Below are 109,815 nucleotides of genomic sequence, written 5' to 3' on the forward strand. Positions count from 1 at the left end.
AATGCGTCGGTGTCAGGAAACTTTCAATTTAGCTCACTCAGGAGTATTTCGGCGAGATCGGAAGATAACACATATTCACACCTAAGTCTGCTTGACCATAAAGAACCTGCGGCGTCTACGTCGTGCTCGTTGAGGTCGCCGCTCTCATCGCATAAACCTCATGCTCGCTACCGGTCGGAGGTACGCCGCCGACGGTTATGAATTCACTCGAAGCTCTGATCGACGCTCGGTCGACGATAGAACCGGTACGCGAACGCTCCCGCAATAGGAGCGCAGCGAGGTTCGCGACTTGTGCTTCAGAGAGCGGTGATTTTCCCGATGTTTCTCGAAGTCACAGCGTTTCGGCCTGGCGGCCTCGAGCCCAAAGGGATGCTCTTCCACGATCGACAAAGCTCCGAGCGGCGAGGCAGCGAAACAGGATCCTGCTGACCAGTACTTGTCCACGTGGCTGAAAAATTTCCATCGAAAGGAACACACGGTTCATTTGTCCGCTGGTCAGACTTGTTTTCGCCGACACAAGATTGTACTTACCAATCTAACCAGGAATTACCGCGGCGAAAAGCGATCTGATCCCGTCTCAATCATGGAAACAGAGACCGGATCACAATTATCTCATCTGATGGGCATTCTTTCGAAAATGTATATTGTTTGTTTGGTCGTTGATACTCTTGAGCGAATGTTTGTCGTCAGACGCTCTTGTCGTTAGCCGATTGGGGATGTCTTCTTCGACTCGTTCCACGCTCGTCTCTCCGCCGACGCTGCGGAGCGGGGGCAGCCTTGCTCACGGGATCACATAGGGAAGGCTTACAACTCTTGCTCAAGCTTAACTTCTGTCTCATTTCTGACGCACGGAAACCGGACAGCGGATCACGCGACCACGTAGCTCAAGCTCAAGCGAAGTGTCGAGTGTCGACCCCGTGAATTTTAGTGCGTGCGAATGTATTAATTGGCGTACGGCTAAAAGGGGTGGACGTCAAGCTGACGGCCCCTCGTTACGGAGCCGAAAGGTCGCTGGCTCGTCGGATCAGCGGACCACGTCTCCTACGAGGACTGAGTCCGCCATAAAACAAACAAGAAAGACACGAGGACATTTAGCGTAGTCGAAAACCGTCTTTATGGTTCCGTTCCCATCGACCGAACGCCGGAGCCGACGTACTCTGTTCGGAGATCTTCAGTGACAATTCGGAGCGGATTTAGCGGCTATCTACCCTCAACAGACGGAAAAGAAGGGAGACGGAAGAGGAGGGCAGCGAGAGTAGCGTCGCTAACGAACCTAAGTCAGATATATGTCGGCTGCGGGTGGTCAGTAGTCGAACATAAGCACCTAAATTTCGATTCCTCTCAGCTTCCTGCCGACGTCGACGATAAATTCGCGAGCGCTCGGAGAGAATGAAGAACGCGAGACATAAGATGTACTGAAAGAGACATGAGATCCGTATCTTCGAGCTTCCTCAGTGATTCCTTCAGGCGGAGATCTTTGAGACATCGGATCTCCGATCCCTCCTGATACAGCTAACGAGCAGGGAAGCTCTACCTGACTTTCGTTTCACGCTAAAATGAAGTCGACTGATACTGTCTTCGGCCGCAATGGTTCCCGTGTAGGATTCAAGTTCTAAATCAACACTCGTTTGTATACAAATAGAGGCGTGGTGCTCTACTTGAGTGACCCTAAGCAGCCGTCCCGCTTTATATAGATGTAGGTACTTTTGCTCTTCTTCTGTATCATCTGCATGTTTACGAGCCGTTACGACGATGTTCACGAGCTCCTTGTTTTACGACCCCTACGCTTCCGAAACGATTCTCCAAACCCTTTGAGCCTGTTATTCTGCTCCCTGTACCTCCGAGTCGCTTCTGCTTTCGAGTATCAGCTCGGAGCTTCCTTCGAAGGTTCCGGTCATAGGTAACACCCTGAATGGACAAACAACAGGATGTGAGCGCGGGGCGCGAATTGTTCCACAGATCGGTGGATGAAGGCTCTGAATGACAGAACCGGTGATACATGCCTCAGAAATGAGCTGTGAGATCCGAAGATTTATCCAAGGAGTCGCTCGAAGAGATTCTTCTCGCTGTCCGAACTCGGCGCTCAGAATGAATCACCGAGTCGTCTGACGACTCTCGCCGTCGGTCACCAGACGAAGTAAGCATTCACAAATTCTGATCGAAACAGTAGCCAGAATCGGCACCCAAACCTCAGACTACGTCTGTCGCCTGAGCCGACCCTATGTTTAGCAGTGTGCGCTCGGGACGAATTCGGAACTAGCGAGGAGTCGGGGAAGAAACGCCTAGAGCGAAAACGAGTCTGGTTTATTTACATTCCTCTTAATGTGTACCTGATTACCGATGATTTCGAGGGTTGGGCGCCCCAAATTGTTCTACGGTCTGCGGTGACATCTGGGTCGACGTTCAACTTGGCGTCTCTCCGCTTCGGTCCTGTCATCTACGAAAACCGACGTGGGCGCGTGTGTGACTGTATTACAACGTTTTTAATGGTGACACGACTATGGGGATTTTTCTCGGAGGCAATGTGGGTCAGCCCGACTGAGCAGACTCCAGTTTTTTCGGTTTCACTGTACCTAGGAATATATACCTACTTAATTGATCCCGAGCCATGACATTCTGTTGACGTCGCGAATAGCGCGCGTCGGAGCGCAAACCTATCAGCGCTAATTTCCTTGGCTAGTAATGACTCAATCGTGTCGGCGGATGACGTCGCTCACGCACAATGATTTAAGGAACTTGGCCGCTACTGGTCCGACGTCTCGAGTCGATCGACCTCTCCAAGTTGTCGCCGTTCCCTTCCTTCTGCATCACTGTATGGCACGACGTGGTCTACGGATCTCGTCACATAAAGTCAATGCCCCCAAGCACTATCATTACCGACTGTAGGCTTCGTGTGTCAAGACGGTCCGAATGTCTCGGAGGACATGCACATCGCGTCCTTGAAGTCAACCCTAATTTGGCGACATGACGGAAGGAATGGCGGACATCGTTTGTTCAAACAAACACCGAGTTCTGATGACTATATCAGCAACGACCTTGACGGTTCTCCAAACGTAGGCCCGAACCCGAATATCCGAAGATGAGGTCCGATCGGCATTTCAGACGGATCGCGATTTCCGTAGAGCCGAACCTTGTTTTCGAGGCGGAGGAATCCGTCTCGTGGTTGGCGATGCCGACTCGGCAGTACTCGATCTCTTATGGCCGCGGGCACGACTCCGAGACTCCCCGACAAAATGAGTTGTAGAACTTCCCATGATGGCCTCATTGTGGAATAGTATCGATTAGCTGAAGCTGAGTTCCCACGTTTTGTATCGGGGGCATCTCTCGGCCTGCTCGACTTGTATGGAGTAGTACACACTGCACGTTGTCTCAAAACGAAGAAAACGGGGTGCCCGCTATCACGCAGTGGCTGACGGCATCGTGAGAAACGGGGGCATATCGAAACCTCTCAACGTTCGTCATGGGAACATTCATGAAGAGAGAGGCCCCAAGGACAAATTAGCTATTGCGCAGACGTCGGTTCCAGTCGCCGCCACCGTCGACTGCAGCAACGCTCAAGCTCGGGAGATTTGACGGATTCAATAATTGTACCGTTTATTCGATCGTTTTGTTCTCCAAACACTGCCTCTAGAGCGCGGAATTCCTGCAATACTCTGCGGCCCATGCGAGCGACCAGCGTTTCGCCCATTCATTGTTCTAATCAGTAATTCCATCATCCATCATATCCGCGCGCTAACCGTCTTTACAAGCAGCTTCGGGCGATAACGTAAGCCTCGCTCGATGCAGACGGTGAGACGTGAATCGGATCGTGAATGCTCCGCGAAGCCTCAACTCACGAATAGGCGAACTTCCGCGATTCTCCGAGCCTAGTTGACACCGGTGACGTCATGAGTGAAGATCGGACTTTTCGAGAATTCCAAAGTCGGAAATCATGCGACCCTCACGCTAGAACGGCTCCGCTTTATTCTTGACGCAAAATGTTGCCGCTCTCCAAACATCGGTGTCTTTAGTCTCTGCGGGATTCGACGGACTTCGGCACTTCTTCGGATCGCGACAGGGGGTTCAGAAACTACGCTCCTGTAACTGCTTCTGTCGCTGCGGAAAATGTCAGCGGTACAATAATTATCGGTGGCTTCGCTTTTGGAGTTCTTGATGTCCGCTCTGACACGGCGCGAACATCGAGCATGCCGCTAAGTAGATCGCTTCTCGACTGAAAACACGTCTGCCGTTCCGTCTTGCAAGAAAGACGCAAGCTCAGGATGCCAGCGAACGTGAGCACTCCGTCTCTAGTTCTAGTGCCGGGACGCAAGGGGTTCTTCCGAGTTTTTTCTGCTGAGCATCCGTCATCGAGAACGGCAGCTTCATTAAGGAGAATCGGGTTTCTTGAAACCATCGAACGACTGAGCATAGAGCACCCATGATCACCGGAGAGGCTTCGAGGCGCGGAATTCTGAATACCGTTGGGCACCGCGAAGGCTGAGATTAAATTACAGTCTATGGTGCGGTATTAGGTACTGACCAGAGGAGGAGCATCGAGAAAAAGAGCTACAAGCTGGTCGTGTGCCCAAATCACCTGCTGAACGATAGTTTTCGCAGCGAACTATGAGCATGGCCAGCTAACTAAGTAGGGAGACAGGTAGAAAGAGAGCGGTGTTTTTTCAGTGACGAAACCGTGGGTGATGATACGGGCTTGATTTATGAGCCGCGTAGATCCGATGCGCGGATTTGACTGTGAGGTAGCTCGGCGCTTTTCTGTATTCTTCATTCTCCACTATTTCTCTAATCCTGGCGGGCTCTTAAAACTGTCAAGCATCGACTTCTCCGTCCGAATCCCTTGTCGCTCCGTGGACCGCGGTAGCGACCGATTCCGGGTGAGTTTCCGACATTGACAGACCACTCCAATAATCAACACTTGGCGCGTTCTGGTGAACACGAGCAGGTCGTCTCCTCCTGCTCGTTCCCCAGATCTTCACCGTCGTTCTTCGATCTTTCCGACGAGGTGCTCGCGTCGTCGTAGACGCCCGGGATCCAATCACTTTGAGCTGGTTGTCGGTAGACGGGGAAGAGCTCTGAAATCATCGGAGACGACTACGACAGCAGCCGCGTTGGGGAAACGAACGGGAGACTGAAAGAGTGTCATTGTTTTCTGAGCACGGGAATCGATTGAAGAAAAAACGTATCTTGTATTTTTCTATCTCGTCCCTCCGCTGCCGAAGGCGCTGTTACTGAAAACGACAAAACATACGAGGGCGATCAACGAGGGTAGAAATTTTCTTTGAAGACAAAAGTGACAGCTTCATTTCGCGTGTCGATTCAACGATGCTAGCCGAGAGAAGAGCGACTTTTATTTTCACCGCTAACGGTTCTCCAGCTCCCTTTTGCTTAGTTTGTGAATGATGGCGTATGGAGCTAAGATCTCGAGCGATATTTCGCCCCGAAAGACTCGACCACCGTTTCCTCGCGCTGACCCATGGCTGGGAGCGGGGGTCCTCGAAGCAAGTGGGGGTAGGTACATTCTCACCTTGCCGCGATGCGCTAGAACTGTCCTCATAAAAATGCGCGAATTTATCGACCAACCCCTAAGTAGCTTTGCAGTGTGTACCGCCGCGCCGGCCGGCAGGTCGTCCGTCTATTCCAACTAGCGCGTTGAACGTTTGAGGTACTCACCGAGATAGCTTTGCTGCGAGCCGATTCCTCAGATAGAGAGAGCAGCAGCAGCAGTCGGAACCGAATGATAGGTGGTACCTAGGACTTAAGTAATATCAATGCGAGATAGCGATCGGGCAGCGTTGAACCGAACAGGCACCCCGCACTGTTTGAAGCGAAAATTGAAGGGGCCGCCCCTGCGAGTCTTCACCTCCGAGGAAGGCACCGGTATACTTCAATGAGAAGCCATCGCTTCCTCTGGATGATCGAGTGGGAGGACTCGTCAAAATGAGCTCGTCGTTGACACCGCACGCGCCGGGCTCTTTTTTCGTTCCGTCTCGGAAGTCCATATGCAAATGGGGCTCATTCTCTTCTCGAAGGAAAAATAAATCTCAGGGACGACGATTGTCAGAAACAGGCTCAGGAGAGACCGAAGAAGTTTTTCGCTCGACTCAATGGTCGGCCGGCGATTTTCGCATCCAGGGATATTCGGCAAATCATCATGGATCATGGCCGGTATCGAATCGCCTGTCGCGCGCCGCAGCAATTCCATGACCCGACATGTTCAGCGCTCTCTTTGCCTCCTACTCGATCGGATCAGCGAAAAGTGAGCGAATAGAAGAAAGGGATCGAACGGAACGATGAAGGAAGCGAAATGTCTTTCTAGAAAACGTCGAATTTGTCTCTTTGACGCTCGTAATCGAACGGACGGCCCCGTGGATAGCTACGCGTGGCGAACAGCTGCGCGTTCCCAGCTGCCCAGTCATTGGATCATGGTGCCGACCTGATAAATTTTCCTGCGTTTTTCTTCTCCACTATAACGGTGAATCCGGAGCGTACGGAGAGGATACGCGCCCGGCACTCATCGTTACAAACAATTTAAAAACAAGCTCAATGAAATCACAACCTGGCATCGGTGCACGATGGAATTTCAGCCTCCCTCACTCAATCGGCTTCGTATCGCTGTCGCTCATCATCTCTCGCCTCTGACTTCGCTTCGTTCCATGTGGATGGTCTGGCCCTCGATACAATTGTTGAAAACCCGAAGTTTCCCGATTCCGAAGAGAACTCCAGTTCTTCCTCCGCTCCGTGCGATGTATTCCGAGACGTTCGAACCTCGTTCAGAGTGCGATTCGGAACCAATGTCGGATTTTCGCGTCCAGCCACAGCAGTAGCAATGAACCTTTCTCAATCAGGTATCGCGGGAACGAGACTGACTCTGACTGACATTTCAATCAGGTGTCTGAACAAACGAGGTTTTTGAAGAGTATTTGTTTCAAGACGAGGTCGGAAGAAAGGGGCGCATTCGAAGCGATGACGATCTTACGACCAGACTACCGTGAGCGTGGAATTCGGTAGCCGGATAAACGGACAGACGGAGGAGCGAACGAGCGATTGAGTGGGCCAATGGCTACGTCCGACGGCGATCGACTTGGGGAACGGAGGCGACCACCCAGACAGATTTTTGTATTTCATCAGATTATCTAACGCGCGGAGAAGAGACTCGACTTGTTTTGACGGTTGATGACGGCCTGCCCGTCATCATTACCATAATGCCAAATAATAACCATCCAGTAGCAACCAGTAGAAAGAAAAACAACCAGAGCTACTCCACCTCTTCACTGAACAACGAAAACGTCCCACTCGACCGCGTGCGCGGTCGGTAGCTTTTCGGCTTCTATGTACACATGTATCTGGGTTACATTTTACCTTCTCTTTCATCATCTCTCTCGAATAAGCCTAGGTACAACGACTTGCTCAACTAGATCGGTACACGAATAGAGTGATGACCCTCTCGGCGATTGGGAAATAGATATAGCCCGGTGGTCTCCTCCGGAGATACTGCCCTCTATCTGCGTAGAAACTCCACCTCCTCGTATCACGTTGTGTCGGTCACTTCCTATGAACAGGAGCTACTGTATTCCACAAGAGAGGGGGGGGGGAGGGGACCGAATATGAAATCGGACAAGTGAGCGAGCAATACATTGCTACATATATTATATCCTGCCGGACCTCCAGACACGTCCCCTCCTTTCCCGCCGGTCTTTGGCCATGTCTGAAAAACTTATGTCGATCCAGAGTCTTTCCTGAAACATATGTTCAGATCGCTCCGACGGATAATATATTCGGTCCGAGTGCGGTATGTGTGAGTGTGTCTTGTTTCTCGTGTTTTCGGACATTATCCCAGCCACGAGTCGTGGCCCGCGACTGCCTGGGAGAGGGCGGATTCCCCATGAAAAGACACGACAGTGGAGCTTGACTTCCTGACTCTGGAATAACTGAACTCGAACTCGTCGCGTCAAAGAGGGATCTTAGGAGCTTCTATCCCTGAATCTCCGAGATGACTCTTCAGGAAATTCCGTTTGACTGGGGCAGGGCGCGCGGTGCGGTTTGATCGGCGAAGCATTGCTTAACCTATGAAACAGAGCCCGATCGGCCGAATCTCCCGTATCTGGCAGAAGGTAAATTACGTGACTTCGGTACGTTAAAGAATATATGTTTTAGTCATTTTTTCGGTAATTGGTCAGGAGAATACAATGAATGTTTAGCCACGTTATCCTTCGTGAAAGATAAAATGAGGGATGCTCCAGAGGGAGCTTCAGAGCAAAAGCTCCATTACGTTCGGAGGTCTTCTGGCGGCAACAAACGTCCGCATGTTTTTGCGATTGCAGACGGAGTCAAGAGTCGTGAGACTCTGCAATGGTTCGACGCCGGCTTCCTTTCCATGGGCTCAGCATCCCACAACGACCGCCGTTCAGCCAAGTCTGAATGTCTATGGGCGCAGGTCTCTGTGTCACGCCGAAAGCACGCTCGAGCCGGGCGTCCGATTTCAGAGGCGGACGTCTTTCGTCCTCTTCCTCTCCTTCGTCTCCTTTTCCGAAAAATCTTCTTTTGGTCGGAAAGTTTGGGCTCCGCATTCCATCGTCACTGTCTATCATTTCCGGGAAAGATATCTCCTCTACGTCCGTCGGGCCTCTGGAGGTGCTCGGCATGTCCCCGTTGGTTTCTTGCGCCGGTTTTCTACGCGCTCCGATTTTCATTGGCATTTTCCTGCTTAATCCAGGGAACGTACTCCGCGTAGCCGAAGGACTCGGAGGGGCTCTGACCGACAGGTCGATGGGCTCGGAGATCGATTCTCTTGTGTCGGAAGGTCTTCTCCGTAACAGGTCGGACGTCGAGGGCTCTTGGGGAGACGGATGTGATTTGATTAGAAAAGATTCTACGTAAACATGCACCTTACGTTCCGCTCTGGCTCCTTGGATTCGCTAGGACTCCCTATTCCAGGAATCTAGGCAAAATGATCCATCCTCCTCACCAATTCTCGCCGTGACAGGATCATTCTGCAAGTTGGATTTCAATTTAAAGGTATACGACAAGCACGTTTGGACAGGTCGCGACCCCACGAGAGCAATCAAACTCTACATCGGAACCTTCGGTGGAATTCCCTCGCAGTCGAGGCCCCGAGCTCTAGGTCCCGGCTTCGTCACACTGTACCCGAAGGATGCTCGGGAGGTTCAAAGTCTGATCGACCCCGACGTTTCTAGAATCAGAGCTCTCCGAACAAATCGGAGAGCCCTCCGATTCGAGGCAAAACTCACCGTCGCTCTTGCCGTATCGCCGCTGAAACGATCAGTGACCGATTAGACTCCGAGCTACCGATCTATACTCCCTCAGGGCACATATTCGAATCGACAGGGAAATGGGCAACTCCGGGGCGACTCTCCGAGTCTCCTCTGGGAGATCCTCGCAGGGTGAGATAATGTTCCTTACCCCCGCCCAGGGTCGGGCTGGATGTCCGCTTCATCTAGATCTAGGACTTACCGTCTCTCAGGGTATCGCTTGGCCATCCCTTCTCAAGTAGAGAATACGTTCTTAATGATATAAACAAGATCGGGGACCACGGGGTTATTCACGGGATGTTCGATATGCGCGACGATTCGGTTCAGACTCTCCAAGTAGAACTGGTGCTCGGAAAATAAGGCAACCCCTCGGCGAGGAATGCGTCCCATGCGAACACGCACACAATGAAGTTCGAATCATCAGAATCGCCGAAAAAACAACTCCCCGGGAGCGCGGAAATATGTTCGGCGAGCACGTTGGCCTCAGACGTGCAGGTAGCGGAGCGAATCATCATCGAGGGGGTGACGGGAGGCGAATTGCACTCCTTGCTTATTCCATGCCTTCCAAGACAGCGTCTCGTTTCAAGGGATTCCAAACTAGGTCTTCTTGAACTCCTATCCTGGGCCTGGAGTCTGCTGACCGGACTCTCCAGCGTCTCTCGAATAATAGTTCTCATTGACATGTGGCTTCCTCCGCTTGGAACTCATCAAGATGGACTCTGTCAGTGTTCAGGAAAGAATTCGGTGTCCGTCCGACTTCATGACGGGAGAACGAGTTAAACTGGGAGGATGCCGCTGGGGGAAACATACAACGTGATCGGCTGCCGGTCCGTATCAGCTCCCCACGTACGGACCTCCACATTTGGGGAGAAGAAGATCTGATTCAGCGGAGGTCCCACGGTTTTGGCATCCCGACTTCTGAGGGGAACCGCTATCTTCCGGGCTCGGCCTCTCAGAGGCTAGAATTCCGAGAAGCGGGAAGCCCACGATACGCTCGTCAGCCCGATCGACCCCTGGAGGGCCCTGTCCGAATCAGAGCTGCGTTATACTGAAAAAACGGGGGTCGAAACGGAGCGGAACTCGAGCACGAAGGGTCGATAGTCGAGAGGGACGCTGCCACGGTCTGAGTGAAATACGTCACTGAGTGTCAAACGGAAATACGCCGTCGCTTTCATCAATACTCAGGAGTCCAGTTCGTTCCCGGAAAAAGACATCCATGTAGCGGGTCTACGAAGCCGGATTGAAGCATGTTGATGCCCGCCCATGGACCGGGAGCGAGAGACAATGCCGGCGACTTGCGGCAATGGGAATTGTTACGAGTAACTCAAAACAGTAGGTATCTGGAAAAGACGAGACACATTCCGCCTTTGAACTTTCGCGGGTCGAGCATCACTCACAGCGCCCCCTGTCGGCGCGGCAAACTTGTGTCTTCGGGAGCCGGTGCACCGAATGTGATTTCTCAGTTTTTTAACTCGCGATCTCCCGTAGATCCAGAGCACAATGGAGTACGGCGATCTCAAGAAACGCGGCAGGAATCTCTTAGCCGAGGGCAAGCTGCAAGAATGCTTGACATTGTTCGAAGATGCTCTCAAGTGAGTGACGATCAGCAACGGTTAGCGAAGTACCATCTCGAGTGGACACGTCCCGACGTGAGCTGAACTTCGTTTTTCTCCTCCGGAAGATGACTATGTCCTCCTTAAGGAGCCACGATATGGGGAATCCCTAATGAGCTAATGAGTCGTGGATCGTGGGATAGCCGCCATTAAGGAGTCGATCGCTTCAGCACCGGTACGGAGTCTCTGAGATCGACTCGGTCGACTCCCTGATGCTGTCAACCTACCGGGGGTTCCCGTCAACGAAGAGATGCATCCGAGCCGGTCTCGGAAAAAAAGTCCTGAATCTTAGACTGAAACTGCATCGCGGGCCCTATTTCCTGTCTTGATCCATCAGCTGATTATAGGCGGGGACTGTACTCTCTGTTCGACAAGCTCGTCGGGATTGCCCCGAGGAGCTTCGCTACTCGAATACGTACCGAGCTGAGGCTCCGTCAGATTCAGTTCTTGTGACACTTGAGCCGATTCTCGGTGTATCCGCACGTCTCCCGTAAGAGCGAGGTCGAGACTGGATATACATACGTATCGTGAGAACAATCGTGCGGGGAGCCTTCCACTTCGGAAAGTGCGATGTGTACAGTGCACCGTCGTTTTCAGCGATGTGGAAGCGGGAATAGATTCGTGCCGACCGAGCCGAAACCGTGGTCCAAACAACATGTGGGCCTAAGGCTCCCGAATCGCTACGCTGAACGAAGCTCGCCCCATAGCGGCGCTTCTAACTTCTCGTTCCTTTCCGGAACTCCATGATTTACGCGGGAGATGCCACTTCATAAAACAGATATCCATTCCAGAATTACCCCAAATGATGAACGAATCAAATCCAAGGTTCAGACGCTGCGGGAAGCCCTCGAGGAGCAAGGGAGCGAAGATTCAGCACCTGAGGAGGAAGGAGCTAAGATGGGAGAGGAGGCAAGCCAATAGATCCATCTACTGAATTCTTTGCTAAGAGATTGGCGTACTCGAAAAGATTTTCGACATTCAATTCGCTGACCGACTGAAAGCTGATCGGTGACTCTCCGGTAACGAGTCTGACGTCGGGAACGGTGGCCGTGCGCTCGAGAGACATCGCGTCGGGCGGAGAACTGATGGCGACAGCGATGTCGACTATTAATTTACTCTGTTTCTGCAGATGGTGGAGCTCACACCGGGATATTACTTACACAAGAAAATCCAGTCGAGGCTATTCCCTTATCAAATCGACGCTCTCAAATGGATGTACAGACTCCATCAGCGGAAGAAAGGCGGTGTTCTAGGAGATGATATGGGTTTGGGTAAAACCATCCAAGTAATCGCCTATCTTGCCGGTGAGTTGGGACACACATGGACGTGTTGGACCGCGTTCCCCTAGCTCAGGCATAATACTATAGGGATGGAACCTGCGGCTGTATTTGACCTCGTCATCTTCCGCAGGACTTTTCGACATGGAGAAAGTGAAGTCGGTTCTCCTCATCATGCCCGTGTCGCTAATCGGCAACTGGTGCACTGAATTCGAGAAATGGGCACCCGGCATCACTGTATACGATTACCACTCGGCAACCAAGCGAGAGAAAGAGCTCTTCCTCAAAAAAGTGGGTGGACACTCGGTCGCATCGTGGTCCCAAAGAGTTTCAGCCTGGTATCAGGCTGTAAATCCTCTCACAGATTCGGCGAACGCTTGCCGGACGCTGGTACTTGAGTTCACATTCTCTCCGCGTCCAGGTGATGAACCGCGGAGGTGTGATATTGACAACGTATGGCATGGTCACGACGCGGCACGAAGATCTACGGAACAACGGGAGCCGTAGATTCATCTGGGATTACGTGATCCTAGACGAGGGTCATAAGATTAAGAATCCCACAAAGACGCAGTCCGCTGTTTTCGGTTTGCCAGCACATCATCGATTGGTAAATGATGAGCCTACGAAGATCATTGCTCGTTCAGCGAAATACCTCACAATCAGTGTTTCGCGTTTCTCCACATTGGTATCGGGGACGGCGACCGTATTATGGTTTCTATGTCCGCAGGTGCTGACCGGAACAGCGGTTCAGAACAACCTCAGTGAGCTGTGGAGCTTGTATCATTTCACGCATCAGGGAACGCTTTTCGGAAATCTCGCAGGATTCAAGCAGGATTTCGAAACTCCAATAAATAGGTTTGTGATTCGCTTCCTAATCTATCAACGATCGAGTCTTCCTGAGAATACCTCAGTTCGGATTGCTCACAGCGTGACATTCGTTTCCAGGGGACGGGAACGTGACGCGAAACCAGGTGAACGAGAAATGGGTGTTCAACTGGCGAAACAGCTCAAGGAGATGATCGCACCGTACTTCTTGCGACGAACGAAGGCAGAAGTCTTCCGCAGCGGAACCGGGCCTCGAATCGAGGTCGGGATAGCGGAGATTTCATTGCCTATAATCAATTGGAGAAGCGGGAGAACCGTGAATTCATTCATGAATGTTGCAGGCGCAAAAAGAAGATCTCGTGCTGTGGACTTATCTCTCTGAAACTCAACAAGAGCTCTATCGGGACTTTCTGCAGTCCGACGACGTGAAAGCCATTCTGCTCACTTCGAAGTCTCCTCTCGTGCAACTGAACATACTGAAAAAAATTTGTGATCACCCACGCTTACTTCCAAAGAAAGCCTGCGTTCAGTTGGGTGGGTAATCGCCGAGCCTTCCGAGCGTATCCGATGGAATGAAGGCGGAGAAAAAGCGTCGCGACGAGGCGATTCGCAATTTGGAACAATTATTCATTCGACGGTTTCCTAATTCTGATGAAGCGACGCTTGGCTCTCCGTGACAGGTTTGTGCGACGACATGACGGAAGCGGAAATTCAGGAGTTCCTCGAGGATGACAAACATTGCCCGTTCTCCATCGACGACGTCAGTGACGAGGATCTCTTGAACGAGAGCGGAAAGATGCGACTCATGTTGAAACTTACGGAACAGCTTCGCGAAGAAGGTTAGGACCCGGGAAATCTGCGGGGAACTTCCCTCACAAACGAAACTGACAATTCTGATATCGATCCGAATCTCGGGGTGATTGAACGAGACTCTGCTTCCAGGACATCGAACGCTGATATTTTCTACATCCCGGAGAATCCTAGACATGATTCAACGCATCCTCAGATCGCATCGTTTCACGATCTCGCGTCTGGATGGAACCATACACAAGACCGCTGAGAGGAAACGCATCGTGGACACCTTCCAGAAACAAGGAAGCGACGTTTTCCTTCTCACCACGCAAGTACGAAGCGATTATCTTGTTTTTTTATCGGCAGAATTCGACATGTCAGGGGCGTGCGGCCGACCCACTTTGAGCGGACTTCATGAGGTTATTCCCTCTTCAGGTCGGTGGCGTAGGTTTGACCTTGACGAACGCCGACCGCGTCATTATCTACGATCCTAATTGGAACCCAGCCACGGACGCGCAAGCAGTTGATCGTGCTTTCCGTATTGGTCAGACTCGAGATGTTCTTGTGTACAGACTCATCACCTGCGGTACTGTGGAGGAGAAGATTTACGCGCGTCAGATTTTCAAGGATTCGATTATCAAGCAGACGACTGGGAACGTCGCCGATCCCACCAGGTATGCATACACATACATACATGCATTGAGTTCAGAGACCTCCTCGAGGGTCAGGACTCTGGACTGGTCACCGAATGAACAGATTGCCACGCTCAGCCTCACCGTGCGAGGTCCAAGACGTTGTCTCCTTAAATCTTCCAGATATTTCACCCGCAGTCAGCTGCGAGATCTTTTTGTTCTCAACGATCCGCTCCGATCTGAGACGCAAGTTCAATTAGAACAAATGCACACAAAATTATTGTCCAAGGAGATAGAAATTCACAAGTCTTTCCTGATGAGCACCAACATGGTATTCGGTGTATCTCACCATGATTTAATGTTCTCCACCGAGGAAGAGAAAGAGGACGTTTCCGAGCAACAGAGAGAATTCATAACACACCAGGTGAGAGCACCGCCACTCCGGAGGGCCGCGAAGGATCTCGACGCTCTGGACGTGTTGGAGTCTTCGTCCGGAGATTGCGATTACGAGCGTATTCACTCAATCACGATCCTGATTCCCAGGTCCAAAGAGCGCGGGTCCTACGAGAGAAGGATGCGGAGATCATCGAGGAAGATCTTCGACGTAATCCGCATCTGGTTCCGGACGTGAACAGTCGTTCAGCTCAACAGAGGAATCTCGCCGCGCGAATGGCTACAGCTCACCTGCCGCCCGTGTACCGCGACGAGCCCCCAAGGGTCGAACGTGACTCGGCTGGGTAAGGATCTAGGGCGAGTGACTCTACGCGAAATATTCCGGGACGAAGCGCCGTCTTCCTGAAGCGCGACTCTATTCTTCTTCAGGTCGGAAAGCGATGCATCGAGTGATTGCATCATTCTAGACGACGATAGTGAAGATGAGAAACCGAAGGTGCAGCCGAGACAGAGGCAACGCGAGAGCTCCGACGACGAGGAGGTCAGCATAGTATACGAGTCGAAGCCTAGTCGACTGGAGGCGTCTGCCGACGACAGCGAATGCGTCATAGTGTCAGACGATGAGGAACCTTCGAAGAAGAAAGATGACGTCAAGGCCGCGATCTTGGGCCAAAAACGAAAATCAGATGAAGTTCCGGAGTCGTCAGCAGCTGCAGAACGCACGCAGTCTCCCCACGAAGCGGCTTCCCCACTCAGCGTCCACAGCGGAGGGAGCAGAAAGTTCGAAGTTATCGAAAGCGATGACGAGGAGGATAGCATCATTAACAAACAGAAGCGTCCCAAGCGCAATCGGATATCCGACTCGGAATCTAGCTCGGATTGCAACCCAGCGAGCGTCAAGGAACAAATGGAAGAAACGGCGAGCGAAGATCCGGAAGAAATCCCGTCCACCTCCCCCGCAAAGTCAAAGAGGCGTTCGGTTGCTGTTGTGAAACGAACCCCAAGTCCGGTTCTCTCGAGCGAGAGCCAAAGTCCGTCGGCGCCGGCCTCGAGCGACGAGGACGAAAAGCAGCGCCATATCGAGGAAGCTGCGTACGATAAGGCTTTCGAGGAGGAAGACGATTTCGATCAGAGTGTGATCGAGCAATCGATCCTCGAAACGACTTCTCACCCCACCGACGGTGCATCGTTTTTGGTCGACGACAGCTTTGACGATCACAGCGCGTCGTTCGCGGAAGCCGACAGCTCGATGGCCTCGCATGATCGTAGCACGAGCGCTCCGGATTCGACATCGGAGGTCGTCGAAGACTCTGACGGTTAGGCGGCAGTTATCGAACGACTTACTGTATTGGGTAGGGGGGACGGGAAAATGTTCGGGGACGACCATTCTTGTTGAGGTCGGACCTTTCTGATCAATGGATAATATGCGGGAGAAGGGCTTCTTATTTGTTCTAGTAAGATATGTGATTTTTATTCGGAGTTGGACGCTTCCCGCTCGCTGTCCTGACGGTAATCCCTTGTTGAACCTTGTCATGAACATTTGCGCTCTTAGATCCTATCCTCTTCATGGTCGTTCTGTAACGTAAGTATTCTGGTTATAGTCCGTTAAGTTTTGGGGGGTTGGATGTTCCATTCGATTTAGGAATTTCTCTCTGCTGCCGAGTTGAAGCTCCGGTGCTTCGCAATGTTCTAGTTCCTATCACTCGGTCATTTCTAAGCAGTGGAATAAATGATGGGAGAGATTTCCCGAGCTGAAGAAGCTACAAAACAAAAATTCGAGTATCCGATCAAAATATGATATTCAAGTTGAGCTCGCTTTTCCCTTCGCTGGGAGAGTGGATCCGGACCCGACAGCAATTATCCACGGGTTCCCGGGAGGACAAAGGGCAACGGCATGTAGGAGGACAGAATGTTCGGAAGTTCCAGGTATCAATCCGCTACTTATCGGCAGTATAACCTGCAAAAATCTCAGTGAAGCTCTCGTACGATCCCGCGGAACCACGAGGGAAGTCGACGCGAGAAATGACCTTGACCTCTGCCAATTTCCCACCGACGAGGTAATTCCAGCTGCGTAGGCTCCCAGCAAGGGAGATGACCCGGAGTATTCGTTGATCTCGCTCAAAGGATTCGAAGGGATCGTCCCAGATGGAGCGAAGATCCATTTATCTGAAATCTATCAAGAGGATTCCTGCGCTTATAATGATGTCTCCTCGAGAAACTGCATATCGGGATCCCCGAATCGTAAATGCTCGCTAGCCCGACTCTCTTTGTCGGTGTGAGGGACTGATGCGGGAACGACAGCCCCTCCCCGGCGCGAATTCGGAATTGGGTCCCGCAACCCTGCGAGGTCGTCGGTCGTCGTCCTTCTGGCGAACACGACCCTTATCGATTCCTGGAACCGAATACCCGATTGTATTCGGCGAAGATGAATCCTAAAGGCTGGGCAGGGAATCCCAGGAGGGGAAACATCCAGGTCTTCCGCACATTCCCGAAAAACGCTGAACTCCTCTGACACTCCTGCGATGCGTGTGTCTCTGGACCACCCGCGCAATCGTTTATGCGAAACATCTGTTTAGTCGACCCCTGCCAGAAGAGCAGCGGATGAAAGACTTCGAACATAGATTCACCGCACCACCGGACCGTTGCAACAGCGATCACTGAACATATTGGCGAGCGGGCTCGTCACGGCATCGATGGCCTTCAAGGTAAGCGACTCCTATCGGATTTTTTTCCTCCGGTCCAACACAGCATCCTTTGTCCGAAGATCTCCACGATTCTTCACGCGCATGCCAGAAAAAGTGCCGAGTCGTTTTTCCGGGGAACACATCCCCAAACGGCTCCGGTCTCGAAACTTATTTGCAGATCTCGATGTATCCGCTGCTCCGAAGGACTGAGCAGGGGTCCTGTGTGGGTCAGGGTCGAATTCCAGTGTAGATTTCGATTTTCCCGGAAACCACGGCTCCAGGAAGTGGTTGGTAGTAGTAGCGACCGCTCACGGTCGTAGACTCTTGCGAGACCGAGCATTCGGAGGCCCAGCTCGACGACTGAATCCGGAGCAATCTCTGTCGGAGCGGTCTCTACATCCTCCGCGGCGACATGGAAAGCGACCCCGTTCGACTCGCTCGGAGAAGGAGCTGTTTCTATATTTAAGCTGCCCGGGCGACGGCTGTCGAACTGGTCGTTCGAGCGCCTGAACACGAGAGAGCTCAAGGAGCCGGTCCAATAAGTCGCTATCCGCTCGGAGTGCTCACAGTCAGCTGCTTTCGTTCGGCAGCTCGTGTCAACGGATTACTCCACGACGGTGAGCACTTGCGTCGAGATCCAGCAGCTCTGCAGTCTGATGCGCAGACGGTAAGCAACGTTGACAAGAAAAAAAGTTGCGTCAGTTTATCTGGGAGCGTATCATCGGAGAGCCGCACCGGCTCATCGTCGCATTGTGTTCCCAAGGCTCGCTCTTCAAGCGCTTCCACGCCATTCTCTCAATGCTTCGATGGCGGCGTTCTCGTGGCTCTGTTGGTTGTTTCCGGTTCGGTCGGAAGTTTCACAGCATCGCGGGGACCGAAACTAGATGTTGTGCTGCTCCATGACGTGTTCGGTGCGTAACCCGTTCGGGAGGAGAAGTAGAGAAAAAATTGGTGAAAGATCGTTCACTCGAAGCCGGGAGAGCGATCGCGCGCGCATATGTTCTGTGCCAGATGTGCATCACGTCGAACTCTTCTCCAAGAGTTCGTTGATCGCCCTGTTCACGTCGATATCGATTATTATTAATTGTGATTCCTCAACGGTTCGTCTCATCCAACGGATAAGTTCTTCGTGTAACCACTCCTCGTTAGAGAATTTGCGTCGTATGTGGAGCGTTTGACTGAAGTGCAGACCCTCAGCTAAAGTCATGTGTACTGAGTCGAGTGAATCCGGAGTCGAAGTGGCGCTTTGGGGCAACCGCTCTTATTCATCGAATCATATCATGACGGGAGCCGTTCCCTTTCGATGCCAATCGGAGAACTTTTCCTTATTTCTACCGTGTATACTGCACATAGAATATTGCCGTCGTGGAGTCTACTTTTTTGAGTGAACTCCAGCTCGAATCACAGCTCGGAGCGAAGCATTCCAAGATGCGCTTTGATCCACAGGCAGCCGCGGAGGAATGAGCCCGCTGGAATCATGGAGTGAGAACACCGGGTCGCCATGAGGATCGGGGGTCGCGAGCCTCTCTTGGGCTCACCCGAAATCACAAGGAGAGTGAGGCTACGCCGAACACATCTGAATGCTATCTGCAGTCTGCTCTTGGGCTGTCTTGTTGGATGTTCGATATCTTCTCAACTTCTGTATTGGCTGAGGTGAGTTATCCTAGCGCACTAAAACCGTGGCTTCTGGCCTCCGGCGTCCTGAACTCGATCTGTTCTCTCCTCGCTTCCCGTTTGGCTTACGAGTCGATATCATCTGGAAATCTGGAGAACTCCTCCCTCGCTGCCCGTTCGAAATTCCTTTTGAAGGACTGAGGGCACACTTCCCAGAGACGGCTTTGACAAGAGAGCGATAGGGGGTTGAAAACAATTTGCGTAGCTGATGTTTGGAGTTAGATTTTCATCGTCCTGTCTTCGAACCAGTCCAGCGACTTGTAGATTCTCTGGTTGCTCGAGGGTATAATGACTGAAAGGTCACTCTTGTTCGAGTCAGATACAACAGTAGCTGTGATAATGGATTGTGGGAGGTCGCAAGGAGAACGTCACGCCGGATCGCGCAGAGCTTGGTCAGCGCGGACGCCGCCGGTCAGAGCGGGCTGCTTTTCACCGGTAAGGTCCTTTCGCTTTCATCGTGTCATTCGTTATTATTATTATTCATTTATTCTGGTAGTCGGCCTGGCAGGTATTCATTCAAACTGACGCTGACCGGGTCATTGAATCTCTAACGTGGACCGCGTTGATAGTTACCCTTGAATAAGCACAACCACGCGCCGAAGCGGATCTCCGCTGAGGAACAATTCGAGTCGAACAGACAAGGTTGATTTCCAGAAGCGAGCGACGCGCAGCTCCGAATATAAAGCGAATTCCGATCGTCTCCCGCCACTCTGGCATGAGCTGTTGGGGATCTCCGCTTCCTGGCAGACAATCGGGGGAGCGATTGCATCGAGCCCAGGACAGTGGTCCTGTATCACGAGAGGCGCGGAGCATTGTTGACCGCGCACCGCACGCTCATGCCAAAATGTTTTTCAGGTGTCATGACCGCTCAGAAATATATTGACTCACGGGCTGTCGCCATATACGAAACATGGGGCCAAACAAGCTCTGGGAGCTTGCTTTTTTTCTCCTCCGAGGGAACGGTTCGTCCATCTCATTTTCTTCTCAGGGAGGACCGGAATATTCCAAGGAGTAGAAGCGAGGGAATCGGAAATGATTTCTGCCGATCGTTGGGTCCACAGCTCGATGTGTGATCCAGAAAGCGAATTCCGATTGCAGGTTTCCAAGCAAGGACTACCTCTAGTCGCCTTACGCAGCGTGGACGACTCTTACCCGCCGCAAAAGAAATCATTCATGATGCTCAAATATATGTACGAGAATTTTCTGGACAAGTACGAATGGTTCATGCGTTGTGATGACGACGTATACGTGCACACTGAACGCCTGGAACTCTTCCTGCGGTCCATCAACTCATCGAAGTCTCTCTTGATCGGTGAATATCGAAGAGGAAGAATGAGGACGTGACCAATTCAAAAGCATATGATTTTCAGATTGATTTGAGAAAAAAAGTTGTCTGAAATCCTCGACTTCACATACCTACGTGTTCTTGGGAGGGATCTTCCACGAATGAATAATGATGATGTTGTCTCTCACTAGGTCAAGCTGGACTGGGGAATAAAGCTGAGCACGGCCAACTCAATCTCGGGCCGAACCAAAATTTTTGCATGGGAGGACCAGGGATTATCATGAGCAGAAAAACCTTAAGCCTCATAGGCCCGCACATAAGGTATTTCGAAAACGCTTCGAGAGAACATCGAAAAGGAGCTGCATTGGGTGATGTTCGCGCGATGCGCGCCGCACGAATCCCAAGCGAGCTTTTTGGTGAGCCTATTTTCTTCCAGGTATTGCTTGGAGCATCTCTATTCAACACATGAAGACGTCGAGGTTGGTCGATGCGTGCACAAATTCGCTGGTCAGTTGAGAACCAACAGATGTGTTCGGATTTTCGAGACTAAGATCAAACATGCCTGAATCTCTGATCCCAGCGTTTCTTGTATCGAGCCCTCCCGAGACCTCGGGGTCGAGGAACCTTACGAACTACTCTCTCTTTCCCTTTCTGTTCTCCTCGAAGGCGTGCCTTGCACATGGTCGTACGAGATGCAGTCGATATTTCACAACAATTTTCGAGGGGAGATCGAAGCCGAAGCCGTTGCGGACTCCGTGTTGCAGAAAGCCATCACTCTTCATCCGATAAAACGACCTCAACAGATGTACTTGATGCATAAAGTCTTCCTGCAAGTCAAAGCCGCCGAACTCCGACACCAGATCCTTGAACTCGACCGGGACGCTGCGCTCATGCTAAAGTTACAAGGTTTCTACTACTCGAGAATGAGGGAACGCCGCCTCGTACGCGGCCCGAATCGTCACGGGATGCCTCACGGAAAAGCATCGTAGGAAATTGATGATTCTGTCGGTTGCAGGAAGCGAATGTAGATTATTAAATGGAGAAGAGTGCCCAGCCATCGATAATCGACTCCTCGAGCATCCCTTCAAACAATACAAGCCCATGTCTCTGGAAGATGTTCAAGTTTGGGACTTCTTCGCGAAGAACTATTACAGTCCGGCCAGCCTGAACCCGCGACGCCGAATCGAGTCCTACAATGAGCTCGCAATCAATAGGGTACCGTGATTGTCGTGTCTGATGTCACTCAGCAAGCGAGTCTGTGAACAGAGATGACCCGCAGATCAATGATAATGATAATGTAATAACACGCACCGGTTGTGACCTGGACCAATTTTCCTTTCCCCGGCAACCTTCCAGGTGGTATCAGATCTGATGACGATGATCAATCGATATTCGAAGCAGAGAGGTCGCGTGATTGAGTTTCGCGACATCATGTACGGTTATGTTCGGTAGGTTCGAGATGCCCCTTTTTATGAAAAGATTTCCGCTTCCTCTGGACGGAACAAATGGTGGTCACCTGAGCTTACTTCGACAGGTACACCCCTGGTCAGGGAATCGACTACATTTTGGATCTCCTATTGAGTTATCGCAAGTTCCGCGGTCGGAGGATGAGCATCCCGGTAAGGAGACACGCGTATATCCGGAGGAGCTTCGCGGAACCCATGGTCAAAGTCATAGACGAGGGTCCCCCTAAGAAAGTAAGGTCCTCGGCGATATGATGAAAATCGATCCTCCTCGACCTGTCACGAGTGGATATTCGTGCGAGCGAGTGCTCGAGTGCTCCTTACTCGAGAGCTCGCTGCAGGCGAAAACGTGACAGAGGAATCCGCTTCACCCACAGGTGCACTTCATCGTTCCACTCGCCGGCCGATCAGAAGCCTTCCAGCGGTTCCTCCTAACATACGAGAAGAATTGTGTGCTGAAAAAACACGCGACCGCACTGGCTGTGGTCTATTTCGAGAACTCCGGAGGGGGGAACTTCTATGGAGGGAGATCCTAAGCAGCTCTTGGAGGAGTTCAGAAACAAGTATGAGCCTATGGGGAGCGCGGGACGTCATTTCGGCTCCGCTGACCGGGGATGAGGAAAACTTTCACCGGGAACCGCTGCTCAACCATGACTTATTATCACTGCAATGATTATGTCTGTCAAAGTCGACATCCTCTTTTCAGATACAAGGATCACGATGTCAAACTGGTTGAAGCGAGCGGCCAATTCTCCAGAGCGCAAGCTCTAGAGATCGGAGCGAAGCTTTTCTCCATGGATGCGCTCCTATTCTTCGTCGACGTCGATATGATCTTCGACGGGGGACTCGTCCAACGAATTAGCTGGAACACGATACAGGGCAACACTGTGTATTTCCCCATTGTATTCAGCCAATACGATCCAGATGTGGTCGGCAACGAAGCTAGGATCGACGACCGTCACGGATATTGGAGACAGTTCGGTTTCGGTATTGTGAGCATCTTCCATTCCGACTTGATGATGGTGGGCGGTCTAGATACGAACATTCATGGTTGGGGCAAAGAAGATGTAGATTTGTTCGATAAGGTTGTTCATTCGAACCTGACTGTGTTCAGAGCGCCGGACCCCGGTCTGGTACATGTTTTTCATCCGATAACTTGCGCGAAGAATCTCTCTAAAGAGCAGTCCCAAATGTGCGAGGGCACACGGCTCGCCTCCACAGCGTCACGAGATCAACTCGCGGATCTGGTGGCCGAAAAATTCCCAAACTTACTCAAGAATTAGAGTCGAATGACGAGTTGTGGACCGAGATCTCCTTCTTCGATTTAGGATTAAACCGTCGGTCTTCGGATAACACTCGATTGGCAAGTGGAGGATTTTCTGGTTCGGAGTTCCGCTTCCGGCTCCGCGCTCCATCAAGGTTTTTCTATAGATTTGTGCTGTGATTTCTCACAGCTTTCGGGATGAATGTCCGCAAAGGCGGCGATTCGAGGATGGTTCCCGCGAATCGGGAAAAAATGATCGGAACGTACGTAGGTACTTATATATCGTCGCGGGAATTTCATAAACCGAGTTATGATCCCTGACGTCTCAGAAGTGCCGTCTGGGAGTCATGTTTAATATATATCGAGCGATCGCCATTGGTCGTAAATAAAGCTTAGGAGCGGAATTCGAGTTTTCCATTGAAGTTGACACCTGTCAGGTATTCCCGATTGGATTGTCGCGACGTGTGATGACTCAAGACAGCATTCTTTACCTCATTCTTCGGAATCCAGAAAAATTCATTCCTTGGCCCGATTTTTCGACACCTGTATCCTCGTGAAATTGCACGCTCTCTGATCCAAAGTCGGAAGTCAGAATCACTTGCCGCCCTGCCAGGCATCGTTCCGCAAGACAATACGCAGAGTTCTCGGTGGTGTCGGTCCGAGAAGGGTCTCCGGATCGTTCGATAGAATTGTTTCTAATCAATCGAAAAACTAATTAACATCCTGCGGCGCTCGTCTCACCGATAAATAATGTGTTTTGCATGCCGTGAGTGCTCGAACTCGAAGAATGCGAAGGATCGACAGGTAGCCGCTTGAATGGCCTTGACTTCGGAGAACATCCGACGTGTAGCACTACGATCGGCGCTTGATCCGCGTACGACTCACGACAGCTCAATCATGTCGGTTTTCGTTCATGGCAATGTTTCCTCTCTTCGATCGGGGAGAAGATGAAATCATGCGTCCCATGAGTCTCACTGTCGTGCGCGATCGCATTCGGAAACAATTGTTTCCAGGCGGCATCCGCCAAATTGGCAAAATTTCTCTCCAGCCCCTCTCGATCCTCTTGAATCCTAGTTCCGTGTCCCGACCAAATCGGGAGCTCCGAGGGGCAGTTCCAGAGTCACTCCTGCATGAGAACATTCTGACCCTCGGGCTAGAATGCACCCGGAGCCATATCTTCGCAATCGGTCGCGGCACATGGAAAATTCAGCATGGATAATGAACGGAAAAAGGGCGCTCATTCGAATGCAGTCCGTAAACAAAGAAGGCGAAAGCCACCAGAAATGTCGGCTGACGGCCAAATTTCGTTGAAACTAATGAAATTATTTCTAAATACGGTCACGGTACTTCAGATCGTAATCACCATGCAACGCTGCTGGAAGTCCGTCTTCAGCCACGAAGGTAAAACGTGACGCTCCTATCCGCTGGAGTAGTGCCGACCGACGGAGTCATCGCATTAACTTAGCGATCCAAAGCCGCTCACAGACTCATGCCTTCATGCCTGGCCATCAAAAAGACATCGCCGATCAGATGGCTGACCGCGCTTGCGCCGGTCAATACAGGTGTCTCGATACGAGCGCGATCTGATTGAATATCGTCCGAACGATGTAACGGAAGCTCTAGTTCACATTCGGGCCGTCTTTCGGAGTCCCGGAAACCGCAACGCCCGGAATCCTGGGAAGGGTGCTCTGCGCCGATTGTTCAGTCTCGGGGTCTTGGCTTTGCAAAGAGTTCTGATTCCAACCTGAAAATGTTCCCTCCATCCTCTGATGGATCTGGGTCATGTCACATGAGTCATGTGACGGCACATGTGAGAGGGTATTCGATGCTCTCAGAATCGAGAAGAGCATTCCGACTGAGTTCGAAATTCCGGAGCGAAGAACAGTTTTTCGGTAAGACGACCCTTAGTGCCATTGACGTGTCAGAGAAATTGCTCTTTGTGCGTGGTGTACACTGGGGGACTTGTTGAGCGACTGGAGCGGTAATTGGAAGTGATAACCACTCAGTGAGAAATAAGCGAAGTACAAGCGTGAAAACGTCCGAAATGGAAGAAGCACGAATACAATACCGCGATGTGCTGACGGCTTATGAATGAGATTTGCAGTCGGCAGCGATTTTCACAGGATACGCGATTTTGGTTGTGCGGTAGTCAATCGCCCACGAAACTGTTGTTGCCCACTACCTTCGACGACTGAGCTTCGCCCTTGGCTCCATCTCCACGCACCTGCTTCTTTCAACCGAAGATACGATGAGTTTCTTGCTTGTCCCTTGCACCGACTGCTTGCTTTCTATCCATGACTCGGTCTGTGCGTCCGTTCGCCCGGCCGCCGTACGTTTGTCTGTCCACCCGCTGGATATCTGTTCATCTATACCTGCCCAAATAGGAAGGGACAACGCGCCAGCAGCGCAGTGAGTCTATCCCGATCTGTGCACAACTTCGACCCATCCAGTTAGGACACGAAGCTAGCGGAGTCAGCGTGGGTCGATTGCAGCGCATCGGGACTTGGACCCGATGTTCGGAACAAGCGGCTGAGCGGCTTCGGTGATGTTGGAACAGTAGTCGAGGGTCGGAATGTGGTGCGTCAGTGCTCTCTGTGACAATGCCAATCGTGAGTACAGTTCAGGTGACGAGCTTCGTGCAGCTCGACGGCGACCAATCGACCGCGGTCCACACCAGAACGGTGGTCGAGATCTCGGAAGACGGTGACGTAATGATCGAAGACTCCACGGAAATCGATAATGCTCTCAGTGCGGTCTGTGTTCGTCAAAGTGCGCAAGTCGACACAGAATCGTCGCAGATGCTTTTGCATTCCGAAACCCAGCAAGACAAGCCAGAGTTCGATCCCAAAGCCCCTCCGAACGATGTCGTAGTGGAGCAGAAGAGCGACCTCGTCGAAGGCGACGACGATACGAAGGAAGCTCAGACAAACGTCACGATCGGACCCGATCACGGAGCGGGAGCTCGAGACGAGAAGAATACAACCCATCATCAGCCGTCGCATCCCGCGACGGATAAGGAAGACAGACGAAGGAGTCTCACGGATGACTCGAGTCTCACACAGGTCTCGGATCTCGAGAGGAGCTTTGATCGGCTCTCGGTCGAAAACCGAGGCGAAGCTGCGGTCGGGAAGCGAGACGCTGGAGAACGTGATGAGGGACGTCCGGGACTGGACGACGCGGAAGCTGGGAAGCCGAAGTCCCCCGCGAAAGATTTTGAAATAAGCGACGTCGAAGGCATAGTTTACGATCCCAAAAAACTCCACATCAGAATGTACCGGATAAAGAAATCAAGGATCACGCCGTGGATATGATCCCTGTCACTGTGCCTAGAGTAATTGACCTCTTGGGAAGTATCCGGAAACTCCCCGCCAAGGCACCGAAGACGTCTGCCGGGGATAATCCGGAGCACCTCGTTGAGCACCCGACAGAAGTGGTGAACATCGAGAACGAGTCGGACACTCCGACCTCCAAAGTGCTACCGATCGCGGAGGATCCTCTCGAGGAAACCTTGTCTCCAGACTCGATTCGACGGAAATCAATCACTCAACTGGGTGCTCGGCCGAAACGATCGGCCCTCGATTTACTTTCCGAAGACACTCCGACCAAACTTTCGCAGAAGGACCACCAGATCAAGACGGAGTCGGTGTCGCTCGCGAAAATCAGAAGCTCGCCGGGCGAAGTTCGTAAGGTAGTTTTCAACACGAAACCGTCAACGAAGGAGACTCCTAAAGCGAGCCGGAGCTCACGAGGAGACACCAGAAACCGAGTCCTCGTGCCGAGGAGTAGTTTTGAAGAAGAACGTGTGGAGGAAAGGGCGGAAAATCTTCTCCGGTCCCCCGAAGAAGAGACGGCGAAAAAAGCAGTGGTCAGGAATCTCCGAAGGCAATTCAGGCCATCGCTAGGGGTGCGAGCCAAGATCAGAAGGCCCTCTAGTCGCCTCCCGATGGAGGATGAACCCAAAATGACTCAGCGAATTTCAAAAAACTCCAAACCGAAAAGGGTCCCCGCCGAACAGGAAACGGCTCGAAAATTTTCGGAGAGAGACGCGCCACGGAGATACGCTTTAGACGACTGAAGGGCCCGCACTGCTTCCTACGCCCCGAGGAAAAAAATTGCGTCGCCCTCTAACAACAATTTATCCGGATGACGTCATTATCTCATCCTCGAGATAAGAATTGAGTCGTCGCTTCAGCTAAGTTGATTGCTGGCAGTGCCGACCGTGCTAAGTCTGAGTCCAGAATTCAAGGATTCGACACTAGGACTTTTTATGCTAGATAATAATGATTGAGCTGGCATCCCATCCAAGGGTAAGATTCTGTTCTTTTTCAGAACCCTTGTATTGTTTAAGTATCGCGAAATCGGAATCGGTCGGATTTTGCCTTCGACTGTTCTGTTTGAGTTACGATTTGAGCTTCGGAAAAGGGCTTGTTTCGTTCCCTGTGCTGAGCTGGATATTTTAGAAATCGAATAAATTTTTTCTCAGTCAAGCCCTTTCTGGCGAAGAGGCAGCCGTTATCCGAAGAGTCGCGGACACGGAATCGAGAAGATACAATCTGATCAATTCCTGAGAGGGAATCTTCATTCTGATAAGTGTTCAATCCTTCCCGATTGAATTCTCCGAAATCATGTCGATGAATAGGCCCGCATCAAAGTGATGTCACGAATGATACAGATTATCCGGTGCGTCTTTTCGAGGTTTATCGTTCGTCCTGCAGTCATATGTTGGTACATTCTCCCTATTATTCCTCCTCATCGTCGTCGTCAGGCCTCTTGGTCACCGGAGCGTTCGGATTATCGATGAGTTCGACCATGATCTTGAAGCAACCGAGTCTCTCTTCTATTTCGGAAGGCGCATCGTCATCGATGAGTCTCACGAAGGCCGTCGTTTTGATCTGAAGAGAAGTCTTCACGTTATTGCGCCCCATTGCGGATCAGGGATCTCATCGACACCGGGAGCCGTTCTCTTTCAGCGACGATGGAACGGCGTTCGTAAGCCGGGGTCGCTCGCGCTTGACGCACGATAGTCTCGTGATACTCCTTTATCGACCACCACGAAACTTCTCTTTACCTTGGGGAAGAGATTCAGGATGGGAAGACTCAAATTCAGCGTGTACTCCTTGCCGGGCTCTTGAGGGCAGAAGTTCTTGTTGTCTGGATGCTTGCATACGTAGCGATCGAAACCCGGGAAGGGCAGTTCTGCGTCCCCTACCGTCCCGGTCACCAAAGCTTTCACGTTCGTGACTTTCTTGGCTGTTGAATGACAATCGGACTGCCGTTAAACCGTCGATCTTTCGGAATTCCAGTGTCGTGTCGGAGATATCGGTTCCGTGAGACTCCTATCTGACTCGGAGCTCCGTTTTCATCAAAATCCGTGAATGCATACTCACGGGCAACCATCACGACTCGTAAGGTGGTGTTCGCTCCTTTCATCAAGCGGCACAGCGTTGGATCGTTGCAGTTCTCGACCTGAACGTGCTTAATGGAGGTTGAATCCTCTGCAAAACGATAGGAGAATAGTAGGAAGTGATACGTTCTTCTAGGGAAATCAAGGATCCCTCTGGATTGAGGCCCGAGGAGTCGAACAAGCCCACACCGCTCATTTTCCCTCGAGCCTGAAGCCTCTCGTTATTCTTGCAGTCCGTCCCACGAGCTCATACGAGCGTGGACCGCTCTGATCAGCAACCTGAAGGCCTAGCGGACGTCTCGATTAAATCCAGCCGAGCTTCAGTCACCCGTCCATTCCATTAAGTGCTGGTCCATAGTGAGAAGAACGATCTTCTCGTGGGAAGAGAGGCCCGTTCGCTCCAATGTGGAGTTCATGAATTGAAAGCGCATCATGGTTTCCGGAGGATGTCCTGCGTTGACTCAAAAGTAGTGGAAGGAGCTCAATATCCAGACATTGCCTCGAAAGTGGGAACAATGTGGAATATGGAGTATAAGTGTTATCACATCTGGCGGTAGGAGACCTCGAGGTCTGTTTTTAGCTTCCGCATTTTTTTTCTGTGACGAAAATCCACGCTTAGAAAGAATAATTGGGCGAGCAGGCGAAAACCGCGTTTCCGCGTCCACAGAATACATGCCGACAACGAGAAAGCTTTCTCGATGCGTGGGGGGGGGGGCGCGGCATCATCCTTCGTGAGAAATGGAGTCAAGCGAGCGAGCGTGGAGCGCACCGGCTGCCCCTAACCGAAATATCCTTCCCTGATTGTCGAGTTATGGAGAAATTTCCCGCCCTTCTCTTTCAAAAGTCGATCTAGCCTACAGCTTAAGAAATAATCCTGACTTCATCGATGGTCTCGCTCCTCGCAAGGCGAACTTCTTCATTCCGCTTACTCAACCCACTATAGATACGGTCCCAGATCAATGCTGCGAGACACCAAGGCTGTTCAGACATCCATCGGGCTGGAGCGAGACCGCCGCTCTTTTCTTGTAAACAGGGAAAAAATCTCGTCGTACAGGTTCTTTACAGAAAGTATTAAGACGTGGAATCGAGTGACATTAGTCATTATCATCATGGCTTAGAAGAATGGAAACAGAAAGGAAATTCGACGCCACGCTACAGGGATTTCCCGTCACACCACCGTGGAGGTCTCCATTTCTTACAGCCCATTTTTTCTAATCGACGTCTAAGTTCCCAATGATTAATCCGCCGCCCTACTCTGTAGCCTCCAGAAGAATGTTTACTATAGGGCGGCAGGAACGATCGCGCGTTTCCGGCAAAGATTCGCTTATCGCAGCTTCGTTCAGTGACGTAGTTCAGAGCCGTGGAGTGAGTCGATCGGAATATGATCATTCTCTCAATGTACGACTACCGACACCGACGGACGGAGAAGCAAAGATGCTGAGGAATTGAATGTTGTGGGAAACAGTGAAATCCTTTTGTGGAATCGTGAGGGTCATACGTCTTACCACGTCTCCAACCTCGGCGCGCATCGGATTGAATGCGAGCTTCGGAAGAGCCTGAATGATTGCCTCCAGGTAGTGTGATTCACGAGGTGTCGATGCTTCCCTTCGAGTGAAAGATAATGAGCGACAGTTGAAAGGTAGGATTGCCCTCTATCGGAAAATATCGCTAGCGCATCGGGAACCGCCAAAGAGGGCTCTTCGAATGTCGCACCCAGCACAGTGATATGATCTTCGAGCACACGAAGGTTGGAGATGGTCGAATTTCTCTCTTCAAAGATATCCCTGTCCCCGGAAGAACAGCTCCACGCAGCTTCAAGGGGAAGCATTATTTCGATCAGTATAATTCGATCGATAGATCACACCGCAGTCTCCAAAGCTCGCAACGAGCATTGATCGACTTGTTGTTCGATGCTATATCCCAATTTGTCCTGATCGCGCGGATCCCATTCACGGAAATATACGGTAGCAGTCTCAGGAAGTAAATTCATTATTGTATATAGTTGCACGGAGAGAACAACTCGATCTCGGTCCCGGCTTAAACGGAGTACACAACAATTCGTGAAGAGATTTTTGAGCTCTCTAATGCTCGCGGATCCGGAACTCTTATATACATGTACATATACGTTGTCCGCGCGTGCGTTCGTCTCTACGCGGTTTCCAAAGACGGTTCAGAATCTTCGACCGTCCGTGTAACTCACCGCATTGCTCTAGAGGCTTGATGTCGAAGAGCTCGCCAGCGAAACAGGCTCCCACGACCGAGAGAACAACGAGAATCTGCATGATGACGCCAGTCGGGGGTCCAGGATCTTTCTGATCTCTATGCGTTTTGAGATGGTGGTAGTTGGGTGCTGCTTGTCTGGCGAGGGAGTTAGGAGAAAGGGCTCGGATGTCTGTCACAAAAGAGAGCCGACAGCGGAATGAAGTGGTGATAGCGAGCGCGACGGGGAGCGCAGCCCGAGGAAACGCGACTCCGAAACACGCAATCTCTTCCGCGGTGGCTGCAATCGGGCGGTGGGCGCCGGGACGCGCGGAGCTTGCACAACGTTCTTCGGTTTTCTCACATCAGTCAATCTGTCAAGTGGATGTCGCTGACTGCCATGGCACGCTTCAACGATTGAAGCGTTGAATAAATGTAACAAGTGTTGCAAGGGTCGGCCCAATTTGTCTCGGTGCACGTAGGGAACCTGGATCAAATGCTCACTTCGGACACCGGGTCACGGACAAGCTGAGCTCCGACTCGATCCCGCGACGGACACTCTCAGTTCGCATGCGGAGCCTCGAAGAACTCTCTGCACATCGTCTGTTCTGACGGAATACTAGCCACAGAAACAAGAATGCTCGGAGACGATGCTCACAAAGTCAATGGGACGAAGTATTCAAGTTCGTCGAGCGTATAATCATATTCATCTTGGCGAAGACGGCTCGATCCGAGACCTTGTAGACTGACTTAATTTCGGTCACAATCGAGTGAGTCCACCATGGAGTTCGTAGGATCTCCACAGAACTCCGATCGATCCCTCGCTCCATCGGAATCCAAGCGAGAGTATCCGCGACGACTTCCCACCAGCCCGAATACTGACGGGTCATACGACGTGGCTCTCTAGAAATGACCCCAAGCGATTTTCAAGCAGCGACCGTGGTCGGTGAAATTTATTTTATTAATTCTCCGACACTTCCCTTCCATAAGCGAGGCTTCCTGTACCCCCCCTGCGCCACTTCGACAAAAATAGGTATCCAACCAAAACCGTAAACGCACATTCGCAACGACTCCCTTCGGATGGTCACACATTTTCGCACGTGATTCGCGCTAACTCATGTTGTTCATACCCGCTTGTTCTTCTGATCTTCAGAATGGAGATCTATCCCCATGGTTGGGCTGATTCCGCGCTCCGATGATAGTCGTTTGAAAGGCGACCGCCCCGGATCAGCCTTACTAACGGGCCCGTAGTTTTCCATACCAATGATTGTTTCAGGCTATATAAAATGAGAGAGATTCAAACAATGCTCATTAGAAGGATCGAATGCCTATGAAAATCCTCGTGCCCCAGAGACGCGAATCATCTGTGTGGCCATGAGGCTTTCAGTCATCGAACAAGATTGAATGTTCCCTGGTTTCTCAGGGGCTCTCGATCTCATAAGCTCGAAGCTCCAACGGGACATTCGACTAGACTCCGGAGTCCTTCACTTCTTGCTCTTTTTCTTCGCGCCAACTTTCACTGGCTCGATGGATTCGGCTTTCGGACTCGATGACTCCTCCTGGAATTGAGAGTCAACATTCTAATTGAAGAGTTCTGGTGAATTTCAAGTTTCTCGACCGGGGCTGAATGACGCTCGCCCCTTCGAAAGGGAAATCAATTATTGCATGCGACTCACGGCGGTCTCTTGCTGTGGGTTCTCGTGGACCGCCTGCGTTTGAGCTCCGTCACCGGCAGCGGCTTCTTCCTGGATTTTGGCGATCTCCTTCTCGATGGCTTTCGCTTTCAGGTCCTCGGCCAACATTTCTAGCTGCATTTCTTTCTGCTTTTCTTGAATGGCTTTCTTCTGCGCTTCGATGTCGGCCTTCTTCTGTTCGAGCTCGGCTTCGAGCTTGGCTTTCTCTTCCGTGATGACTTTCGAGGCGAAATCTGATTCCACTGGAAATAAGAAGCCTTTTGGTTTCGGACCACGGAAGTGGATGCTAGAAGGATCCCTGGGATGCAGGAGCTCCCGAGATATAGCGAGCTCTGCTGTCACTCACTTCCCGCGACAACAGCACCATTCAACTTGAGCTTCTCTTGCAGCGACCGACAGAGTCTCGTGAGGGTTTCGACTCTGAGATCACTTTTGGTCTTCTCCTGAAGGACTCGTGCCGTTGCGACGTTCGATTCGGTCCATCGTTGCTTCCAATGCAGAGCTTCCTTCTCGAACCGGCGCGTCTGTTTCGACATCGCGTCGATCTCTCCCTTGAAGTCCGAGAACATCTGTGGGGAACGCGAAGAAAATATTGAGGATGGGCAAAAACAGCTTCTCGTCGCGAAAGGAGACCCGAAAGGAGTGTCTCCGACGATGCGGAACCCCTCGGGGAAGGTGTCAGCGACTGAGACTCGCAGCGAAATCGCTCCCAAATGCACTCAGATTTGTTCGAATGTCTATCTCAAGGGTCGTTTTCATCAGACAACGATTCGCCGTGGACGTTCAAAGGGGTAACGCTCGACTCATCACTGGCATCCGGTTCGACCCTGGCGCCCTTTGAGAGCTTGGTTTGCTCAGCGGCTGATGATAGACACCGTGCCACGTTCATAATGTCAGCCAACTCACAGAAAGAAAAATGAATATATATGTATCTATCTATCAAGGATTTCTTATCAGTTGATTGAGAAAATAAATTCAATTTCGACCTAGATGAGCCAATAAATTATTATCGATGTCTAGTGAGCCCTCTTCCGAGGACGATATCACATCGGATTCTCTCATTCCCGCCAGCATTCGGTCGAAGTGCACCCACCTTGTTACTCTTTGAGACAGCTTCCTGAAATTCCTCGTACTTCTCATTGTGGATTTTGAGCTGTTCGCGGAGTCCAATCTCATTCCTCAGAGAGGCCTCCAGCTGCTGCTGAAGCTGTTTGATCGTCGTTTCCATAATGACCTGGGACGTTTCTCCCTCCTTGGAGTCCTTCTCCCGGTGAAGTAGGCTCTCCCGGAGCTTCGCATTCGCGAGCTCTATCTCGATTGACTTCTGCTTCAGCATGTGCGACATGTGCTGCATTCCGAAATGGGGGAACGTCGTTATTCGAGCGTACTGATATTCTTTCACGCCTATTTTTTCGAACAGTTTTCCGACACAAAATAATCCGCTGCATTTCAACCTTAGCTCGAACCTTTTCCCAGTTCTCGTAGTGATTAACAAGGGTCCGCAGTTTATTGGCGAGTTGGGCGTTGTCCTCCCTGAGCTTCGATGAGGTTTCCTGGGTGTCGGCCATGAGTTCCGAGATGTCTGTTAGCGTGGTTTGGAATTTCCCGGCAATTTGCTTCCGTTTTTCGTCTTCCTCCCGACGACGGAGCAGGGATTCTTCTTTAATGGCACTGTTCTGCTTTTGAAGTTCTCTGCAGAGACCTTCCAACCTGTCTCTAGCCAATAGCATTCGGTTGCAATCCTTTTGGCCAGCCTGGACTTGCTTCTTCCATTTCTCAACCGTGCTCTGGGCCTCCTTGAGCTCTTCTAATGTATCGAAGTGCATCTCGCACAGCGCTTTCAGCTTCTCCTCCGCTGTTTCGTATTCGGTCAGACTCCTGAGAATGCTGTCCACGCCTTTCTTTTTGGACCCAGTTGAGAGCTTTCGGAAGGAGAGAGAAACTGTCACGATCTGCTCATTCTAAGGCTCCCGATTCCAGGGAAACCTCCGGAATCATGTTCCCGACCGCGACTCGCATCATTAACACTGCTTGTAGGGCTCACCTTCTTTGGTTCCTGCTTCGTGAGGTCTAATATTTTTTCCTGGATAGCTCGCTCTTTGTCTTTCTCAACAGGTGGTGGTGTTGCACTCTTGGACGAACGTTTTTCTTTGCTCATCGAAGGCGGAATCGAGGATCTGACTTCAGCTTCGGCCTCTTCCGGAGTGCCTGAGGGAGGAATCTCTTTTTTCAATGGCTTTCGCGACAATGATTCGCTTCAGGCATGTCCCAGATCGAGCTCGGGAAGAATTTGGTCACATGATACGCGAAAATGCGCGAGAACTCGAAACGTACATTCTTTGGCAGATTTCTGAACATCCAGGGACAGCGCTTCGAGTTTCTCGCTCATGTCTTTTTCCAGTTTGATGCATTCCGCCTCGTAGGTCTGTCGGTTCCCGAGTACCTCCTGGACGCCAGCTTTGATCTCTGGAAGAGATAGAGGAATTTGTTTTTCAAGCGGAGTAGGAACACATCAGGTTGTCTCGAATATTGAATTCGGTCGTGAATGGACTGTATGCGCTTAGTTCATCTCACCATCGGCCGTCTCCTTGCATTCGGAGAGAGTCTTCGCAAGACTCCGGACCCCTTTGTCGTTCATTCTCTCGTTTTCCAGGGCGCTTTTCTCGGCGGCGACGGTGGCTAAAGCCTCCAATCTTGCGAGCTCCTCGGCTGTGGGTGGGGTCCGCGGGGTGTCCTCCGCTACGTCCGCCTGTCAGAGCCCAGATATAAATTTGAGGACGGTCCGTATTCGACAGCGCACGTCCAGCGGTAACCCAGGGGAAGAATGAAAGCTGGCGGGAATCTCTCGACAGCTTGACATCCGCGGACATTCTCACCTTAATATTTTCCTGCGTCGGAGCATCGTTCTGCTTTTTAGCACTGCGTCGCGTTTTCGTCTTCGACTTCGATTTGTGAGCCGCGGGACTGGCTGCAGACATTCTCTGAAACCAATAGAAGGAATTGTCGATATCATTGGAGGTCCGGTGGGAGGTCGTCGAAGTTGACCCGTGAAGGAGCGAACGAAAATGAAACTGATATCGAAGGCGAATATCGAGGGCAGCTTCGGGGATAACGCATGGTCACCGGTGAACTATTCCCGGTGTCCAGCAAAGATTAGCGCCTGATTGCGAGCATGTAGAGTAGCCGGCCGAAATCGAGAAGAGATCCATGCGCACCTCCGTCCTCGATCGATTGTCAAGTGCGCTCACCGTGCTTGAAATTATCCGGATGCCGGCAATTGTGTTCCTGGTTTTTCAGTGAGAGAATGGCGCACTCCTTTTTCAGATGAGAAGATCTACCCTCTCTGTTAAAAATAGAGTTCTCTTCGATTGTGTGGTGCATTCGGGGAGAGGAGACCCAGCCTGAGCAGAGGACTTAGAGCCTCTCTCCGGCTTACTAACACTCAGATCCAGAATTCGACCGAAAGGCTTACACGGCTCGATGTCGTCTCGGAAGATAAACTGCGCGTGTACTAAGTAAGCCGAACGACTGCATGAATGGCGCTGTGCGAAGGATCGCATGCAGAAAGAAAGCGGCGGGAAATTCGAGAAGAAAGTATCTTCCGAAGGGAAAGTGGTGTTCATGATGTGGATGATCTTTGCCTCTTTCAGCGGCTCGGGGCAATCTCGAACTTGCTCAGACACACATTGATTGCGAGAATAAACCACTGAATCAGGATCACGGGGATTGCGCCGAAATGTATACACCAGAGGTGTCGCGGAGCTGGAACTAAACTCGAAGCGTCCAACTACATTCGGAGCTGAGGGATCCGAGGGGCTCCAGCAGGAATACTCCGACTTGATGGGGGTCGAATGCACCAATCCGGTGCCAGACGGGTCTACGTCGTCGACAGGGTCCGACGTGACTAGATGCTCAGCAGAATTAAGCCTCCTGCATTCTCGCGCATGAAAAATTAGGGCCTGCTGGAATCTAAGTCGCGCACTCAGATCACACACACTTGTAGCGTTTACGACCGGCGGACAGACGAACCGCTTGCCGGCCATTTGAGATTTCTACAAGCACGGCCTCTGAATTTAGCTTCGAATGACAACGGAGGGGTTAGAATCGGGGCCGGAATCGTAGGACCGGCGTGGGAATCGCTACAATCAGGCTGGAGAGCTCAACCGGTCGGGAAAACGTGGCGCCTGGGCGCCTGGAACGAGCGACGCAACGCTCAACTCAATAGCTTGCGTTCCTTCTCAGAGAAGGGCTAAAAAGTCTCATCTTAGGTGGGACACCTGTATGTATACTATTCATTGTGTTCAGTCAGCTCTCGAAATCTACGCAGATGTCCTTGTTCGAGCGTGACGTTTTATGTACAAATCTTTCCATTATCCAGGACGCCAATGCTCCTTACCTGGCACCTCGGCAACGGATGGTCGATGCCTTCAGGAGAGCTCACGTGAATGGCCAACGACTTCATGTGGTAAAGGGTTCCTTCCATCAAGACCTTCCACAAGCTGATGTGGGAGGAGGAATGAGAGTGGACATTCGGCGGACCAGAGGAACTCCGCAGGGGGACTCGTTGAGTTGCGTCGGGTTCTCGATCCTTCTCGTGGAGCCACCAAAGAAACTCTTTGAGGAGTTCCGAACCGGGACAGTAGCGATGTTTGCGGATGGTATGATCATCATGCATCAGAACAGGAATTAGATGCAAAATATGCTGGACATGGTTGGAGCTCATCTAGAGAGAGGAGGCCTACGAATTAGTCCATCGAAAACGGTTTTCATGAAAATCTGAAAGAGGGCCGCTGAGCCGAGATGAAAAAACACATGTAGAGGACGACCGCTCGAATTCGTAGCACCAGTTGCGAGATACCAACCTCGCTCGGCTAGAGGAATCTAACAGTGAAAGTTCTACTGCGCAATGGGGATGCAAGGAACATCCAATATTACGGATATTTATCTCAGCACCAGCAGAAATGGACTGAACTTCATCTTCGACCTGACTCCTCAACATGACCCTGCAGATCGTGGAATCAACATGAGTGAGAGAAGGGATTGCTAGGATTGTCTTCAGTTATGTGGTGACTTCGTCAAACATTTATTCACACTCGCATCCATTCAGGTCTTCGGGAAGCGTATATGGTGATGTTGAAAACTTCTTCCGACCGAGCCTGAGGTGAGGTTTTCGCCGAGGTCGACGTCAGGAATCTCCGCTGGAAAAAAACGCTGGTATTTTGGCTGGAGGGGTTCAATGTTTGTATTAAATTTCTCATGCACAGATCTGAGTGGCTCTTTCTGCTTACACAGGAGATTCACCGCGATGAGCGTTACGGCCAGTAGTCCGAGACCGCAGATTCCTCCGAGAGCCGTATATTTCACAAAAAGTTCCTGAAAAAGTAATCCCTAAACCAATCACGTCGATCTGGAGTGGGTTGATGGAGTCCTAGTGCTCCTGTCGTAATTGAAAATTGTTCATCTTAAGCTACGGTATTTCTTACTTGCTATATCCTATCTAATCCCTATTCCTGCCGACGCAGACGTCGTCGAACACCAACAAGCTCATCATGGCCCTGAGGGAAAGATCAGAAGACAATGAAAATTGAGTAGATGTGACGATCCACAAGAGAGATAGAGCCATGCACCAACATTTTCACAGGAGGGGAGGCAGTCCGGGTTCAATTCGAAACTCTCGACATGCGGAACGAAAGACGATGGATCCGATAAATATTGAAAAGAGTTTCGAGGGTTCAGGTTAGACAAGAGGGAGGAATCACCGTAGGGAAGAATAATGTTGTACCTTCGAATTTCGATCGGAGGGTTCGCCACTCCCTCCGATCGGTTCTTCCGGATCATATGTCGTCGCGTAGTAAATTCTCTCGGTCCAACCTCCGTCGGGAGGGAGGAATACGTCTCCGTCCCTGTCCACGACGACCTCCGCGTCGATGTTGTCGACGAAAAAAATCAAGAGCGAGGCTCCGGGCCATGCGTTCTGGAGGCTCCTGAGCGACAAGGTAGAGTTCTCACCGAGTCGGATCATCCTGACTTGATTAGATCCCAGGAGAGAGATGCTAATGTATTTTCGTCGATCGAATTGATTCCGTGGCCCTGTAAGAGAATGATGTTCGTTCGTATGATAGTCCGACTGGAGAGAGAAGACTGAAGACGTTCGATGTGGCAAGCTAAGCAGTAGCCAAGCCTAAGCTCGTGTCAGATACAGGAGTAAGAACCGGCAGTCGACCGCCGACCGAGAGTGGCTACGTAATTCTTCTCGAACTCTCCGGTCAAATGTCTCTTCACGAAGGTCGTCTTCCCCGTACCTTCATCACCGACGAGTACACACTTGGATGTAGGAACGTTGTCTTCACCGGAAGCCATCTGGAGACAGAGGAAAATCAGGGGTTAAGATAGCGAAAGCAATTCAATACAGTCTTCCGCCCCTGCATAATATGACGTTGCCCCTCGGAACATGGGTGGTCGGGTATAGATGAGGGATCGGAGATAATCACTCCGCCCCCTCATCAGATACAGGATCAGGCTTCATGATTTCGGAACGCTTTTTGATCCTCGAACTTCGCCGCGAGATCCTCGAAATCCTTAGGAGTAAGCCGGGCCGACGTTTTGCATGGCTTTCAGCTCGACGAGTCGAGAGCCTGAACGGCGCTCCCAAGTCGAATGCCGAATGGTCGTTTGGTTCGAGTAGGGGTTTTTGGCGCCATATTCGGGACGCGGAGTGCATCGCGCTAGATCATCAGCCAACAAGGTTCATTCGTCAGAGCCAAAGAACAAGATCATTGACCTCATCTAGAAACAAATCCAAAATCATCCTTTTTGGGGAAACTCAGAAAATCGACGAATTTCTCGAGAATTCGGAATTAGAACCGGCCACAGCCGGGTCCGACCATCATCACAGACCGAACTTAGTGAGTCATTAAATTGGTCCCATTAAGCGCTCCAGCTTCCATGACAACACCGTGGGCATGCAGATCTCGAGTCTCGAGATTGTGCCACATAAATATCTTGTGGATGCCTCCCCATCGAAGTCATGAAGACATTCGTCTGACGGCTCAGATATGACGCCCGTCCGCGATGGCCATGCCGGTCGCAGCCGCTGCCATTGGGAAGAAATAAGGAGAAAAGCTCGCAAAGAGAAGGACATCGCAACAACTTTTTATTTGCAAACTTCTCGAAAATTCTTTGCAGGGCTCTTCCCTGGATGGCGGCCGTCGGTTTGGCTCGCGGCAGGGGTGGAAAGCGCGACTGTGTACCTTTCTCGCGCCGGAAGGTCTCAGGTTTCCGCGGGACAAATCTTGCAGAGGGCTTCTCCGACAGCTTGGGAACAGGAATGATCTCAGTCAACTCCCCTCAGGTATCGAGGAAACTGCTCAAATGGCAGAAAATCGTGAACGACGGGTTCAGCTAGCGGCACACCACAGCAATGCTCGCTCCCTCACAGCCGCAGCAGTGGCTCAAGCTGTAGTAAGAGTGTGTTGTTCTTAGAAGTTTCGTCTGCTCCATCGGCGAGGGCGAGTGTCGACAACGTCGACCCCCACGACGATAGGCGGGCGCATGAAATTCGGCGCGTACGCTCGTACGATTGTACGGCGTACTTTTGTACGCTTGTACGTATGCTTAAGATAGCGTACAGATGTAAGTATGGGGAGACGCGTACAAGATAAACGCGGGGTAAAGTGCGACAAACATGGAGTCTTTTGACGGGAGAGTGTAGACAGTGTATAGGAGGCAGCTAACCACCGAGCACCATTCGACTCCTCTTCCGGGAATTATATGTTCTGCAAGCTTTCCACTCTTTCGAGTACTTGACTTTATCAATTTCATATTGCCATTGTGTTCCATTCGTCTTATAATCCGCAATCGAGCATGACTATCAGATTCATGAAAAGCCCTAATTTTCATTGGTCTGCAGGAAGACCGCGATAAATGACGCCTCCGCGCGCAGGTGAAGTGAAGGATAGAGCATAATCCAGCTCTGGGATTTTCCGGCGCCGTAGTTTACATTTTGATACATGAACACTGTACACCTCATCGTCGGTCATTGGAGAGCTTACCGACGGGCTGCATCCTACCGAACTCTTCCTTACCGAGTCTCCCAGATTGATTCCGATACCCGTATGGAAAAAAAATAGCTCAGCCAGAGCTCATCGGTGATACTTTTCTGCATTTGCCATCTGAGCACTGATAATAGTAACTCAATCACTCGATGATAACAGCTCCTCCAAAGAATGGAGATGGATTGCCGCCGCATTCGGAAGCTCGTCCCAAGAGCTCCATTTTCCCGCCTGGTTGAACTCTCTAGCTAAACTGTAGCGATTTCCACGTTGATTCTCCGATGCCTGCCTCGATCTCTCCTGAGGCTCAATTCGGAGACCGTGATGGTTAGCGTGTTTGGGTGACCGGCCCGCAATCCGTCTATCCATGGGTCAAAAACGCTTCGAGGGTCATTGAATTCGGTTGAGGATTCGGGGGTCAGAGGGGTGACCCATCTTCGCGAAGCAGAATTAAGCCTCCTGCATTCCCGTGCATGAAAAATTAGGTCCTGCAAGAACCTAAATCGCGCACTCAGATCCCACACACTTGTAGCGTTTAAGACCGGTGGAATGACGAACCGCTTGCCGGCCGTTTGAGAGTTCTACAAGCACGGCCTCTGAATTTAGCTTCGAATGACAACGGAGGAATTAGAATCGGGGCCGGAATCGTAGGACCGGCGCGGAGATCGCTACAATCAGGCTAGAGAGCTCAACCAGTCGGGAAAACGTGGCGCCTGGGCGCCTGGAACGAGCGACGCAGCGATCACCTCAATCGCTTGCGTTCCTTCTCAGAGAAGGGTTAAAAAGTCCCACCTTAGGTGGGACACCTGTATGTATACTATTCATTGTGTTCAGTCACCTCTCGAAATCTACGAAGATGTCCTTGTTCGAGCGTGACGTTTTATGTACAAATCTTTCCATCATCCAGGACGCCAATGCTCTCTACCTGGCACCTCGGCAACGGATGGTCGATGCCTTCAGGAGAGCTCGCGTGAACGGCCGACGACTTCATGTGGTAGAGGGTTTCTTCCATCAAGACTTCCCACAAGCTGATGTGGGAGGAGGAATGAGAGTTGGCATTTTGCGGACCAGAGGAACTCCGCAGAGGGACTCGTTGAGTAGCGTCGGGTTCTCGATTTTGCCCGTGGAGCCACCAAAGAAACTCTCTGGGGAGTGCCGAACCGGGACAGTAGCGATGTTTGCGGATCATCATGCATCAGAACAGGAATATATTCAGCTTTATTTCAAGGATTATTTCGTTATATTGTATTGTGTGTTGCATGGTCGAGTCTAAGTCCTCCCACCAGGCCGGCCGGCGCCAGCTGCTCATGGTGCCGAGCACCGACGCAGCGCATCCGCGTTGGACATCGAGCGACAATCTCTGGGCGAAGAATCGCCCCAGTCGCTCGTCGCCGGCGCCTTCTCCAGAGCCTCACCGACCTGGGTGATCAGAGCCACGGTCAAGGAACCGGGCCCTCCCATTGTTTCGAATGCAAGCGGACTGAAATGGTATTCAGTTTCAGCTCAGCGTATTTCCGGCTCTTCGCAGCCTCAGGAATTAGATGCGAAATATGCTGGACATGGTTGGAGCTTATCTAGAGAGAAAAGGCCTACGAATTAGTCCATCGAAAACGGTTTTCATCGTGGAATCAACATGGGTGAGAAAGGATTGCTAGGATTGTCTCCAGTTATGTGATGACTTCGTAAAACATCTATTCACACTCGCATCCATTCGGGTCTTCAGGAAGCGTATATGGTGATGTTGGGAACTTCTTCCGACCTAGCGTGTGGTGTGGTTCTTGCCAATGTCGACGTCAGGAATCTTCCCTGGAAAAAAACGCTGGTATTTTGGCTGGAGGGGTACAATGTTTGTATTGAATTTCTCAGGCACAGATCTGGGTGGCTCTTTCTGCTTACACAGGAGATTCATCGCGATGAGCGCCACGGCCACTAGACCGAGCCCGCACATCCCCCCGAAAGCCGCATACTTGACACAACGTTCCTGAAAAAGTAATCCCTAAACCAATCACGTCGATCTGGAGTGGGTTGATGGAGTCCTAGTGCTCCTGTCGTAATTGGAAATTGTTCATCTTAAGCTACGGTATTTCTTACTTGCTATATCCTATCTAATCCCTATCCTTGCCGACGCAGACGTCGTCGAACACCAACAAGCTCATCATGGCCCTGAGGGAAAGATCAGAAGACAATGAAAATTGAGTAGATGTGACGATCCACAAGAGAGATAGAGCCATGCACCTACATTCTCGAAGGAGGGGAGGCAGTCCGGGTTCAATTCGAAATTCTCGACATGCGGAACGAAAGACGATGGATCCGATAAATATTGAAAAGAGTTTCGAGGGTTCAGGTTAGACAAGAGGGAGGAATCGCCGTAGGGAAGAATAATGTTGTACCTTCGAATTTCGATCGGAGGGTTCGCCACTCCCTCCGATCGGTTCTTCCGGATCATATGTCGTCGCGTAGTATAATCTTTCGGTCCAACCTCCAGGGGGAGGGAGGGAAACATCTCCGTCCCTCATCACGGCGAACTCCGCGTCGATGTTCTCGACGAAAAACACCAAGCGCGATACTGAAGACCACAGGCTTTGGAGATTCCTAGCCGGCAGCCTTGAGTTCTCATCGAGCGGGAGCATCGTTACTCTATGGGATCCCAGGCGAGAGACGCGAACGTATTCTCGCAGATTGAATTGTCTCTGTGGCCCTGTGAGAGAATGATGTTCGTTCGTATGATAGTCCGACTGGAGAGAGAAGACTGAAGACGTTCGATGTGGCAAGCTAAGCAGCAGCCGAGAAGGAAGCTCGTGTCAGATATAGGAGTGTGATAACTACACCAACTATGGGGAATGGCTTGAAGGGAGGAATGGCCGACTTATTTCAGCTCACTAATTTATTGGGCGAATACTCGATTGAACTGAGCGTCGCGCGTGCCGTCGGCTACGACACCCAACTCTCGACTGACGTCATCAGGGCCTACGGTGACGATCATGCAAGGTGCACCTGACCACAGACGTCCCTGATAAATTTCGCCTATGAAATTCGACCACAGCTACCATTTTTGATCTCCCGATCAATTGGAATGCCTAATCCTAACCCTGATGAATGGCCTGAGCGAATGCCTAATTCCTATGGAAACGCCTGTTATTACGTACCTAACTCTATGACGTTCTTATGGTTCACGATCCTCAATGATGGAATCATGAATTCATACTTTGACGCTAACCCAAGGAGAATCTGCGATTTCACGACTTCCTGATCTAAGCCTAATCTGATCGCCATGTGCTCCTTCCTCCGCGCGTAAAGTTCTACATCGTCATCCTTCCGTTGGTGATCCTTGATAAACTCCTCCATCAATTTGCCTGCATCTTCCTTAGGCACATACGCCTCCTCGAATTCCTTTTTCCACTCCTCGAAGCTATTTACCTTGCTGCCATAAGTCTTATACCAAAATGCCGCGGGACCAACCAACTTCGTGAAAAGCACACTCTGAGTGTACGCCTCGGACCATCTGCCAACCTTTCTTGCCTAAATCAACCTATCTAGCCATTCGTCGGCTTCAGCAACAGTACCTTCCCCTGAGAACTCGCCCAGCGCAACGGCTGTATCTCTCACTTTATCCCTCGACCACACCGGTGGTGGAAAATCCTGATTTTCCTGCGCATTTTCTCCTGATGCTTCATTTGCGAGCGCTCGCTTGAAGCATTCCACTAACATGGACGCCAATTTGACCTCCATTCTGAATTTTCCTGAAGATATTTCGGCTGACTTGCTGAATCACGTGGTCGTCGCCTGCACACACGCGAGCCTGAGTCCCAAATTCAACTCCACTTCAAGTATCCCACCGCTGCCTTGTGATAACTACTCCTACTATGGGGAATGGCTTGAAGCTTGAAGGGAGGAATGGCCGACTTATTTCAACTCACCAATTTATTGGGCGAATACTCGATTGGACTGAGCGTCGCGCGTGCCGTCGGCTACGACACCCAACTCTCGACTGACCTCATCAGGGCCTACGGTGACGATCATGCAACGTGCACCTGACCATAGACGTCCCTGATAGATTTCGCCTATGACAGGAGTAAGAATCGGCAGTCGTCTCTTGCAGAACGCGAGAGCAGAATGTTTACAGACCAGGGAATATCTATCGCGTATCGAGAACATTGAAGCTACAAACCTAAGATGCCAAGAGGCCGAAGGAACTCCGAAAAACACCCGCTTCTCGACTGGAATGGAGCGCGCGAAAACCGCAACCGACGATCCCCAAGAATGTCGACATTTTGTCCTCAAGTAAGCTCTGGGACGATCGTAGACCGACGGAGGGAGCTATCGTCTGGAGTAAGAGCGTGTTGTTCTTGGAAGTTTTGTCTGCTCCATCGGCGAGGGCGAGCGTCGACAACGTCGACCCCCACGACGATAGGCGGGCGCATGAAATTCGGCGCGTACGCTCGTACGATTGTACGGCGTACTTTTGTACGCTTGTACGATTGTACGGCGTACTTTTGTACGCTTGTACGTATGCTTAAGATAGCGTACAGATGTAAGTATGGGGAGACGCGTACAAGATAAACGCGGGGTGAAGTGCGACAAATTTGGAGTCTTCTGACGGGAGAGTGTAGACAGTGCATGGGAGGCAGCCATGTTCCACCGACCACAACTCGAATCCTCGTCCAAAAATTATATGTACTGCAGTCCTTCCCCTCTTCCGAGTTTGGAGTTCGCTCGACTTTATTAATTTTATATTGCCATTGTGTTCCATCCGTCTTAGAATCCGCAATCGAACATGACTTTCAGATTCATGAAAAGCCCTAATTTTCACAGGTCTGCAGGTGATAAATCGGAAGACTGCGATAAATGACGCCTCGGCGTGCAGATGAACTTAACGATAAAGCATTATTCAGCTCTGGCTTATTCCGGCGCCGTAGTATACATTTTGATACATGAACACTACACACCCCATCGTCGGCCATCGGAGAGCTTCGCGACGGGCTGCATGCTACCGAACATTTTCTTCCCGAATCTCTCAGTTTGACTCTGATATCCTTATAGAGGAAATATTGTTTAGCCAGAGATAATCGGTGATTCTTTTCTGCATTTGCCATCGGCGCACTGATAATAGTGACTCAATTTGAGAATTGTTTTGAACCATTTGAGAATTCTACAAGCACGGCCTCTGAATTTAGCTTCGAATGACAACGGCGGGGTTAGAATAATCGTAGGACCGGCGCGGAAATCGCTACCATCAGGCTAGAGAGCTCAACCAGTCGGGAAAACGTGGCGCCTGGGCGCCTGGAACGAGCGACGCAGCGCTCACCTCAATCGCTTGCGTTCCTTCTCAGAGAAGGGTTAAAACGTCCCATCTTAGGTGGGACACCTGTATGTATACTATTCATTGTGTTCAGTCACCTCTCGAAATCTACGCAGATGTCCTTGTTCGAGCGTGACGTTTTATGAACAAATCTTTCCATTATACAGGACGCCAATGCTCCTTACCTGGCACCTCGGCAACGGATGGTCGATGCCTTCAGGAGAGCTCGCGTGAACGGCCGACGACTTCATGTGGTAGAGGGTTTCTTCCATCAAGACTTCCTACAAGCTGATGTGGGAGGAGGAAGGAGAGTTGTCATTTGGCGGACCAGAGGAACTCCGCAGGGGGACTCGTTGAGTTGCGTCGGGTTCTCGATCCTTCTCGTGGAGCCACCAAAGAAACTCTTTGAGGAGTTCCGAACCGGGACAGTAGCGATGTTTGCGGATGGTATGATCATCATGAATCAGAACAGGAATTAGATGCAAAATATGCTGGACATGGTTGGAGCTCATCTAGAGAGAGGAGGCCTACGAATTAGTCCATCGAAAACGGTTTTCATGAAAATCTGAAAGAGGGCCGCTGAGCCGAGATGAAATAACACATGTAGAGGACGACCGCTCGAATTCGTAGCACCAGTTGCGAGATACCAACCTCGCTCGGCTAGAGGAATCTAACAGTGAAAGTTCTACTGCGCAATGGGGATGCAAGGAACATCTGATATTACGGATATTTATCTCAGCACCAGCAGAAATGGACTGAACTTCATCTTCGACCTGACTCCTCCACATGACCCCCCAGATCGTGGAATCAACATGAGTGAGAAAGGATTGCTAGGACTGTGTTCACTTATGTGGTGACTTCGTCAAACATTTATTCACACTCGCATCCATTCGGGTCTTCAGGAAGCGTATATGGTGATGTTGGGAACTTCTTCCGACCTAGCGTGTGGTGTGGTTCTTGCCAATGTCGACGTCAGGAATCTCCGCTGGAAAAAAACGCTGGTATTTTGGCTGGAGGGGTTCAATGTTTGTATTGAAGTTCTCATGCACAGATCTGTGTGGCTCTTTCTGCTTACAAAGAAAGTTTATCGCGATTAGAGTTACGGCCACCACACCGAGCCCGAACATTCCTCCGAAAGCCGCGTACTTTACACAACGTTCCTGAAAAAGTAATCCCTAAACCAATCACGTCGATCTGGAGTGGGTTGATGGAGTCCTAGTGCTCCTGTCGTAATTGAAAATTGTTCATCTTAAGCTACGGTATTTCTTACTTGCTATATCCTATCTAATCCCTATCCTTGCCGACGCAGACGTCGTCGAACACCAACAAGCTCATCATGGCCCTGAGGGAAAGATCAGAAGACAATGAAAATTGAGTAGATGTGACGATCCACAAGAGAGATAGAGCCATGCACCTATATTCTCACAGGAGGGGAGATAGTCCGGGTTGTATTCGAAATTCTCGACAAATTCTCTCGGAACGAAAGACGATAGATCCGATAAATATTGAAAAGATTTTCGAGGGTTCAGGTGAGACAAGAGGGAGGAATCACCGTAGGGAAGAATAATGTTGTACCTTAGAATTTCGATCGGAAGGTTCGCAGTTCCCTCCGATCGGGTCTCCCGGATCATCTGTCGTCGCATAGTATATTCTTTCGGTCCAACCTCCGTCGGGAGGGAGGAATACGTCTCCGTCCCTGTCCACGACGACCTCCGCGACGACGTTCTCGACGAAAAAAATTAACACCAAGGCTACGGGCCATGCGTTCTGGAGGCTCCTGAGCGACAAGGTAGAGTTCTCGCCGAGTTGGACCATCCTGACTCGATTAGTTCCCAGGCTGGAGACGCGAACGTATCCTCGTAGATCGAATTGTATCTGTGGCCCTGTGAGAGAATGATGCTCGTTCGTATGATAGTCCGACTGGAGAGAGAAGACTGAAGACGTTCGATGTGGCAAGCTAACGGAAAGTTCCCGACATGATGAGCGAGTTTGGGGCTTAAACTTGACTGAAATCTTAGTCTATTCGAGACTAGAAAAAGCCCAGAATATTACGTCCTTATGAGCATTTTTGAGCGAAAACCGAATTTCTGTTAATTTTCCCATAGAGCCCATATAAGTCCCATAGAATGCTTCCTGCTGCCATCTGATGATATGAATATGTTATCTATATGCTCGCAACGCTCCGGGAATGTGTCGATTCGAATCACTCGCTATCCAGGGTGGTTTCGATTTCCCTTTCCTCAACTTGCGCGCGGTCGGAAGTCGGAACGTTGAATACTGAGGAAAACTCAAACCAATCTCTGCTCCTCGCTACGAATTATATTGGAACTTCGGGGGACAATGTCTGCGAGGCTTGATACGCTGATCGCTCTGTTACAGCAGAAGTTCAATGCGCTCGCTGTGAGCTCCGACGCTGCCATATGCCTGTATTCGAAAGTCACATTGAAAATGTGCGGGAATTCTTCGATTACGAATTTATCAGCAAGGTTCTCCAATACGTCGATGAAAATCCAGGGCACGGGATCAAAACAATCAGGAGGAGATCCCCTCGCGTGAAACACATGTACTATTTTTCTCGATTTCGGAACTACAAGGCTCGTCAAGGTACTAGAGCCGATTGCCTGAAGAAAATTGCTCAACACTGTAAGGAGAGGTTCGATGAATTTAGGGCTAACCTCTTGGTTGTTCACGATCGAACGATACGAATGTGGGCCCTGCAGAGAGCCCGAGAGTTGGAGCTAGAGAGTTTCCGCGCTTCTCACCATTGGATTAGTTGCTTCAAGCACATATATCGAATAACATCAAGGAGAATCACAAAGTACGTCACTTACAAGAACGAGCGAAAGCGGGAGGATATCGAGAGCAAAGTGATAGAATCGATTCTGGATTTCACCGATAATGGGCAGCCTCGATACAACCCACCGCAAATCCTCAACACGGATCAGTCGGGATTCCAATATCTCATTCAAACGAATCGAACCTTGTCATTAACCGGGGAACGCGCGACCCGAGCTGCCATCCAAGCGATGCACCCCTTGACGCATAGTTACACCATCCAACCGCTGCTGAACATGTCGGGTTCTCTGATCGGACGTGCCTTGAATGTGCCTTGCACATGCAGGAGGTGCAAGGCACATTCGGACCTCTTGTCGCGCCTACCGTTTCGAAGTACCGGAACCTTTTCGTCACGTGCTCGAAATCTTTCGTACGTGCATATGTACATGAGTTATGAGTTATGACTTTACGTGAGAATACGTGAGAAATATAGCCGACGCATGTTTCAACTCATTCGTGAATTCAAAGTTCCTCAATCTCGGATCATCGGGAATTTGCAACGGAGTGCACCAGGACGTCAAATGGGCTCTATGGGAAAATTACCATTTCGATATTCGCTCAAAAATGCTCATAGGGACGTAATAATCTAGGCTTTTCCTAGCCTCGAATAGACTAAGATTTCAGCCAAGTTTCAGCTCCGAACTCGCTCATCATGTCGGGAACTTCCCTTGTAAGCAGTAGCCGGGGAGGAAGCTCGTGTCGGATACAGGAGTAAGAACCGGTAGTCGTCCCTTACGGAACGCGAGAGCAGAATGTTTACAGATCAGGAATAATCTATCGCGTATCGAGAACATTGAAGCGACAAACCTAAGATTCCGAGAGGCTGAAGACACTCCGAAAAACACCCGGTTCTGGACTGGAATGGAGCGCGCGAAAACCGCAACCGACGATCCCCAAGAATGTCGACATTTTGTCCCCAAGTAAGCTCTGGGACGATCGTTGACCGACGGAGCTATCGTCTGGAGTAAGAGCGTGTTGTTCTTAGAAGTTTCGTCTTCTCCATCGGCGAGGGCGAGTGTCGACAACGTCGACCTCCCCGTTGACAGGCGGGCGCATGAAATTCGGCGCGAACGCTCGTACGATTGTACGGCGTCTTTTTGTACGCCTGTACGTATGCTTAAGATAGCGTACAGATGTATGTAAGTGTGGGGAGACGCCTACAAGATAAACGCGGAGTAAAGTGCGACAAATATGGAGTCCTTTGACGGGAGAGTGTAGACAGTGCATGGGAGGCAGCTAACCGCCGAGCACAATTCGACTCCTCTTCCGAAAATTATATGTTCTGCAATCTTTCCCCTCTTTCGAGTTTGGAATTCGCTCGACTTTATTAATTTTATATTGCCATTGTGTTCCATTCGTCTTATAATCCGCAATCGAACATGACTGTCAGATTCATGAAAAGCCCTAATTTTCACAGGTCTGCAGGTGATAAATCGGAAGACTGCGATAAATGACGCCTCGGCGTGCAGATGAACTTAACGATAAAGCATTATTCAGCTCTGGGTTATTCCGGCGCCGTAGTATACATTTTGATACATGAACACTATACACCCCATCGTCGGCCATCGGAGAGCTTACCGACGGGCAGCATGCTACCGAACATTTTCTTCCCGAATCTCTCAGTTTGACTCTGATATCCTTATAGAGGAAATATTGTTTAGCCAGAGATAATCGGTGATTCTTTTCTGCATTTGCCATCGGCGCACCGATGATAATGACTCGATCACTCGATGACAACAGCTCCTCGAGAGGATGAAGATGAATTGCAGCCAGTGTATGAAATCGTTCCAAGAGTCAAATGAGTAGAATGTTCCATTCTGGAGCGAAGCCTCGGATATTCGATTTTCTCTCGACCAGAACGGGCTGTGAGATCTCGAGTCTTCACGTCCTCGCTCCAAAGTGATGAACCCCATCCGAGTCACTTGAACCTTGATTCTGTCTGCCGGGACCCTCATCGAGACGGAACTTCAGCATTCCACAGCTTCTTCGGCCTCCTGGATCGTTTCATACATTCGCCTGTAAAGGAAACAGGAATTTGCCTCAGACGTCCAGTCAGAAACTAATTGACACTTCGATCCGCATCGTGAAAGAGAACGCGATCTTATTCCGCCCATGCGTCGATCTTCTATGTGATCACGGACCGGCGCGACGACCGATTCGCCGGAATCACACCGGTGCTGGGACTACTCGGTGCCCTGAGACTCATTTCCCATAGAGGCGGAGCAGCCGAAAACAGATCGGCCGAATTGGTAACGACCTTCCCGACAGGGAGACTCGGATTCAAAACCACGAGTCGTGCGAAAAGTGGGATTCGAAGGAATGTGCACTTAGCGTGAGAGGAGCCAGCACGAAATCAGCTGTCGCGAAGTTTCGAAGAGGCACGGGAGCTCTCTTCAGACAAAAGGCCTTTCCAGTGGAGTCTCAGGGCACCTGTTTGAAGCCAGCAAATTTCTTGGAACTTTCGCATTTGTTCAACGTTCTTGCCAGATATGAAAACATTGTCCAAGGACCTCATTTTTTGGCATCCTGCGGCGGAGAATGTCGTCCATGATTGGACGGATACTCTAGGACTCTCGGAGGTTCTCGCATTTACACTGTTTCAGCGGAGGTGCCCAAAGGGCTCTCCAGGTGTTCGCTTCCCCATGCTCAGTGGCGCAAAAGCCAAAGATTGTCATTCCCCTAACACCAGAGCTTATCGAAATGTTTCGCTTGGTCAAAACTCACCCAGGGCAGCACTCAACGTACAATATTAGTGATAGAGAGGACCTCATGATTACGTCGAACTACAAAAAGACAGACCGACATGACAATAGGTTATAAGGAGGCGTCTCCTTTTGCAAAGGAAAGATTCGAACAGCCCTGGTCGCCCTCAAACGAAGGAATCTCATTCTGATTCCTGAAATCGGCTCTTCTTCAGGAGCAAGAACTCCGTTCCGAATGGTCTCTTATGTTAGAAATCTCTCCCGCTGATTCTCCCGATCACTGGGATTGAAATAGGCACAGACTCAGGAAGATCTGCTTGAAACAGGAAGCGAACTTACTTTTGGAGTCGTTTGCATTTGCTGCAGATGAAACCTCTCCTCACACACGACTTGTGATAACAAGCGCGACAAGAAGCGCATTGCACGACGTATTCCCTGTCGAAAGGAAAGATAATCTCGCTCCGTCTACAAAGCTCACAGAAATAACCCTGGCTGTGACAGCGCTGACACGTTCGGATATGATCGACACACCGTTGATAAGTATCTAGTAAAGCTCGGTATAGTTCGCCGCTTTGTGCCTGGAAGCAGAATGAACATTCCTATTATAAGACGGCGATTGTGAGAAGACAGAAGACATACGAGAGGAGCATATCTGCTATTCGGAGGCCTCGCAAGAATGATGGAAGGGTCCGCTAATCAGACGATAACTCACTTGCACAAAGTCATTCAGAGAGTATTTGAATTGATCCAGATACAGATAATCAGACACTCTGAGAAGCCTTTCCCTATTGGCGTTTTTACACAAAGTGACGTATTGCGCGGCTGACTGGAGGGCGCCGCGGAGTTCAGTCACTTTATTCAATGTGCGTGATTTTGTAAAAACACTCCTGAAAGATCAGGAAGAAAAATCGATTAGAGAACGCTCGGATCTGTCGGACGGTGGGAGAGATCAGAAGGGAGAGCGATAATTCCGTGAGACATTAAAGAAATTGCGGCTATTTACCGACTGTAGTCGAAAAGATCGAACACCGGATCGCAGTAGAGCGACTCTAGGAGCTCACGAGCGAATTCTGACACAGGACATTGCGAGAAATCCCATTTCATGACGATGCGCGCAGGAATGACGGATTTTGCGTTTCGATGGCACAACTGGCAGAAATACTTCCCCAGGTAGTGACACAACCTGTAAGATGAGGCAAACACTGTTTGCACGTCTCGCGCTTTCCGATATTCGCTCAGCCATCGTCTCTAAGGTCGAGCTATGATCTCACCTCAATCGGGTGTTCGGCATGGTTTTCATACCGCAACCTGCGCATCGGTAGTTCTGTAGTTTCAACCCCTCTTTGGCGTTTCCGTCACGGAAAATCTTATTGTAGATTATCTGCCTTCTGGGGGGAGCCCACTGTTGATTCCCTCGAGTTCGAAACTGCGAAGGTTCGTCGGGTGCTACCGGCCAGCTGTCAGGCAGAGGTATCAATTGCTGGGGCACGTTATCGTCGTCGGTGATCATCCAAGTTAGATCACTGGCTTTTGGCAGGGGCTTATCCCTGAAGTTCCTAAGCAAGCACAGAGCGACTCCCTCAGCGCTCATGGGCGTTTGCGAATTTTCGGACGCGATCGAGGTGTCGGACGCATCGTCGGCCTCATCCGAGCTTTCGGGACTGAGTGACGTTGCATAATCAGTGCTCAAAAGCGCGACGGTTCCGGAATCGCTTGAGTCGGTCGTAAGTTTCTTTTCGCGACGTTTGCGTCGCGGTTTCGAGGGTACATTCGTGGTGGACTCCAAGTCGCTTTCGCTTGTTGGTTGATCTGAAAATATTGTTCAAGCCTATGAGCTCGTCTACTGCTAAATGCCCATCCCCAGACCAGGGTGTAGGATTCGAAGAGTTTTCAATGAATTCACCGCACGCTAACGAGTCTGGAAAATGCTCACGCTGCGTTCCCCGACGACCTGCGGAGCAGTGGAGGTGTTCGATTGCTTGGATTATGGCCTCGGCGATGTAGAAATGGGCATTCTCTTTGTCCAATGGGGACATGTGCGTCTGAAAGTCCCCCGACGAGAGGAAGTCGCAGAGCGATTGACCTTTCTTGGGGACGGGGAAACCCCATTCAGTTGGCGCCAGGACGTCTCGAGCACCTGAATATAGAAAGTTCCCTCTGAATCTCGACCCGGGACGCTGTTTCGCGACCCGTTGCAACTCTATCGGGGTTGAGTAGGTCACTGAATGCTCGCATCGAGTCGCCGCGTCGATCTGTCGCCGATTTGAATGGACGCAGAATTTCCTCGGCTTGTATCTCCTGCGTGGAGGGCGAGCTCACCATCGTCGAGGAAGCTGTAGTTCCGTCGAAGAGATTTCTGTGTGTCGGATGAGCTCCGTCTGCGACTCGAACTCGATGGCGCGTCTCGGATCCTCGGTAATTGTGCTTTAGGGCCGACACAATTGACTGTTGCGATCGCCTGAGGAAAAAGACGACGGTAAGTCAGATCCTTGCAAACTATGCACCCGGAACAAACTCAAGTTCAGCCGGAAGTTCATCGGGAACTCATCCGTCTCAAAGCCTCCCTATCGCGGATTATCGATTCGATTCATCGGCTCAAGCCCGCCGATCCTGGATTTCACTCGGCGGCTGACGGACGGCGTCGCGTAGACCGCTAACAGAGTTTCCTCTGAGGGACTTTGTAATTCCTGCTCTGAATCTTAGCAGGATTCCGAAAATAATCTCTGACGGCTTACGTTATCCGAGCAACATCTCAGAGGAGAGGTGCATGCTGAAAACTTCAGGATCGGTAGGATCGAAGACCACAATGCGATTATTTTCGCGCAAGTGTCAGACTTCGTACTCTGGACAACGCTATTCGAAAACTCGTCCATGGCTGTCAGCGACACGTGATGACACAGAGCTCGCGTACGAGTCCAACATTATGACGATGGCGGAGAGAGAACGAGAGAGAATGCTTTGAGTAAGAGAGGTCATAATCAAGCGCTATCGAGGCTATCTGGAGCAATTTCTAGAATCACTCTCGGCCGGTGATCGGAACATTCGAAAGGCACCGTGGCGGGCACCATGGAAGTATCGATTCCAATTGCGAACCACGTTTCGTGTTGTGAACGTAGGGAGCCAGCTCGAGAGACAGAGGACGAGATTTCGGTCCTCTCTCTCTGCGAGATCAACAACAATCGTTCGAAGAAAGGCTGTGTGGACTCCCTCTATAGAATCGCGGATTCGGCTCACGAGTCGGTATCAATCTGTGACGATCATGTGTTTTTCGCCTACTCCTCGGCAGTGAGGGACCGATGGAAGCTTTCGGCCGAGCAGAATCGAAGCCTTCGCCACCCCGTCATACACATTGGAGGCTCCCGCCTCATTCTTGTCTCTGACGTCAGAAGTTTGAGTGACTCTCAAATGAATTAATGACGTTGTTCCAGCCGCCAGCCTGAGCGGCGTCATTCATCAAAATTCACCGGAGGTGTTCGAGATGAAGTCGAACCTCACGGAGGGGCCAAGAGATGGAGTTCAAGAGATAGTGCCGTATTCGTAATATTATGTACTCGATTCCTACCAAGAATGAGCTGCACGAGCACAAATACGATACACAACTCCGGAGCTTCGCCGCCAGCTCGGAGTTTCTCAAGGTCGAGCGATCATTCAAAATAATCTCAGGTGACTGGGGAATGTCCCTTCCATCTACTGTATGTATAATATTTCGTCGGCGTCTTTGTGCCAGGCAAGGACAATGAATTTTTCCACCAATGCGATACGAGATTCAGAGCGAATCGAGTCTGATCGGTATGGAAACTCGGAACCCCGTGCGTCCGTTCAGAAATTTGCGCGCCGATCGATGAGGACGCTTTTTTGCGGAAGAAAGAGTTTCGCTCAGAGTCGGAGGTAAGGGGAATATATCGCGACGGCTTTCTCCGATCGAGTGATACAGTCGGGAAGAATCCTGCGGTGGAACCGCGACATTATTGACCGTTGACTCACGATACGCTTGAGCAAAGCAACATCGGAAGGCTCGGCGCCGGCGATGTCTGACTCGGTCAGGCACTCGTGTTCGACACGTCCCGAACCACGATGAGAACTAACCACTGAAAAACTGAAACAGCAGAGCTTCGGCTGCCCATCATCTAGCTCGGTGGGCGGGTCTTTTTCTATCCGGGAGAAGGCACTCGCACAGCGAGAAGAGGAGCCAAACGGGGAAAGCCATTCAGAACTTCCGTCTGGATCAATTTCGCGCCGGATGGGAATGCCAACAAGCTGAAATTCAGCTCCGGAATGATCGGCACTCGGCAGAATATGAATGCTGAACTTCAATGCAATGAATGCTGCCGGGGTCTTCCACGTTTTCCGCTGTTGCCTTCCGCGGGCAACTCAAGGTAGTGTAATCAGTGATAATGGACATGCTTGCGTGGAGCATCACGTAACAAAACAAGCATTAATTCTCGATATCGAATCTCTCTGAGACTCGAGCACATTTTGCACGGATCCGAATCTACGTCGTTCCGTGGAACGGGACAGATTCTCTCTCCGGTGCGCGATCACGTGGATGCATGCCCAGCTCAAGTCAGATCTCCGCCGAAGAAATTCTCGGAATGACCTTCGTAGCCTGGAGTCGACCTCAAAGAGCGGAAAGCTAGCGATTACCGGTGCCTATCAATTCCAGAGATCGAACAAGACCATATTCCTCGACTAGCGAGCCCTCCAGGATTCTAGCAATCGATTCCGAAGTTCGATCCTCACAGGAATGAGGAGAGCGGTACAATATCACCTGATTCAATCGCCGTGCTGTGAATCTCGCAGTCTGCAGAGCGATAAGCGGGAGCTCATCAGCAACTCACAAGAATTTCATTCGATGAGTCGCCGCGCGAGTTTCCTGAGTGAATTTACAATCAGAGGGTTATAAGGCGGGGAATCGACCTTCCTGCTTCGGCGGCGATTCACGTAGAGAGTTTCGAATTTCGCCCGAGCTCAAGGAGATACCTAGAGTTCGAGCTCCCGTAGAGCCGAACTCGGACGTCGACAGAAACATTCGCGGAGGGTCTGCGAGGCGATTCCGCGGTCCCGCCATCACATGACTAACAAAGAAGCTGCTTCGCTATCGCTTCGAGAGCGGAACAGTACTCGCTGGCGGCACGGGCATTTTTCCCGTAATCACTTCCCGAGAAATAGAAGACACCAATCACTCATTCACGCACGTCGTTTGAGAGTTCCGGCCAAACAGAGTTTTCTAACCACAGAAACTGTACCCGGCAGAGGACGTTTTCGGATTATTTGGAAAAACTCTACATACCGCTCGATACGAGACATGGTCTGCCACGAGCATCCTCCGACACAGAATACGGACGCTCAAACATATGCCTGCTGAATTGAGCTCCTTCGTCGAGCGTACCGGGTTTCCACAGTTGACATTATTTAATCTCGGGGAATCAGCCAATAGCTGCTAGGTCTCTCTTTCTCCTCTAAGCTCCTTCGCTCGCTCAGCGGCCCACAAATGGACGAATCTCGTCGATTGTCACGCCGTTCAGTTAGACAGATCGGGCGAATTTTCGACGTATGATTTCTGACAGCTGATTCGATTACTCACTGGCTGATTTTCATCCGGAGCTGCCGAGATTCGGTCTCTCGAGGCTCTGACATCCTCAGCCATCTCGGGAACCTCTTAGGGTAACTATCTCACTAGTGACATTTCTATTGGACTCATCTGGATACACGATCAAGCGCCGGCGAGAGAGATGGTTCGAAGGGAGTTTCCCGATCACCTGACCATCCTCCGAGCGATCTTCTGATTCGAGAAGATCGCTGTAGTGTTGACGTGAATGCTGCTAGTGATCACTGCTGCTCGATCTGCCGAGCAGCCCGATTCTGTCGTCTCTATACGGCTGTTGGCTGTTCCGTACAAACGCTTCCGATGACAAGTCGCTGGTGAGCTCACGCGGAAATCGATAATGATCCCATGCGGGGGCTGCAAGTGGAATGGCGATACGACGTACTCAGTCAGCTTCGCTCCGTCTCCTAGCTCTCAAGATTCCGATATTCCGATCGTGAGATAGATATGATCTTGTCAAACTGCTGGCCCATCAGTCCATTGAAATGTTCGATTCTCCGAGGGATTGTACCCATAGTTGCAGTCGTTCCCGACACCCTCTTCCGAATATAAGTCATTTCCGCGAATCTCTTGGTGAAGGATTCGCTATTTTCTATAAATCCGGTGGGTCTTCTGTTTGGCTAATGAGATTCCCCGATGGGAGAGCTCATTCCCCGAAGTCGTGAGTTTTTGACTTTTGTCATGCATTATGATGGAATGGAATAACTCTGGCGGTTCTTGGAAGGGTGATGCGTCGACAAATGATGAAGTGACAGACGGAAGTGTTTCCTCCGGTCCTCAGACTTGCCGCATGGGAAGCAGCGTCGGAGGCATAATGGCGACGGCTCTTCCATGGAACACTGCTCACAGCTTCACCCGAAAGAGAAACGTATCGCGAGCGGAAGACCCCGGTGACACCGTGAGCCGCCTTGGAAGCTACTTTTCCCCCTTGGAATACGACGCGTCGAGACCGCTCATTTTGATTTCAATCTTCTTACATTATCCAGATCCTACCGGGCAAGAAACCGCTTGAGGGCAACAGACCAAAGATCCTGGGCTGCGTCTACTTTGGTCCGTGTTCAAAGCTCCAGCCGACGAGCCGGTGCTGTGAGTGGAAATGTCCCGAAGAGACAATTGTTTCCCGCTCGACCGAATTCGTACGAAGTGTTCGATCGAATGTGTGAACGAGCGCTGTGAGCACGAGTTTGAGATCATCGAGAGAGCTGAAACGTCGACGATTCCTATCGCAGGAGATGATCAGAAGATCACGGCCGAGGGAGGAAAATTTTCGGAGGCTTCCCGCTCACCCCTCCACCTATTCCTGGCATTCGGTCGGGAATGTAGAAGCTCGGGGGCTTTAGCTCCCGGAGAAATCAATCATCGGGGAACATTCGGATCGCTTATCGTTTGCCGACGCGAAACATTAGAAGGAAATGAAAACACGGACATTTTGTGGAAGCTATCAAAACGTGGATCGGAACGGCCTTTCTGCATTGTTGGACGGCAATCCCGTACGCGCGTCTTCATCACGAAGAAACTTGTTTCACCGAAATCCTGTCGAATATCGGAAGTCGTGAATTCCGGCGATTTTCCGCGATTCTCTGTAACGTTTGTTTCAGTGGCTATCAACGTTCATATGAATCACCATACGGCGTATCTGATTCTTGGCCCCAGACAAGCTTCGCGTAGCCGCGGAATCTTCGTGGCCCGGCTCATCACAGGGGCATTGGAATGGATTTCCGATTTCAGCCGTGCTGGCTTCCATGTAAAAAACTGACTTCCCCTGAGTGAATTAGGCTCCTGGCGATTCGCAAAGTTCCGATCCTACCCCGAGAGATCTCGAGGGAAGGACTTCGGCTGACCAACCACTACAGTGAAGTCTTGCGAACCTAAATCGCCCGGGCTCTCAGAGCGGTAACGTTTCGGGAACCTCGCTTCCAGCAGGGTGCGGAGGGAACTTCCTCCGATCCGCAAAAGGCCGTCGAATTGACACCGAAGGTCTCTCGACCCGCCACATACAACTTCAATTCGGTCAACGCAGATTCTCACGCGATGTGCAGACTGAAATGTCCCTCACTAGGTATCCGTCGGTCGGAAGACACTCGTGAGCATGGCCCAGGTTCAGGAGAGGGTTGGACCTTCGATTCTGAAAACACAATCCATTCAGACGGCGACCCCTGAATTTTAAGGTTTCTCGGCGATTTGTGCTTCCATATTCCATATATATGAAACGAGATCTTTTCCGTGAGAGCAAACAGCTTAGAAAAATTTGCACCACACCGTCGATCTTCCCGCATTCCAATGACATCATTTTATTTTTCGGCGTTCCGACGGCAGTTGCGAGCGGAAGTCTAGCGATGTGGAGTATCCGAGTGATCGACTAAGGCGTTCTAGTGACGAGAGCATACGCACACGGCAACCTCACGGACGGGGAACATCCAGTGGAGCTTCCGGAGCGCAAAAAAACTTCGACGAGCCCCTTCTTTTCTGGCGTCTGTCGACCATGCGGGAGAAACTAGGACTAGCTGAAATCTGAACGCAGTTTGTTTTTCTGAGTAGAGGTTTATCTGTATTATTATTATCATTATCTCTTGGCATCATCCGCCCTGCGGTCAGTGTTGACGTCCGGAGTGGTTAGATAAGATGCGGATTGCTCTTGCTTACACGTCCCTGGGACGAGCTTCATGGATTCAGATCTGGTGTCCGTAGATCCATTGCTCGAATCGGATCGTACTTTTTATATACGCGGCTTTTCGTATCCCTCATCCTTTTTTCTCGCATTTAAGCGATTTTGTGCAGACTGAGGGGCCCATGGCGTCTGGAGCCGCTTCTCAGTTGACCCAGTGCCCCAGTGCTGCGCCGAAGCTCTCCAGGTTGTCGCAGGTACGGCCCGACGTGTTGCTCGACGGCGAAGGCGCGGGGGCCTTGAGAGTTACGCATGCACTCTTGATAGAGGCAGCGCAGGCCATTCGCACGGTCTGTGAATTCCTGTGATTCCGCTGCAAGAGTCAGTCACGTGGTCATCCCCTGGAACGGTACCCGTCACTCTTCCAAAAAGATCCATCCCTCTCCCGGCGGGCCAAGCCAGGGCCCCGCTCCGGCGTTGACTCGCTGAAGAAGACCCAGAAGAAGACGTCGATCGACCCCGACGTAGCGGTTCCGACGTTTGACGGTTCCGACATAGCCGCTCTGTGTGTCAGCTCCGTGTGTTACGGCGTTCTCAGAGAAGAAAACTCGGCACTGGGTTAACGGTGCTCCTAAGAGCCAACGCTCCGGCAAACTGCAGTGAAAGTTCAGCATCTCGGTCCGCTATAAGGGAAGACATCTTCACAGTCTCCGCGGTGTTTAGAGGACTCATTGCTCAAGTCCGGTGTTTCAGCTGAGAGACGTGGAACTTTGAACTTTGAGATAGCGGTTCCAATCTGTGACGACGTACGAGAGCAGGTGCTGGAATCTTCACACACAGCCATTTGGCACTGGATTTACTAAAGTTCCCCCTATGGATCAATATCTCTGATAACGCAGGAATAAACGAAGCTTCGAATAATTTCGGTGAGTTCGACTGGCTGACTGACTGACTGACTGAATGACTTAGAAGTGGGAGACAACGGGGAAGAGATGACCGAAAAACTGGTCGGGCAACCAGGAACTCATGTTTGTTTCTTGGGAGCGGGACTGATGCGAGTCCGCTTTTTTTGCGTGATGGGGCGCCCAGGATTGAAAGCACAAAAACTTCTGCGGCCATCCATCGTTCCTTCCCAGGGAAGGTCTTCGCTCCCTTCTAACGGACAGCCGAACATCGAGTTCACCTATGTACAGCGTACTGGCGATCAAAGGTCGCGCCATCAGAGGAATCACGAATGCGGCTGTCGCTACCGACGACTTCCGATCGGCGTTAATTAACAACTTCAGCGTCGTGTTCTTCAAATAGGAAAGCACTGGTCCCTATCTCCCGCGTTTTTTCCCGCCTTCTCACCACCGATGTATCGGAACGGAAATGTTTCTGTCGACTTAGGGTCTGTTTTTCCTTGTTTTCGTGGTCATTGTTTCCGAGCAAGTGAAACCGCTGCCGAGTAGAATCTGCAAAGCTTCGTTCTGCGCTAACCATCCACCCGCTTCGGAACAAAAACCGTATCACTTGACCGCTTCTGTATTGTGATACCGTCGTAGACCACGCTTACAACGTGAAACTAAATCAGATCGCTCCTGTGAACTTGGGTCTCTTCGGTCCGCGAAGCTCTTCTCTTCCAGCACTATCTCCTCTTAGAAAATCTGAATGAACCCAATTCCAATTCACGCTCTTGGGCCTCGGGTTATCAAAATTTCACGCATCTTTCACTCCTCGTGTTCGGCTACCGTGAACACGCAGCCGTCCACGGGCGCGAACGGGACTCGCGGAGATACCGATTTGCGGTGGCACTTGGAATAAGCTCAGGAACCGACGCTAGTGTCCAGAAGTACCGATTGTATAGTACCGACTGTTGCCCGCGACTCGGGGATAGTCGCTCCGGCTCCGTACCGTTTCCGACGAGGCTTGGTGGGAATCCGTGAGCTTTCCGTATTCCCATAGTCGTGTGGTCCCATTCTGAAGCGGAGCGTGAAAGCCGCGCTAGACACAGCGACGATTTCATTACACGCCTGATCCAAAGATCTGTGGCTCTCAACGAACGAGCGAGTGGACGAGTGAGGATGATTCCATCCCAACTAATTCGTATGATTTTGTCGAGATCTCCACGTGAAGACGATTTTCAGACGTTCCTCACCCGTTCATTGATCCTCGATCCGAAGCGCGGAGCGATAGCCTGTCGTTCGTTACGATTCGTTCCTATGCGGTGTATGATCGAACTTCGAAGATCCCTCTTCGCTCCATCGGGGACCGGTGAACGAACCGGATAGTCATGGTCACCCCAGGAACACAAAGAAACATAATTATGGCTTTGCTTACTTCTGCCGTTATTTCTCACGTCCGCCACGATTTAACACATCATCTTCATTTATTCTATGGGCATCGTTCCATCCTTCCGAATCGTCCCGTTCCGCTCCTCCGTAGTGGTAAGGATTCGAATGAGCCTCGATTCACACTTCGTTTCCCGGGGGGAGTTCCCGCCTATCAAAAATCCCAGGGTGTGAAAGTTGCTCTCACTCACTAAATTCGAATGCTGGTTCAGAAGTGGCATAAAACAGGCATGAAGACTGCTCCGAATTTCCTTAAAACCATCGATTTTCTCCTCAATCGTTTGTTGGCTTTTCCTCTAGGTGGTGTGAATTTCGTAGGAACCTATCGCATGACGACACGCGGTTTTCGCGTCCGCTGGGATATTCTGCGGAGTTGAGCAGAAGATGCCCGCCATCTCTCTCATTGAAGGGTACCGTTCAGCGAAAGAGGCTGCTGAATGGCTGATGCCAGAGCCCTCAGTGATTCTGCAGATTCGTGGTCCGTTCTCACGTTCCTGACTCGAGCTCCGGAACGAAAGATCATGAATACCTTGATATCACGCGACGCTCTTCTGATTAAAAAAAAAACAAGCCAGTGTAATTCCTCTTCACGGAAGATGTTGATTCAGTTTAACGAGTGAAACTTCAAGAAAGAGCTAATGAATCGACAAGAATTTTCGCGCTGACGGCGGCTTGAATTCTCGACAGTGAGAAACGTCATCAGATCTTCCGGCTATAGAAAGTCAGAGGAAACACAAGAACGAAAGTGATCGTAGGCGAGCGGACGGAAAAATCGCTGCTCCCGAACGGCTTTCCCATCCGCTCGGCGCCCACTTCGAACGACATCCCATCTCATTTCTGGCGACAGAATCGATTAGAATAATAGCTCCGCTGACTGAGGTTCGAATTCGAAGCTGAGTGAGTTTTTGGAACAACGGCCGACTTTCGAAATCCTATTGCGCCTGCTAGATCCGCGATTTCGTCTCGAGACTGAAGTCGTTGTCGTTTCTCGTTTTTTCGGTTAGCCGGGCGCCTCATGAAATACCGTGCCTCAGCGCGGCAAATGAATGAGGGCTTCTTGGGTGTGCTAGCGTGACAATCTCTGCAACGGACTAAAGTTAGATTGTGAATATTTGTGGAGGCGAAACCCCTGAAACCCTAGAGGACGAAAAGATTTCAATAGACCAAGTCGGGATCCGGGAGCCTGCCGACGGGATCATTCCTAAATGCGTCGGTCTCACGTACGAATTTGCGGGAAGTCTGGTTAACGTTTCCGGACAGTCAATAGGAAGGTTTATCTAATCAATGATGCTCGGCGTTCTCGCTTCATGTCGACAGCATCGAATCGAGCATTACGTTTTGCTCACCTCTGAATTCGATAGCCGCGGCTTCCTGATACCACTCTGAGCTGCGATAGCGTAGACCCATGACGTTCGATGAGGGGAAAGTGGTCGAACGTCTTTGGGCTGGGCCGACGCTGAGCAGTGATCGAGCCCTTGTGCAGAAAATTGAAACTGCGGCTCCAGGGGTTCCGGGCCCCCGTGTCTCAATCCGTGTCTCTTCTGTTCTGTCGTTTCCTTATTCTTACTGGAATCCGATCCACATCATTCCTTGTCTCCATGTCGCCCAGACGGCTCGCACGGAAAGTGTCGGTTGGATCGCCTCGGAACGCCGGAGCCATCAGATAAGAGGAAGAAACCACTGTTTCTCTTCCACGTTCTGAGCCTCGAGACAAGCTTCGGTTTGAAGTTTCCCACTTTCGTCTGTCAGAAAAACCCTCCGTCGTCCTTTTTCGGGCATGAACGGAGCGGGTTCTGTCAACCAGGGCATTCGGCCAGGAAACAAACAATGACTTATTCCAAACTTCAAGCCCCGGAATCGGAATCGCGTAACCCATCTCGGAATCCCGTTTTTTTTTCACTTAAGATCTCTTCGCGCAGGTCGTCGCGGTGCTCCATGTCCGCTGTCATCATGAAGATCTACATCGGAACAGCCGTGGTGGCTTTGTGCTTCGTGGAAATGGTCCGCAGTCAATCGTTCAGACCGATCGATGGACTTCTCACCGAACCAAACCAAGAACAAGGATATTATTCCTTCGTCAAGGTGCGCCTGATCTTTATGCCAGAAGCGAAGAATTCGCAATGTGTCACGTGTCCGGGTCCGCGGAACGGAGCGATCCATGCTTAGGGATAATCCATTGACAATTCTTTCAGGCGGAAGATTTCGAACATCCTCCAAAAGTCCGAAAGCCTCCATACCATAGAAGTACATTCCGCTGCATGGAGAGAGTTGTGGACGGCAAGCTGTCGCCGAAAGACACGCTTTGCGGCGATCTCAACAAAGGAGTCATCCCCTTGAATCCTATGGGACAGAGAGCGATCGACGATCCCTACCCATTGTGAGTCCTTTCTCCCGCTTGAAATTGATCGTTTGATCGTCAGACCAATCTTGGCCAACTCCAGAGAAGCTCATTCCGATTTTCGCCGCGAGGAACATGACCGCATTCTATAGGATCTTTGAAGAAGCTCAGCCATGCAGAGAATCATCTGTGAAGAAAATGACACCAGTTCTCGCCTGGGCGATCCCTGAGGAAACAGCATTCACTATACCCCTCATTGAAATACCGCTTGCCCTGTAAACGCGACCCACATGCAATCCGCGAAGCATTGAACACAGATATCGCAATGTCTTATCTATTGTTTGCGCGGAGTTTCCTCCCTCTGTGCTCCTGGATTCCATAGCTCCACAAACGGGTCACGAACGGATAACCTACACTCGCGATTCTCCCACGAAAAAATCTAATCGTGGACCCGTGGCGACCTGGCTCCACGCCGGGGTCGGATGCCGATCGGATGAACCCGCTCGTGAGGCTGTCCGATGCAATTACGGGAAACTCGAGGGAGAAACTTTGTCCTAATCCGGCCTCAAGATTTTCCCCATTTCACGCCGTAGTTTCCTTCAGAGAGAGGGTTCTCAGATCTCTCATTCTCATAATGCATGAATGCGTTACGTGCTGCGTGAGGTCAACTGATTGTACGTGTAGCGTCAGAGGATGCCGCTTTTTTCCGCTGCCCATACTTCGATAATTATCAAAGTGGATCGGGGAACGCTAATTATAATTAGCGTTCCCCGATCCACTCAAATCGATGTCTCCGCCATTTCATTGCGAAACCACCGGTGAAAACAGCCTGAGCTGCGAAGTCCGCCGGACAATGCCGTTGCGTTGGAACATTTTGGGAGGAAGCCCGCTCTCGGAGAGAATTCGGGGTTTGGGGGCTTCAAAACTGTCTGTCGGGAGGTATCTAGCTTGTACGCGATTCCACGTTGAATCCCTCGGGTACGTCCGGGGTGTCGGCGCGCCGAATCGCCCCTCGAATCGGATGGCTAGAGTTTGATGACGGAGATTCCTCTCGCAGAGCTGATGGAGCCCCCCACCCTCCGCCCCGCGGTCTCCTCGGTGAGTTTTTCCCAAAACATCGCCCTGGATCCTGGAAATTGAAAATCCGCTGCGGAACTCTCATAGTGATTATCGATTGGGCTACGCATTGGGCAGCTCGCATTAGCAAGGACGGATGGATGGGATTCCTTTTCTAATAAACGAAAGCTTGCCTCCCGGAAACGGGACTGGGGAAGACGCTTCGCGTGTGGTGAGCGTTGGGGCAAAGATAGGCGCTTTTCTTGATACATTTCCTGATATCCACGAAAGGACCACGGATCAAGATGGGGAGGAGAAGACTTGGAGCACGCGCAGATGCGCTAAGTGAAAAGATGCTGTGAAGTAAACGAATCCAAAGCTATGTTCCGGAATTCAGGGAAACCCCGCCCCTAGGAGAACCCAGTCCCTCTCATATAACTCATTATCCAGGCTGCGCTCTTCGTCGAGCGCAGTCCGCTTGTGCTCCCCATGTCCTGCTATCTATACTCCTACGACTCCGTTGCAGCGTTGGGAACTGGGAAACGTAGCGAGCAACAACCGCTTCGAATACTGTCGGCCTCTTCTCTATTGCATGAGTTACGGAGTACTGCTTAAGCAGACCTCACGTATTCGCAGCAATGCTGTGAAGTCCGAGAAGTCACCCCGAGCTGGGGCACCACGCAGCTTCGAATCCGCACGACGGTTTTATCCCGACGTCCATTTCGCGACACGTCTCCGTTGGATTTTCGGGTTCGTTGACCCGCGACGAGACCGCTGTGTCCGCGCTTCGACTGCCGTCTCCGATACTCCTCGTTTCCGAACGAATTGGCCTGAAATTTTCCGCGGGTCTTCTCCGCGCTGAATGCAGAGAAGTCTCTCAGATGTCTAGCCGCCCAAACTTCCAACGCATCGCTGGCAATCGCACAATCCGCCCCTCTGCCGGATGTAAGTTGAAAGCGTGCCGGACCTATTTGATTCGCGCTTTTGAGCGCTTCCACTTATCCCTCACCGACAACGGATTCTATTCGTGCTCGGCGCAGCGGCCGTCAGAGTAGAGGGTTTTGGTTGGCTTGAGGGAGATATATTCGTTCAAGGGAAGGTGAGTAATCACTCTGCCCCCTTTCAAGATGCTCGTAAGGTGGAACGTACCTGAGGCAACGTTGTGGGAGGATACCTCTCGAGCCTCGGTGTGGATGTCGAAATGTCGAGGCCTCACGTGGAATCTCCCACGCGATGATGATTATCGATCAGCGAGAGCTCACGCTCGCCGTGGTCGATTCCAGGCTTGACCTGAAACAAACCTTTGAACATCTTTGCCTGAGAAGATTCCCTCTCGTGATCCTCAAAACCTTCAACGCGGCCCATATTGTCGAATAGACAGCTCAGAGACGTTGGGAACTCTCGGAGCGAGCTCTGATTGTAACGGGAAGGAGCGAAGTCGTTCGTCGCTAGAAATTCGGATTTCAGCGACTCGAAGATTCCCACCATCTCAGAGTCTCATGATTCAGTCCTCGAACAGGAGCGATTTTTTCCGTTAGAGGATCTCTGTGCGAACGGTATCATCTATGAGCTTTTTCTTTTTCCGAGGTGTGATCTGAGACTTCCATCAAAAGATGATTAGATAAGAGACCTTGTGATAATAATTTCAGTGATTTAATCAAGAACAAAACCTTGGAGTATCTATCCCGGTCGCTACCGTTCCTGAAAGAGCAGCAGAACCTCCCCAAAGTCGCCAGATTCAGCGGCCCGGTCCAGGTTCAAGCCAGTTCGCCGATGGGTCCAGTCTATCGTTTCCGTCGGTCCATCTCAGATGAGGTTCTGAACACTTCTACCATTCGAGTGAATAACCACGGGGTAAGTAAATTTGGAGGGATTCGGTCGCGGCGCCCTCCGAAGGCACGGCGAGCCATCACGCGGACTCTCGAGATATCAGTCGAATGAGCGCTCGATCAAAGCTGCATACGAGTCCGATGAGATAATTAGAACAATAATTCATTTGGAGCAATGGTTCTCACCAAATTTTTTTTCTTGCGATCAGACTCATGACTCGAAGAACGACGCCCGACAGCAACTTTCGAGAGAAGCGATTCATCGGGTCGTAAACGCCACCCTGAACGGCCTCTGCCAAAGCGCTCATGGAACGTAAGATCTCGTGCCGGAAAACCATAAATAAGGACTATTCCCTCCCACCCAGGATAGCGATACCATATCTCTCAGGACTGCATCACCCCTGACTGACAGAGACGGTCAGAGCCGAGCAAATAGACGACTTAGACCGACGTCTCATGCCGCGATCATTGTGCAGGACCGCACGTTCTGAATGCGATAGGAGCGAGCCTCATGGACGCATGGAATGAGGATTCGGCACAAAGAGATGAAGTCACACTTTGATAAAAAGCTCCCAAGAAAATTGGGTCTGGCAAGGAGAGTGGGAGAAAACAGCTGTTTCCCGAAAGCTGTGAGGGAGTCCGAAAGAGAGCAAATTTTCCATACAGATGCGTCTCCCATTTTCTCAGTGGCCCGTCCGCTCAGCTAGCCGAGTGGTCCGTTTGATGTCTTAGCCCAGGCGTCCGCAATTTGAATGCTTTGAGAAAGCCAGGCTGGCCAGACTGACTGACTGTCTGTCTGGCCAGCTCGCCCGCCCGCCTGCTCGCTCGCACCCACAGGCTTACAACTTCCGTCTCAGTCAGAAGATGACAATGGTCGTGCTAGAAGCGTGTCACTGCTTCTTACAGGGGGCGTCCAACGAGGCCATCGTAGCCACCGCCTAGCACACAGATTCGCGCGTTCAATAGTTAAATATGTCTTCCTTTCTTTCTCTCTCTCTCCCGATCCGCTCCCTTGTTTAATCGATGCTGCCCTAAGCGCTGTATTCGGCGACATCCGCATTTTCTCTCCCTTCGCATCCGTAAGAATCAACGAGTTCCATGATGGGAGCGATATGTACCTGCAGTCGATAATCTTTCCGGGGCGTCGTGCAATCAGCATCATAGGACTCCGTAATACGGGAAGTTGGGCTCGTACCCCCTGAACTCCATGACGGATCAGAAAGAACAGGATACGTAATCTTGAGAATCGAAGGGATGGCGAAATCGGAACAAAATCGATCCCATACACACAATGCATCGGCCTACAGGATTTTTCCTTCTTCGCGAGCAGGTTGTGCACCGTCATGAATCAACTCCAGCGACAACGGACAGGATCTTCAGCCATGATGTTGAATGCGCTTTCTGGCCTACTGAATCTCGCCAAGGGACCTCAAATTGCAAACAAGGTATGCAGATGCTTATGCTCGGGGTATTCCGTTACTGACTCGCTTTTGCTCTTGTTCCGCCCTGGCGCACATTGCATCGGGATGCATTACGTGTAGACGAAGCGGAAGCAACACTACTTGTCACCGTAATCTGAAAGAAGGAACTTTTGTTACTCTCCGCCCGCGAAGGTACAAACCGAATCTGGAGGAAGTCCATCAACGACGACGAATCTTTTGAATGTTTTGAGCTACGCAGGGGAATTGCTTAACGCTGTGAACCAGGACACGACCACACCGGCGCCGGTCGTAACCAGGTGAGAAAACTGCAGGCACCGTCAAGCGCACAGATAACCGCCAGCCGACACCGTCTTACGTCGCTTTCCCGGGGGCATCTTCCGTTCAGCTGAAGCCGTTCCTGGTTTTCAAGCCCGAGCTTGAAGCCTATTATCGGTGACGTCGACCGGGAATGAATCCGTCGGCAGATTTTCACTGTGGTTTCCTCCCGAAACCCATATCCCTTGCTCGATTTTTCTGAAAAGCCAGCAGAGCTTCGAGCGGAAAACTGTTTATTCTCCTCTTGCCAATCGTGGCTATAGACCATACTCATTCACAGGAGAAATGAGCTTCACACACCTACGGTGTCCTCTTTCACTGAGAATCCATCCCCAGGTCACCTCTGAGTCAAGTCCTATCGGCGTTAACAGGAGCGAACGGGAATAGCGTCACGAATCCGTCACCGATCGTTCAAGTTTTGGATCTTATGACGTCGGAGTCATCCCCGGTCAAGTTACTGGCCAACATGTATTCGAACAGGTGAGTGCTCATTTCCCAGTCGTGGCCCCGCATAGCCATGAGCAGCGTCACGACACGGTTTCCATCGATTGGGAATACTCAGGTTGGGGACCTTGGAGGACTCGTATAATGATTCCATCGCGTCTTCCACAGCAACCGCTTCAAAAAACAATCCGAAGAATCGGTGGAGAAGGTTTACAAGGGCGACAAATATGAACAATCTTCGAGGAGCGGTTCGAACCTCCCACCAACGCCCTGTCCTTCAATGGAAGAATATGTCACCCCAGTTTACGCTAGGAACTATCAAGGCGTATGGAAATACGTTGTGCAAATACCTCAAGAGGGCTATTTGACACAGACAATCCAGCAGACGACTTGCATGTGAGTTGGCGACCGATTCCGAAATCCACGATCCGACTTGGCGCTCGAAGCAAAATCTGGCGAGCGAGCACCGATACTCTGCCGCTCTCACGCTGATACTATTCAGGTCTCAAACGTGCGACTTCGTGGACAACGGCTTGTGCCATGAGAGTCCGCGATGGGTTTCTCTCCTTGTGGCCGAAATCTTCTACCCCGACGCTGTCGTCCCCCACTCGAAGAGTGTGCCCAGACCTCCGCCGCATCTCCCTCCGCACCATCCGTCATTCGTTCCATCCAAAAGACCGAACTCTGTCTATGAGAAATGTACGGGAATGCAGATAATCTACTTCGCTTGTAGCCCCGGCTCGAAAGATCCGAGCTTCAACATTCTTCATCGAATCGGTTGATATGTGTTTAATAATAAATCCCTTGACAGCTCTCTCAGGGCCCCAGCCGTCACCGAGCAAGCACTATCCGGTCTACCAGAGACCCATCGAGAGGCCGCAAGCTCCACCCCCACCTGTGGAGGATTTCCATAATTTCCAACAGTATCTTCAACGGCGAGTAGCAGACAGTAATGGTTTCCACTTCCGCAGAAGTAAACGGGCAGCCTCCGAGGATGACGAGGTAGGTCTTGGGTTGTCCCTCGGATGGCAGAGTCTAGAGAAATTGTGTGAAATCTCGATGTGATGTCACTCCGAAGAGTTTCGATTCGGCTTCCTCCATAACGGTCGCAACAATCCGTTTCAGGAGAAACCAGCACAGAAGAAGAAACAGAAGTGCGACGGATATGATCGCGTGGGATGTTTCGTCGTCCGTATGTACTATGATTGGTTCCTGGTGAATGGTTCGTGCAAGTGCTGGAAACCCTCAGGAAAAACTCAAGCGAAACACTTATTCGGTGGCAAGAGATGAGCGGCTCTTCGATCTCGTCTCGAGTCCCAAAAGGCTGATAGTATTGTAGCAAAAATTCTGTGGAGACTGAAAGGAACTCCATGTGCCGGTCGGAGACAGATCTATGTATTCTAGATACTTCTCTCGGCCGCGACACTCGGCGGAACGAGAGGGCTAGGAGTAGTGAACTCGGAGAGTCCATCGACTCCCAGGTACAGGTGTCGTCCGCTGGCCCCTAACGAGCCGCGGAGAATCGAATCTCAGGCTGTAAATAGTTTGTTCAGAAAAGTCTATATCATAATGATCTACCTCGAATCTGCAAACTCTTATTCTTCGTCTCTTCACCGATATTCACGGAGGGAGGGGATCTACGCAGAGCTTCTTTCGTTTCTGTCGGATAGCGTATTCATCTCTACTGAGGTCATTCATATTCTCATGGTGAAGCCTATTTAATTATTTAATAAACGAGCCAACTCGCGAAGGTGACGGAAGCGCTATCCCTGATATCATGTGAAGATATGAGCTATAGTTCACGATCTACCCTATCGTTTCTCTAGTTCGTGATATTCTTGAGTGGGCGATCCCTCGAACTCTGCTTCGATAGGGAAAAAAAGAGATCTGAGTGAGCGAAATTGAAAAACTTTTAGTCAAGATAACAGCGCTTCTCTTGCATTCTTCAGAGAACTGCTCGTTCCTGATCTCATCGAGCAAGGATGAGAATTCGGAACATTCTTCTCGTTCAAATGAATCAATGTCGTCCACGGGCTCTTGGCATATGCCTGTATATTATGAGTTCGACGTGTATCCTAAAACCATAAAAGTTCTCCAATTCACGACGTCGATCCTGATTACCTCCCTGTCATTCTCCACGGACTCTCGACACGGGGCAGAGCGTCGAACTTCGAGTAGACGAGTGGGACTCCAGATGACGGAATGCTTCAAGCTCCTTCCTCCCTGTTGCTGCCGGGTTCGTCTTCGTCACTATCGTACACGCTACCTCTACGCGACGTTGACGGAGACGGAGGTTCCGAATAAGGTCTCGGATATTTGATTTGCATCTTGTGCATCTCGAGCTGGGCATCGAGCTCGGGATGAAGTTTGCGTAGAGCTTCTCGTCGAGCTTGCGTATAGTACTGTGCGAGGTTCTTCCAGTCAAGCAGATCACTGAGACGTTCCGTTCGGTTTCTCTGTATAATCCGCTGTCGCCGGCTCAGATTGCAGAATTCGAACATGAACTGGGCCAGCTGCTCGACGCTATCTTCGACGCCTTTGAATTTTCTCTCTACAATGTAGATTCCGTACGACATCGGGTCCACCACGTACTCTTGGATGAAACAGCCGAAACCGGACAGGTTGGTGGTGACGCTCGGGATGCCCATGAGCGTGCACTCTGCCGGCGTGTAGCCCCAGGGCTCATAGTACGACGGGAAGACGCCCAAGTGACAGCCTCGCACGAATTCTTCATAGTCCATGGGGAGGAGCGGCGACGTCGACGAAAGGAACTCGGGGTGGAACACAACCTTCACCTGGAATTCGGCCGTGGTCAGATGCTTGACGGTCGATACGTATCACTCATGCGAAGAGTTCCATGAGAGCGTAGCAGTCCCTATTTTCCTTCGCCGGGGCAGATTCGGTCAGAGGACTCAAATAGTTCGGAACCTTATCGTGTCTGTTGTTGAAGAGCTGACACCTCCTGAAGGCGGACAGGACGGGATCGGTTGAATCTTCGGTCATGTTGTGAGTGCAAATCGGGGGTAGAGAGGACTTCTGAGTCGAATAAATTCCTAGAATCGAAAAGCGATAGGGTTTAATGCGATTCGCTAGCTCGTCGGCGCTCCGCAATACCTCAAATCTTATAGAATATCGTTTTTCATCCAGATTCGCCGCATCGATGGAAGCGAAGCCGATCGCTTCGTGACCACGTGTTCGAATGGCAGAGCATTGTTAGCTCATGAATGCGGTCTAGGCACACGGAATAATCTAAACAAGATTAAACAAGAGTATCCCGATTAGATCATTCTATCTTTATGAGGAGGCGACGGTTTTGGTGAGCCTGAGATAAAGGTCGGCTCATTTTGTTTTTCTTTTCATTTCGGCTTCTCCGGTGAACGCCTGTCAAGCGTATCTGCTAGATATTGGTGGCATTGTGAGCAATTCTGGGGTCAAGGTCGAGAGCGTGATTTGATCCCGGCTCTGGAAACGAGGTGATTCAAAAAGGTTATTCGTTCAATCAGTTCCCGAGAGAGCAGCCCTCGAGAGACTTGTTTGCTGTCCTCCCGCGGGGTAGATCCAATATCGATGACAGCCCAGAGGCCAGTGCGCGTTGACAGCAAGTTTGGCCGAGGAAGATGACGGAACCGAAAACTCATTTCGAGAGCGCGACGCACGTGCATACTCGGCTCCTAAATGCTCACTTAGCACAGGGAACCTCGGATGGAGAAACCTATATACCGGGTTGGAGAATCGATAGTTTTCCGTCGACTTGGCTCACCTCGTTTGAGCATGACAATATCTTCTGGAGTAAGCAGCTTACTCGCATCTGGCAACTGACCACTGAGAGCGGTCTCGAAGAGCCGTTCCCCGATTCGCTTCTGGATTTCATCACATGTGTCCTGAGTATACAGGAGCTCATTAGATTATCCGACGATTACACCTTACGCTGCTTCGTGAACGAGGAGGCAAAAAGCCGCAGAATGCCTGTGTTCTCGAGGTTGGAACTTGCCTTCAGTTGTTTGCAGATTGCTTGACCCCTCAGAGACTCTACATTGAAGTTGCTGGTTTTTGCGGGGAATATGATGAATGCTACCACTGTATTAGCGCATCCCGAGGTTTTCATGCGATGATTGAGCCTCGCTAGCGATTCGATGAAAAGATCAGCGCCCTTATTCCCGAATTCGTATCTGTCTCGATGGAGGAATGGAATCCCATAAGCGGAGTCCGACTCATGGAAATGACATTATGATGTCCAGCTAATTTCACAGCGTCGATGGTCGGGACAATAATCATCAGGGTCAAGCCCCTGATTGCTCAGATGTCAAAGATACGTGAGGATCAATCTTGAGTGATTCTCTCGCTAAGTTCGCGGAGCAATCGGAATGCCCCCGATCCCCTTTGCCGGGGGCGGAGCTCACGGGATTGATTGGCCTCGAGCCACAAGGGGAACTCTTGTTTGATAAACTACTTATCGACTCCAAGGTCAGCTGTTCGCTGGACTCGCTCCACTGACACCTGAATGTGCGCCAGGGAACCCAAGAATTTCTCTCACCTCCCAGCGATGAAGAAATACAGGGTTTTGTCTAAATCGAAGTCATAGTGTCCATGGAAGTGGCCTCGAACGAAATTGTGGATTTTCTCTTTTGCCATGGCATGCTTGTTCTGGAAATCATGGTGGGCTTCGTACCTGGAGATCGAATCACTCGATAGCGTCAAGATGTTGATCTAGAATCTACAAGATATTATTCCCTTATTATTGGGCGATCTCAGCTGAGTGATTGATTCTATGGAGCCACACGCCCCAGGCTGAGAGGACACAGCGAATCGTAGGGCTGTCTCGAGGCATGAAGGGGGGGGCGCAGACCAGATGACAGATTACCTCTTAACGTTAAGTCCATTAGGTGTTATGACTTCGGCCTTCCTTCTGAGTAAGAACTGAGCTTCGAGAGCCGTGATGTCGGAAACTGTTGTGAAGATGTGCGCTGTATGCGTGGCGGCGCGCTCGATACAGTACCGGTGGTAGATGCCGCGGTTTCCAGCTTCTCGATCGAGATCGAAATCGGCTAGATTATTGTAAAAATCCACGCTTCCAGCGCATAAGTATCGACCCAGCAGGGTCGCATGAGTGGTGAACACGGTGGCGACGTCCAACTGTTTGAGACGGCACTGCACTAGTCCGATGCCTGTCATCCACTCGTGGAAATGCGCGACAATGTAGGGAGGCCCGGCGTCTCTGGCCGCTTTCACGAATTCCTCCAGGAACCATGAGGTAACGTAACCGAACAGAATGGCATCGTTCGACTCCGAGTCGACTTCGGGGAGACCGATACCGGACTTTTTGAAAGTATCCGCTCGCCAGTCGTTCAGACGAGAAGCCACCGTACCGAGGTCGATCAGCAACAGTTGCGGATAGCCGTCGATCAGCCACCTGCCGTAAACGTATCCGATATCGTTTTCCTTGAATGATTCGAGTGCTTTGGCGAACGGACCTTTGGGCTCTAGGATTTCCACCTCCGTTTTCACTGCGTTGTGGTTCAGGGGTCCTATGAGACAGTACTGGTCACCGAGCTCCATCACTGAGGCCTCAGCCTTGGTTTTTATCACGGTGTAGATGCCTCCGACTTTGTTGGCCGCTTCCCAGCATACTTCAAATACCCAACTGTTTTGTTCTTTGGCCGCGGCTCCCCCGTCGTATATCGGACCGGAGAAACCTCCATCTTCAGCGTAAAGGCGGCGTGCCACACGAGACATCGTGACGGTCGACACTTTGTGGTGCCACTACAGAGCTAACAGTGTGAGATACGATTTGCTGAACGGAGGCGAGGAGTTCCCGATAGCGTCAAAGATCCTTCCTTAGAGGACACACGCGGACAGCACCAAATGCGCCTCTAAGAGAGGGGGAACGACGCTACAATAACGACGGCAACACATCTAAATTGGAGACTCTCTAAGATTCGTGCACCCTTATGCGTGCACCTCGCCTCTCGATCGTAAACACCGGTGCTCCTCTAAATTATCACCGAATCCCAGGCAGCTTTCGATTAGAAAAAAATCAACACTCCAGAAATAAGGTACACGAGTTTTTTTTATAGTGTCCACGATCATTGATTTACACGGTCGAATACTTCTGTCCCGGTATGAACGTCGTACATTAACTTCATGTCAACACGTATGAATTGCCCTCGATGCGAGAAGCACAGCTCTGCGATTCGAGGATTGGATAAGTTACGGATTTATCAACGGTGAAGATCGTTTTTCCGCTCTCACTTGCGGCTCGTCATCCCGCTCCGTCAGGAACCAAAGGGGGCTGCTGCCTCTCGCTCCGGCCCTGAAAAGAACTCGTCGTCTGACCCCTGAGATCCGCCCCATCGGATATCAAGCCACGGGTCGAAAAACGGGCTCCGGACGATCCTCCCCGCATTCCGCCACGGTGCATTCTCGGCCCTCAGACGACGGAAGGGAATGTCTGAGCGAAGGGAAAAATCGGGAAAAACTCGTACGAAAGGGGAGTAGTCGGCAATTTCCCGTAGAATTAGATCCCCAGGATTTCCGCGAACAGACGGTCGTGGAGCACGGGCCGATGAGCCAGTACGGCTCGCGAGTCTCAGTCATTGGTGACATAGGCAGCGGTAAACAACCAGAATAATATCGCACATTTCCTCAGAGCCGTACCGATTCCATGTATAAATATTGGAGTTTATGTATCGTATTTACTTATGCAGATATTTATATGTGAACCGTCTACGAACAAGAGTCAACGTCGTCTCGGGTGGATTACAAGAGATTCGAGCTCCTATAGACGCGAAACGGCTGCCCATGGTTTCGGAGGTTGATTCCCATCACTACACTTTCACGAATCACAACAACGTCTTCCTCATGCCTGGGAGTTCAATCCTCCGGAGATCTTCAAGCTCCGCGACGGGATCAGGATTCGCATGAACACTGAGCTTGCTCCTCTGCTACGATTCCGGAAAGACTCGGAATCCTCGGCAGAAAACCGAGCGGTCCATTCATCTCCGGTGGAATTGTTCGGATCGAGACTATTCAATCTCGATGCCTCCATCGGAGTACAATAAATATTTGAATTAATTTAATAAATGTAGGCTCATATAGGCTGACGTCTGGTCAACGAATCCAGAGAAATGGGCACCGGTGTGACGATCCGAATGCTCCACAGGGACTCGACGGTCGCTCAGAGATAATCGCAAAGTTTGTCCGGAACGATGTCGACCCCAGAACTAATCCTCCCCCTATCCGTCAACAACACAATCACTCTTCGAGGTCGTCCCTTCGAGAGATATCGGGAGAAAAACCACACGATTTCGAGGCGTTCAGCTCCCGATAATATGTCTACGCTCGCTTCGAGCTCTGATGAGTTGGTCCAATTTTTTCCGTCCGGAAAAAAACATTCAGGTCATTTCGATCTACGACAACGACGATCGGATGTTGATCAGACGCCTTCAAACTAAAGTCTCCAACAACTAGTTGGCGGTCAATTGTAAATTACTGATTTTACTCGAAACGGAATCAACTATTTTGTCGACCGTACGTATCTCATCCAGAGGGCACAGAGCGATGTTGTCCAAACTCTTCGAACGGACAAGTGGACCGCCGTTGACTCCGAAAGCATGAGGGTTGTTCTTCACAGGAGATGGGGGATTAGACTTGTTTTGTGGGAGCTGAGGTAGTTGCAGAGTTCCTATGTTGGGCGATTGCACGCAAAGTGCCGTGACTCTGTGCGGATGAGCCATAGACGGTCGAGGCTGCTCGTATGGCTGGAATCGAAAGGAAGGAGCAATTGAGCATTTATGTCGTATGGTGTAGAGGTCAACCCTAACGGCCTCGCCAGGCGCGTACGGGAGTGGAGTCGATCGAATCTGTCACCCCCAGTCCGCTCCTGAATTTCTCTGCTCAGACCTACCATGAATAAATGCCGATTCCTCGAGAAGGAGGCTGATCTGCTCGGTTGACACAAGTTCGGGAAAGCTTTCCGGATACTAATCAAAGGTACAGTTTTATCCTGAAAACATTTGTAGCGTCTTGCTCCACCCACGTGCAAGCTCAGCCTGGAATGAGGAAATTATGTTCGCACTCGAAGTCTCAGAAAAATCAGGATCCGGCAGTACTTATTCTCAAACGAAGATCAGATTGAAACCACCCATCGGAAGTTCCCCATGGATTGTTCAGAAAGTTCAATCGTTTTTCCGTGTCGATGTCGCTTACCTGTGGGTCCGGTTTTCATTATTCATGTTTCTGCGTGTTTCAAGGAGTAATTCACGGCGAGCTTCGGAGACGGCCGCGAGTACTCTCAACTCTGCTAACGCTGTATCAAGATCCATCCTTTGTCCACCCAACACAGAAAAACAATACGACCTCGGAGGTCGAAGCAACTAGTTGAGCTCGATGTTCAGGTATCTGGTGATGGCAGCATCTGGGAGGAGAGGAGATTCCGAGTGAGATATCGAGAGAAGCTCAGAATGTTGGAGGATAGCCTTGTCGAGGCGCGACCACTCGCCCGAGGACGCCAGAATTCGGCGGTGAGCCGATCTTGATACCGAAAATGATACGGAATTTTCCGATTAGCTCCGGATTCCCGCGGATACTTGAATACTCTGATAGGAGGGCATGCCCGTCTGTCCGCCCCGTCCACCAATAGAGAATTGAGTTCAGTCACTCGTTCTGGTTCAGAATGTTTGACTGATCAAGCGAGCACCGCGGGCATACCAGATACTCACACTAACGAGCCGCGAGAGGACTTCTGCAATCCTCGTCACCCAGATTACCTGAATTTTTCAGCCGTTTTTCTCTGAACCCTCAAACGTGCCTTCGTTTCACAGACTGCCATTCAATTGGAACATTCACAGTGTATTTCTCGGCATAACCGCTGGGCCTTCAACGAGACCGAGAATACACCGCCGAAGTATTTTCGGGGCATCACATGTCTATTCTTGAGTCCGTGGAGAGACGCATTGATCGCTACCAGGAGAGGGCGGCATTTCGTGGACCACGAGGGTCGCTGCAATCTCGAAGATTTCAATTCCGAGGCGCAACAATCAAGCCAGGATCGAAGGTTCCCGTAATAGATCTCGGAATCAACGCAATATATCTAGTCTAGTGCATAGAGCCCAAAATTTTCCGGCAGGAGAGATTGTGAGAATCCAAGATCGTGACCGCTTCGATGCTAAGCATCGGAGACTCACGCAACTCCGAAAGATGACCGAATCGGAGTCGTTCGGTGGAAAGCCCCGCCTGGAAGGCATTCGTCGGCAGATACGATAAAGCCTCTCCGAGGATATCCTCCGACTCGCAATCATCGAAAGCTCGCCTCGCTTCCTATGGCTCGGTCGAAGAAGCCTGTGCGAGCTCCGGCAGAGCTTCTCGACGAGCTTTACGGGGAATCCCTCGACAACGGTACGGATCGAAGCGGTTGCATACAGGCGCGTCTCATCTCTCCAAAGAAGCTCTCCAAGGGAGCTTCACGCATAGCACGAAGCAGTCGATGTTTTACAGGAGGCGGTGGTATGTCAGAGATTCGAGAAATACATAAACACGAGATTCCTCGTAACTCACAAAGACTGAGACGCCTCATCGCAAACGTGAGCCTTTTCCTGAAACAGTTCCGAAGTCTCTGCGACGATAGTCTTGCCGGATGTACCTCGGAATTCATTCCTGGTAACTACTACACGACACGTAAGACAGTCGATCACAATGTTAATGAACCTCTAGCGTCTACCAGGGATGGACCTCATAAGACGCAAGAAGCCCGACACCTTCCTCGCTCAGAAACTCACTCTGTTGGCCGCAGTGAAGCGATCGCATGGGAAACCTAAACAGTCGAGTCTGATCGGAGGGTCTTCCGATCAACGACGAATATGGTACAGCAACACACCATCTGAGTTGGTATCACGATCCATCTCATGAAATATGGTGATCCATGTGGGCATCTGTTGCTGGAGATTTCCCCTTCTGTGGCTCAGAGCAAGCTACGATTGGAAGCCATCCAAGGCTGGCTGTTTTTCGTCAACAGAAAATCCAAGCTGCGGAGCTGAAGTTTCCACTGTTTCCAATGAGCGTTTCCACAGCGGGAAGCCCAAGCGAGCTGCATGAGCACCCGAGCATGTTACGTACACTCCTGGGGAACTTCCAGTAGCATCCCACAAAGTCGTAGCGAAGACCAATGCGTCATATTATCAGAAGTTCTCTCCTCCCTGCCGTGACCACCTCCCAGTGTATTTCACGGCACTCCCTGCGAGCAGGACGGTCCATCCTAGCGAAGGAACCCCGCACGGGCTGGAAGACGGAATCGCAATCCCATATCTAACGAGAGTCTGGAGTCAATATTCACCTTAACGTGGCCGCAGCAAAGAGAAATTCCTCCGCGAACTCTGTGTCGAATAGGCTGTTACGAGTACTTCGCTCAAGTTCCGCTCGAGTGTTGTGGCGCCCCTGTCGCCTAGAGCGTGGCGGGAACGAGACACATCTCCCATTCGGGCAAGAATTTTTCCCCTGGCGCGGACTCCACTCGAATCTGTTGGCTTCCTTGGGGCTCTGTCTTCACCTAGAATTTTTCCGTGCCATCGATTTATTTCCCTGGTAATATTTTTTCTGCCTGAATCTAGGCAGACGATAACACGCCCTTGGGCAGAATGAGTCAGAAATCGTGACGAGTCCCGAAACCCGCTATATATGTCGATGTGCTCCACCGGGATTCCAATCGGAAGTATGAAACAGGGTAATTACTCGACGCAAACTCAGTGATGAAGGATTGCACTGATCCGAATCATCGAGCAGCGTTGCTCCACCAACCGTTTCCGGTCTCCCCTGCCATATTGGAAGCTCAGTCGCTCCCGCTCTGATGTTGCTGCCAGGAATCAGATAATCTAGGATTGTAAGGGATGGGAGAAATTTGTCCAGTCTCTATAGGAGAGTAGAGACAAACGGATTGCCCTGATCGACGAGGGAATCGATTCGATCTCTTGAGTGGTCATCATGATGATACTGTATATTCTGTCTCTTTTCTCCACGGTCACCACGGGCTTCAACAGGAAGTAAGATATCCCGAGAAACGGGAAATACCATCCGCTCCCACGATGCCAGATTTAGGACGAGGAGAAGGAGCTGTATGGAGAAGGAGGTTTCGGGATGTCCCGTGAAAAAAATATCGATAAGCTCTCCCTGACACTAAGCTCGGGTACGGACTTCTGCCTTCAGCCTGTTCTGTCGGATCTCGAACAGAGATCCCGATATGATCCCGTTGGACTACCTGTTGGGTTAAAGCGTCGCTTATGAGACACGATGTCGGATCCCATGTCTCGCAGCAGGTATCTGTCCCATGAGTTCTCTTCCCTACTCTCATTTCAGGCTTCCCTTCCGGAAACTAACGGGATAGATAACATAGATAACGTTCTGCAAAAACACGAATTCGAGAACTGCTCTCGATCCGCGCGAATCCTCGAGATTAAGATGCCAACTGGGCTCATCAGTCATCAGGAATTAGCAATTGGCTCCAGCCTACAAGCTTCCGGCTAAGTCCTTCGTCGAGGGAATCAAGGAGATCTAGGCATCAAACATGATTCACCAGATTACATGAGGTTCGGCAGCCTCGCCCCGCAGGCCTGTTCGGATCGGACAGTACATGGGCGGGCAGATCAAGGGGACACGAGCGAAGTCACGTCCGCCCTGGCCATCGCTCGCACACTCTTCGTCGAATTGAATGTGGGAGAGAGCAACTCTTTCTACGACGACACCCTTACATTCGTCTCTGTCTCTACCAAGTCGCCCTCGGGATCTCGAAGAGGCTCTTGCGTCCACTGTCCGCTTTTCTCAAACGGAGCGGACCGCCGCTCTTTTTAATCCCAAATTCGTTAGCGGTGCGATCGGGAGAAATCATGAAATGTATCTTGATGAATATATATGTACCTTGTACCTTTGTGAAACAAAAAGGATTCGAGAGGTCTCCGAGTCACCGTCCAGACTGTGTATCAGCCCTCGATGATACAGCTCTCTGCGTGCGACTTATTGCCCGTCGGTACCCTCTCATCGCGGCTCGGGAATAGTGATATCTAACTTTACCCTTCTCTAATATTCTGCAGCAACGTGACACGACAAATAAATCCCGGGATTCAGATTGTGCGGCGACGAGACCTGAAATTTGAAACTCCCGCGCTCTGCAGCTGAGTGGATCGAACACGAGAAACACGGCAAGCGCACACAGGGTCGGCCGGTTTCGTTTTCTGTCGAATTTCGAAAAGCGGTCTATTTGTACACAGAACGTAGAATCTGCGCTCCCATCAGCTGGGAGACCGGGCATTTCGTTTGATATCCCTATTATAATATGCAGTGCCATCAGCCGAGGGCTTGAACTCGAGCTCGAGATCATGGAGGAACTGAAGAAGCTCGAGCACCTCTCGCTCGTTTCAAAAATCTGCACGGAGCTCGATAATCATTTTGGATTAGGTGACAAAACTCTGGCGGAATTCATTATCCATTTGGCTGAACAGCATGGGAGGTGAGTATCTGAGTCAGAGCTGCCTGTGCTTCAACCACTGATCACTGCCACCAAAGCAACGGAGCTCGATGCGCTCGCTCGGTGAAACACCTACACTCTGCCCGCTTTCTGATTTCTGAGGATACCGACTCAGAAGCGGCAGCCCGGTCAGATCTGACATGAAAATATCTTTGTTTCAGTTACAAAGATTTTCACAAGGCTCTCGGCGAAGGCGGAGGATCGGATTTTCCGGAATCCTTCACGCAGAACCTTCACCGAATCATCACTCGGATGCGAGAAGCTTCAAAAAAGGACGGCTTCGAGGCCGCGGCTGCTGCGGTGTTCGAAGATGATGTGGGTAGAGCAGCTCTCCAGCGCGTAAATTATGCGATGTCAAGCTCCTTGCGGTGTGATGTTGAGTTACTAAATCTTTGCTTGTTTTCCAGGATAAGAGGAAAAAATTCCCTGGACTGGCCATTCCCAACGATCGCACGAAAGCTGAAGCCCTCTTCAAAGAGGAAGCCGACGAGAGCGATCTCAAAGTTGCGGAAGATGCTCTGGCAGAGCTCGAAGCCCTCGCGCCGGGGGATGACAAGGATACGAGGTACTTACTCTCCCATAGCAGTCTATGATGTCGATGTCTAAACATCATTCTCAGTGACGGAGTATGCCAGCTAGCCTCAATGTGTGATTTCCATAAGAAAGGCTTCACTCCTTGCACCCAAGGTTTCGCTGGAGATCCAGTGTCTGACGACTAAAACTCGATACTCTCGCAGATCCTCGCAGAAACGGAAAAGATCGCGTTCACGAGAACGCAAACGATCCCCGGCTCGTCAGAAAGGAAGATCCAGGTCCCGTGACCGCCGGCGATCTCGTTCGCGCGATGGGCGAAGATCGCGATCGCACGATAGGAAACGAAGTCAACGTAGTCGGTCGCGTGATCGCCACCGAGATCGATCCAGAGATCGACACCGGGATCGATCCGATGACCGCCGCAGGGATCGATCGCGAGACCGCAGACGGGACCGATCGGGAGACCGCAAAAGGGACGGCAATGATGAGCGTGGGGACCGTCGCGGCCGAACCGGTGGGGGCGGTCGACCCCCGAGAGATGCTCGTCCTGTCCAGAATAAGATCTATGAGGGGAAAGTCAATCAGATACTCAAGTTTGGCGCTTTCGTTCGTCTTGAGGGCGTCGAGGGCAAAGTCGATGGTTTAGTTCACATATCGGAGCTGAGCAAAACCGGACACGTCAAAGACGTCGCTGATGTGGTCAACCGGGGAGATTCGGTCAAAGTCAAGGTTAGCAACTCTCCCGCGCTCCATGATGGTATACGCCAAGACGGAATGCGGGATTTGTGGGGAAATTTCTCAAGTAAAATGTTCCAGGTCCTCTCCACAAGCGGGAACAGGGTATCCCTGTCGATGAAACAGGTTGATCAGAACACCGGCGAAGATTTGAACCCGGCAGATGAGCGACGGGTTCGGGTTCAAGAGGATGACGACGAACCGAGACCTGGTCCGAGCCGACGAGGCATGGAAGGCCTCGGTCAGTACGAGGATGTCGATCAAGACGTCGACAACAAACGAAGAGTCAACAAGTGAGTCCTCCGAGACGAATTCTCTCGTGCAGAATCGACTGCGGTGGTACCTACGATAGATCGATCTCGAGACCCATCATCCCTCCCTCAGAATTTCCTCGCCCGAACGCTGGGAACTTCAGCAAATGTTAGCTGCAAACTGCATCGACAAATCGCAGCTACCAGACTTCGACGAAGCTACGGGGTTATTGCCTAAAGATGACTCGGACGGAGAGGATATCGAGATCGAGATGGTGGAAGAAGAACCAGCTTTCCTCTCAGGCCACGGTCGCCAATCTATCCATGATCTAGATCCGGTTCGAATCGTCAAAAACCCAGACGGGTCTCTCGCTCAGGCCGCTATGATGCAGAGCGCCCTTGCCAAGGAACGCCGAGAGGTGAGTGTTCCTGCCTCGGATTGATTCGATTCGCCGGAATGAGAGTATCCCGGAAAATTGCACGATCAGCTCAAAAACTTCCTCGCAGTTGAAACAACAAGCCCGAGAGGCAGAGATCGAGGCGGCCCCGGAAAACGTGAAGAAACAGTGGATAGATCCGATGCCTGAAATCGAAGGCGGGCAGCGAACCTTGCCGAGTGCAGCGCGGGCCCGTGAGTGGGAATCGATTCTTTCGACTTGATTTTGCCGGGAATCGCTCGAGACTCCCAGACAGACCTGTCCGTGAATTTGATTTCCCCTTTCTCCATCATATTTAGTGCCTACAGCCACCGAACTTCCCGAGTGGAAAAAAGCTGTCACCGCTGGCGGCAAGGCAACTTTCGGCAAACGCACAAACATGACGATCCTGGAACAACGGCAATCTTTGCCAATTTACAAACTGAAAGATGAACTTGTGAAGGCCGTCATGGACAATCAAATTCTCATCGTCATCGGTAAGAATTTCATAGTGTCGGAGTTCAGTCCGTTCAGGGTCGCTCGGCGAAACCTCTTCATCTCCTCCATCTTGGGTGCTAATCACCACGGCGCTGGCGTGGCCTCCTCCGCGGTATCTAGTGAATCTTGACAGGATTCTCACTGAGCTCCGACAATCCGCAGGTGAGACAGGATCCGGAAAGACCACCCAGATGACTCAGTATCTCGCGGAAGCCGGGTTCACAACCCGAGGAAAAATTGGGTGCACTCAACCGAGAAGAGTAAGTCCCCGCGAGACATCCACCGACCTCCCTCGGTTTTCTGAGTTCGACTCTCTAACACGCGCTCTTCTCTTCAGGTAGCGGCCATGTCGGTTGCTAAACGAGTGTCTGAAGAATTCGGTTGTCGGCTAGGTCAGGAAGTTGGATACACGATCCGTTTTGAAGATTGTACCTCACCGGAAACTCAAATCAAGTACATGACGGAAGGAATGTTGCTCAGAGAATGCCTGATTGACCCCGATTTGAAACAGTACTCCTTGCTCATGCTCGACGAGGCTCACGAGAGAACGGTCAACACCGATGTTTTGTTCGGTGAGTGATCATCCGACCCATAATAGGGGAGTCTAGATAGTGCGGTGGAATTCTCCGCATGATGTTGTTCGGAAGGGCGTTAGTCTGAGACTTATTTATTTCCTAGGTCTATTGAAAACAACCATCCAGAAGCGTCCGGAATTGAAACTGATTGTCACGTCCGCCACCCTGGACTCGGTGAAGTTTTCCTCGTATTTCTACGAGGCCCCGATCTTCACAATCCCTGGGAGGACATTCCCGGTAGAGGCGAGTTTTGATGGATATATGAGGAGGTTTCGAAATGAGCTCCCACAATTCTGTAATTTCCTTGAGTTTTGTCGGTTTCTCTCATTTATCGTCCCTCTCCCTCCCCAGATTCTCTACACTAAAGAACCGGAAACGGATTACCTCGATGCCTCACTGATAACGGTGATGCAAATTCATCTTACGGAGCCACCCGGGGACATTCTCGTCTTCCTCACGGGTCAAGAAGAGATCGATACCTCTTGCGAGGTGCTCTATGAGCGCATGAGAGCTCTGGGGGCCCAAGTGAGTTTCTGTTCGGATTGTTTTGAAACTTGCTGAGCTGCACGCGGCGAAAATCCACATTGCCAGAGTGAACAGTTTCTAACAGTTCCTGCCTTCGACCCTTCGCAGGTTCCAGAATTGATCATCCTCCCGGTGTACTCGGCGCTTCCGTCAGAGATGCAGACCAGGATCTTCGATCCCGCCCCGGCTGGATCTCGGAAAGTGGTGATAGCCACTAATATCGCCGAAACCTCATTGACGATCGACGGAATTTACTACGTTGTGGATCCAGGTTTCGTGAAGCAGAATGTTTACAATCCCAAGACGGGAATGGATGCCCTTGTCGTCACCCCGATCTCCCAGGCCCAAGCGAAGCAGAGATCGGGTCGAGCCGGTAGGACAGGACCCGGCAAGTGTTACAGACTATACACGGAGAGGGCGTACCGAGACGAAATGTTGGCCACACCGGTGCCCGAAATCCAACGGACGGACTTGGCCATAACGGTGCTGCAGCTGAAGGCCATGGGCATCAACGACCTGCTTTCGTTCGACTTCATGGACGCTCCGCCCCCTGAGTCGCTCATCATGGCCCTGGAGCAACTTCATTCCCTCGGAGCTCTCGATGACGAAGGTCTCCTGACTCGTCTCGGAAGGAGGTAAGGAAGTCCAATCATCATCTTCCACTGAACCATGGGAGGCTTTTTGTTGATGGAAAATCAAATTAATCCGGGTCGATCAATTCTTCCGCAGAATGGCCGAATTCCCATTGAGTCCGCAGCTCGGGAAACTTCTGATTATGTCGGTGCATCTGGCTTGTTCGGAGGAGATTCTCACGATCGTGTCCATGCTATCGGTGCAGAATGTTTTCTACCGACCGAAGGACAAGCAGAATATTGCCGATCAGAAGAAAGCGAAATTCAATCAAGCCGAAGGAGATCATCTGACTCTGCTAGCTGTATATAACTCGTGGAAGAACAGCAAGTTCAGCCCGGCGTGGTGTTACGAGAACTTCGTCCAAATGAGGTGAGTTTGAGCTCGAGTCAGAAAGCATCTCTCCTATCCGAGCGGCCACTCCCTCGAAATCAAGGTCCCGGAGGCGGCAAAAGCTTATCGTATGAACCACTTACACCTTGCACTACTTTTTTCTCAGAACTTTGAAACGCGCTCAAGATGTACGCAAGCAGCTGTTGAGCATAATGGATCGTCACAAGCTGGACGTAGTTTCGTGTGGCAAAAGTATCGCGAGGGTGCAGAAAGCGATATGCTCCGGATTCTTCCGGAACGCAGCGAAAAAAGACCCACAGGAGGGTTACAGAACCCTTGTCGATGGCCAGGTACGGTCGTTCCCTTTCCAAGCATACATATACGATCTCCGCAATCATTCAGGTCACATCGATATTGCCCCGTTGATCATCCGAGACGAGAGGAGAATTTTTTTTTGGCTGAGATTTCTTAGCCTACAATAAGGCTCAGACTGTAACGTTTTTCAGGTGGTGTACATACACCCCAGTAGCGCTCTCTTTAATCGACAACCCGAATGGGTGGTATACCACGAAGTCGTTCTCACGGCCAAGGAGTATATGAGAGAGGTCAGTATCACGGAGGTCGGAAACTCGTAGGAAGACACTGGCGATACGCTGCACGCGTGAACGCCTATATCACTCTCACACGAGGGGGAGCGGTCCTTCCGAGAGGCTTCGGGGAGTGACGGAAACCTTCCTTCCAGGTCACGACCATCGATCCCAAGTGGCTCGTGGAATTCGCGAGCTCGTTTTTCCGATTTGCGGATCCCACGAAGCTCTCGAAGCACAAGAAGAATCTGAAACTCGAGCCTCTATACAACAAATATGAGGAGCCGAATTCGTGGAGAATTTCTCGCACCAGAAGACGGAGAAATTGAGGCGACCGCGACTTCGCGCCTTGATCTGTGTATTTCCGAACCTGTAAATTACCCTAGGTATTTCGTTGAAAGAAAAGCGATTCGAGACCGCGTCGTCTCTTCCATTCTTCGTCTCTGAGCATCGACTCTAGGTTCGGATGTCCCGGACGACTCATGTCCCGCCAGTGGAGTTGTGATGACCGATGACATCATAGTGAGAAGCCTTTACATTTGCTGAAAAGTAACGAGAAGTGGAGAAAGACGTAAATGTTGCGGAAAAGCAGCATGGAAAGTATATCTCGACATCACTGAGGTGATTGGGCATCGGTCGAAAAGAGTTCGAAATCTGTTCGGAGAGAAGAGAACGCCAAAAATATCTTCGGTGACAGACAGACGTTGTGATTCCACTCTACCACTTGACCAGGAGCTACGGTGGTTGGTGGTCGGTCCACACCTTGTACTTCGTACCGGGATCACCCTCCTTTCGTCTCACTGATCCTCGGGTGCCGAGGCCCCCGCCAGGCTGTGGTCATGTATGTTCCGCTACAGAACCGTGACACTCTCCGTTCATTTTTGAGGGAGGGGGGCGAAAGGGGGTTACGGTCGTTCTCCCACCATGAACTTACGGAGGGACTATTGACAGAGATGGACCTCACTGCATGCTCGAGGATCTCATCGACCGTCTCGAGCCGACCTTTAGAATACTCTCGCGGATACAGTATGATACAGCGTGGTATGCGTTCAGCGAAAAACTTCACCATGCACCGCTCATCGCTTCGGTCTGTTCCTTCCTGGATCGCTGGGTTTGGACTCCCGAAAATTTGAGTGTCAATCACAGTCTCGATCAACAGATTCGTTCGCTGCTCCTCTCCCCCGTCCTCATCGTACCGCGGAGTATTCCCGAAGCCCGTCACTATACGGCAGAAGGATGGCCGAAGTTCGATGACAACCACTCAAAGAACTTCTGTTCTGGAGAGGTTTTTTATTCATTATCATTAGGGCCTGGACTTTCAGGCACTGAAAAACCCGAGAGAAGGCAGGCAAAAAGGCACCGAAAATCGACGGAAAAGGCACTATAAACGAGGGAAAAGGCACTGAAAATCATCGGAACACATAAGTGATGCTCGGATATTTGTCGAAATTCTTATCGAATATACCCCTCATATGAGGATTTGAGCATTACAACCAGCGATAGAATGGTATCTCGCATTCCCGGTGGTGAGGCCATGCCGATGATCAGAGGGCTTCATGACGAGAAAGAGAGCGCCCCTCCTTCACGCTGACCAATGAAGCGTATTCGGAACATGAGAGCTAACGCAAGTCTTCCGACCTTCCAGTTGCGGTGGCATCGTTGCTTTCGAGATTTTCAATTATTTTTCCGTTACCTATCAAGATTCTGCCGCGATCTCTCGAAAGTCCGTGGGCCGAGACTCATACTCGAATCGCGACGACATGGTGGAGCTCAGTGCACGACCGAATTCGTGGCGGAGGCAATTCACGCGTGACAGAGTCTCGGGGATCGATACCATGATACTCAGAAAAGCTTTGGCCCGACACGTAGTCGGACTAGAAGTGCAAATGTTCTCCGGTTTTTCTCCGGTTACCAGGTTGAAGTCTTGCCCGAAAAAAACTGCCAAGCAACATTCGAACTTGACTTTAGGGTGGAAAAGGCAAAATGCCTCGAGAAAACGTAGAAAAGGCAAGATGTCGCCAAAAAAACGGTATAAGGCAAAAAGAGGCACTTATGGCATTCTGCCTGAAGTTCCAGGCTCTAATTATCATTATGTCATGGTGGAGAACAGAATGGGTGTGATCGTCACTTTTGGAAGAGTTCGTCGAGGCGAGGGCCGTCGCGTAGGGCCTGCTGGATCATATGTGCGTTGCCACTCTGGACTTCCGGAGAGATCCGTTGTCGGAAGAACCCTACCGACCGGTTTTCCCCAGTCAGAGATTTGATGCATTAGGAAACAGGGCAGCCTCTTTAGCGCTCACGCTGGAGGTCTCTATCACGGAAGGTTTGACGACATATTCGTCAGCAAGGTCAGCGTAGTGTTTGAATTTCTCCCGTTCGCCCTTGGCTCCAACACCCCCCACTGTTCTCACCAGACTGGAGTAGCTAGCCGCGTGTGTATTCCTAACGGTGACGTCCAAAATCAGAAGTTTTTCTCTAGACCAGGGGGTGAGTGTCATGCCATCGGGGCGGATCTCATCAGAGGAAAACTTCTGTTCTGATTTCCGATGTCATCAGGATCGGGCGGCTCCGCAAGGAGCCGAAAACGTGGAGACGAGCAGTCCAACGGATGGAGAATTTATTTCATTCGTTATGTACAAACATCACGTTAAGGAGGCCTTCCTTAATACATATATAACTCAAAGCGAAAAATAGCCGACTCGGTCCCGCGGAATCAAACGTAGTTCCGACCCATGTTTCAAGAAGACATCTCCTGCGGTTTGGGCTGGGTTTATGCCGATTCCGTCATCGGTGATTATCGCAGATGTGGCCGCTGGTACCTGAAAAAGCGAATTCGATGAACTCCCGCACAGCGTTGTCTGTGGAATCGATCAGAACTTCGGACGAGTACTTCGATGACCGTACCCAAATGGCAGATCGACAGTATCCGCCCTGAGGTCTATGCGGGGAATTTCGGCCACGCTTCTAGATCAGATAAACGATAAGTCATCCCACATTCGCATGTACTCTCCGTGCTCATTCGAGGCGGGATTCTCTTCCACAGAGTCTTGTTGTCATGGGCTCTTAGGAGAGGTAGTTTGTAGGCATCCCGAGCAATATCAGCTGAGGGCTGAGTCGACAGAACGGCAGGGTATGACGAGAAGTTCACCTACTTTGAATTCTTCTGCTGCGAATTTGAGTACCGCTGTGAAGGGCGTTTGCTCCGGAACGCTGAGAACTTTAAACGGCAACTTCGGATCCGATGTCAGGGTAATTTTGAACGTAACTTTCGTCGACATTTCTACCGACTGTGATCTGACAACTTTGCTACCAGATGGTGTTCCTTTTCGCACGAGCTTATTCCGCGGATAAACCAAAACACAGGGGCCTATGGGCGCCCCGTGCTATCCGCGTCCACATCGCACCGTCGTTTTACGAGACGACGACGTTCCACAATACCGCTTCAATTACCCTGGTGAGTTGGCGTTTACCCAGCGACAATGGGGAACGATGAATAAAAGTTCTCAGATCTCACGATTCGTATATTGGTGACGCAATCAATGGTTAGTACTCGCGGCTTGTGTGCCCTGACTTCGCTAGGACGCTTCCATGGACGAACTGTGCGGAGAAATCGACTCGTTATCGAGGAGCACTTGTTGCTCTCACAGAGCTCCGTGAGTCCTACACATCCCCGAGTGTCTCTGCTCCGACACTTTCCCGTTTTTCCTTGAGAGGCCGTATTTCAAGTGCGGTGGGCTGTCATTCATTCAAAGAGCGTATTGACCCGGCGAGAGCTCGGTCCCAGTTTCGCTCTCTTCTCTAGAAACTATTTACTTGCTCCTACGAAAGTTTTTCGCGCGCGAAAGTTCCGGCGCTCTATCGAAGCTCTATTCTCGATTCGGACTCATCGAACGCTCCGGTCTCCCATTCGTCGGAATCTCCTGAGGTTGCTGGGCGAAAATCTTCCTGAGGTGTCTGGCTTATAGTTCGCTGTTTCCACGACGGATCATGTCTTGGACCGCCGCAACGTGATGTCTGATTCTGTCGTCAGATGATCTCATTCCTCGTTCTTCGATTCTGCGCTCCCCCACTACCGCGGCTGTCAGCCTCTCGACGACGGTGGTGTTCCTCAAATTAGTACGAGCCTATTCTTCCAGAATTTAGCATCCGAAATGATCAGTCCAGAAATGAAGAAACTGGCAGAGGCCATTCAAGCGAACGGAGAGGCGATAAGAACTTTCCGAGAACAATACATTCCCGCTCTTCGATCAACGCAATCTGCATCGAACGAGCGAGCGTCTTCAGCTGCCTCGGGATCGAGCTCGACCGCCAACTCGTGTCCGGCGGAACACGCGCAATTGATCCGGGGAATCATGGACAACATGGATCAGATCCGGACCCTCGCCAGTGGGGCGGAGAGACGTATCGCGCTGCCGGTAGCTACCGATTCCGACATCGACTTCAACGTTCGGAACTGCTCGGTGTTGGGGGATCTGAACGAACTCCCCCAGGGCCGAATTCTGACCGCACTCCGCAGCCAAACAGAAGAGGTCGACCTGCTCGTGAGGAGCGTCGAAGACTCAGAAAATCTGCTCCGGAACTGTTCATGATCCTGTTCTGACCGTCGAGTCTCCCGTCCATCGGGCCAAAACAAACCACTGACATATTATCCGCGAACGCTGCAGAAAATGATCTCATTCCGTCAGGCTCGATAGTACCCGAAATAAAGAAGGCTTCAGCTGAATTGGTCAAGAAAGCCGTTTATTGTGTGTCTAGAGTATTTACATTGAGGCTTCGATTTCGTCCTGTTGAGCATTCTGTGGTCGATTGTCGTACGCTATATACAAAGGTGAAGTCTATAGAGTTCCTAATGAGCTCGCGATAATTTTTCCGCAATGAAATTCCTACGGCGATACTTGCTCATCTCTTTCTAACTCACAACGCCGCTCTGTACATCCACTTAGTGTTCATTCGGAATCTCAAGCATGGCATTCTCTCCAGACAAAATAATCCTATATCATTTTCCCGATGGAATTCCCCGCAGAGAGCTCTCACAGATACATATACCACTATATATCCCTCATGTTGTTTATGTATAAGCCGGAAATCTCATGGAAATTTTCCACCCGGCTCCCTCAGGCCGCTCGCTCCGAGTTCGATGGGGTCACCTCGGAAGCTCCGGGGGGAATTTTTTGTCCCTATCGACAGCGAAGAATGTTTTACAACTACAGAATCGTGATTTCGGATCACTCCCTTCGGAGAACCGCTCGAAGACTCGAAGTCACTTGACGTATCACAGTGAGTACGGGTACGCAACCAAAATGCCGACCATCACGCCGTTTAAGCTCCCCGAATGCTGCTCCGATCGAAGTAGTACAACCTCGACCTGACAATCGCATCCTCCACGCATTGCATCAATACCAGACCATCGAGTCTGATGTTCCCCTCCCGTGAAGCCCAAACATGGCTGGGAAGGGATCACGTTCGCCTCGTTCAATGCTCAGAAGTTCGCTGCGTCCTCGAAATGATGACGGTGAGCTCAATTATTCACAAATAACCAACCCTTCCCCCCGAACGTCGATACCGTGTCACCGATAAGGTCCAGAGAGCGGTGACCATCAGTCGGGCTCTTGCTCAGCGAAGACAAGCCCCGACGGCTTCCACTCGGAATTGTTAAATTAAATTAAAGGTTTGTACATGCTACCCCTTGTTCAAGCATCCGCGTCATTTTCCCTCTCGTCCGAAATCTAAGTTTAATGAATTGAGTGCCTAACTGAGCGAGCCCACGCTTGCTGATCCGTCGAGTAATTCTATACATAAACGGGATTCCCCTGACTGTCGACTTGAGGCGTCTCTTGCTCTTCCTGACTTTGGCGCCCGAAACGCAATGGGTACGCCTGACCACCGTCATCGAAGAAACGTCTGAAGGTGAACTCCAGGAAGGCGTGCTCGCCGTCCCGGTCCCCCGGTCTGCATTTCCCATTGACACCGTTGCTCGCGCCATCGTCCGTACTGCTCTTGGGCATTTCGAAATAATCAAAATTGGCCGTGTCAGCAGGGTATCTAATATCGGGTATGTGTGGTGCCGTCGTTTTCCGAAGATCACCGTCGAAATCGATGCCCTTGAAGAACGGATGCTTCTTTATCTCGTCGGCTCCTTTGGCACCGAGACGTTTTTCCTGGCTCGTCAACAACGCCAGAATGAGCTTCGTTGCGTCCATGCTGAGCTTGGCCGCTGGCGGGAAGCTCAAGTGCTTTTGCCAATTGATAACTTTGAGCTGGGTTTCCTGGGGCGCATTGGCCAGGAATGGCGGCTGACCCACGAGCATCTCGTACAGAATCACACCGACACTCCACCAATCGCAAGCTTGATTGTATCCCTCCCGTAACAACACCTCGGGTGCGATGTAGTTCGGCGTGCCCACGAGACTCTGAGCCAAGCAACGCTGCTGGTCTTTGCGTCGTCGCAGCGCCAGGGGTTTGCGACACGCACAGCTCTCGTCATCGCAGACATGGAAATCCATGGAATCCTGCCGAGCGTGGCTCCCGTTACGTTGATAGTATTTCGAATTGTGTGTCCACCGGAATCCGGTGCATAGGCCGAAATCGGTGAGCTTTATATGGCCGTCCCGATCGATGAGGATATTGTCGGGCTTGATGTCACGATGTATGAAGCCAAGTTTGTGGACACTTTCCAAGGCACAAGTCAGCTCAGCGATGTAGAAGCGCGCTAATGATTCCTCGAAAATTTCTGCGGAAAAAATGCGTGACTTTAGAGATTTGCTCTAGCCGAGGACAGGGAAACCTCAACTGGGATTCTGTGACGACGGCATAGGACGCTCGGCAAATATCCAGGAACATGGAGTTTACCTTTCTTGATGAGAAGCGTCATCATATCACCTCCCGCTATGTAGTCCATGACGAAATACAAGCATTTGTCGTCCTGGAAACTATAATACAGCTTCACCACCCACTCGTTGTCCGCTTCCGCCAATATGTCTCGCTCTGCTTTCACGTGCGCCACTTGATTCCGCTTCAGAACATCTTCCTTCCGGAGCGTCTTCATCGCGTACAGCTGTTGGCTATCGATTTTCTTGACGAGAGCGACCTCGCCGAAGGCGCCCATGCCTATGATAGCGATTTTCTTGAACATGTTGTGCTCCATTTTGGCTCGCCGTAAGCGTATGTAGTTCGACTCTTTCTGATAGAGCATTTTCCGCATCTGCAGTTGAGCGTCTCGCGATAATCCGACCTTGGCCATTTCGGTTTCCAATTGTTGTCTTCGATGTTGGCGTTGCTGGTGATTTTTCATCACATTCTCCACGTGTTGCTCCATGAAGAACTTATACGCGTCCGGACTATAATTACGGACCTTAGATTCTTCCCGCTCCGCCGTCCACTCGACTTCGGGTATCGGGCTCTGGTGTCGGATGGGTTCGTCGGATTCTTCTTTATTCTCGCCCAGTTGACCGCAGACTCCGCCACCGACCGAGAACGATTCTGTCACGGGACTCTCTGACCGAGAGCTGGAGCTGTCCACATTCGTGTTGTCTTGGCTATGATTCGTTCCTGCGAGGGGGGGCAGTAGATTAGCGGAACCCCCATTAAATGATATTCATACAAATAATAATAAAATAAAGGAAATTAAAATGACTTCAAGAAATGCGACAAAATAGCCCAGCTGTCTGCTAATGCAAGGTCACCGCCATCGTGCAATGGACACTTGAGTCGAGTGTAATCGTTTTTTTTTTTTCTCTCACCTTGAAGAGCAGACACCTGACTCTGGCAAATGCTGGCTACCGTCGTAACTAGGTCAGAGGTGGGTCCGCGAGTTGGCGGCACTTTCTGAGCTGCGATCGCAGCAACAGAAGACGCATAGCTCGGGGGTTCACTCGTGGGCATCGAAGCGACCGACGATGGTGAAGGTGAAGGCGCATGGTTTGTGCTGTGCTGGCTGTTCCCCGAAGGCGGTGAGCCGCTCCTCGGAGGAGGCAATGGAGGAGGTGTGGGACCCGAATGCGGTTGCTGAATCCTACGATGATATACAGGCGGAGGACAAGGGTATGGGGGTGGAGTAGAATAGCCCTGTGTCGGCACCGGCGGTACTGGTCGACTGGGAGGTGCGATTGCCGTTTGCGGAACTGGTTTCTGGTGAATAAGCGAAACAAACGAAAAACGTGAGTCACAGCTGTCGAGTGCCACGGAACTCAGGAGCATCGGAGGCGGATCGGCGAGACGTTATCAAGTACCTGAATTGGCGTAGCTTTGACACTGTGCATGATGACAGGCGACTGAGATTTCGCTTTCTTGACGGCCCAAGACGCCGCCTGTTGGGGCGGCAGATTCTTGGAGCTTGACATTGAAGAACTACCGAGACTGACCGACGAACACACTGAAGGCTGTGGGGATACCGGAGGATGCGGAGGAGGCGTCCGCCGAGGAAGGTTAGGGTTCGAGCACTCCGATGAGCTCATTGTGTTTGTCGGAGAAAGTCTACCCCCTGAAACTCCTGGAAACGGTCTCCGCATTAGAGAAGCCCAAGAAAGGGTTTGTTCGCTTGGTTGGTCGGTCGGTTGGCAATATCTGGTTTCGGTAGTGGATGCGATCGCTCTGAATCTCAGGCGTCTCCTTGGGGGTCGAGACACCTAGGCTCGTCGTCGCTCAATGACATCAGCGAGATGTTTTCGTCGACGTAAGAACTCACCAGAACACGATGAGCTGACATAGGAGACTCCCGAGTAGTTACTGCATATACTCGGCGGTGAATATATTGAATACGGTGGAGGGGGCTCTCGTTGAGGCGCAGGGTATTTCTTCGCGGCCGGCTTGGGCCCATGAATCGGGGGAGGCGCGATCGAAGGGCAGACATTCCGGTCTGGTCTCGGGGGCGGGGGAGGGGGTTCTGCGGGCGGATTCTTGGGGTATAGTTGGGGCGCGGGTGGTTGGTAATAATCCGGACTTTGCAGTAATCTGGAAACGTTGAATCACCACAATTACTCGGATGACACGAAACATACACACGAGCGGTCGAAACTCCGAGTTTCGGCTCCGACGATAACGTACTTGACCACAACGGGTGGACCGCCATAGCAATCGGTGTATGAATAGATGACTTTCATTCTGTATTATCTCTCCGAGCAACCAAACTCCTCTGCAAGACGCGAAGCGCCAGGGCCAGGGTCTCCACTCTCGAGGTGGCGAGAGCCCTCAGACAGTCAGAGCTGCGCGAGTTAGAGCTCTGTCAGAGGGCGCCTGGGTCCCTCAGAGAATGTATGGAATCCCGAGACGCCGAGTAGCGGTTCCGAAGCCTTTCTGAACGTGCCCTGCACGATCGCGAGAATTCGTGTCGATATCGCTGAAGCTATCATGGGTACCCGTGCCGCCGAGTTCGACTTCTGGGACTTTCCAGCATTTATTCCCCGGATAGCTCCCCCATTATCGCTTCGGGGGCGAAAGACGATTGAGACTGTCCGAGATAATGACCTGAGAGAGATCCTTGCGAACGCGCTGGGTCAATCCAGGATCAACGTTCGGGATCGAAATTCATCCGAGGCCCTTTCACGAATTCTCGTGCGGAGGTCCCTCGCGAGTCATCGGGGAATTTCCTCCGCAACGGGAGACCTTCACACCCGAAGGGAAAGCAATCGCTCGCGGCGAACGAAACAATGAGGATATTATGACGGCGAAAGACGGCGGTACCGGTAGTGGACTGAATTCTGACGACTAGAGGAAATGCATGAAGACTAACTCTGGCGGGCGTTAGTGAAATTCCTGGCAAGTGGGTCATTGTCATCTAAAACGGCAGCGATGGCTGCGCTAGTCAGTCTGCATGTCCGTTAGCTCAGCTCTCGAGACTTTCGAGCGAAGCTCGCTGTCAACAATTGTTGCGTGGATGATGACGGCAACGAAGCGAGCCCGTGCCGGAAATTTCAAAGAGCTTCCACAGCGGTGTTATACCGACCATGTCACGATTTCTTCAACGAGAGAAATTGATCTTTCGGCTTCAGCCCGATCTCGATTCGAGACTCATCCGTCTGTCAGGTGACGTCGTCGACCATCTATCGCTCGCTCGCCGCGAGAGGTATTTCAACACTTTCTAGAAAGCAGGGTAAACGTGCCGTCTGCAGGAAGAAAAGTGATGCGGTTCAACGTAGGACCATCCGACCGGCTACATTCTTGCGTTTTGAGTCAAGTTCAGCGCTTCCTGCGCGGGTTTTTTCTTCGCAGAAAGCGAGTCTTCGAGCAACGCTACAGAGAGAAACACGAGACGGCGCCGGCGGTTCGCCTCGTTTCATCCTCAATTCTTTCTCTATTCCTTTCCCGGAATAATCGGAAGATGAATAAATCTCGGGAGTTCTCGAGAAGGGACAGCCCAACCCGGGAATTATCGATGGAGAACAGCACATACCAATAAAGAAAACGTATGAACGAACCTCGGGGGATCTGGAAGAATGCTTCTCACGGTCGGACTAGACTCCACTCCACTATCGCTCAAGCTCCCAGACGGCGTCATTTTCTCCCATAGCGGCGTCCCCGTCGGGTCGAGGGTCTTCGACGATATCCGTAAAGCCTTCAATCCCATCAGAGCATTTTGATTTGCTACTCGCTGCTGCTGGAGCGCGACAGCCCCGTTCGTCAGATGATCGCCTGCCAACGAAGGTTGTTCCGGGGGTAAACGCGCCGGAGGTTTCCGAGGCCCACAAGACTGAGAGCGTTGAACCAACTCCTGGAAAGGGAGAATCTGTTCATTGCATCGTTCGTCAGACAGGATTTGGCGAAGGTTTCGAGAAATAAAATTCTCTGCCTTGAGTTTCCCTCGTCGCCCGAGTTTCCCGATCCTCACGAGAGGCTGGGAACTCATTAATCACTCACAGGGGGCCGTCCGGGAGTTTTGGGTGGTAGAGCGCTGAACGCTGAGTAGCCGTAGCTCGATTCCGAGGTAGTCGATGATGCTGAGCTCATCTCGCTCCGTTTCATCACATGGTGAGATTGTGTCGGAAGTTCTTGTTGATTGGCAAAGGGTTCCAGACTGTTCCGAATCTGCTGCAGGGCCATCATTCTGTAGGCGGTATTTTCCTTGGCGTGCGGTGAAGCATTCGAAGCAGCCGACGACGGCCTCTCCCTGTCTGGGGGCTCTGCCCCAGGAAGAGCGGGGAGGGGCCGGGGCATTTTGCACAGCCGGCTTCGCTATAACCACGTCATAGACATCTTCAGAAACATCTGTAAGAATCGAGAAAGATAATCAGCAAGGCGGTCAGCTCCAGGCAAAATCCTACAGCTTCGATCGATTCAGAGGGATCAGAGGGAGGATTGCGTCGGGTGATCATAGTAGAATTCATCATCATCGCAATAAAGGAGGAAATTCTGTTCTGACGTGAGAGCGCGGGACCATCGAGGAGAATCGATGCATCGAATGATCAAACAGCCGAGAGCTCCGATGCCTTCAAACCGACATGATCCGTTCCCATCTCTGGGTCTCGGATTGGTTGTCATTCAGCGCCGTCTCCCGCTTGGCGCGGGAAAGTTCTGACACAACGATCGGAGATTATGGACGGATCGCGATTTTTTTGACCAACTAATAAGATTCAATGCGAATGCTCTAGCTCCTTGAGTGTGATCTGAAGAGACAGATCATCGATACCGCAGAAACCACTCGATAAATTCCGTGACCACCATTGTACCATACATCGAGTCACAACTCCGAAGTCTGAAATCATCTCTCAGTGCAACGATGAACCGCCTTGCAAAGCTCAGACACGAGAAACTCTGCTGAAGAGGGAACTCCAAGCCCGACTGGTTCCGACGGAGCCTCTCGACTAAAATTTGCACGTCGACCTCTTGCGGATATATTCTTCCAGAATAATTCGTTCGTATGCCGCCATATTGAATACCTGAATGATACCATTGTTGACCCTAGCACCATCAACTCAACCCGCCCAGCGGGGAAAGCTCGAGTCGACTCGGCGTAAACCCATGTTTCGTCTTAAGCGCGAAAGCACAGGCGAAATTGATCACAAACTCTCAACGACGAACGAATTCGTGTGCCAGCCACCGTGTGTTCGGGGTCTAGGAGGAGGTCGCCATCTTGGCCGCAAGCAGCAGCACCAGCCGTCGCGGCAGCAGCCGCAAAAAGCCGAAGCATATCTTTTCAAACAAATCATCATCATCGCCGTCGACCTCGGCATGATAAGATTCCTGGACAGATCTCTGATTGTCAGTCTTCCCTCATGCCATCACGCTCCTACCTGTTGATAGCTCCAAGCTCTGGACGACGAGAGACGTCGACAACCAATTAGAATGCCAGACCCAGTGGCACGTCGAGCCATTCGTACTCAAGATAAGCTCACCAGCTGCCTCCGGCCACCTGTGGCAGCACCAGCTGCTCTCGCAGCATGGCAGTGGCAGCAGCAACAAAATACCACTTCAAGACGGTTCCCGCTGGAGCCACAACAGCGACGATGTCCTCCCCTGCCGCACTAGGCGCACAACAACAACTAGTTGAACTAGCAACAACACCGAGTTCTTCGACACTCGCTGGTTCCCTCGGAGTTGACTAGTTAACACAGCGCTTACTGCTTCCCTGTTGCCGTTCGATCGACGAGTTAACGTTGTCGGGATCTACGGCGACGGCAACGACGTCGACAGTAGGTAAATAGACTACATAGAAACTCCGATAGTAGAAGACCGATCGATTATCATCGAACACTCACTGCACTGCACGATGTCACGGGCGGCGTTGACGACGACGACGACCGCGTCGTCATTCACCACAACACGAGCAAGCAGCGCTCATTAGAAAGTTGGCGTTAGATTCGAAAATTCGACTCTATGGGAACCTTCAGCCCGAAGTTCCAATCGACGGTCGACGTCCAGTCCTGAATTGTTGACATTCCTCGGCTGGGGTCACGTGACCGTTTTGGAATGTGGTGGTGTTCGCCCGCCGCCGTCGCTGGTGCCGCCGCCGAAGCGGCCGCCGCTAACGCTCCGCTCGCCCGCTTACTCGTTTGCCGCGGCTTGCTCACGTCATTTAATCGCGAAGCAAAATGGCGGATGTCCAGTCTGACGGCTAACACAGCGGAGCGACGAGCGACCGCATCGCGAAGCAGACTGGCCCGCTACAGCGGCCCATGTTGCCGGTTCCATGTTGAGGACAACTCTGTGTCTGTATCTGTTCTTCTGTACTGATTTCAATGATGACATTGATCCGTACCGACGGTTTCTTAATAATGAATCGAGCATCGGGCGGTTTCTGGCATGCTCTCTGATCTCTGAGTGAGTCTGACTGACTACGGAATCCGGGATGATTGTAAATCCAGAACTTGGATCTCTGCAATCGTGAAATTGTGGAATCGTGGGGCTCAGGATTCGTGGAATCGCTGCGCACTGTGCAGTCTCAGTCCGAGGTCCGAGTACTCCTGTCTCTAGCATCCTCTTCGACGACCGAGGACTCCGGCTTCCGAACACCCGATTCGCCATCCTCGATGAATGGACCTCCCACATACGGAGACGTGTCCTTTACCGTCCTTTTGTCCGCTTTCCGCTCGCAATCGAGAACGGTCAGCTCTCAAGGTTTATTGAGCGGTCTCGACTTTCGATGCGTGAGACGGTATCGAGTAATATGAATCTATGGGTCCCGAGTACAGAAGACGCTCCTTACATTGACACCCTTTACCATAGGTTTCAGGACAACGAGCGAGACGTATCTCTTCCTGTAGTGGGCTCGCAATAGAAATGATGCTGAGAAACATTCGTAGCAGCGGTAACTCTCTACTGCGAACTCGTTCCGTGGGCCCACCTGTGTTCCTTGTGACGAGGTTTTGCCGTCTCCCTTTCTATGGCGGACGCTCCTTCTCGGTGTACGAAAATATCGCTAGGGATCGGTGACATAGATTGTCGCGATCCGTCTCGAGGAGATTTCTCTTGGTTCCAATCAGTTCAGAGACTATCATAGGGAGTTCGAATCACCTGCGGTAACGCGGAAAGCTCAATCTCGGCCGTGTCCGTTTTTCAACCCGTTTTTCACTAGGATGTCCGCCGAACAAGCGTCCGCTTCCCTGCGGACGCAATATCGAGGTGAGAGCCTTCAGGATCTTTCCCCCCAGATTGAACTTCTTGCGAATAACACCCACGAGTTTGCTTCTACTATCGAAAGCTGCCTCATGGTCGACAAATACGGCAAACGTGGGTTCCTTCTTGCTTTCCACAAATTCGATCAGATATTATCACAACATAATCTGATAAGCCGTCCTACGGTAACGTCGGGCAACTTCCAACAATTTAGCGATCATTTAATTTTTTGGTACATTGCGCTCCACCCTATATATTGAGCCTCACCCGAGGAAAAGGCGACGGTCGGCTGCTTTTTACTCGTCCATCGGCTGACCACGCAAGCTCCGGTCAGCATGAAACTGTAACCCGTTGTAGACTCGCGCGCTTCCCGACAGACTCGCCAATCAGCATCGCAGTAGCCCTCAAGGGCACGGTAAATCATAATTTGTTGTGAAGCTTGGTCCGCAGACATACACAATGTCATCCATCCGACTCGGTCTCACGCTTCTGCGTTTATTCGGTCTCAACGTCATCGGGGGACCTCTGTCCTCCCTCCATTCCTTTCTCAGTCATTTTCCTCCCTCATCGCAATTCGTTTCATACCGATCTTCGGGACTTCTATCCCTTTCACGGTTCCTTCTGAATCAGTTTCAACATTCGTGATGATTTGCTCTGAGCCTGATCCATTCAACATCGGCCTCGACCCGTTCAACTCCGGCTCGATCAACTTCGGCTTCGGAACACCCGCGACCCGAGTTGAAGTTCCACATTTTCTGGTGTTTCCTGCATTAAAGATAATGCCCATATCCTTCCATCGAAATGCACGTTCCGCGCCCGCTCGATCACGAACGAGTTCTCGAGGGGAACTTAACAATAGCCGTCGACCCTTGACAATAGCCCGCGAAGATACTTTGTCTTCTCGCCTTCCTGTCTTCTTCACTTCTTCCCTTTCTCCTCGAGTTTATGAGAACAGGCCAGACAACCAAATACCCGTAAATGACCCAAATCAGGTTTTCTCCCGAACCAAGCTCACCCTGGACAGATATCCTTCAATGCACCTGTCGGACTAGAATTCTTCAGCTGACAAGCTGTGAGTATCGCTCCAGCCCAGAACTCTCGATCCAGGCTTGCGACCATCAGCATTGACGTAGCCCTCTCAACCAAGGTCCTCGATGCTCGTTCGGCGCGACCATTCTGTTCAGGACAATATGTTACCGTGGTCTCATGTTGAATCCCATGTTCTTTGAGGAAAGCTAACACAGGGTAGCTGTCCTGGTCTCTGCGTCTGAGCGGCCTTTGAAAGTCGATGTCGCTTGAGACTGAGACGTAGTGGATAACTTTCCTCCTGGTGGGAACGATCGCATCCGGAGCTCACGTAATGGTCGATAAGGTACACATTTTGACCGCTAAAAGAGCCTTTCTCTCCTTGTACCTATCGAGCACCATAGAGCTCTCGTTTACAGGCTGGCCGATGGTCCTCAGGATTTTCCTGGTGATGATTTTCCTGTGTGTCTGAAGAGAATCGGCAAGTACCTACACATTGGCGAGACCCACCGGGGCGACATACAAAAGTGATTAAGTTGTTCACGGTGAGAAACGAGTCCAAGCGGCCCCTATGTTCCAATTTCCACAGGTCCCTGGGCGATGTAATTGTCGTGCAGGTATCCAGGTCTTCAAAACTGCGGAGCTCATTCTCCTCGAGTACTTATATACTTCATAGATTCTGAAGTTGGGAGATCATTCTAGTCCCTCTCTAGAGCGAGAGTCCTCCAACAAACTTTCTTGTCCAATCCGAGTCGAAATTTCACTCGAGACTTCGGGAAGACTCTCGCATGTCTGCAAATAATCTCTCATAGTCTCGGTCCTCCAGAAAATTCTCAGGACCGCCGATTCACCCTGCATTTTGAGGCGACTTATCGCATAGAGTCACCATCTGTCGTTCGAGGCGCTGATTATCCGCTTCCAAGACCGGGTGGTTATCGGAGAGGAGGGGGGATCGGGAGAATCAACTTTCACCATTGGCCCCGACTAGGCCAATGAAGAGGTTCCACTAAAGAAATAAACATGCAGAAAACTTTTCTGCGTGCTCTCTCGGTGCTGGATGCATTGCTTACCTATCCTGGCGCATCTTTTCCTGGGATTTCGCTCAACGTGCCATCAACTATAGCCCACCAATTACTCAAACTACGTTTTCGAACATGACAAGATTGTTGTTCCGAGCCGAAGAAGATCAGGTATTTGAAATTGGCCAAGCCGAATACTTGTTGTAAGAGCGGAAATCTCATTTCTCCCGCCTATCGCAGGCCAACGACGCCGGATTAGTATGAATGAGATTTCTTATCAGACGCCACTCTTGTCGACACTCTCGTTTGATGGCTGGAGTCAGGCGAAATCTACCGCGATGTACTCAAATTGCATGACTCGAATCGAGGCAACGCGAGAGACCCGGCGGAAACGGGCGAGAAGACTCGCATCCGGTGTTTCTCGATCAAACGACTCGAGCTCGGAATCGGTCGGAACCATGCGAGGCGGAAAGGAAGATCCAGTAGCTATTCAGGATCGTGAGTAAAATACGGAGCGCGCTTGTTTGTAAGCATCCCATCGCATGGCTCGAGTTCGAGCAGTGCCGCTAGAGAGCGATGATATCAGGAGCCGAGCGACTGAGGATTCCACCAACGCCTTGATGCTGGTTAGTAATTCCCACGATGTTTCGACCGTCTCGATTTCGATCCGAGGGATGGAACATAGAATTTGCGACTCCGCGTCGTCGTGGCTACGAGACGATGACGGAGCAAAACATCTATGAGCTTCTTCTCCGGTTGTTAGACTGCGATCGTCGAGTTTCGGACGCGTACAGAGTCATGTTGGATTTTCTCAGGCATGCTGGGGTAGGCCGAGATGACCAGCATCGACTACTCGCATCAAGGACCGATATTCAGGAGAAGATCGACTTAGAGCCCTCGAAGCTTGAGGCAATCAATGACTCGCGATGCTGGTCGATTGTGCGGTGCTGAGGATCGAATCTCCAGCCTATGTGTGTATGTATGTATGTATGTATGTATGTATGTATGTATGTATGTATGTATGTATGTATGTATGTATGTATGTATGTATGTATGTATGTATGTATGTCATGTATGTATGTATGTATGTATGTATGTATGTATGTATGTATGTATGTATGTATGTATGTATGTATGTATGTATGTATGTATGTATGTATGTATGTATGTATGCATGTATGTATGTATACATTGTGTATACAGTGTGTATACATTGTGACGGTGACCCTCCTTCCCAAGAGCGACGTGCTCTGCGTTTCAGGTGACTGACCAGCTCTGATGATCTGCTGTCAGGGAGCTCGGTTGAGGCTCCCGACGAGATAGTTAAAGAGACTTTCTTCTCTGATTCTACGGGGGGAACCGGAACACCGCGATGGATGGAGTCAGAGGATATCGACTGAACAGGAAGAAGTACATCGCTTGCTGTGTGTGCAGTCTTGCAGCTGTTTCGCTTTACGGTATCATGGCGAGCCGCGGAATATCGGGAAACCCTAAGATACAGCTGCAAGCCGTCAGAGAACCGCGGCTTCGCAATTTTGGGTACTTAGTGTCAGAAATCGAAGAAAAACTGGTTTCATCCGCTTTACACAAAGTCGAACTTGCGGTCCCCAAGGGAGAGATTCTCATTGAGCTTGTCAATTGCAATTTGGAAAATTTGCTCAAATCAGTGCCTTATGCAGTCCTGACCCGGAATCAGGCAAGTTTGAGAGACGATGATGATTTCGCCTCCGACGCAAGAGCTCGGCATAGGTATAGGGTACTTTTCTAGTGCTACAACTACACTGGCGAAATCGGCCCCGGGCTCTTACAATCTTCGATCTTGCCACGACGTTCTGAAGCCCGAGATTTATTTTTCGTCATGACCCGGCACCCGCTCGCCTCTCGTAATGTTTTCCATTCGCTCCGAATGTATCCAAATGATTTCAAGGAGATAATTCATGCGAATGTCATGACCGGAAAATTGCAGAGCTGTATTAACAGGTCTCTGATCAGGGTGCCGTTTGGCTTCCGGCTGAGCTCTGACCGTCATCGCAGACCGCATGGAATCGACGAATGCCTCTCGGATTGGACATCGCGGCAAGAACGGAAACCATGTCCTGTCAAGCTCTCGAAGGAGCAATACATAAAAAATTTAGCTTTCAATGAGGGGGCGGCGAAGAGTTTCAAACTTCTATTTGTCAGCGATCACGAGCCCTGCTTCAACGTATCACTATGCTTCTTTTTCGATGACAGCCGCGTTCGTGACTCGGGACAACTACCGATGTTCGTTGACAATGCGGTTCTGGGGTATACTTTTGATCAGCACGTGCCGAGTATCGGCATTTCGGGACACGTAGCCAACGCGAAAGTGATGAGTATCATGGTCCTTCTCGGCTCCTCGGTCTGGTTCTTGAGTGGTACATCATTCACCGAGACATTCTTCGATATCATGTGCACAGTCACGAGCTCAGCTCGTTACTCGAGAGACCTCAAAGATGGCGTCTTTTCCGCCGCCTTTTTCTGGATCCTGGGGAATCTCTTCTTCTCCTTCATCCTCGTCGACGATATGACGTCGACCATGAGCAAGCCGGGCGGAACGAGGGTTTCACGATTGAGCGAGTGCGCAGTCAAAGCGTACATGAAGGATTCAGAAATTTTGTATCAAGGTTTCTCAGCGGAAAATATCTGGATAGGTGTCTTCTCGTCATTTGCGTTCCAGAAGCAAGTAGTGATCTGTGCTTCGAAGTCCGAGATTACCGAATTGCAACGCTTTTTCAATATCAACAATTTATATCAGGTCGCCTTGAGTAAGTATGGACGTCAATGGATCGTTTACCCACACCTGCGCCTGAAAGTCGTCTGTCCATCTATTCTGGGTGCAGGATGCGACATCATTCGCTCGTTCGCAGACAATGCTGAGTGGAACGAGTATGCGATGGAAATTTTGAGATTTGATCTCCTGAAAGCGCCGATCCTGAGCGCACAGAGGTCAATCGTTCGCATTGCTCAGTCACGCATCCAAGCTCGATTTGGTTGCTGTAGATCCGGGGGGGAAGCTGGCGAAAAGCTGGCGAAAGTTCTCGCTCGTCTCGGTCATAAGCCGCGGGAGCCATTCCAGTTGGTGTCGGAATTTCCGACTATGTTCCTCTCGATTGGCTTCACCCTTGCGCTTATTGCTTTCCTTTATGGTCTTTGCAAGGGTCCAGTGCTACGAATTAGGATACCATGGGGGAAACAGAGTCCTTCTATGGCAAGCATTCAGTATTTCCGCAGACGGACGTACTTTTTCAAAAAATTCCGTCCATCGATTCCAATCGAAGACTCCTAGAAGGAGGGGAGTGCGAACGGAGTTTCGCGCTCTCGTCGAATGCAGGATTACTGATTGTGTGTAGCCTCATAGGTCATCGTCATCGCGACCTTCCGGACGAGTTCCGCAACAGGTTTCGGGGAATCAGCCATCGTATCAGAAACATATAAGGAACCGGGCGCCAGGCTACCTGTCGAGATGGGGGCAGCGGGACGTGGCGATCAGATGCGCTTGAATCTCGACTTGTAGTCCCCGACTAGGGCCGGAATGATTTCTGCTTTAGGTAGGAGGTACGATATAAGAAGTCAGAGAACGGATTGACGAGATTTTGGATCGAAGGAGCACATTCAAAACTCCCTCCAGATGCATTTCCCAGACGCTCTGCGCCGAGACACCGGAACATTACGCAGTGTGCTGAGGGAAATTTCCATCGATCATAAAGTTTCCGGCCGTGGAAGATCTCAAAGTCGCCTGATTCTTGAACTTTCATTGTGAGCGGGAATTCTTCGATTACGAATTCATCAGCAAGGTTCTCCAAAACGTCGATGAAAATCCAGAGCACGGGATCAAAACAATCAGGAGGAGATCCCCTCGCGTGAAACACATGTACTATTTTTCTCGATTTCGGAGCTACAAGGCTCGTCAAGGCACTAGAGCCGATCGCCTGAAGAAAATTTCTCAACACTGTAAGGAGAGGTTCGATGAATTTAGGGCTAACCTCTTGGTTGTTCACGATCGAACGATACGAATAGGGGCCCTGCAGAGAGCCCGAGAGTTGGAGCTAGAGAATTTCCGCGCTTCTCACCATTGGATTAGGAGCTTCAAGCACATATACCGACTAACATCAAGGAGAATCACAAAAAACGTCACTTACAAGAACGAGCGAAAGCGGGAGGATATCGAGAACAAAGTGATAGAATTGATTCTGGATTTCACAGATAACGTGCAGCCTCGATACGATCCACCGCAAATCCTCAACACGGATCAGTCGGGATTCCAATATCTCGTTCACACGAATCGAACCTTGTCATTCACCGGAGAACGCGCGACCCGAGCTGCCTTCCAAGCGATGCACCCCTTGACGCATAGTTACACCATCCAGCCGCTGCTGAAAATGTCGGGTTCTCTGATCGGACGGTTGTTTGTGAACCTGCAGGAGGTGCAAGGTGCGACAAGAGGTGCACATTCGGACCTCTTGTCGCGCCTATCGTTTCGAAGTATCGGAACCTTTTCGTCACATGCTCAAAATCTGGAAAGTTGAGCAATGACCTGGTTGTTCAGTGCGTCCAAGAAGTTCTTAAGGGAGCGCTCGATCAGATTCACGTCGATGAGTGCGTCGTGTACGTGCATACGTACATGAGTTATGAGTTATGCGTTTACGTGAGAATACGTGAGAAATATAGCCGACGCATATTTCAATTCATTCGTGAATTCAAAGTTCCTCAATCTCGGATCATTGGGAATTCGCAATGAAGTGTCCCAGGACGTTAAATGGGCTCTGTGGGAAAATTACCGAAATTCCGGTATCCGCTCAAAAATGCTCATAAGGACTTAATAATCTAGGCTTCTTCTAGTCTTGAATAGATTAAGATTTCAGCCAAGTTTCAGCTCCGAACTCGCTCATCATGTCGGGAACTTCCCTTGTAAGCAGTAGCCGGGGAGGAAGCTCGTGTCAGATACAGGAGTAAGAACCGGCAGTCGTCCCTTACGGAACGCGAGAGCAGAATGTTTACTGATCAGGAATAATCTATCGCGTATCGAGAGCATTGAAGCGACAAACCTAGGATGCCGAGAGGCTGAAGACACTCCGAAAAACACCCGGTTCTGGACTGGAATGGAGCGCGCGAAAACCGCAACCGACGATCCCCATGAGTGTCGACATTTTGTCCCCAAGTAAGCTCTAGGACGATCGTAGACCGACGGAGCTATCGTCTGGAGTAAGAGCGTGTTGTTCTTAGAAGTTTCGTCTTCTTCATCGGCGAGGGCGAGTGTCGACAACGTCGACCCCCCCGTTGACAGGCGGGCGCATTAAATTCGGCGCGAACGCTCGTACGATTGTACGGCGTCTTTTTGTACGCCTGTACGTATGCTTAAGATAGCGTACAGATGTATGTAAGTGTGGGGAGACGCCTACAAGATAAACGCGGAGTAAAGTGCGACAAATATGGAGTCCTTTGACGGGAGAGTGTAGACAGTGCATGGGAGGCAGCTAACCACCGAGCACAATTCGACTCCTCTTCCGAAAATTATATGTTCTGCAATCTTTCCCCTCTTTCGAGTTTGGAATTCGCTCGACTTTATTAATTTTATATTGCCATTGTGTTCCATTCGTCCTATAATCCGCAATCGAACATGACTGTCAGATTCATGAAAAGCCCTAATTTTCACAGGTCTGCAGGTGATAAATCGGAAGACTGCGATAAATGACGCCTCTGCGTGCAGATGAACTTAACGATAGAGCATTATTCAGCTCTGGGTTTTTCCAGCGCCGTAGTATACACATTGATACATGAACACTGTACACCTCATCGTCGTCCATTGGAGAGCTTATCGACGGGCTGCATCCTACCGAACTCTTCCTTGCCGAGTCTCCCAGATTGATCCCGATACCCTCATGGAGAAAATACTGCTCAGCCAGAGCCCATCGGTGATACTTTTCTGCATTTGCCATCAGCGCACTGATAATAAAGACTCGATCACTCGATGACAACAGCTCCTCCAAAGAATGGAGATGGATTGCCGCCGCATTCGGAAGCTCGTCCCAAGAGCTACATTTTCCCGCCTGGTTGAACTCTCTAGCTGAACTGTAGCGATTTCCACGTCGATTCTCCAATGCCTGCCTCGATCTTTCCTGCGGCTCAATTCGGAGACCGTGATGGTCAGCGTGTTTGAGTGACCGGCCTGCAATCCGTCTATCCATGGGTCAAAAAAGCTTCGAGGGTCATTGAATTCGGTTGAGGATTCGGGGGTTAGAGGGGGTGACCCCTCAGATCCCACACACTTGTAGCGTTTAAGACCGGTGGAATGACGAACCGCTTGCCGGCCATTTGGGGATTCTACAAGCACGGCCTCTGAATTTAGCTTTGAATGACAACGGAGGGCTTAGAATCGGGGCCGGAATCGTTGGACCGGCGCGGAAACTGCTACAATCAGGCTAGAGAGCTCAACCAGTCGGGAAAACGTGGCGCCCGGGCGCCTGGAACGAGCGACGCAACGCTCACCTCAATAGCTTGCGTTCCTCCTCAGAGAAGGGTTAAAACGTCCAATCTTAGGTGGGACACCTGTATGTATACTACTAGCGCTCCCGGTCGCCGCTTCGCGGCGACTCGGTATCGCTAGACTCACTACACATGCGCTAGCTCCGAGTGCGCTGGCTCCGAGTGCGCTGGCTCCGAATGCGCTGGCTCCAAGTGCGCTGGCTTCGGGTTTCCCTGCTTTCCCGTTGCCCTGCTTTCCCGTTTCCCCGCTTTCCCGTTTCCCCACTTTCCTGTTTCCCCGCTTTCCCGTTTCCCCACTTTCCCGTTTCCCCC

At 50.9% G+C, this 109,815-nt stretch overlaps 15 protein-coding genes across 17 annotated transcripts; 5 read left to right on the forward strand and 10 right to left on the reverse strand.

Moving 5' to 3' along the window:
• Positions 1–8,137: 8,137 nt before the first annotated feature.
• LOC100901708 (uncharacterized) lies at positions 8,138–9,697 on the reverse strand. The gene is made up of 4 exons (XM_003748518.2): positions 9,469–9,697; positions 9,246–9,267; positions 8,963–8,987; positions 8,138–8,830 (listed from the first exon to the last, which is right to left on the reverse strand). Exons 1-4 carry the CDS (start codon positions 9,492–9,494, stop codon positions 8,325–8,327), a joined length of 579 nt encoding a protein of 192 aa, XP_003748566.1. The 5' UTR covers positions 9,495–9,697; the 3' UTR covers positions 8,138–8,324.
• A 991-nt stretch (positions 9,698–10,688) lies between these two features.
• Positions 10,689–16,257, forward strand: LOC100901852 (DNA excision repair protein ERCC-6-like). The gene is made up of 14 exons (XM_029112918.1): positions 10,689–10,858; positions 11,671–11,788; positions 12,009–12,183; positions 12,290–12,447; positions 12,578–12,763; positions 12,884–13,011; positions 13,102–13,243; positions 13,323–13,515; positions 13,662–13,820; positions 13,924–14,105; positions 14,209–14,447; positions 14,589–14,829; positions 14,949–15,142; positions 15,228–16,257. The coding sequence occupies exons 1-14, from the start codon at positions 10,767–10,769 to the stop codon at positions 16,117–16,119; spliced, it is 3,099 nt and encodes a 1,032-aa protein (XP_028968751.1). The 5' UTR covers positions 10,689–10,766; the 3' UTR covers positions 16,120–16,257.
• Positions 16,258–18,558: 2,301 nt separating this feature from the next.
• Positions 18,559–23,567, forward strand: LOC100901996 (chondroitin sulfate synthase 1). The gene is given in 14 exon segments (XM_029112919.1): positions 18,559–18,613; positions 18,929–19,135; positions 19,476–19,591; positions 20,012–20,118; positions 20,255–20,468; positions 20,633–20,762; positions 20,878–20,948; positions 21,108–21,347; positions 21,457–21,656; positions 21,798–21,889; positions 21,976–22,138; positions 22,282–22,407; positions 22,409–22,467; positions 22,611–23,567. Coding segments are annotated over 13 exon segments (2,247 nt in total). The 5' UTR covers positions 18,559–18,613; positions 18,929–18,983; the 3' UTR covers positions 23,188–23,567.
• A 4,282-nt stretch (positions 23,568–27,849) lies between these two features.
• On the reverse strand, positions 27,850–30,891 carry LOC100908898 (Niemann-Pick type C-2c). The gene is made up of 4 exons (XM_003748489.2): positions 30,773–30,891; positions 28,556–28,663; positions 28,237–28,418; positions 27,850–28,060 (listed from the first exon to the last, which is right to left on the reverse strand). The coding sequence occupies exons 1-4, from the start codon at positions 30,852–30,854 to the stop codon at positions 27,908–27,910; spliced, it is 525 nt and encodes a 174-aa protein (XP_003748537.1). The 5' UTR covers positions 30,855–30,891; the 3' UTR covers positions 27,850–27,907.
• A 933-nt stretch (positions 30,892–31,824) lies between these two features.
• On the reverse strand, positions 31,825–35,774 carry LOC100902145 (alpha-taxilin). The gene is made up of 10 exons (XM_018641441.1): positions 35,714–35,774; positions 35,342–35,446; positions 35,040–35,214; positions 34,800–34,931; positions 34,510–34,673; positions 33,932–34,387; positions 33,559–33,813; positions 32,812–33,034; positions 32,448–32,707; positions 31,825–32,330 (listed from the first exon to the last, which is right to left on the reverse strand). The coding sequence occupies exons 2-10, from the start codon at positions 35,441–35,443 to the stop codon at positions 32,256–32,258; spliced, it is 1,842 nt and encodes a 613-aa protein (XP_018496957.1). The 5' UTR covers positions 35,444–35,446; positions 35,714–35,774; the 3' UTR covers positions 31,825–32,255.
• A 1,794-nt stretch (positions 35,775–37,568) lies between these two features.
• On the reverse strand, positions 37,569–39,926 carry LOC100902288 (uncharacterized). The gene is made up of 5 exons (XM_003748522.1): positions 39,716–39,926; positions 38,768–38,825; positions 38,248–38,555; positions 37,754–37,838; positions 37,569–37,663 (listed from the first exon to the last, which is right to left on the reverse strand). Exons 2-5 carry the CDS (start codon positions 38,823–38,825, stop codon positions 37,569–37,571), a joined length of 546 nt encoding a protein of 181 aa, XP_003748570.1. The 5' UTR covers positions 39,716–39,926.
• A 1,856-nt stretch (positions 39,927–41,782) lies between these two features.
• On the reverse strand, positions 41,783–44,841 carry LOC100909186 (uncharacterized). 3 transcript variants are annotated; one of them, XR_001951238.1, is made up of 4 exons: positions 42,907–43,241; positions 42,608–42,679; positions 42,413–42,497; positions 41,783–42,322 (listed from the first exon to the last, which is right to left on the reverse strand). XR_001951238.1 is itself a non-coding variant. In XM_018641465.1 (4 exons), exons 2-4 carry the CDS (start codon positions 43,144–43,146, stop codon positions 42,276–42,278), a joined length of 372 nt encoding a protein of 123 aa, XP_018496981.1. In that variant the 5' UTR covers positions 43,147–43,214; positions 44,434–44,841; the 3' UTR covers positions 41,783–42,275. The 3 variants fall into 3 exon arrangements, 2 of the variants coding, with proteins under 2 accessions (XP_018496981.1, XP_003748539.1); XM_018641465.1 differs by lacking the exon at positions 42,608–42,679 and adding an exon at positions 44,434–44,841 and having other exon boundaries at positions 42,907–43,214; XM_003748491.2 differs by lacking the exon at positions 42,608–42,679.
• A 5,680-nt stretch (positions 44,842–50,521) lies between these two features.
• Positions 50,522–54,393, reverse strand: LOC100897176 (run domain Beclin-1-interacting and cysteine-rich domain-containing protein). The gene is made up of 8 exons (XM_003748492.1): positions 54,088–54,393; positions 53,672–53,810; positions 53,286–53,489; positions 52,624–53,161; positions 52,356–52,535; positions 52,065–52,239; positions 51,692–51,930; positions 50,522–50,666 (listed from the first exon to the last, which is right to left on the reverse strand). Exons 1-8 carry the CDS (start codon positions 54,223–54,225, stop codon positions 50,618–50,620), a joined length of 1,662 nt encoding a protein of 553 aa, XP_003748540.1. The 5' UTR covers positions 54,226–54,393; the 3' UTR covers positions 50,522–50,617.
• Positions 54,394–63,827: 9,434 nt separating this feature from the next.
• spz6 (Spaetzle domain-containing protein 6) lies at positions 63,828–70,809 on the forward strand. The gene is given in 11 exon segments (XM_018641442.1): positions 63,828–63,974; positions 64,085–64,269; positions 66,936–67,140; positions 67,325–67,428; positions 68,446–68,560; positions 68,729–68,853; positions 69,209–69,356; positions 69,522–69,712; positions 69,819–70,015; positions 70,128–70,271; positions 70,452–70,809. Coding segments are annotated over 11 exon segments (1,716 nt in total). The 3' UTR covers positions 70,607–70,809.
• A 405-nt stretch (positions 70,810–71,214) lies between these two features.
• LOC100897320 (glycogen [starch] synthase, muscle) lies at positions 71,215–75,166 on the reverse strand. Its single transcript, XM_003748493.2, has 6 exons — positions 74,178–75,166; positions 73,851–73,985; positions 73,308–73,485; positions 73,077–73,197; positions 72,245–72,369; positions 71,215–72,111 (listed from the first exon to the last, which is right to left on the reverse strand). Exons 1-6 carry the CDS (start codon positions 75,047–75,049, stop codon positions 71,524–71,526), a joined length of 2,019 nt encoding a protein of 672 aa, XP_003748541.1. The 5' UTR covers positions 75,050–75,166; the 3' UTR covers positions 71,215–71,523.
• A 1,613-nt stretch (positions 75,167–76,779) lies between these two features.
• On the reverse strand, positions 76,780–79,689 carry LOC100902569 (uncharacterized). Its single transcript, XM_003748523.1, has 4 exons — positions 79,644–79,689; positions 77,522–77,729; positions 77,220–77,364; positions 76,780–77,073 (listed from the first exon to the last, which is right to left on the reverse strand). Exons 2-4 carry the CDS (start codon positions 77,635–77,637, stop codon positions 76,780–76,782), a joined length of 555 nt encoding a protein of 184 aa, XP_003748571.1. The 5' UTR covers positions 77,638–77,729; positions 79,644–79,689.
• A 1,986-nt stretch (positions 79,690–81,675) lies between these two features.
• pea (ATP-dependent RNA helicase pea) lies at positions 81,676–87,237 on the forward strand. Its single transcript, XM_029112913.1, has 17 exons — positions 81,676–81,806; positions 81,986–82,139; positions 82,232–82,389; positions 82,562–83,087; positions 83,175–83,386; positions 83,478–83,763; positions 83,852–83,975; positions 84,081–84,257; positions 84,421–84,518; positions 84,596–84,830; positions 84,937–85,076; positions 85,185–85,358; positions 85,467–85,993; positions 86,088–86,360; positions 86,488–86,671; positions 86,828–86,926; positions 87,064–87,237. The coding sequence occupies exons 1-17, from the start codon at positions 81,676–81,678 to the stop codon at positions 87,235–87,237; spliced, it is 3,672 nt and encodes a 1,223-aa protein (XP_028968746.1).
• A 2,274-nt stretch (positions 87,238–89,511) lies between these two features.
• Ufm1 (Ubiquitin-fold modifier 1) lies at positions 89,512–90,273 on the reverse strand. Its single transcript, XM_003748494.2, has 2 exons — positions 90,061–90,273; positions 89,512–89,727 (listed from the first exon to the last, which is right to left on the reverse strand). Exons 1-2 carry the CDS (start codon positions 90,184–90,186, stop codon positions 89,587–89,589), a joined length of 267 nt encoding a protein of 88 aa, XP_003748542.1. The 5' UTR covers positions 90,187–90,273; the 3' UTR covers positions 89,512–89,586.
• Positions 90,274–90,380: 107 nt separating this feature from the next.
• Positions 90,381–91,644, forward strand: LOC100902859 (uncharacterized). Its single transcript, XM_018641467.1, has 2 exons — positions 90,381–90,450; positions 91,045–91,644. The coding sequence occupies exons 1-2, from the start codon at positions 90,448–90,450 to the stop codon at positions 91,495–91,497; spliced, it is 456 nt and encodes a 151-aa protein (XP_018496983.1). The 5' UTR covers positions 90,381–90,447; the 3' UTR covers positions 91,498–91,644.
• A 924-nt stretch (positions 91,645–92,568) lies between these two features.
• Positions 92,569–98,056, reverse strand: wts (serine/threonine-protein kinase warts). The gene is made up of 7 exons (XM_018641444.2): positions 97,760–98,056; positions 97,321–97,613; positions 95,598–95,857; positions 95,137–95,393; positions 94,648–95,035; positions 93,758–94,456; positions 92,569–93,638 (listed from the first exon to the last, which is right to left on the reverse strand). The coding sequence occupies exons 1-7, from the start codon at positions 98,054–98,056 to the stop codon at positions 92,698–92,700; spliced, it is 3,135 nt and encodes a 1,044-aa protein (XP_018496960.2). The 3' UTR covers positions 92,569–92,697.
• Between the last annotated feature and the right edge of the window lie 11,759 nt (positions 98,057–109,815).

Source organism: Galendromus occidentalis, unplaced genomic scaffold, assembly GCF_000255335.2.
Source record: "Galendromus occidentalis unplaced genomic scaffold, Mocc_1.1 scf7180000077533, whole genome shotgun sequence".
In the NCBI taxonomy this organism is placed as follows: domain Eukaryota; kingdom Metazoa; phylum Arthropoda; class Arachnida; order Mesostigmata; family Phytoseiidae; genus Galendromus; species Galendromus occidentalis.

Bases quoted from the DNA above. Each gene is read 5' to 3' on its own strand.
- LOC100901708 (XM_003748518.2), bottom strand. From the start codon at position 9,494: ATGGCCAAGCGATACCCTGAGAGACG. The intron at 9,268-9,468 runs GTAAGTCCTAGA...TGATCGTTTCAG, and splicing joins AAGCGATACCCTGAGAGACG to CGGCGATACGGCAAGAGCGA. The intron at 8,831-8,962 runs GTGAGGAGGATG...CGTCTCCCCAAG, and splicing joins TCCTGTCACGGCGAGAATTG to AGCCCTCGACGTCCGACCTG.
- LOC100901852 (XM_029112918.1), top strand. From the start codon at position 10,767: ATGGAGTACGGCGATCTCAAGAAACGCGGCAGGAATCTCTTAGCCGAG. The intron at 12,764-12,883 runs GTAAATGATGAG...CTATGTCCGCAG, and splicing joins TGCCAGCACATCATCGATTG to GTGCTGACCGGAACAGCGGT. The intron at 14,830-14,948 runs GTGAGAGCACCG...CCTGATTCCCAG, and splicing joins GAGAATTCATAACACACCAG to GTCCAAAGAGCGCGGGTCCT.
- LOC100908898 (XM_003748489.2), bottom strand. From the start codon at position 30,854: ATGCAGATTCTCGTTGTTCTCTCGGTCGTGGGAGCCTGTTTCGCTGGC. The intron at 28,664-30,772 runs GTGAGTTACACG...ATCGTTTTGCAG, and splicing joins CAAGCCTCTAGAGCAATGCG to AGGATTCAACCTCCATTAAG. The intron at 28,419-28,555 runs GTGAGTATGCAT...GTCATTCAACAG, and splicing joins ACGAGTCGTGATGGTTGCCC to CCAAGAAAGTCACGAACGTG.
- LOC100902145 (XM_018641441.1), bottom strand. From the start codon at position 35,443: ATGTCTGCAGCCAGTCCCGCGGCTCACAAATCGAAGTCGAAGACGAAA. The intron at 34,932-35,039 runs GTGAGATGAACT...TATCTCTTCCAG, and splicing joins ATGCAAGGAGACGGCCGATG to AGATCAAAGCTGGCGTCCAG. The intron at 33,035-33,558 runs GTGGGTGCACTT...CGTTCCCCACAG, and splicing joins CTGTCTCAAAGAGTAACAAG to ATGTTCTCGGACTTCAAGGG.
- LOC100902288 (XM_003748522.1), bottom strand. From the start codon at position 38,825: ATGGCTTCCGGTGAAGACAACGTTCCTACATCCAAGTGTGTACTCGTC. The intron at 38,556-38,767 runs GTACGGGGAAGA...ATTCTCTTACAG, and splicing joins TGTACTCGTCGGTGATGAAG to GGCCACGGAATCAATTCGAT. The intron at 37,839-38,247 runs GTACAACATTAT...TTACTTTTTCAG, and splicing joins CCTCCGATCGAAATTCGAAG to GAACTTTTTGTGAAATATAC.
- LOC100909186 (XM_018641465.1), bottom strand. From the start codon at position 43,146: ATGCTCCCGCTCGATGAGAACTCAAGGCTGCCGGCTAGGAATCTCCAA. The intron at 42,498-42,906 runs GTACAACATTAT...TTACTTTTTCAG, and splicing joins CCTCCGATCGAAATTCGAAG to GAACGTTGTGTCAAGTATGC. The intron at 42,323-42,412 runs GTAAGCAGAAAG...GTTTTTTTCCAG, and splicing joins CATCGCGATGAATCTCCTGT to GGAAGATTCCTGACGTCGAC.
- LOC100897176 (XM_003748492.1), bottom strand. From the start codon at position 54,225: ATGGACGAGTTTTCGAATAGCGTTGTCCAGAGTACGAAGTCTGACACT. The intron at 53,811-54,087 runs GTAAGCCGTCAG...CTTTTTCCTCAG, and splicing joins TGAGATGTTGCTCGGATAAC to GCGATCGCAACAGTCAATTG. The intron at 53,490-53,671 runs GTGAGCTCGCCC...TTCTATATTCAG, and splicing joins CTACAGCTTCCTCGACGATG to GTGCTCGAGACGTCCTGGCG.
- LOC100897320 (XM_003748493.2), bottom strand. From the start codon at position 75,049: ATGTCTCGTGTGGCACGCCGCCTTTACGCTGAAGATGGAGGTTTCTCC. The intron at 73,986-74,177 runs GTAATCTGTCAT...TTCGATCTCCAG, and splicing joins AATGGACTTAACGTTAAGAG to GTACGAAGCCCACCATGATT. The intron at 73,198-73,307 runs GCAAGTTCCAAC...CTGTATACTCAG, and splicing joins CAATCTGCAAACAACTGAAG to GACACATGTGATGAAATCCA.
- LOC100902569 (XM_003748523.1), bottom strand. From the start codon at position 77,637: ATGGATCTTGATACAGCGTTAGCAGAGTTGAGAGTACTCGCGGCCGTC. The intron at 77,365-77,521 runs GTAAGCGACATC...TCCTCATTCCAG, and splicing joins AATGAAAACCGGACCCACAG to GCTGAGCTTGCACGTGGGTG. The intron at 77,074-77,219 runs GTAGGTCTGAGC...TTTCGATTCCAG, and splicing joins GGAATCGGCATTTATTCATG to CCATACGAGCAGCCTCGACC.
- pea (XM_029112913.1), top strand. From the start codon at position 81,676: ATGGAGGAACTGAAGAAGCTCGAGCACCTCTCGCTCGTTTCAAAAATC. The intron at 82,390-82,561 runs GTACTTACTCTC...ATACTCTCGCAG, and splicing joins GGGGATGACAAGGATACGAG to ATCCTCGCAGAAACGGAAAA. The intron at 86,672-86,827 runs GTACGGTCGTTC...AACGTTTTTCAG, and splicing joins GAACCCTTGTCGATGGCCAG to GTGGTGTACATACACCCCAG.
- Ufm1 (XM_003748494.2), bottom strand. From the start codon at position 90,186: ATGTCGACGAAAGTTACGTTCAAAATTACCCTGACATCGGATCCGAAG. The intron at 89,728-90,060 runs GTAGGTGAACTT...TCGCTTTTTCAG, and splicing joins TCGCAGCAGAAGAATTCAAA to GTACCAGCGGCCACATCTGC.
- wts (XM_018641444.2), bottom strand. From the start codon at position 98,056: ATGCCCCGGCCCCTCCCCGCTCTTCCTGGGGCAGAGCCCCCAGACAGG. The intron at 97,614-97,759 runs GTGAGTGATTAA...CTCCCTTTCCAG, and splicing joins AAACTCCCGGACGGCCCCCT to GAGTTGGTTCAACGCTCTCA. The intron at 95,858-97,320 runs GTTCGTTCATAC...CAACGTTTCCAG, and splicing joins ATTCTTCCAGATCCCCCGAG to ATTACTGCAAAGTCCGGATT.